We start from the raw sequence: 134,969 nt of genomic DNA on the forward strand, positions 1-134,969 counted from the left end.
GAGGGGAGGCAGTCCCTGATTTGTACCGCCCTGGAAGGGGTGGTCCCAAACCCAAAGCCACACCCCAATGTGCTGACTCTTTATTGGATAGTGTATTCTGTTCTGGCTTCTCTCATTGGTCTCTCCATAATCCTTCTAGCCGAACCTACTCTGCATTGTGCTGCCCCCTCAGAGTCACTCTCTGATTGGTTCTTGCTTTCCAAACTTCCTGCTCCTGATTGGGCAACTCCTTGCACACGCCTTTTCCTAATTGGATTGCTTGCAATCATAAGCCTGGACGCAGACAGAAGTTCAACAACTGGGGAGGAGGTTGAACCAGTGGAAGGGAGAGGAGGGAGAGGAGGAGATGGTACCCTCAATCCCCTGCCTAAGAGAGGGACTGGCCACTGGCCACAGAATAGCCTTGGGTAAAAGTTCTAACGCTACAGAATCCTAGCTGTGGGACCTAAGGCAACCATTTTTAGTTCCTTCTCCATCTGTAGAGGATAACGTACCTTCTTCATGGGGTATTGTAAGGATTAAATGAGTTAATACCTGTAAAATACTTATAGAAGCACCTGGCACCTAGGAAGCCCTCAGTCAGAGGGTTAGCTATTACTAATTTTATCATGTAAGTGCACAACCTTGAACAAGTCCTTTTGCCTCCCTGACCTCTGCAGGCCAGAAATTGCTTGACCTTTTAATTGAATGACCTTTCTTGTCCCCAGCAGAGTGAGGTGGTTCTGGCCGGGAGGGCTAGGGAAGGATTGGAGCTAGAGAGGGGCAGGCCAGGCCTGAGGTCAGTACCATTGTTACCATGGCAACGGCCACCTCTCCAAAGGGAACCTGGAAAGGGGTGTGGGGTGGAGCTCCTAGGTTCTTGAATCTGGGGACTGAGAGAGGGACTGAGACCTGGAGAAGAGACAGACAGAGTGATTTACCTCTATGAAGACCTGTATTATCAGAATTTTCAGAGCCCAGAACATTGCTGATGCTCAATAAATGTCCCTCAGAGATGAGAAACAAAGAGCCTGAGGGAATCAAATGGCCACAGATGCCAGAAGACAGAAGAATCTCCATACAGGGACAGGTAGAATGTCCCAACCTCATCCCCCTTGGGGGTCCACTAAGGATCCTGGATCCTCCTTGTCTTCCCCAGCCCTCGGACCTCAAGGTCTATACAATCACCCAAACCACCCGCCCCAGCAACTCCTGAGCCTCTGAAATAATTAAGTTTGATTTTTCAACAACTTTCCTGCCTTTAAATTCTTCCTGCCTGGGGTCCAAGAAAAGTAGCAATCAGTGCAAGCTCCTGCCTGCTAGTCCCTACAGCAGGGATGGGAAGGGAGGAGGGGAAACAGGCATTCTGCCTCCTTTACTCGCAGCGACCCAGGGGTCCTTATTCCCCTTTGGAATGGCCCCTCCATGAATTAAAATATTTCTCCAATTCCTACAGGAGACCGGGCCTCCCCCATACCCTCTAGGAAACCCCACAGGCTTCTTTTCAGAGAAGTACCCTCCTTTCCTCTTGGAATTCAGTGGGCATCCTCTTGGTCTGCCTGCCCTCTGCTGGCCGAAGGCTGGTACTGCAGGGACTGTCAGCTAGCGTCCACAATGAGAAACAGAAACTTAGCCACAACAGATCTCTAGTTCTTGTATTTTAATTTCTTCAGGGTCTCAGATGTTCAGATCCTAGGAGTCAGAGTTCGCTGTTACTTTGGGGACTCAGACACCAGGGACTCATATTCCCCAGGCCAGAGATCAACGAAAGAAGGACAACTTCTCTTGGAGCCAGGCCTCGGTGAGGTCATCAGTGGTGCGGATTTCAAACACCTGGACAGGGAGTGTTCTCAATATTATGATCCACTCAGGAACTCCGGCCCCTTCCTCCCTCAGACCAGGAGTCCAGGCTCCCAGACCCCTCCTCCCTCAGGCCCAGGAATCCAGCCCCTGAACCTCCTATTCCCTCAGACCCAGAAGCCCAGACTCCCAGACCCCTCCTCCCTAACACTCTGGGAGCTTCCGCCCCAGGCCCAGACCTTTGTGAGTTCTGCTGTTTGTACCAGTCTGTTTTTACTCCCTGCATACATCATCTGTTGTTCGGGCTTGCAGCCTGCATGAAAAAGGAGAGAAGGGAGCATAACTGGGGGACCCTGGGGTGTTCTCTAAGGCTCCAGTAATGTCCTGCAGGTCCTGGAGTCTTCTTCTAAGGGTCCTAGGAGCTATTCTAAGGAGTCCCAGTTTCCAGTTTTGTCTAGGAGCTTGAGGTTATTCTGAGGGTCCCTGGAGATGGTTTATGGGCCAGGCAGGAGTTTCTAGGTATGAGGAAAAGATGGGTTTACTTACATGTCTCAGGACCAAGAAGGATGGGTAGGCTCTTGAGGAATCTAAGCCCCCGACTTCCATCCCACTGCCCTCCCCATATTCATTCACCACATACTCCACTCACTCACGTACTCACCAAGTCACACACACACCTGCACTCACAAACACACTCTTACACACCCCAGAGAATCTAAGACCCTTTTCTCAGGATGGGTAGAACTGTGTCTCACCCACAGGGCTGGAGAAGATGAAACACAAGGGGTAGGACACTCGGCCGTCCTCATGCGCATACTTGTAGCTGTAGACCACGAACCTACACCAGTGAAAGGAATTCAGACTCAGGACTTCAGCCTGGAGCCCAGGCCAACGCCCATTACCTGAGTCTACAACCTTGAAATCTGCCTGAGTCTGAGAACCTAGGTCTAAGAACCTAAGAACCTGAGTCTAACAACTGAAACTAAAGGAACTGACCTCAAAAACAGTAACTAATTAAAAATAACAATGATAGTAAGTGCTAGACAGAACTACCATATTATCTAACAGTTCTACTATATATATATAAAATTCTGCCATAAAAAAGAATGGGATCTTGAGGGCCTTATACTAAGTGAAATAAGTCAGACAAAGAAAGACAAATACCATATGATGTCACTTACATATAGAATTTAAAAACACAAAAAAGAAACAAACAAAAAACCAAGGTCATAGATACAGGGAACAAATTGATGGTGGGCAAAATAGGTGAAGGGGGTCAAAAGGTACAAACCTCCAGTTATAAAATAAATAAGTCATGGAGATCTAATGTACAGCATACTGACTATAATCAATAATACTGTATTGCATATGTGAAAGTGGCAAAGAGAGTAGATCTTAAATGTCCTCACCACAAGAAAAAAAAATGTGTGCTGACAGATATTAACTAGACCTATTGTGCTGATCATTTGGCAATGTATACAAATATCAAATCATTATGTTGTGCACCTAGAATAGTAATGACATATACAATAATGTTATATGTCAAATATACCTCAATAAAAACATTTTAAAAAGAAAAACCTAATGGCTTCAAAAAATAGTCAGTGCTCATTTGACTCACAACAACCTTATTACATGGGTGCTATCACTATCCCCCATACTACTACAGATGGGGAAACTGAGGCCCAGAGAGGTGAAGTCACTTGCCCAAGGTTCATGGGTAGATTTGAACCCAGGAAATTTGGCACTAGACTGTAAGTGTTTAACCACTATGCGGATGCTGTCCAGCGCTCTAGAACCCTAGGCTGAGACCAGACTCAGCTACACAATTTGCCAAGCTCAGTGCACCACGGAAATTTGGGGCCCCTTGTTCAAAAGGCAGAAGAAAAGCTTTTTTCTTTTTTCTGCCTGTCTTGGCTCTGCTGTCCCAGACATGGGGACTTTTGAAGGAGGAGTGCACATGCTTACAGGCACACCCTGGAACTTGTCATTCTGGAGGTTTCTGACCCTGACCCTACGTGAATCTGCACTCAAGCACCCTGCCTGGGGCAGAGGGCAGCCGCCATCATTGGGCAGTGCAGGGAACCCGTCCAGGGCCAGAGGTGGGACTGCATGTGAACCAAGGGAGGCTCCAAGCCTCACACATGCTCTATTGTCCCAGAAGAATTAACACACAACATTAATTCAAAAATAAAACTGTGAAGAATTTCCAGACAGCAGGCAGCTGCAGAGCATTATCTCCCACATTCGAGGTTCCCTTCTGGGTGTGGGGCCCTGCGGGACTACCCTTGTCAGATGCCCACGAAGCTGGTTCTGGATGGGACGGAGACTCAGAATCCTCAGCACCCAAAATTCACCCCCGGCAAGATGGAAAATCTAAACGGACTGGTTATCATAAAAGTGTCAAAGAGCTCTTCCAGCCCTGACCAGTGTGATTCAATTGGTGGGGTGCTGTCCCACAAAGTGAAATGTGGCTGGTTCGATTCCGGGTCAGGGCACAGACCTGTTGTGGGTTTGGTCCTGGTCAGGGTGCATAAGAGAGACAACTGATCTAAGTTTCTTTCTCACGTGAATGTTTCTCTCCCTCTCTTTTTTCCTCCCTTCCTTTCTCTAAAAATAAATTTAAAAATTTTTTTTAAGTTTTAAAAAAAAGAGCTCCTCCACACCCAAAAAGCACCAGGCTCATGCAGCTTCATACAGGACTCTCCCCAATTGTTAAATGTCACCTAATGTTTTTTTTTACCAAAAGTATTCCCCAGCATTTAAAAAGAGGGAATCTTTCTTTTCTTTTTTTTTTTTTTTTTTTTTTTTTTTTTCCTTTTTTTTTTTTTTCTCTCTCCCTCCCCCCCCCCCCCCCCCCCCCCCTCTCTCTTTCTTCCTTTCTTTCTTTCCATGAAACAAGTGCAATGTTAAGGCCAAAACCTGAAAAAGTTTGTATTTTACAAAAGCAAGCTCTAGCCCTGGCTGGTGTGGCTCAATGGATTGAGTGTCTGCCTGCTAACCAAAGGGTTGCCAGTTCGATCCTCAGTCAGGGCACATGTGGGCTGGGTCCATAGTTGGGGGTATACAAGAAGCAACCACACATTGATGTTTCTCTGCCTCTCTTTTGCCCTCCCTTCCCCTCTCTAAAAATAAATAAAATCTTTTTTTAAGAAAAGCATATTCTAAAGTCACATGATTCTCAGTGTAAAGTTCTGCAATAAGACATGAGTATAGTGTACAAAAAGTTCTAGGGTAAGAACTCTTGGCATCAAATCCAGAGATCCCAAGCAGTCCCTCAGTCTCCACCTCTATCATCACCCCTCTCCCCATAGCCTGACCCTCCCATTCCTTGTTCCTTCCCCAGGGATACCTTGGCTGTCTCTCTGGCAACTCCATTTTTAGTTCCTCTGGAGAAATGTTCTGGGTGGGTAGGGGGAACCAGAAGAAAAGAAAATACTGCCATTAAGCATGCATTTACTGGGGGGTAATGGGACAATTCTAATAGCATAATCAATAAAATATATATTTTTTAAAGCATGCATTTACTACATGCCAAGACACTGGTCCAAGTAACACACATGGATTAATTCATGGAGCTCTCCCACAAGTCCGTGGGCTAAGTCCTATTATTATCCCTACTTTACAGGTGAGCAAGCTGAGGCCCAAAGGTGTTAAGACACTTGCCCAAGATTTCACAGCAACTCTGAGCAGAGAAGTGCAAACTTGAATCTGGGTTTAAATCATAACCACTTCACTGTACTTCCTTTCAGAAGACCTGAGGGAGGGAGCCCAGCGCCTGCCTGGTCAATCCCCCTCCCCTGTCAAATACCCCCAGCCTCAGTCTCCATATCCACTCCCCCCAAATCCTTACCACAACACTATGAAGTAAGCCTTATTATCATCCCCATGTTACTGATACAGCGAGTCCAAAAGAGGGTGAGGTCTACCCTTTTATAAAGGATTTCCGCCAGCTTTTTGTTAATCTATCTGGAAATTCTTTCATTTAAGTGCCAATAAAGTATTATGATCATCATTATCATTTTATTGAGTATATGCTAAGTGCCAACCAAGCCTTCTAAACCCATTATTAACATTAAATCACTGAATCCACAAACGACCCTATGAGGTTGGTACAGTTATCTCCCCTTCACAGATAAGGAAACAGAGACCCATACAGGCAATGTCTCTTGCCTAGGGTCACAGCTGAGGTGGGACTTGACCTCCAGGTCTTTCCAACTCCCAATGACAGGTTCTTAATATCGGTTCCAGACCTTTGGGTCTCCCAGTCCCACCCTGTGCTTCTTGGAGGCCCCATCCACCCCTCACCTGAAATTCTTCTTCCAGCACCACCATCTGCCGGTCTTTGTCCACCTTCACTGGGGAGGGATGGCACACAGGGGTTAGGATGCCCCTTCTAACTCAGTGTCTCTAGCCAGCCCTCCCCATTTGTCCCCACCGCCCTCCCATCCTTCCACAGGGGAAAATGACACTCACTTATTATGGCTGCATTGTCTCTTTCCGAAAGCGAAATTTCCTCAGCTTTTCCTTTAGCTCTGGGTCCACCTCGCACACCACCAGGGAGTCAGACTACAGCAGAACCCAAAAAGAGCTGAGCTGGCCTGGCCTCAGCCCCTGCCCCCTGCCCAAGCCTCAGTTTCTCCATCTACTAATGAAGAGGAACACCTCAATAGCCCATACAAAGCCTTCGTGAACATGAGGAAAAGGCACCCTTTCTCCAAGCAGATGCTGCCCCTCACCGGAGCACACACTTGGGTTGCAGAGCAGAGGCCAGGCTCCAGCCCTCCAGCCGGCACCCTTGGACAACAGTGGAGGAGCCCCAGGGATGCTTTACTGGGCCTAAACCCGGAACTACCGTCTTTCTTCACCTAGCCTGGTCCTTTGCCACAGTGGGGTGCCCTTCCCAGCCTCTGACCTCCAACCCACAGCCTGACCTTCACCCAGGTACCCTACCAGCCCCAGACCCACCCATACAACCCCTGACCCTCAGACCATGACTTTTCTGTCCACAGGCCTCTTCTTTCTCAGTTCCGCTGTCTTCTAGAGGTGGGGACCAGGGCTGGGGGAAGGAGGGCGGGGTGTACGGTAGGGGAAAGGTTTTATCCAACACCACATCCTGTTTATGCCCATTCTAGGACAACTGTTGTAGAGGGCTCCTCCCCCTCCTTCCTTCCCCTTATCTGCAGGACCTCCCAGCCTTTGCAATCACCTAGACTGGGGTTTGAATGCTGCCTTGCTGTGTGACCACAACTAAGTAACTTCATACCTCTGATTCAGGATAAAATAGCTTCACATGTCTCCAGGCATGGTGGACATGTTCAATACACAGTAGGTATCTCCCCTCCCCCAGGAAGCCTTCCTGGATTTTCCCAAAACTAGAATATTTTAATTCCAGAGCTGAAAAGGAGAGCTACTGGCCAAACTGCCACCTATTGTGTTGATGTAGAAATGGAGAGGAGAGGAGACAGACACCACAGCAGCAGGATAATGGTGACTTTTTTCTTTGAAGTTGTTCAGCCTCACAGGCTTTATAATGGGACCTACAAAAATGGTGTTCATCTTGTCAAACCAGTACCCCCTTTTTATTAAGAGCATTTTGTATTACTTCCTATCCCATCCTGAGATGAAATTCCTAAATAATGTACCCTACTTATACACATAAATTTTTTAAAAAATCAACATAATGTTCTGTCATATAAAGGAGAAATGAAAAAAAGTAATTTATAGGAAAACCCCATGTATTTTGGTGAGAAAATACAAGCAAACGAGAATTTTTGCGGATTCCAGGCTCACAATGGCTGCTTCCCTCCGTAGTTGACAAGAAGCCTTTGTTGCCCCCTCTTCTCCGTGCTGGATCCCCCATGACCTGCTCAAGGGCATTGCTGCAGCTGTTTCCCCTCTCTCTGCATCAGCCATATTCCCGTCTCCGCTGGATCTTTTCCTCATATAGGCAGTGTTATTTCTTCCATCTTAAAAACTAAAAACCCTATCTCCTACCCAACCACTGCCCATTCATTTCCTTCCCTTTTCATCAAAGCTTCTCAAAAACATTGTTTACACTGCCTACCTCCAATTTGTCCTCCCAATTTCCTTCTACTCTTGCTCAGCAGACTCTCACTCCTATCCCTCTCCACTAACAGGGCCACCAGTGACCTGTATGGTCCCAGACCTGATGGTCAATCCTAATTTTTCACCTGACACCACCCTTCACTCCCTGCACTCTGGGACATTTTTTTTACTTTGCTTTCAGGACACCACCCTCATAAGGTTTTCCTCCGACTCCTCTAGTTGCTCCTCATTTTGACAGTGGGGTCCCAGGTCTCAGTCCTTGGTCCTCTCCTCTTTTCCGCCGACCCTCCTCTCTTTCTGATCCCGTCAGTCTCTTGCCATGCACAAGAGCTACTTTAACTGTTTCTCAACTGGGCGTCCCTCTGAACTCTAGACTCACATCCAGTGGCCAACCTGACATCTCCACCTGAATGTCTTGGAGCCATCCTTCACCTTTCTCTTTCCTTTGACAACATACATCAGAACTTGTCAGCTCAGACTTTGTAAATGTAACCAGAGCCTGCCCACTTCTCCCCCTCCACAGCCCATACCCTAGTCCTGACACCTTCTGTCCTTCCTGAACACTTAAGAGAGCCCCCTCCCCTCTCTCTCTCTCTCTCTCTCTCTCTCTATATATATATATATATATCTGTCTCTATCTCTATCTCTCCTCCACACTGTTTCCTTGCTCCCCTCTCCCCACATTCTATTCTTCATGGGACTGCCAGAGAGATACTAGTAAAACCCAAGTCAGATGACATATCTCCTCTCAGAACCCTCCCATGGCTCTCCTATTATTGGGGTAAAAGTAAACGTCTTTACAGTGGTTTAGAATTAAGTTATCTGGCCCTGGCTGGTGTGGCTCAGTGCCGGCTTGCAAACCAAGCAGTCACTGGTTTGATTCCAGGTCAGGGCACATGCCTGGGGTGTGGGCCAGATCCCCAGTTGGGGGTGCATGAGAGGCAACTACACATTGGTGTTCTCTCTCTTTCTCCCTCCCTTCCCCTCTAAAAATAATATTTTTTAAAAATTATCTGCCATTAAGCCCTGGCTGGTGTAGCTCAGTGGATTGAGCTAAGCCCTGGCTGGTGTAGCTCAGTGGATTGAGCGTGGGCTGCGAACCAAAGCATTGCAGGTTCGATTCCCAGTCAGGGCACATGTCTGGGTTGCAGGCCATAGGCCCCAGCAACCGCACATTGATGTTTCTCTCTCTCTCTCTCTCTCTCTCTCCCTTCCTTCCCTCTCTAAAAATAAATAAATAAAATCTTTAAAAATAAGTATGCTAAAAAAAAATTATCTGCCATTACCGCTCCTCCATTACCTCTTGGACCCTGTTTTTCACCTCTTTGCTCACTTCAGTTGCATTAGCCTTTGTGGTTCTATGAATGATCCTGCCCCTGGGTCTTTGCACTTGCCATTCCCTCTTTCAGGAACCCCCTTCCCCTCATGGTTCAACCCTTAATTCCTTCAGATTTCTGTTCAAATCCCACCTGGTGAAAGGTCTTTTGCTAAAATAGTACTGACCCCATTTCTTCATCCCCTCAGCTTGTTTTATTTTTCTCCATAGTGTTTGTCACCATGTTAGATTATGTTTATGGTTTGTGCCCCTTCCCAGGAATGTGGGCTTCATGAAGACAGATAAGCTTTGTCTGCATTGTTCATTGATGAAATTCCAGTAACTTGAGCAGCGCACGCACATACAAGGGGAAACATCCCAAAAAACAGAATTTATTTATAGAAAATTGTGTATTCCTACATGTTTAAACTTCAGTCACCTTCAAAGATGTAATACACCTATTGAGACGGTTTTTCCACTGCTCAAAACAGTTTTTGAACTTGTCGATTTTGATGCCTTTTAGTACTTCTGCCATTTTTGTTTTACCTCTTCCACTTAGGCAAAACATTTCCCTTTGAGGACTTTTTTTATCCGGGGAAAAAATGTCACTCAGGGTGAGATTGGATGAATAGGGAGGGTAAGGCAAGGGGGTCATGCCATTTTTCATCAAAAACTGCTAAACACTCAGCGCAGTGTGGGCAGGTGCCCTTGTACATCACCATCATGAAATGAGCAAACGCATTGAAGGGTCTTCAAAAAAAGTTCACAGAGGCCAAACAAAACCTCTCACAATACCAGTTGGTACACTGATGCAGATGGGTTCCTAGAACACACACCTAGCAGGGGAAGCCTCTTCTACAAGGGGCCTGCCTGCTAGGAAATTCTGGGAGGTTTTTAGGTCTCCCTTGTATTAGGTACATAAGAAATACTATTAAATGAGTAAATGAAGCAGCATCTATGGAGCACAATCACTCTATATGGTATGAAAGTTCTTGCCTCAATGTAGGGGCTAGTGGTTGGGGTTTATGCCATCCCCCACCCTGGCTTGAAATGGCCTTTCCCCACAGCATCTGTGATGACATACTTGCCACGCTTTCCTCGTTTTCCTCCTCTCTGCTGCTCCTTCTCAAGAAATCTTTGCCCATTTCTTTGCTCAAATTTTCCATGTTCCCTTTTTCTCAGGGTCCTTGTCTCCATTCATATCCCTCACACCCTCTCCAGGCTAGGTCACTATTTCCCACAGCTTCAATTACCATCTTCGATGATCCTCAAATCTCGGTTTCCAGCACCAATTTCTTTCTTAAGCTCTGGACACAGGGGCTGTGCAGACTCCTGGACCCTGCTGCTGGGTGGCCCACATTAGGCTCAGAATCTTCAAATCCTGTATCTTTCCTGGGTCTCCTTCTCAGGGATACCTCCCAACCCCCAATCTCCCAGCCAGGGGGCCTTATCTTAGATAGCTCCCTCTCTCACCCTCTGCAGCCAACCAGTTCCAGCAAGGGCTTGCCAGTTCAGTATCCTGGGATTTTCTCCCACCCGTACCTCCTCCCCTTCACACGGTTCCAACCTGGTGCAAACGCCCATCTCCCATCCTTGATGCTTCCCTTTACTCACGACCCCCCTTTCTATTCCCTCCAATACAGGAGTCAGAGACATCTTCCAAACCCCCAACTCACCATGCCTCTTCCTGGCTCGAAGCCTTTCCACGGCTCCGTAGTGCCCAAGAGACAAGTCCAAACTCCCTCAAGTGGCCAAACATCTGGCTGCAGCTTATGTCGCACCACTCTGCCTTGAACTCTACAATACACCTCGACTGCATTTCCTGAGCTCTTCTAACAAGCCAGGTCTCAGTCACCTGAGAGCCTTCTAAGCGAAGACCCCGATTCTGCTTAGTTCACTCCGAGCCAGGGAAGTTCGTGAAAGAACCAACAGATAACAGCAGAAGCAAAAACTCCCATCTATTGATGGTTTCCTTTGTGCCCAGTGCTTTCCATGCATCGTCTCTTTCAATCCTACTCCGTTTGAGAGAGTAAGCAACAGGTTCAGATGGAGTGTGCTGAGAAAGCACAGACCCCAAAAGCCTGAGTGCCAACCTGGACAGTCGAAGGCACCGACGGGCCAGGGCTTTAGGCGGGGCTCCCCAGGAGGCCAGCAGCCGGCCTCGAACGCCAGAATGAGGAATTATGACTTAGCGCGAGGTCGCTGAGATATTTACGCATGAGACTGCCCCCTGCGGGCCAGGAGGCCCAATGCTAGACTCCGCCGGGCCCGTTGCCCGTAGCAACGTTGCGCGCGCCCCGCCCCTTCCCCTCCCGACCGTCAGCCCCCGGACCGACCAATCCCACGGAGCAAGGGGCGGACCTCCCGGCCCGCATCCAGCCCCCGTCGCTCTCCTCGCCACCAGGACCCGGCCTTCCTCGGTGCTCACCGCCCGCCCTTCCCGCTGCCCTCGCCGCCCGTTGGCGGGTGTGCGAGTCGTCACTGCGGCGTCTGCTAATGCTGGCGCGCGGCAGCTTCGCCGGGGCGGGGCCAGGGGCGGTGACGCACGGCGCGGTGACGCAGCGCGACGGCGGCAGTGGCGGCGGCGGCGGTGGTCGGTGAGGGAGGAGGGAGGGTAGCTCGCGGGCTGGAGAGGGGGCGACGGCTGTGGCGGTGGCCTGAGGAGGCCCGAGCGGAGGCGGCGGCGGCCGAGGCGGTGAGTCGTGGGCAGGGTTGGGCGGTCCCAGGGCAGCGGCGGGTCTGGGCGCTCGGGGCTCACCTAAGGGCGCCCCAGGCCGCGCGGGCGGCCCCGCCCCCTCAGGGACCCCGAGCCACGGGCGGCGGGCTCGGAGCGCGGGCGTGAAGGGTCCGGACCCTTGAGAGGTGCCCCTATCCCGGTCCTCCGAATAGCTTTCACAGTCCACCTCGGAAGCTTCCCTTCCAGATCCCCCTCACACCCTCGGGATCGACCCCGCCGTCTACCTCAGACACCTCCTTGGAGGGCGGTCCCCGGCGACCTCAAAGACCCCCTGAGGCCCCCAGGCCATCCCGCCTCCTACGGTCCCAGGTCTTCTCAGGAGCCCACCCCTTCCATTTCCACAGGCTTGTCCAGAAATTGTCCTATGTCTTGGAAATTGACCTCAGAGAACCGTGTCCCAAATCCCCATCTTCCTTCTCTTTCCAGAAATATTCCCCTGTCCACTTCTCAGATATTCCAGCAATATGTATCAGATGTCTTCTCCCTTTGAAACTCTGAAAACCTACTTCACGGTTTTCCTCAAATCCCTTCCAGACCTGGACATTCCCGAAATCTTCCCCAGAGATCGATTTTGCGTAGCCCCCCCCAGTCTCCCACAGACTTCCTTCTCACCTACACCCATATACCAAAAATCACCCTGAAGATTTTCCATTCAGAGCCCCAAATCCTTCAGAAAGCCCCTGATGTACCCTGAAATCTTCCTCAGAGACTCCCTGAAATGTATGGCGAACTACTCTTCCACATTCTAAAAGCTTCTTCCAAAACTCCCAAATCTTTCCTAGTAACCCACACCAAATGTCCCAAAAATTGCTTCTAAATTGCAAAAATTTCCTTTACGGTTTTTCTCTATAACTTCCCCCACCCCTTCTAAACCTACTTTTAAATGAACTTTCTAACATCCTCCTCACAACCACTGTAAACCCTAAGACCCTTTCCAGGACCCCTCTGAGGTGCAGTTTTTCAGAATCTTATGTCTTTTCAGAGACCCCAGCAACCCCCTTGAGCTCTCCTAAGGTGTACCCTTGAAATCCCTCTCAGAGGCCCTTCAAACCACATCCCCCACCACCACTACCCCCCCCCACACACACACACACACACTCACTCACACACTGTGAAGCCCCTTGAAAGACCTCATGCCTTACTAAGAGACTTTTCCTCCCTGGGCTCTCCCTCACAGGTTCACTCAAACTCTCTAGAACCCTCTGTAGAAAACCCCCTCTGCCAGTCTTCGCTCAAAAGAACTCTGAGCTCCTGCTCTTAGAAAGTCCCAGAATTCTTTCTGAAAAGCCCTCTACCCTCACATTCCCACGTTCCCCTCAGAAGACCCACCTTCCTCATATACCCTTTTGAGGGTTTTCCTCAGAGGTTTCTCCTCATCTGAGCTCTCTGAGGAGTTGTTTCTAAAAAAGACCTCTGTCATCCTGCCCTAGTGCATCTAAGATCTCTCTCAGAAGACCACACCTCCCAATCACCCTTTAGAGAATTCTCCTCCAAAATTGCCCTGCATTAACAACCCAGCCTCCAGCACTTCATGAGATTTCCTCAGAACTGTCCCTCAGATTCCCTCTCTGACATCCCCAAGAAACCTTATTCAGGACCCTATCAGATTTACCCCTTTTAGAACTCCTGTTTATACCTTCTCATCTCCATTCTTTTCCTCTGAAGTCAGGTTAGAGATCCTTTGCATACCTGAGCCTCTTTCCCCCATTATCCCATCATGGGACCCCAACATCCTTCAGACAACCCTCTCAACAAGCTCTAGCCCTGACTGGTATGGCCCAGTGATTGAGTGCTGGCCTGTGAACCGAAAAGTTGCTGCCAGGGCATATGCCTGGGTTGCGGGCCAGGTCCCCAGTTGGAGGCATATGAGAGGCAACCAATTGATGTTTTTTTCCCTCTTTCTCACTCCCTTCCCCTCTCTCTAAAAATAAATATATTTTTTAAAAAGAGACCCCATGTCCCCTTTCAATAAAAAGTTTCTCAAGAGACACTCTCACCATTTGAAATCCCAAACCTCAGAGGCTTTTCTTTCAGACCATTTTTCTTAGGTTCTATCATCGTAGACCTCCTGCCCAGAGAGATACCTTTAACACCTCCTTAGAGACTACTCGAAGACTCCCTTCACCCCCATTTTTCTGTCAGAAGCTTTCACCTTCCTTTTCCCCTATAGTAGTGGGTCTCGTGTGGTCCCTTGACTAGCAGCATCTGCATCACCTGGGAACTTAGTAGAAATGCAGATTCTTGGATCCTACCCCAAACCTACTGAATCAGAAAATCTGGGTATCAGGGCCAGCAGTCTGTTTTTAGGAACTCCCTTGGTGTTTCTGGTGCATGCTCAAGTTTGAGAACCACTTCCTAATAGGAGGGTTTCTCTTTCCCCACAGAAAGCCCCCAAAAGATGCCTCAGGGTATAAATCTGTGCCCTATGGCCCACCTCCCATTTTCCTGGGAGTACCCTTTGTGAAGTACCCATCCTCCAGAAAGACCCCTTACTCTCCTCCTAACTTCTTCACAAAGTTACCACACCTTCTGAGCATTATTTCAGATTCTACTTCTAAATGGTTCCCTTTCAGATCTCCCTTAGCACTCTCTCCTTCTGGCTTCCCCTCCACACCATCCCCCAGTCTTTGGTACTTCAGCTTCACATTGCTACCTCCTCAAACACACATGTACATCTCATCTACTCCTCATCTGTCCTTCTCCATATAGGCACCCTCCCCTTAAGATACCTGCAAATCTTCATTTTCTGTCTTACTGCCCAGTGCCCTTCATTGTGCTTCTTAGAACGCCACTCAGCTTCTTCCTTGTAGTTTTTCATGTACTTGCCCACTTACCCACCCTCCCTGGACTGGGAGTTTGGAAAATATTCTGGATGTGTCTTATACCTCTCTTAAAACTGCAAAGTGGGATCTGCCCTCTGTATGTTATTGGGAATCATTGGATCATTGGCAGTTCTTCTTGTGTTTGGCTAGAAATCTCCAAGTTTCTCAGATCTCACTCCCCACTCAGGTTCAACATATCACACCTTGTTTCCATCTCCCTCTCTTCTCTCTACCCAGCCCCTTTTACCTGTTCTCCAAGGAGATGTTGTGTGCCTCAGCTGCTCATATCGGTGGGACTTTTCTTTGTATTTCCTCCTGATTCCAAGCTACCCCAAGTCCTATTCCTGTTGACTTGCCTCATCCCATCCTGCTTGGCTTCTCAGCCCTCCATAGGACTCTCAGCTTTCTTTAAGGGATTCTGCTTCTTTCTGGGATCAAGAAGAGGAAACAGAGATCACAGTGTAAACACTGGGGCCTACCTTCAGGGAGCTCTCAATACAGTAAAGAAGGTTGGACAGGTACACAGTGCAGAACATGAGGTACAAATTTTATGTTGTAGAAATTCAACAGTGAGAGAAGGAGCACTTCATACTTCATAGAAAAGAGGTATTTGGGCTGGATGGTGTTCCACCGGAGTTCAGACAATGCTGAGTAGCCTTTCAGGCAGAGGAAACAGCTTATGCAAAGGGTTGAAGACAAGCAAGTATTCTCATCTTTCACCCATGGCATCTCTTCTCTTCTCCTAAAGAATAAAGATAAAGGGAAAGAGATCTTTCATCTGCATTGTATTTGCTAGCTGCACTTTAGTGACCCAAAGAGTAATATTAATGACTACTATTTATTGAATTATTATTATTTGCCAGTCACTGTTTAAGTGTTTTGCATGTATTATCTCATATTCACAGGACCTACAAGGTAGGTAAACTACAATTATCCTCATTTTGTAAAGGATGAAATTGAGAACAGATAGCACAAATAGAGCTCTCTGGTCCCTGTCTGTCCCAAGATCATAGTGTCTGAAGTCAGAGAGTTAGATTTTCTGTTCTGATCGGGTTGGGAGCAATGGGGCATTGTAATGTAGTACTTAAGTATGCAGACTTTGGAGCCAGGCAGGATTTGCATCCGGCATGTCACCAGTTTTGTGACCTAGGACAAATTACTTAACTTCGATGGACCTCATTTTTTATAGATAAAAAAGGAAGATAATAATAATATCCTACTTCATAGAATAATTATAAGATTAAGTAAGTTAATACATATAAAGAGTACTTAGAACAATGCCCTGCACATAAGTTCTAAGTGTTAGCAAAAAAACAAAGCTCTTATTAGCAAGGATTCTAAAGACAGAAGTGGTAGAACCTTAGCTCAAACTAGTTTAATCAGAAGAATTAGCCCTGGCTGGTGTGGCTCAGTGGGTTGAGTGTTTGCCTGCGAACTGAAAGGTTGCTGGTTCAATTCCTGGTCAGGACACAGCCTGGGTTGTGGGTCAGGACCCCATTTAGGGATGTATGCGAGGCAACCAATCAATGTTTCTCTTTCGCACATAGATATTTCTCTCCCCCTCTTTCTCCCTCCCTCTCCTCTCTCTAAAAAAATAAATAAAATCTTTAAAAAGAGAGAGAATTAATTGATTCATGTTACTGAAAAATCTAGAGCTAGAGTGGCTTCAGAACTAGCTGCATCCAGTTTAAACAATGCAGTGATCTCTCCCTGTTTCTCCACTGACTTAGCTTCATCCTCTGTGGGTTTCTGCTTTGTGATGAAAAAGATGGCCCTCAGCAACCCCAGGCTGAAATCCTACCTCTTAGCAGTCTCAGTGGAAAGGGGAATCTTTCCTGAGAGCCCCAGTTTGAAAAGGTTTTCCCTGAAAAAAAAATGTGAGATGATGACAGAGATCCTTAGTGACATGTTTTAGGCTTTTTACCCTGGAAGTATTTCTCCTGCTGAGCCAGATACAACTGATGACCTTCCTTAGCATTGATGATAGTCCCTCTCCTTATTGTTTCCCTAGCTCTGATCTGATTGTTTTGATTTAGAGAGAGTATATGGCTAGTCTGACCCAGTCACACTTTCCTCTGGGATCTCCCTGGGAAAGATAGGAATGAGATGACTGGCTTGATTTGGTGGTATCCTCAAGGCACAGGAATCCAGCAGTACTGGTGTTCGGTTTCCTACAGTCAGCTTTGGGTTTCCGGGCCCAGAACTTTGGAATATAGTTAAGTAATGAGTAGAGTTTGTTTTGTTTTGTTTTGGTGTAAAATTTTTTAATACAGTCAGGTTGAGGGCAAGTCACAGAATAGCAGTATATAGAGTATGCAAGTCTTAAATGTCTCTAGCAGTTAAACAACTTACAGAGATACTTTTCTAGGTACTGGAGATACCATAGTAAATGCAAAAGTCAAGTTCTTGAATCTCATAAATCTTATATTCTGATGAGGGAGAAAATATATAAACAAATAAAATCAGATAGTGATATGTGCTATGAAGGAATTAAAACAATGTGAAAGAGAGGGGAAGGATGGCCACTGTACACAAGGTGGTCAGAGTTGGCCTCTTTGAGGAGTGACAGGTGAGCCTGATTACCTGAAAAATGAGAAGGCCTCAGCTGTGGACAATCTGGTAGTGAGGCACCCTAACCCAAGCATTGTTACGTGTAGAGAAAGAACTGCTGCAAGGTGGGAAAATTTTTCAGAGATACTTACTGAGAATCTCTTAAGTTCCAGGTGCTATGCTGGGAGTTGAAAATGTAACAGTGAATAATACAGCCACAGTATTCCCTTCCCTCATGGGTCTTACAGTAAAGGTATTTCTGGAGGAGATGTGGCCTTTGAAGACCTTTTGATGATGATACTGGACCAAAGACTCCTTCCTACTGGGGAGATGAAGAAGTGTGGGGCACATATATACCTAGATCTGATTGATAAGAACAAACCAGCCATGTGATGATCTGGAGAAAAGCATTTCAGGTAGAGGAGTCAGCAAGTGCAAAGTTCTGAAATGTGTTCAAAGAATAGCAAGGAGGCCAGTGTGGCTGGAGTATAAGTAAAGCAAGAGGAGCAGAGGGGTTAGAGAGGTTGACAGAGGCTACATAAAAGGATTGGGAAACTATTGGAGGATTTTTAAAGCAAGACAGCGACATAATCCGATTCTTTTTCTTTTTAGAAAGTTCACTGGTTTCTGCAAGGAAAGTGGACAAAAATGGAAGCAAGAGGCAGGTTAGGAGGCAATACATTTATCCAAATGAGAAAGGATGGTGATGAGTATAGTGTTGGTAGTAAAAATGAAGAGAAGCTGATACATTTTAGGTATAGAGAAATCAGAACTTGATGATGGCAGTAAAGAAAGAGGAATCCAGAATGATGACAACAACTCTGAGAATATTTATGCCTCACAACTCTATGAGACTAGGTACTATTATTAAATACATTTTATATATGAGAGAACAAGTACAGTAGAGTGAAATCATTTGTCCAAATTAAGGCAGGTAATAAGTGGTAGGGTTATATTTCCAACCCAGGCAGTCTGGTCCCAGAGCCACCTGAGTTTTGGGAAGGAGAAAGGGAGAGCATGTTTAACCAACATTAAGAAAAAAAGAGTGATTAGCCCTGGCTGGTGTGGCTCAGTGGATTGAGTGCCTGCCTGCTAACCAGAGCAATTGCTGGTTCGATTCCCAATCTAGGGTACATGCCTGGGTTGCGGGCCAGATCCCCAGTATGGGGCGTGTTGGAGGCAACCAAACATTGATGTGTCTTGCCCTCTCTCCTTCTTTTCTACTCTCTAAAAATAAATAATTAAAATCTTTTTATAAAATTCCATAAAAATAATTATCAGGATGAGATGACTAGATCTTATGAGAGGAAGGAATCAAAAATGACTCGAGAAACACTGAGTTGTCTGCATAGAGGTGATAGTTGAATCTATAGGAGTTGATTACATTCCCAAGTGAAAGGATACATGTATTGAAAAGGGAAAGAAAGCCCTGGCCAGGTAACTCACTTGGTTAGAGAGTCATCCTGATACACCAAGGCTGTGGGTTTGATCTCCAGTCAGGGCACATACGAAAAAACAAGTAATATATGCATAAGTAAGTGGAACAACAAATTGATATGTCTGTCTGTCTTTCTGTCTCTTTTTCTCTCTCCCCCTTCTCTCTTTAAAATCAATAAATAAAAAAAAATTTTAAATGGGAAAGGGAGTCAGAGATAGAAATTTAGAGGGAATGGGCATACTTAGGGGCGGGAGGAATAAAAGAGATAGCAATACATTGTGGGGAAGCAGGACTGGGGGTAGGACACCAGCTTGTTCTCTACTTTGGGATTTCCTAAAGCTCTGCAGGCTGTGTTATCTTCCGGGAGGCCTTGCCTGGCTTCTAACTTCTTCCTTCTCCCTTTCTCAGAACCATTCATACAGAAGTTTCATTCTTGGGTTAGGCAATATCACATGTTTTATGTACATATTTCAGGAGTTTCTGAAAATACTGGTTGGTTTTTACACAAGAGAAGTTGGACTGCCTTGGCTTCTGACATTCTCCTGTTCTTAGATCAGGATAGTGAGTTAACCTTAGGTAAATAGTCTCTTACCTTATTCATGAAGTATGAGTTACACAAAGGCCTAGGTGGGTGCTGTAGAAGGGCTAGGAATGGGTAGGAAAGCTAATAGGAACTCCTCCTTTTATCTAGAGATGTTGGCATTAAAGGATGTACCCCTTCAACCCAACTTTCTATAGCATTATTCTCAGGAACAATCAAGAATTCCAAAGCTAGCTTGCCTGGCCTTGAAAATCTCAGTTTAGATGTGTGTGCATCCTTGGATAAGTGACTTGACCTTCTATGAGCCAGTTTTTCCATCTGTAGATATTATATACATATATATGAGATATAGAATATATAGTTTTAGATCAAATGAGCTCTTCCACTAAAAGCTGTTAGCATAGGGTCTGGGACCTGATACTTAATGTATAGTATATTGAAGATATGCTAAGCATCATGCTAGGCATTTTTCTATACATTGTTTCATTTCATTCTTACAAGATTTACTGAGGAAGAAACTGAGTTACCCTCTGGGTCAACATAGCAAGTAAGTATCAGCTGGAGAGCCCCGATTTCAGTCAGGTCTGGCAGACTCCATGGTGCTACTCTGAATGTGGAGAGTTGACTTCCAAAGGTGCCTCCTGTTTGTGGCCAGCTTCTTACTCTTCCAGGCCAAGGAAGGAGCCTAGTGGGCATTTTTTCCTGGAACCTCTTAGGCAATTTTTGGCTCCATTTCCCACCCTCCACAGTTGGTAGATGCTTCCCAAGAAGGTTACTTAGTTTCTCAGAGACCAAATATGCCAGCAGTATTGTTGAGCTTTTTGAGACACTCTGCTGTAGGGGTTCCACTCTCATGTCCTCAAAGGCAGGGAGTCATTTTTGGTGACATGAAGACAAAGACCAGAGCAGTGGTGAATTGTCTTCTATGGGAGGAGTCACGGCTTTCTCAACTTTAAGTGATAGAAACACAACTCAGACTGGCCAAAAAAAAGTTTATTGGTCCATGTAACTGAAACATTTTCATGGTGGGGAGGGGCTTCAGGCTTGCTGTTTCCAGGTCTTCAAGTGTGAGCAGGTCTCCATTTTTTTTCACCTAATAATTTGTTGACTCTGCCTTCATCTCTGCTGGCTTCATTCAAAGGTAGGCTGTCACTGAGAGGTAGCAGAAGTGGCAGTCAGTAACATTAGAAGATGTGTAATCTGAGCAACCCTAAGCAAGAACTTATTTCCCCCAGTAGTTCCAGCAAAAGTTGAGGGAGGACTTTCCTTGTCTCAGCCTTACTCTATGTCTACTCCTCTATTCAAGAAAGGCAGTTAATTCTCCGAAGGAAACTTGAAGGGTTGGTACTAGAAGGTGAGAATGGATATTTGGCAGTCAAATCCACCAAAATCTACCACAGTAAGATGCCTCAGAATAGTCGGTGTGATGCCTCTTCCCCAGCCCATCTCACCAGCCAGGTCTTCCTTTCTCACTGTAACTGGCTCTTTGATGGAAGAAGGCCATTCAGTCCTTTGCAGTTATTCATCCAGACCAAACACCCAGCATCTTTCTGTCCAGAGCATAAGAACCCTTCCTTCAGGTCTGGTTTTTACTTCTTTTAACAATACAGTCTTAAAACTGACTGTTAACCTAAAGCCCCAGTGTTTGCTGAGGACTGTCTGGCCTATCCCTAGGCACTAGATCCGTTTTTTCAGCCATGTTTCCTGAACAGTGAGGGTGGCTTGAAAGTGTGAACCAGAGAGGTGCGAGGGAGGGTTAATTATACTTCTGGTCTTTTCCCAGTAGATGTCTATCTAGTTAAAGGACCACAGGCCACAGGCTTTGTTAGTTCTGTATAGTGGCTATTTTAATGTGGATTAATTTCCAACATTTAAAAAAGGGGGATTTTTAAAAAATAAAAATAGAAGCCCTGGCTGGCGTAGCTCAGTGGATTGAGCGCGGGCTGTGAACCAAAGTGTCGCAGGTTCGATTCCCAGTCAGGGTACATGCCTGGGTTGCAGACCATGACTCCCAGCAACCTCACATTGATGTGTGTCTGTCTGTCTGTCTGTCTCTCTCTCTCCCCCTCCCTCCCTTCCCTGTCTAAAAATAAATAAATAAAATCTTTAAAAAAAATAAAAATGGGAGTCTTACTTAAATTTCTAGATTTCTGTCTCCTCTTTAAAGAAAAAAAAATCTTAAAACCTAACAGCACTAGAGCTACATTCCCACGTGGCAACAGTTGATTAGAGCTAAATTGTGACTTCTCCCTTTAGACAGGGTATGTGGTTTCTAGCTCATCATAATCTTCACCAGCCTGCTATTTAAAACCTGGCCTTGTAAAGCATCATGTTTGAGACCCTGCTCTGTCCCAAGACTTTCTGTTAGCATTTGACTTGGGGAAACAATCTGGATTAATGTTTAGTCAACAGTTTATTTGGGGGAGACATTGCTGTTGCTTAGGAAAAGTAACAACTTAATAAAAGAGTTTATGGAAAAGAGTGTAAACAACTTTGGTCTGTTTGCGGGTTTGGTCATCCTTTGCAGTAAATGCTGTTGGCATATCAAGCCTCCCGTCACAGATGTTCCCTCTGAAATAGTAACATGTCCTTCTATCTTACCAGTTGCCACCCAGTGAAGGAATCCTTCCCACTCACAAGGGATGTTCTTTCAGCCTTCACTTGACCACTTCCAGCAGCCAGAGAGCTTATTACTTCCTCACATGGCAGCCAGTTTCATTCTTGGACAGATACATTATTTAAAAATTTTGCCTTATGTTAAGGCTGCTGCTATCTCCTTGGGACTAAAAGCCACAAAATGCTTGGGTAGGGAGGCTTGTGAGCTACTACTTACCCATCCTGCATCCAGGGCAAACATTGATAATCAGTCGTACTACTCTTTCTCAGTGAGCCAGAAAGTAGAATCTATCCTTAAATATTTTTTTTAATTCCTCTAAAATTTATAGATGTGTTCACTTGTAACTGTGAAGTAGTACAAAATTATGTAAAGAGTATTAGTAATTGCTCCTTCTCTCCAAGGTGAACAGCCCTAGGGTATATCCTTTATACATTTCACTATATACACATATACATATGTGTAAATATATTCAGATGTAAAATATATTATGGTTTTTGTACATGACTTTTTTTCTTCTTACAAAAATGACATCACACTGTACATATTACTGTGCAGCTTATGGACATCCTCCAGGTCAGTAAAGATCAAATACTATATAGAGATTAAGGTGTTTTTTTAAAATTCTAACAGGATCAAGCATGTTTTTAATGGCTAAATAATAGCCCATTCTTTGAGATGTGCCCCTGTTTATTAATTATTCACCATTGCTTCATGTCTCCAGGATCCTTCTCACCACAGTACTTCAGGCTGCCACTACCAAGTCAGTTGGAATTAGCCTGAGAAATAAAACCCATTTTTCATGTGCAATCTAATCTAACCACTTATCTCACACATTCTAGAGAAGAGAAGCAGACCAACTCAAAGATTAGGGTGAATCCACGGTTGGGGCAAAGTAGAACTGAATTTTCTTGACTTTCAACATTTCCCATGTCGCCTCTCATGTAGAGCTGTCTGTCCAGGTTCTTCTCTGGAGTAACTAAATAAATCTAATTCCTCTTCTGTGTGATACTCCTTCAGATAGTCAAGGTCAAAGTCAGTTACACGATTGCTCCTGAGTCTTCTGTTCCCCAGAAGAAATTTCTTCAATGCCTTCAAATTTTTCTCTTAAGATTTTCAAATCCTCCCAGCCAGGGTACATTCCTGGGTTGCAGGCCATAACCCCCCAGCAACCGCACATTGATATTTCTCTCTCTCCCTCCCTCCCTCCCTCCCTCCCTCTCCTCTCTAAAAATAAATAAATAAAATCTTAAAAAAAAAAGATTTTCAAATCCCTTTGCCATCCTGTGGTCCATTTCTTCTGTCTTCTCCCCCAGGGCTGTAGAAATCCCAAGTGTGACTTTCATGCTCACCTTTTTTATTCATTCATTCATGAACATACATAATAGCACCTTCTGTGTGCCTGTCATTGTTCTGAACACTGACTGGCTTGTATTCTGGTGGGAAGAGAAAAACAACAAACAGAAATAAGTGATATTTGAAGGTGTTGAACTAGATAGAAATGGAATACCGTTAATATAATAGAGTGACTAAGAGTGAGACTCCTTAGATTGGTCAGGGAAGATCTCCCCAAGGAATTGACATGGAGCTAAGGCCTAAGTGGCAAGTAGGAGCTAGCCATAGATAGATATGGGGGAAGAGGATTCCATTAAATAACAAAGGACTTGGTACAAGATGAGGTTAGGGAGGCCACAGGAATGTTGCAGGGTCCTGTAGGACAAGATAAGTTCAGGTTTAATGTAGATTTTATTTAAGTGCAATGGGAAGTCATTGGAGGATTTTAAGCCAGGGAGGCAGCATTTGATTTCCCTTTTAAAAAGATTTCTGGAAGGCCTATTTAACTTGGAGCAAGGTTTCATTTTTCCTCCACACTCGCTTCCTATATCCAAAGGGACTGATAGCCAAGCCGGTTTACTCTGTTCAGGTGTCCCCACAGGGGCTCGGTGAGGTTAGTCACAGCCACTGTCAGGTGCACCTCACGGCCCTCCTCAGCAGGAGCATGGAATTTCAAGGAGATAGTGCCTCCCTAAGACCTGAGGTTCAGTGGATCTTTGTATGGAGTTCTCAGTCCTCTTGGCAGCAAGAGGAGGACAGAGCTGAATGTGTTATGGGGATGGAGCCAAGGGCACTGGTTGCAGGAAAGACACACAGGAAATGTGATTGGAGACCTAGAGCTGGAGGCACTTAGCAAAAGGTTTTAGAGTAGTGTCCAGAAACCAATCAACTGAAGAACAGGCCTGTTGTCTGCCCAGTTGACATAGCTTCTCTGTAGTTCCTGCAAAAGAAGAATTTGGGCACTTTTCTTGCTTGAGAGTTTTTGACTTCTAATATGTCCCCCTTGTCCTCAGGCTGGCATTCTCTTGGCTCTTAGGTGTCTCTAGATTACAACCTTGGATCTCTGGGAGCCAAGGAGACTTCTCAACCTTGACTTGGGTCAAGATTAGTCTTCAGAGGAATGAAGAAGAGGACTGGGAGAGATTCACCTCAGTAGAGATTGATGGGATCTTAGACATTATATCTGCACCTTTTCTAGAGTGGGTGAGCTAGATTGGAGGAGGTGAGATCCCTCCAGCCTATTGGAGATCCCTGAAAAGGTCTCTGTCCACACACTTACCCTTAGGCACCCAGACAATTACTGATCAGATAGCTATCCACATACCTTGAGATCTCTGCTGGGGTTACCACCTCATCACCCACCCACATTAGCTTTGTGAGTCTTAGCTTGAAATGATATGAAAAGTCCATAGGGTCTTTTTAGCAGGTGATCAGTCACTTTGTTCAGCTCTCAGAGGAGGTAGCCAGAGACCACTAAGGTCAGGGCATGTGCTTGGGGTCATATGCCTGCTTAGTCAAGTAACCTGGGGCCAGGTTTCCATTCATTCAGATCTTTTCCTATAATGTGCAGCCTCTCCTATTTCCCATTTCTGGAAAACCTTACCAACCTACTCTCTGCCTTAAATTCATATCTCTTGACCCTATTATAGGCAGGCCTGAGGAGCAGCATCTTTTCCTTTGTCTAGTGTAGGTCTCTCTCTGAATCTGGAGATTGGAGGGCAAGTTGGTTTAGTATCTGGTGTTGGCTTCACCTTTCTCCTGGGAGCTCTGCAGAGCGGTGCAGAGTGAATATCCTGAAAGAGGAAGACATGAGGTCTCTTTACCCCCTCAGTACCAGGTCAGTTTTAGCCCCTTCATTCTATCTGACCCCCTTGCTTCCTTTTTCAGGAGCCTGGAGAGGCGTGGCTGGACCAAGACCTCCCCCGATGTGAGCAGGTTTCGTCCTCTGCCCACCACTTGTTGCCACCACGCCAGGGACCATCCTCAAGCCCTGGCCTTCAGGGAAGAGGTAACAGGAGCCCAGAGTCGAGACCATGTGACGGCGCTGGCCCTTGCCACCGCCGTCCCCCCCACCCTGGCCCCAGGCCTGGCACCATGATGTTCCGAGACCAGGTGGGCATCCTCGCTGGCTGGTTCAAGGGCTGGAATGAGTGTGAGCAGACAGTGGCCCTGTTGTCGCTTCTGAAGCGGGTCACCCGCACCCAGGCCCGCTTCCTGCAGCTCTGCCTGGAGCACTCCCTGGCGGACTGCAATGACATCCACCTGCTGGAGTCAGAGGCCAACAGTGCTGGTGAGTCTCCACCCCCAGAGGTGGGAGCAGGAGGGAGACTTGGAAGAGGAACACATGTCAGATGGCTGAGGAGGCCTACCCAACAATGGTGCTAAGAAATGTGGGCTCTAGACTTGGGGAGTCCCTGAGGAACTGTCCCTGACCTCCCAAGTTATCATTATGGGTCTCCTGGGGCTTTGTTGCCAGATATCCTCAGGCATGGAATGAGGGACTCCTGTGGGAGGGCAGTACAAACTGGAAACTACCCATAGCAAAGGACGGATCACGTAGGGTAGCTTCTCTGAGCAGCTCAAAGGAACAGACTAGTCATTACTTGTGAAAGGGGGATTGCAGGTGAGCATTAATTCATTTCTTAAGCTTCAGGAAATTAGAGCTAGGAAGGTATTTTAGAATTGTTTCAAATTTATAAGTTATCTTATACTATCCTTAATACCTGAAAGATAAGTTGGACTTAAAGCATAAATAGCTTCAAGAAAGTTTTGAATTTAGGTATAGTTCATATCAGTTCCCTTAACACTCAGTAGAGAGGGGCTTTGTGTCTCATGAGGTTGGCATTGGGATGGATAAGCCAGATTTCTCTAGAACCTCTCCCTAGGGCCCTGGGCAGGAAAAGGAGTCAGGCCAGAGAACCATCTCAAGAGGCTCTGCTGATGCCATTCTGGCCTTCTGGGTACCCACGGGCCTGAATGGAGGGCTGTTGTCCTTGGTGACAAGTAGGAGATACAGAGGCCAGTAAAGAGATAGAGTTGTGTGCACCTGAAAGCTAGCTGGAGAGAGGGACCCCATGTAAAGTATGTTTAGACACTTTCTTTCCCATATTAGTAGTTCACACTGAGCTCTTGCAGCAAGCCAGATACGGGCTTTACTTGTATAATAACTTTGAAAGCAGTGTTCTTTGGTGGCTGTAGAGTCAGACTGTCTAGGTTTAGATCCCAGTTCCATCACTTGCCATGTAACCAAGTAACATAACCTTTCTGAGCCTTGGTTTTCTCTTCTTTAAACTCAAGATGATATTTGCGCTTACCTTCTAGGGTGATTGTGAGCTCTAAGACTAGTGCCTGGCATGTAGTAAACACTCCATAAATGTCACCTTGTTGTTTTTATTGGCACTAACTCATTTAGTCCTCACAACAACCCCATGAGATAGATATTATCATTATTCCCATTATATAGATGAGGAAATCAAGTGCTGCTAGAATTGGGATTTGGGGAGCCACAGAGCTGCCTGGCTTTTCTCATCTCCCCAGGCCCACTTGCCTTAGAAACAGTCACCTTTATTTTACCCAATTTTCAGGTACAAGTCACAGAAGCTCCATGGTTGTAGGAGAAGACAGTTCCTCAAGCCAGGAGTCACACCAGCTTAAGTCCCATTCTGGTGGACAGTGAATAGCAATATCCCAGTTTGGCTGCAGCAGGCCCAGAATTTAGCCATTTGATACCCAATCTGCCCTCTCCACCAGGGAGAACTCCCCTGTGCTCCAACGGTGGGAGCAGGGGTTCAGTGGTTGTAATATGGCTCTGTCCCAGAGTGGGGGTTCCTTTGGGGCAGGTCTTACACCGCTTTGTCGCATATCTTCACCACCCCATCTTGAGCCGGCAGTTGGATGAGCATTGGGTGCCACTCTTGGCTATATATCAGATTCACCATAGTGAGTACTACTGTTTATTTATTAGAGCATTTTAGTTTTTGCTTTTGTTTTCAAAATTCATAGTAAAATCGAACTATATGAAAGGTGAAAAGTCAAGTCTCCCTTCCAGACCTCCATGTTTCCAATTTGTGTGTATTCTGTGAGATATCCTGTGCAAGTATGAGCACAGCAATATTCTACCTCCAGCTTTTTCATTGTTTTGATTATTTTAACACATAGAACACTATGCATATTAACCAGTTTGCTTTTTTCCCCACTTAACAATATAATGAAAAGCATTCTATATTTAACACAGGAATGTATACCTCGTTGTTATTCATGGCAGCTTGGTAGTAAGAATAGGAAATATTTATGGAGCCCTACCTGTGTATCAAACAGTGCATTACCTTGTTATTCATTTACATCTCTGTGATGTAGGTCTTAACTATTTCCTCGTTTTACAGATGAGCAGACTGAGGTCTGGAAAAATTTAGTGACTTGCCCAGAGTCATACTACTAGTCAGAGGTGGAGTTGGAATTTGACTTTAGAGCTCTACTGAACGCAATTACTCTTTGGTCTTACTCTTATAAACTGTGCTATTATAATGAGTACCCTTTAAGCATCTCTAGGATAAATTCCTAGAATTCTGTGGGACTTCTAAGTTTGAAGTTATGTTCGTTTACAATATTGTTGTTGCCCTCGAAGGACATGGTACACTTTATACAAAGAACCTGAGGCCCATCCAAGCCAGTTTGCATTGATATGTCAGAGGTAATGCCTAACTAGGAATGAGAATTGCTGCAGAATGACTGGACTAATGAATGGATATATGATCAAGATTTTATCCTCAGTCCCATGTCAGATGGTGAGAATGTAACAAGCTGATACTAAGGTGAATGGAAATGTAGGGAAAACTGAGGATGAGAAAAGAGAGGGAGGGCCATGGTGTGTTCCAGAGTTAGCAGGAAGCCTAACAGGATTAGAGTAAAGCATGACTAGAGAGAAATTCGGTAGGGTCTTGAATGCCTCATTCCTAAGAGGTAAATTTTGTAGGGCCTTGAATACTGCTTTCCTAAAAGATGTGGGGGTTCCAAGACTAAGGAGGTCTTTATCTCCTAACTCTCTCCCACCCTTAGATAGAATAGCCACCCTGCTTTGTTTGTGAAGGAAGGAACTACTTCCTAAGCCTAGGAGGGGCTTGCCTCGTGAAAAGAGCTGTGTGTATCCTTTGTTATTTCTTCTCTGCTCATATGGCCTTCCCACTCCTTTGTGTTTCCCAAACTTATATCATTGACAGAATCACCTGATAGGGGAGGAGGTGACTTAAAATTCAGATTCCTGGGCTCTTTACCCAGACCCACTAAATTCGAATCCTGAGGGGATGGGCCTGGGAACGAGTACTCAGGTTCTTTTGCTGACCAGGCAGTTTGAAAGATGAAGCCCTGCTGGATGATTCATTTGTCTTGGAACACCCCAGAGTTCCAGATCCAGCTCTTCCACTTACAACTCTTGAGACCTGGGCCAGCCCCACCCTCTTGGGCCTGAGGATCACATCTGAACAGTGAAGAGGTTGTTGTAGATACTCTTCCAGTACCTTATGGGCTCTGAAAGAATGTGCCAAAGAAGGCAGAGTTGCAGCTCTACATATTTGTTTGGGAGCCCAGACATTCTTCTAAAGCAAGGGTTCTTAATATTTTATCAGATGGACCCTCAGAGAATCTGTCCCTCCTCCCCACTGAGATGCACACCTTTGCCACAAACTAAATCTTGACTTTAGTCAGTCCACCAGTCCCCCGATAAAAGCTGCCTATTACAGAGTCTAAGTTCTTCAGCTTCAGATTCCTTCAGGCCAGGAGCGCTGAACAGTGAAGGAGGTCCTCTGCATTTTTCTGGGTTTATATTCCATGTCTCACTGCCTCCCCCACCAACCCTGCTACTTCCTCCAGTTCTCCCAGGGAGACCCTGGATTCAGGGTTGGGTTTGGATCAGAGCTGCCGACCTGCCCATCTCCTAGGGAAAGGTGGGGAATGCAGAAGGTTTGATTTAGGCAAGTGGGTCCTAACTCTGGCTTCATGTCAGAATCACCCAGGCTTTTTATCAAATGACCCAGAGGCCTGGGTCTTCGCCCCAGAGATTCTGATGTTTTTTAACCTCCCTAGTTGGCTTTTGTGTGCATCCAGTGAAGACTCCCTTGTCTTGACACTGATGCTGATTCTGGGTGGACCTAGAAAGGTGATGAGGGTACTGTTGTATGACCTGTGGGGGCAGTCTCTTCCTCTCCAGCAACTGGAAAGCCCCTCAGCTCAGGCAGCCAGCATTGGTTTCATGGAAGGAGAATCCAAACAGGCAGGAAGAAGCCCCAGGTTTTCCCTTGTTGTCATCTGTGTTCCTTCTCCCAGTGCTGTCTTCCTTTCCTATTTGGAGTTATAACAGTGATCCTATCTCTCTTTTTCCCTGATGCTGACTTGGACCAGAAGGGTGGGACCAGGGAAGCTGAAATCCCCTTCCCTTCCTGGTATTATAGCTTCCTGGGTCACATTTCCTGCACTTCTTTCCTCTTCCTGTCCTCTGAGTCAGAGTCCCCATATCCATCAGGTTTAAGCCCCTCCCTCTCTGGCTCACTGAATCTGGGTCGAGAAACTGAGATGGGAGGGCATTGCTGAGTGAGTCACGAGAGCTCAACTCTGATTACTCTACCCTCCCCTTTCAAACTCTACTGATACAGTTCATCAAACAAAAATGTGAGCCCCTGTCCTGGCCCGCATGTTTGTGTGAGCAGGAATGATGCAGAGAAGGGAATGTTGGAGCCAAATCCCAGCCTCTCTAACTGGTGCCCGAGGCTGCCATAATTATTGCAGCAGCCCAGCACATAAAAATGGGTTTGTCCTTATGGCAATCTCCAAGATATATTTGGTTCCTGTGATTTGCCAGGACCCAGGGTCATGACCTACTTAGCTCTGGTCACCTGGCCAAAAGGGCACTCGTATGCAGTCTCCCTAATCTTGCAGTTTAGTGAGGAGTTGGCATCATGACATTCCTCAGTTCCCACCCCCATCTGCCCAACTCCAGAATTTCATCATTGCTTATTGTGCTTCTAACTCTGAAGAACCAGAGACATGTGTGTTTGGGTAAATAACTGCATAAAATTTCCCCACCCCTTGGGGAATTTTAAGGGGGAGGCTCAGATATGCCCTTCTATGTGAACTGCTCCTCTCAGTCCCAGAACAGCATGGGCTGTAGATCTTCAACCAGGACCAGCAGTAACAGTTAAAATATTTGGAACACTTTACACATGTTAGGTGCTGGGCACAGTTGTCTCATTGAATTTTTACTATATTCCTATCATGAAGGGTCTTCTATTACTCCCATCGCACAGAAAAGGAGACTAAGGCTCAGAGAGGTTAAAGGACTGGCCTACAATTGTGTTGACCTAGGTCATGGAGGCAAAGCTGGATTTTTCTAATCTAGGCAAGTTTGCCTGTTTGACTTGTGCTCTTAGTGTACTCTGCAAAAACACAAGCCAGGGTAATCTGAGGTCAGGGGATCCTAGAGGGTACCACATAGACACCACTACCTTCCAGGGAACCATCTGGGTCCAATTGTGCAGGTATCCATTGGGCTCCTGCTGTGCCTCAATTCTGAGCCAGGCTTTACTCATCTGGGCAGGAAACTAGAAGTTCCATCCCCATCCGTCATCTGCAGCCCCAGCTGAGCTTACTACCCCAAGGGGCCTGAGGCTGCGCAAATTCCTTGGACCAGTTCCAGTGCTCACTGATGCTTACAGTCATGGGAGGCCCACCCTCCCCAGCACATTGCTGCACAGATACATGAACACACATTCCCTAGAGTCAGCCTCCATTTATCCAAAACCACTTTCCCCTTTCTCCACAGTAAAACAAGGTCCTTCATTGAGCCCAACCCTTGGGGCTGTTCTGTCACGTCCCCTGGCAGTACCAGAGGAGAATCTGTGTCCCTCAGCCTTGGGGTCCTGGCAGTACCCGGAGTGGGGGAGGGACTAGACAAGGCTTCTCTCTGTCCCAGATGCTTCTGGCTACCCTGAAGGCCTAAATGGCAGCAACTGAGAACATCAGGATAGGGCTAAAAGGATAGGCTGACTGTTGGAGAAGGGAGAAAAACACCAATCTTTGAGTCACACATTAAGCGCTCACTCACTATGGGCAGACTGTCAGGTGCTTTCCATGCATTGTCTCCCTAAATTCTCTCAGCAGCCCTATAATCCCTCTTTTGCAGAGGAGGACGCATATTGCCCCTGCAGCTGCATGACACAGCCTGGATGCGAGTCCTTGATTTTCTATCCCTAATCTTAATCACTCTATTCTTCCTCTTATCAAGAACTAAAAACTCAGGGACTAAGTGAGGGAAACGGGATGTCAGGAAATTTCTTCCCATGTGATCCAGTGCCAGATGGAAGTGGGAGGGTAGGAAAGGTGAAGGCTTCCTAAAGTCAGGAAGGCCTATCTCACCTTAGGAAGATCTTTAGATATGGAGGTGATCCAAGAGAAAGCTTTGTGGTCATGGAAGCTGGTTCAAGAGAAGAGACAGATGGAGATGAGGTTTCCTAGCTTTGAGTGGCAGGTCCTAAAGGGACTCTGGAAAGCCAGGAACAGGGAAGGAGAAGAAGAGACCTGGCATTGAGAGATAGTAGAGGGTTATGGGTAAAGTTCCTCCCAATTCCAGAGGCAGACAGCCCTGGGTTTAAATCTTAGCTCTGTCACTTTGGAGAAGTAGCTTCATCTTTCCAAATCCCTCATCTACAAGATAGGGATGCTAAAACAGGGTTGGGGTGAGAATGAAAAACAATCATAGTGTCTAACACATAGTAAATGCTCAATTATTACTATTATTGTATAGTATGGTTGCCCCTCCCCCCATCTGTGGTTTTGCTTTCCATGGTTTCAGTTACCCACGGTCAAACACAGTCTAAAAATATCAAATGGAAAATTCCAGATAATCACTTATCAGCCTTTTGGCTAAGATTAAGTGAAAATTCCAGAAATAAACAATTTATAAGTTTTAAATTGTGTGCCATTTTTTATGTTATTGATTTGAGAGAGAAAGAGAAATTGATTTGCTGTTCCACTTATTTATTTATGCATTCACTGGTTGATTCTCATATGTGCCCTGACTGGGGATAGAACCCACAACCTTGACATATCAGGACAATGCTCTAACCAAGTGAGCTACCTGGCCAGGGCCAAACTGTATGGCATTCTGAGTAGCGTGATGAAATCTTACACCATCCTATTCCATCCCACCTGGGATGTGAATCATCCCTTCATCCAGCGTATCCATGTTGTATCCGCTACCCTCCCATTAATCACTTAGCAGCTATCCTCATTATCAGATTGGTTATCAGATGTTTTGAGAAAGACCATATTCACATAACTTTTATTGCAGCATATTGTTATGATTGTTCTCTTATTGTTGTTAATCTCTTACTATGCCTAATTTATAAATTAAACTTTATCATAGGTATATATGTATGGGGGGAAATAGTACATATAGGGTTCAGTACTATCTGCAGTTTCAGGCATCGCCTGGGGGTGTTGGAACATATTCCCATGGATCAGGTAGGGGGCTACTGTATTACTATTCTATTTTAGTCAGTACTGTGGGCATAGTGTGAACTGATGACTCGGAATAAATGGATCCCTGGGCACTTTTAACAGGGATTCTCTAGGAAGCTTGGAGCAGAGAGGCCCAGGCCAAGACAACATGCAGTTAAATATGGCCAGGAGTTGGGAGCTGTGTGTGAGTCATATTCATAGAGCTACCAATTTAAGCAGAATCAGCAGTTTATGTGAATTCCTAGCCATAGATTTCCAAGCAGGTCACTAAAAGAGAGATGCAAAAGGGTTTTTTATGCAAAGCTCTCAATGGCCAAGTGTCAGCCTGTAGTGTGGACAGAGGAGACCAGAGGTCCCTGGAATCTTAAGCCCTAAGGAAATTGTGTTGAGACACTGTCAGGTGCAGAGGGATCCAGATCAGGGCTCACTTGAAATCCAGATGCCTAGAATTCTGAGGCTCTCCTTATATACATGCCCATTTCCAACCTCTCTGTTTCCTGGGCCAGGAGTTGGTTTATGCCAACTGGATATTTAAAAGAAAGGAACCATGTGTGAGCCCTGACTGGTGTGGCTTGGTTGGGTGTCATCCCACAAAGTGAAAGGTCACAGGTTCAATTCCCGGTCAGGGCACATGTCTGGGTTGTGGGTTCAGTCCCAGACCGGGTATCTACAGGAGGCAACCAACGGATGTTTCTCTCTTACATCGATGTTTCTCTCCATCTCTTTCTCCCTCTCTTCTCTTTCTCTAAAAAAAAATAAATGAAGTATTTTTCTTTTTAGTAAAGATTTTAATTAATTTAAGCCCTGGCTGGCGTAGCTCAGTGGATTGAGTGCGGGCTGCGAACCAAAGTGTCGCAGGTTCGATGCCCAGTCAGGGCATATGCCTGGGTTGCAGGCCATGACCCCCAGCAACCGCACACACATTGATATTTCTCTCTCTCTCTCTCTCTCTCTCTCTCTCTCTCTCTCTCCCCCCCCCCTTCCCTCTCTAGAAATAAATAAATTAAATATTTTTTAAAAAAGAAATAAGTATTGTTAAAAAAGATTTTAATTTATTTTCAGAGAGAGGGGAAGGGAGGGAGAGAGACATCAGTGAGAAATATCAGTTGGCTGCCTTTCACATGCCCCCAACCAGGGACTTGGCCTGCAACCCAGGCATGTGCCCTGACTGGGAATCGAACCAGCAACCTTTTGCTTTTATTGTATTTTGGGGTTTTTGTTATTTTATTGATTATGCTATTACAGTTGTCCCATTTTTTCTTCCCTCTTTATCCCCCTCTGCCTTGCACCCTCCCTTCCAGCATTCCCCACTCCATCCTTAGTTCATATCCATGGGTTATACTTATAAGTTCTTTGGCTTCTCCATTTCCTGTACTATTCTTAACCTCTGCCTGTCTATTTTGTGCCTACCAATTGTACCTCTTATTCCTTGTACCTTTTACCCCCATACTCTCCCCACCCCACCTCTTTGATAACCTTCCATGTGACTTCCATTTCTGTGATTCTTTTCCTGTTCTAGTTGTTTGCTTAGTTTGTTTTTTGTTTTTTAGGTTCAGTGGTTGATAGTTGTGAGTTTGTTGTCATTTTACTGTTCATAGTTTTGATCTTCTTTTTCTGAGATAAATCCCTTTAACATTTCATATAACAAGGGCTTGGTGATGATGAACTCCTTTAACTTGACCACTTGAGCCCTTTATCTGCCCTTCCATCCTAACTGATAGCTTTCCTGGATAGAGTAATCTTGCATGTAGGTCCTTGTCTTTCCTGACTTTGAATACTTCTTTCCAGCCCCTTCTTGCCTGTAAGATTTCTTTTGAGAAATCAGCTGATAGTGGGAACTCCTTTGTATGTAACTGTCTCCTTTTCTCTTGCTGCTTTTAAGATTCTCTTTACCTTTAATCTTGGGTAATGTAATTATGATATGTCTTGATGTGTTTCTCCTTGGATCCAACTTCTTTGGGACTCTGAGCTTCCTGGACTGGCATGTCTAGTTCCTTCACCAGACTGGGGAAGTTTTCCTTCATTATTTTTTCAAATAAGTTTTCCATTTCTTCCTCTTCTCTTCTCCTTCTCGCACCCCTATGATTTGGATGTTGGAACATTTAAAGTTGTCCCAGAGGTTCTAAGCCTCTCCTGATTTTTTTTTTTTTGAAGTATTTTGTTTTCTTCATTCTGTACCATTTGAATGTTTATTTCTTCCTTTTCTTCCAAATTGTGAGTCCCAGTTTCCTTCCCTTCCCTGTTGGTTCCTTGTATATATTTTTTTAATTTATTTTTAGAGAGATGGAAAGGGAAGGAGAAAGAGGGAGAGAAACGTAATTGTGTGATTGCCTCTCATGCATCCCCTACTGGGGACTTGGTCCACAACCCAAGCATGTACCCTGACCAGGAATTGAACCAATGACCCTTTGATTCACAGGCTGGCACTTAGTCTACTGAGCCACACCAGGCAGAGCTAAAATCTTTAAAAATAAATAAATAAATAAATAAATGCAAGGAGCCATGGTAAGATATAATAACTGATGCTAGAAATAGCAGCTAATGTTTACTGAGGACTTACTGTGTGCTGTGGTCTCCCTTAATTCATAGCAGTTGTGCCAGGTAGGAATGATTCTGAGCCCCACTTTACAGATAAAGTAGAGCTCAGTGAAGGGGTCACATTTGCTCAGAGTCAAATGGTCGTTTAATAGGAGAGAAGAAACCTAAAGCCATGTCTCTGCCTTTTCTTTTTCATCACCTACTTCCTGGAGAGGAAACCTAGCTTCTTTGCCCCTTTCCAGGACCTTACTAATAGCCCAAAGCTCATCTCAGAACAGATTTGTTAGATGTTTGCAAATTGTTGCCTTGGCTGCCTCACTCAGTTGCCCAGGAGTGAGGGCAAAGTTGGCCCCAGTCCTTGATCATTATCTCTCTTCTCAACTATTGGTATTCTTTGTTACTTTTTTTTGCTTTGTCAGCATTACCCCCCATCCTCTACTGAGCTAGTTATGGAAGGAGTAACAGGTTTTCAAGGATGGGACATGTAACAGTTCCTCCAAAGCCTCCTGTATATAACCAGCCTGGGCCTTATTCTTAGAGAGCTCCCTTTTGGGTCAAGAGAGGAAACCTGGCTCATCTCCACAGGACAGACTCAGGCCCGCAGACTGTGGGATTGGAAGGAGATACCACCAGATCACTATGGCCTGGAGTAGCCAGGGGAGGCTCCCCAGAGGAAGGCAGGTTTCAGCAGTCATAAAAGACACAGGAGAAAGGAGATTGCTATAGGCTAAATCGTTGAATATTAGCCTGAGTGGAAGCTTAGATGAATATGGCATGGAGAGAGGCTCAGGGAAGATGGGGGTACCCTGAGCCGAGTCTTTACCTGGAGGAATAGGAGGTGGCGAATGCCCTGGAAATGATGGTGGTATTGGGGCTAGGACTTCGTGAACTTGAGTCTGTTGGTGCTGGTTACCACTGTAACCTCCTGGTCAGGAATATGATATCCTGGTGTTCTTTAGGAAGATATAGTTCATCTTGCTTTATGGGACAGGTTGAAAGGGGAAAATATGGAGGCATAGGGATCAGTTAAACAACAGTGAACATTTATTAAATATGTTCTATATGCCAGGGCACTTTCCATTCTTCATCAGTCCATTAAATCTCAAAGCAACACTGAACTGGGTACTGTAATTATATCCAAAATTTTTTAGGTGAGAAAATCAGTGCTAGTGAGGTTCAAGGTGACACACTCAAGGTCCAGCTGGTAAGTTGAAGGGATCATGTTATGTGATTCTAGACCCCAGGATATTATGCCATTTTAGACAGAGGGGAAGGGAGGGAGAAAGAGAGGGAGAGAAACATCAATGTGTGGCTGCCTCTCATGCGCCCTGCACTGGGGACCTGACCTGGTGCGCAACCCAGGTACATGCCCTGACCAGGAATCGAACTGGTGATCCTTTGATTCTTAGGCTCAATCCACTGAGCCACACCAGCCAGGGCAGGCAGGAGGCTGTTTTGATAGGGAAAGTGGGTAGGGGCTCTAAAGAAAAAGAATAAAAAGAGTAGGCCCTGGAGATAGCAGAAGGAACTCAGATCAGATTATAGTGTCAAGGTTGGCTCATGGGGAGCCACAGCAGGTTTTTGAAAATAGGAGTGAGGGAACCAGGAAAATTTACTCTGGAAGCAGAGTGAGTGTGTTTGACCTTACCTATGTAAGGATCAAGGTTGGGGGTCATGAAAAGAAAAGGCAGAAGAGCTTGGAGCTGAGGGAGCAGGCTATAGGCACTTCTCTTAGATTTATGGAGTTCACCACTTTGGCTCCCTTGACATTCTTTCTTGTCTCCTCCTCAGCCATCGTCAGCCAGTGGCAGCAGGAGTCCAAAGAGAAGGTGGTGTCTCTCCTACTCTCCCACCTGCCCCTGCTTCAGCCACGCAACACGGAGGCCAAGTCAGAGTACATGAGGCTGCTGCAGAAAGTGCTGGCCTACTCAATTGAGAGCAATGCCTTCATCGAGGAGAGCCGCCAGTTGCTCTCTTATGCCCTTATCCACCCAGCCACCACACTGGAGGACCGCAACTCCCTGGCCCTTTGGCTGAGCCACCTGGAAGAGCGGCTGGCTACTGGCTTCCGCACCCGGCCTGAGCCCACTTACCACTCGCGCCAGGGCTCAGATGAGTGGGGTGGGCCTGCAGAGCTAGGCCCTGGGGAGGCAGGGCCAGGCTGGCAAGACAAGCCGCCCCGAGAAAATGGACACGTGCCCTTTCATCCACCCAGCTCGGTGCCGCCAGTCATCAACAGTATTGGGAGCAATGCAAATGCAGGTGATGGTGTAGTGGGTCTCAGGAGGCCATGCATACTTAAAAAGGGACAGGCTGGGCTCTGTCTTTTCTTGCTTTGTAACCCTGGGCAAGTCACATAACCTCTCTGGGTCTCACCCTATGAGGCAATGCAGAGGTAGTGAACGGGCATTCCCAGAGTCATATCTGACCTATAGACATGTTTTATTGAGTCCAGACTCAACAACACTTTGGTTTTGATTATTTTTTAAAATAAATTTGGTAATAGAAGGAATCAGGAATTTTCCCCTAAAGATCCACATTTTAGCTTCTCTTAAAAAGTCAAAAGCTATGGCAGCTCAAGGCCTGTATTTCTGGTAGCAACAGTAAGGTGCAATTTAATAGTCATCACCCCTCTACATCCTACACATGTGCCCCAGTGAAGATCAGTCTCTACCACCCCTGCTCCACCTTTGGTCATATCTGATACCTGCCTGGCCTCTAAAGGCATTAAGTTAATGACATATTCTGAGGGCCCTTCGAGCTCAGACATTTTGATTTTTCAATCTGGACTCGGCTTCAAGTGTTTCTGAGAAATCTGTTTCCCAGTCTGTTCAAATAAGCTGTAACTCAGGCTGCTGTGTATTAGTAATGGTAAGTAACACTGTTGAACATTGACTGTGCTTGACACTGTTTTATAAGCACCTTTCACACATTATCTCATTTAATCCTCATCAAACAACCAAATCATTAGGCCCATTCTACAGATGAGGACACTTGAAACTCAAGAGGTGAAGTCACATTTTCAAGCTCACACACAGAACAAGAGGTGGAACTGGCCAAGGTTCAGACTCTGGCTGTCTGCCAGCAGAGCCTGCCTCAGGCCACTGCACTGGCCTCCAGCTAAGTGGTTTTGAAAAGGCTCTCTTATTAAGCTCTCTGGAGGCTGGGGTGAGCAGGAGTTTGGTATTCCAATGAGTTTTTGAAATGTTAGTTGAAATGAACAGGATAGGATAGAGTGGTATTTCCAAGGATTGATAAAGTAACATGACCTGACTCAAGGCAAGAGATTTCTAGGATTTATCCACAGTGTGGCTGGTCCCCTTTGGTGGGCACTGGTTAAAACAGGCTAGGGAAGAGTGACAGGGAAATGTCATCCATGCCAGTGGGTAGGATGAACCCTGGGTCTCTGGTGCTCAGTTGTACGGCATTTAGTACACTTCAGTTATCCCTGAGCCCCTTTCTTCTCCAGTTAAATGTATGTGTCCTGGTAGCCTGCCTCCCTCCCAGGTGCTGGCGAGAATCAGGGAAGATAGAGGGATAAAGGGCATTTCTGGGAACTCGAACAACTGAAGGTGTTTTTCAGTCTCAGAGCATGACAATTTCTGGATCCAGGTTGGGAGGATATACTAATAATGATAATTGTAATTAAAATATATTAAGCATTTAGTCTTTGTCAGGGGCCATTCTTAGAACATCATACATAAGCATTCATTGGCTGTCACAGGAAAGGCACTTGTCCAAGGTGCTGTAGCCAGAATTTAAATCCAAACAGTCTAGCTCCACAATTTATATTCTTAACTATGGTGTTATGCTGCCTCCACCTAAAAGTGACCCTCGTGAAGGTACTCAGACCTCATCAAGAGGAGGGTGCCCATACATTTCTTCCTCACAATGGGGTCCAGATACTGCAGGACCAAACTGAAACAATGTTGGAGGGGGTTTGAACCAGAAGAGAGAAAGGAATTGGGCATTCCGAATAGAAGGCACAGTTTGGATTGAAGGCATGGGGGTGGCAAATTGGAGGAGACAGTATGCAGACAGGTTTGGCAGGGCTGGGGAGGTGTAAGGATTTACATGGGTAAAAACTAGCATACATTCATGTTTATTGTGTGCCTGCCCCTATGCCAAGGACTTCAAATAGAAATGAAGGTGGGGAGCAAATGAAATGACTTGCTTGGGATTGTACAGTTAATATGGTACAGCCCGGATTTAAACTCAAGTCTGTCTTGACTCCCAGATAATCAGCATGTTAGGGCCACATTGTGGGGGGCCTTGAAGGATAGGATGAAGTTTTTCAATTTCTAGTAGTTGCAGGAAACAGGAAACCATTAAAATATTTTAGAGTGGAGAGCAAGGATTGGCCTCTAAGGGCAGGCAGGGTAGGTTTGGGGTGCTGCCAAGGACAGACTGGAGTTTCTTGGAGAGAGTGAGGCCCTGGATCTCCGGCCGGCATTCCTGTTCTCATGCTGTGGTTAGCCTCCACCCCAGTGTGGGGCTAAGCAGGACTCTTCAGAAACTGCACAATCATTCCAGTCAGGATAATTTCCTTCCCTTTCTGCCTTGCCTGCTTCCTTTTTGGCAGAGAAGGGAGGGAGGAAGAGGCCAGAGGTACCAAAACAGGTATAAAAAGACCTGTATTGAGGGTTCTCCAGCCCTTCTGGGCCCAAAGTGTACCACCTTTTTCTAGGAGTTCAAAGGCTTAGAAGGAACTCTGAGTGTAGGATCCCAGAGGTCTTAGGCAGGGCTGGGGGCTGGCCTTAGGGAGTGGGTTAGTGCGCTGCCCTCTCTCTCAGATGACTTCCTGGCTAGAAGCATAGATAATGTCACCGATAAGAGAATGTGCTTTGGGGTCTGTACCAGGCTGGACCTCCTTCCTAGGCTGGTGTCAGTGGAATGCTGGCAGGAATCAGCCTTTCCATGAGAATTAAGACTAGGGTTCTTCTGCTTTGCCTCCCAACTCTGTGGTAACTGGGGCAAAAGGGCTTCAGTTCCCTGGGCCTTGATGTTCTTCCCTGCCTAAGATAAGACATTCAGCTTTGTTCCTTTCCTTTTTCTTGGATTTGAGCTACTCCAGAGTCATTGTGTTGAGCCCAGAGGCCCTGTTACCACCCTTAGGATCATTGGTGCCGTACTTTGAGGGCTCCTCCTGATCCTGGGGATGCAGAAATGATTGGGCAGGGTTGCTATCCTGTACAAGCACAAAGTCCAGTATGAGACAGGCAGGCTAGTGAAGAGGGCAGTAGGTGCTGGGCTTGAGGTGGCAGCAGCTCTGGGGCTCAGGGAGTGCGGAGGATGGAGCGAAGGCTGAAGTGGCAGGCAAATGAGGGTGGAAGAGTGGTGAGCTGGGCAGAGGGAATAGCATACATAAAGGTCTGGGAGCTGTGGGAACCTGCCCTGTCTTGAGAATGGTAAAAAGTCAAGTTGAATTCCTCTTCCTACCTCAGGAATGATATGGAGGGTGTGCAGCATCCTGTGGAAGTAGGCCTGGATTCACCCTGATTTGGGCTTAGTTCAAGAAAAAATCTGGGGAGGTGATGAAACCCAAGGACAGGGATGTAGAGGGTGCATTTGATGTATTTCAATAGTTTACAATTACTGAGGATACAAAGATACCTAGCACAGGACAGGTCCCTGCTATTACAGATCTATTGCATCAGAGGCATATAGTAAATAAGTAAGTAAACAGATAACTAGATAAGATCATTCCAGGTTGTGATAGGTGTTGTAAGGAAGACAAGACAGAGTAATATGATAGAGTAATCGGGATTGGCGGGGACAGCTACTTCATATTGAGAGTTCATGGAAGGCTTTGGAAGAGGTGACACTTGCTGAGATCAGACCTGAGGGAACCAACTGCTAAAATCAAGAGGACAAGAAGAGCTAGAGTGAAAGTCCTGAGGCTGGAACAAGCTTGGGTGTTCCAGGAACAGATGGGGGTGGGGGCAAAGGCTAGAAAGGCTTGACCAAAGGGTGAGTGGAAAATGAGAGGTCAGAGATGAATAGGGCCCAGGTCCTGCAGGCCCTTGTAGTGATGTGTGTGAGAGTTTGAATTTTATTCCCAGAATGAAGAGAAACCACAGGTGGTATTTAAGCAGGAACTAACTTTGTCAGATTTGTATTTTTGGAAGGATTAATGTGGCTGCTGTGAGGTGAATGGACTGTAGGAGGCAAGAAACCAATGAGGATGCTGTGACAGTAATTGTAGTTAGGGATGCTATTGACTCAGACCAGGTTGCAAGCAGAGGAGGTAGAGAGGTTCAAAGAAGTAGCTCACAGCATGCTGATGGCTTGGGTATGAAGGATGAGGGAATAGGCAGCATCTGGTAGGCGATTCCCCTCAGACACCAGGGTCCCTTCCCTTAATTGGATTCTGGGGCCGAGCTGCTATCCATGACACTGACCAGGACAGCATGGTCTCCTGTGATCGGATCCCCAAACCTGACATTTTGCTTCTCTCCCCCTCTGGCCAGGTCTCCCCTGCCAAATTCACCCCAGCCCGCTGAAGCGCTCTATGTCTCTCATTCCCACAAGTCCCCAGGCCCCTGGTGAGTGGCCAAGTCCAGAAGAGCTGGGGGCCCGGGCTGCTTTCACCACGCCCGACCACGCACCCCTCTCACCCCAGAGCAGCGTGGCCTCCTCTGGTAGTGAGCAGACCGAGGAGCAGGGCTCCAGCCGGAACACTTTCCAAGAGGATGGCAGTGGCATGAAAGGTACAACGGTTGGGAGGGCAGCACTAGGACCCTTCTGTAGAGCTCAGAGGACAGAAAGGAGCTTGTAGCTGCTACCCTACCTATTCCATCCCTCCAACCCTCAACTTCTCCCTTCCAGAGAAGGGGAGAAGCCTGAGGGGAGTAGAAGTCCCTGCCCTTGGGGTTCATACTGATCTGAGAGACCCCCACAGACCCTGGTATGATGGGGGAGAGGTCCCTGCCCTCAGACACCCCAATCCGATAAGAAAGCCAGGAAGCAGGTAACTGATGGAACAGACTCCTGACCTTATGCCCTCCTTTTCCACAGATGTGCCCTCATGGCTCAAGAGCCTCCGCTTGCACAAGTACGCAGCCCTTTTCTCACAGATGAGCTACGAGGAGATGATGACACTGACTGAGCAGCACCTGGAGTCTCAGGTAAAGCTCAGGAAATCATTAGGGCAGAGTTGGGGGCAGTACCATTTTGATGTACCCTTGTGGCCTGAGTCTCCTCCATATCTCTAGGCCTTGTTGGGGCACCCGTAAATACTTCAGCCTCCCATTTCCAGCTCCCTGTCCCCTTCTGCCCTACCACAGAATGTCACCAAAGGTGCCCGCCACAAGATAGCTCTGAGCATCCAGAAGCTGCGTGAGAGGCAGAGCGTCCTCAAGTCCCTGGAGAAGGTGAGGACCTGTTATCCCCATCTCCAAGGTCAGCTGGGTGCCCAGCAGTACCAGTAGACTGAAGGTTCTGGGTTATCCTTGCTACCCATGTGGCCTCCCCTCAAGACCTCCCCAGCCCTCACGTCTGACCTTCAGTGACCCCAGCCTTAGGGAGCCAGACTCTGGGCACCAAGTACAAGTTCAATCAGAGGCCTCACTTGCCTGTGGCTGAGGCTCCCCTGCCTATCTGTCCTGGCATGTGTCCCCAGAATCAATCTCTCTGCTGACTCAACCTCTCCTCTCCCCTTTCATTTTCATTTCTAACTAGTTTTTCTGTTGGACCAGAGTGTCTTCCTGGTTGTGTGATGTCTCCATTTGGTTTGTTTCTCATCTATTCACTTTCCTTACATAACCTGCCTCTGTTTGTGTTCCTTTACACCTTACTCTGCCTCTTGCCTTCTATTTTTCCCCCACTTCATGTCATAGTCCAAATCTCTGCATCCAAATCTGGTTTCATCTTTGGTGGGACCCTAAGGCCTCAGGATTAGGCCACCTTCTTTGGAGCTCCGTGGGACTGCACCTTGAAGGGGGAAAAGGGAACCTGTGTGTACAAATGTATGCCTATGGGTTGTGGTGCCTTTACCTACCTTCTCTATAAGCTGGAACCCAGAGTCCCACCAAGCACTCTGCAAGCCCTGTCTGACCCCATTTGTGTAATCATTCTACAAAAACATGGGGTCACCGTGTGACCCCAACCATGTCCTCCTCATGCAGGACGTGCTGGAAGGAGGAAATCTGAGAAATGCTCTGCAGGAGCTGCAGCAGATCATCATCACCCCCATCAAGGCCTACAGTGTCCTCCAGGCCACTGTGACGACCACCACCGCCACCACCACCCCTACTCCCAAGGATGGGGGTCGGGGGGAGCCACTGCTGCCTGGTGCTGAGCCTCCCCTGGCTCATCCTAGCACAGACAAGGGCACTGAGGCCAAGGACCCTCCAGCTGCAGAGAGCTACCCCCCTCCACCAGCTCCGGTTCCCACTGATGGCAGTGAGCCAGCCCCAGCTCCCGTCGCCGACGGAGACATCCCCAGCCAGTTTACACGGGTGATGGGCAAAGGTGAGACCACCGGGGCCCAGCATGGAGTTCTAGGGCAGAGATCCAAGTGAATCTAGGTCTTAGAGATCAAGTTAAACAGTGGAAGCAGAGCTTTTTAAATCAGCCTGGGGACTAGAGTACCACAGAGAGTGACTTGAGACTGATGTGGCAAGGCTCCTGCCCTCAGGTGTGTCCAGGCTGGTGATGGAAGACAAACCCTTACTCTCAAAGCATCTCCAGCCTGAGAAAAAGACAGGATAGTGTGTCAGTGGAAACTGCATACAGTACAGAGTGAACAGATAAAGAGAATTCGTTGATTCTCTCTGAAGTGACTGGAGGCCATAGAATGGGATTTGGTAAAGCTCTTAAAGCGCTTTTCTAAGGCAGCATGATAGAGCAGACTTTACACCTGGGTCTAGATCCTTTTGTCTGTGTGGCCTACATAAGTGATTCAGCCTCTCTGAGCTTCAGGTGCCTCATGCTGAAAATGCCCATTGATGAGATTCTTGTAAGAGTTAGAAGGAGGAAAGGTACCATTGACTTTCTGTCTGCCTTATGCCAGTCTCTATGCTGGGCACTTGATATATCTTCATGATAAGCCAAGTATCGTGCTTGGCACGTAGCTAGTACTAAACCAGCCTGAGTTCCTGTCCCTCCTTCTGTAGCAGAGGGCATATTGGAGGCTAACCTCCTGCCCTTTCCTGTGTCTCCCAGTGTGCACCCAGCTTCTGGTGTCCCGACCAGACGAGGAGAACATCACCAGTTACCTCCAGCTCATTGAAAAGTGCCTAACTCATGAGGTGAGACCTTCCCTAGAGCTCCCTAGAAGGGAAAGGTGACCCCATCCTTCTCAGAACCAACATTTTTTTTTTTAACGTTTTTTGAAGGATTTTATTTATTTCTTTTTTAGAGAGGGGAAGTGGGGGAAAAAGAGGGAGAGAACCATCAATGTGTGGTTGCCTTTCACGCATCCCCCTACTGAGGACCTGGCCCTCAACCCAGGCATGTGCCCTCAACTGGGAATCGAACCAGCGACCCTTTGATTTGCAGGCTGGCGCTCAATCCACTGAGCCACACCAGCCAGGGCAGAACCAGCATTCTGGCCTGGCTGGTTCCTGCCCACCTCTCCAGCCCTCATCTCACCATCTGTTGGCCCCTTGGCTCCCAGTTCAAACGTTTGTACCTCAAGGACACCTTCACCAGCCCCTCCTATTAAATCAGGTTTCTTGTGCCTCTGTGCTTCTCCCTCCCAGTGCTCATCACAACTGTGTTATCTTCTCCCCAACTAAACATGTGCACACGTCACCTCCAATTCCCCTCATTGCCTAGCACAGAGCAGGCAGTCGATAAATATTTGAGCAAATGAACAGAAGGCAGATTTGAAAGAAGCACCCCCTCCCTACTTCACTTCCCTAATTCTAGGCTTTCACGGAAACGCAGAAGAAACGGCTGCTATCCTGGAAACAGCAAGTGCTGAAGCTCCTCCGGACCTTCCCGCGCAAAGCTGCACTAGAGATGCAGAACTACCGGCAGCAGAAAGGGTAGGCAGGCAGCCCAGGCAGGCAGGCAGGCAGGCCTTCCTTCCCTAAGCCCTTCTGGTTGACAGGTGGTACTTAGAGGAGTGATTGATTCTGGGCTGGGAATCCATGGGACTCATTCAATCACTGGGTGACTTACACTTGTCACCCAGTGAAGACTTTTCCAGAAAAAAATCAGGATGTTCTTACCATTAGAATAGGGTAATAAGCTGGCAAACCAGCTCATGTCCTGATAGCAGGCCCCTTGCCTGTCCCTTGTTCTCTTTATCTATATGCAGAGGGCACAGAATCCCTTCTCACCATAAACAAATAACAGAAATATCACAGCCGAGTGTTGAAGTTAGGAGAACTGCTTTGCTTGGGTGTGAGGAACATTTCCCATCTCTATCCTGGGGATACCCTTGGGCAGGAGGTGACAGAATGTGTGATGTAGGAACTTGGACAGGGAATCTTGGCTCAGGGCAGGTCTATGTTTTTCCTACCCATTGGGATTGTGGGGAGAGATAAGGAATGGTGGACAGATGAGCTCCATCTACCTAAACTGACACTCCATGTTCTGCTCTTTCACAGCTGGGCGTTTGGCTCCAACTCACTCCCCATAGCTGGCTCTGTGGGGATGGGGGTGGCCCGGAGGACCCAGCGGCAGTTCCCAATGCCTCCCCGGGCCCTCCCGCCCAGCAGAATGGGCCTTCTGAGCCCCTCGGGTATTGGAGGCATCTCCCCCAGGCACGCCCTTACCAGCCCCAGCCTTGGGGGACAGGGCCGACAGGTGAGTGACCGAAAATAGACAGCCTGGTGCTTTTGGGGTTGGAGTGATGGTACCTGGGGGGTGTGTATCTGTATCTTTGCATCTGGGCCTGGCTTAGAGGGGAGGGGACTCCTTTGCCTGTTCCGTCACTCCTGGGCCTGGACCTCTTCCCCAGTCACCCACTTTCTCTCTCCCCATGCCCTTTGCAGAACCTATGGTTTGCCAACCCTGGAGGCAGCAACAGCATGCCCAGCCAGAGCCGCAGCTCTGTGCAGCGTACTCACTCGCTCCCAGTCCACTCATCGCCCCAGGCCATTCTCATGTTTCCTCCAGGTAAAGTGCCCCAGCACTGGGGACTCTGCCTCCACAACACACTTAGCTAGCCTTTATCTTCTCTTCTGTGTCTCATATGCTCAAGCACCTCTCCCCATCCTTTGCACCACTCTGCATCCATCTCCCCTCATCATGGGTTTTCTTGTACTGTTCCCCACCCCCATCTCAGTGTTCTCTTTCAGGTCCTGCCTTCGTTTCTCTATCTTCTCTCACCCCTCACTTCCGTATCCACATGTTCACATCTCTCCCTCCCTGTCTTAATTTTGGTATCCGTGTTGGTGGTCTCTGTCACCATCTTTGTAGAAGATCATTAAATACTCAGTTTGGAAGGGGTTGAGGGGAATAAGAGAGTCAAAGCAGTGAGGTTTCTATGGAGGGAAGTCCTGTCTGTCAGTCCGCCAGCATTTCTTTTAGAAGCCAGGTGATCAGGCCGGAACCATTAGCTCTTGGATCAGATTTTACATGAAAGGCTGTTTGAAGTGGAAGGGCTGTTTTCCATGTTCACAGACAAGCCCAGAGATGGATCAGAATGAGGGGGAAGTGGACAGAAGGGAGAGTAGAAAAGCATTAGCCCTTCCTGCTCAATGAGTGAGGATGACGCCTCCACCCTGTGCCAGGTCCATTGCTGGGCAACGAGGCTGCAGAGGCAGGTAAGGCTAGTCTGGAATGACTGCCTCTGGAGAGATTTTAGACATGCAGGTGATCTAAACTCTTCATGTCATAAACTGCCAAACAGTAGGGATTCTTAATTTATGAGATAATGTGGGCTGCCATCTGTTGAAGACAGGAGACCCTGTTCATTGTGTTCATCCTGGCACAAAGCTTGGCATCTGTAAATGATGTTAAAATACCAGATGGATGAACTACAGAACAAAAAATAAGAACAGTTGTTTTTACTGGTATGCTGTTTGCCAGACATCTTTACTGCACTGTCAGATCAAACCCTCCTGATGCACATGAGGGCACTGATGTCATTCCTATCTGATCAGTCACCAATCTAAGACACAAAGAGGTGATTTACCCAAGGTCAAAAGGGAAGGCACTTAGGTGGTCTGACACAGCCCGAGCTTAGGGTTCAGAGAGGATGTGATGAAAGGTGAAGCTGGAATTGAGAGCAGGGTCTTCCTAACCAGGTAAAAAGCTCAGGCTTCCTCCCAGCAGCAATGAGGAGCCCAGGAAAGGGACTGTCTCCCAAATTCCAGAACAGGAAGCCCTCCGGAGAGGTAGTTTGAGGACAAGCCCCGTGGCTGCTGTCCTGGTTTGCCCCATCTGTGTGACCTGCCTGGATCAAATCCTGCCCAGAGGAGCAAGTCCAAGAGGGAAGAGTTCTAATTAAACTTCTGCAGAGCAGGTCATCAGTCAGGGAACACAGGGCTGCCCAGCACCCACAGTAGATGCCCAGACTATGCCCAAGAGAGTATGCAGTGTATGTCCAGAATAGTCACAACCTGTGTGGTCTTCAGGAAGCTCCCTCAGCTTCACAACATTTCCTCTGTCTACCAAGTCCAGCTTTCTCTGTTGGACAAGCCTCTGCCCTTGCGACCTCTGCCTGCTTTGTGATACACCCAGGCCTGTCTCTGTCGGTCACCACACCTTCTATCCTAGTGTGTGCCTGTTTCATGTGCTCTGTTTCTCTGTCTCTCCCTCTCCCTCCCTTTCCCTCTTGTATCTCCTATCCTTCCTCCAGTGGTAGCCCATCCTGTCCTTTGTCTTCCTGGCTCTACTCTCCACCCCAGTCCAGTCCTTAACACATCCACTCTGCTTTGTCCCACAGACTGTCCAGTCCCTGGGCCTGATCTGGAGATCAATCCCACTCTGGAGTCTCTGTGTCTGAGCATGACAGAACACGCCTTGGGTGGTGAGCATTTCCTCTTTCCCTGACCCAGCTCCTACCTGCCCAGCAGCGTCTCCACCTCTGAACTGAGAAACTTAGAGTCATTCTGAGGGGTCCCTAGGGGAGGCTGGACTTCAGGGAAGGCCTGACTTGGGATGACAGGTTACCTGAGCACCTTTTCTCAAGCCTCCACCAGCTCCTGATCTTCCTCCCTTCCTCCCTTTCTTACCACAGATGGGACAGACAAAACCTCCACCATCTGACAGGACCCACAGCCCAGCGCACTCATAGGCACCCTGGGCGGCGGGCGGGAGCCAACCCCCAACGGGCTTCTCTTCGACAGCGAGAGAGGGTGGGCTGGCTCAGCTATACATTCTAATATTTTTCTACTCTCTTATCCTTTTAATTTTTGTTTAACATTGGCACATGCCTTGCTCACTCCCAGGCCCATCAAGGGATCTCTGCTGAGGCCGGGGTGGGGGTGGGGGTAGGGGGCAGCCAGAATAGAGAAGGCAGGAACTGGCCAGCCTGCCTTGCCCCCTCCTTCCCTCTCTTATCTCCCACCTGGCCCCATCCCACCTCTGCCTCCTCCAGACCACTCACAACCTGCCCCTCCTGAGGGAGCAGTCTCCCCCAGGGACTCACCCACTGTCTTGTGGGGCCTGCTCAGAACCATCTGACATTTGGGGAGAGACAAGTGGAGTAGATAACCTGCTCTCCTGAATGTTATTTTGAGAGGCGCTAATTAAGGAGAAGGCTGGCAAGGAGAGGAACCACTCTCCTTGCCACCTTCTCCTCCTTCCACCTTCCCATCATTCTCCCAGGACAGGAGCCACCGTCTTCTCATTCACCTCTTTTTGCTCTGTTTATCAGAGGTTCTCTACAATTAATTTCTTAGACCTATTTAAGATACATATTTATATAGTTCTTAACGGTTTTTTTCTGATCATTCCCTCACATTTAGAATCCCCAGGCCTCTCTCTGAGCCAAGAAAGTGGCAGGGGGAACCTGAATTTTATGAGGGGAGGGGGCAGAGCCCCCTTCTCCAGACTCCCTAGTCCTTCCCCATTCCCCCCACAACCCCAGCCCTGGCTCCCCAGATGCAGAGGTGTAAGTGGGGAGCTAGGACAGCCAAGTGAGGTCAGGAAGTCTGTTGCCTTAACATCCCCTTCCCCCACCAACATACACTCTTCTCTACTCCCAGGTCTGGTTGCTGAAAGATTTGGGGATAAGGAATAAGGGAAGGGGATTGTTTGGTTTTTGGTTTCTTTCCCCACCCCCTTTCCTTTCAACCTCTCCCCACTCCCTGTTATGTCCTCATTAAGTGGAACACTATATCATATCCCAGAGATTCATCGAGCCCTGAGTCATACAGATCCTCTGGTCCCTGTTCCTACTATGGGGTTGTACTGGGGCCCAGGTGGAGGGAAGGAGATTTGGGGATTCAGGTTGTGGGAGCCAGGGTCCCCTATTCCAAACCCTTCTACCCCCTCAACACCCCCACACTGGGACATTATCAAGCTTTTCACACCGAAAAGGGAAAAAATGTTATTTTTAGATACATTTTATGAATAACTTTTGTTATGAATATGGCTGGTAACCATTGTGTATGTTATTAAAGATACAAAATGTTGGGAAAAAACAAAAAACCAAAAAAAAAAAATTTAAAACCACTGCCCTCCCTGCACTCTTACCCCATCCCCCTAATCTTTTTGCCCCTCCCCTCCTGGTCTGGACCTCCCTCAGCTCTCAGCCCAGGGAAGGGGAGAAAGCCAGGGGGTGGTATAGCCCTGGGGACCTGCTCCAGGTCCCCACCTCCTCTCCCAGTGCCGGGCTGGGTGGGGTGTCAGGTTTATTTATGTACCTCTTGCACACTCATCAACCTATGCAAGTCCCCCACCCCGGCCCCTCCTTGTTTCTGTGCCTTTGCTCATTCCCCTCAAACTCCCAGGGCTTCTCCAATTCCCCTCCCACTAGCCCAGGGAAGTGGGATGGACAGGGGCCACCTCGTTTGGAATCAGCAGGGTGTCCCTTTTAAAGAACCCTCACCTCCTTCCAGCCAGTCCTGTCTGGTTCACTCTCCATCAGGGCGAGCTGGCTCAGCCTGGCATTAGGAGGTGGTGAGGGATATCCCCACACACACACACACACACACACACACACACACACACACACACAATGGGAGGCAAGAGCTGCCCCCTCCCCCTACCTGACCAGAGTGTGTAGGACGCAGGCGGCCCCACTCTGATGGGCAGGACCCTCAACCTCTCCAGTTCCAGCCCCTCCCTAACCCCTCTACCATGATTTCACCCTCCCTTTTATTCCCAGCCCCACTGGCAGAATCAGCTTTGAGTAACTGTACAGTTTTTCTCGCTGTTGGAGATTTATTTGTTCGAGTTTCACTTGTTTAATGGTCTGGGCTTATTTTGGAAAAAAAAAAAAGCAACAACAAAAAAGTATTCTGACCTTTGTTATGCTATATTTCATTGAAAACCTAATATGGTCCTGCCTCTGTGGCCTTTGCTTCTATGCCTCAAGCTGAGGCCACTGAGTACCTGAGGTTGGGGGAGGGGGGAGATGTAGCCAGAATGAGATCATAAGGCCTGTGAAGGGAAATAGAGAAACTGGCTTTATTAACAGGAAAGGTTTGGAACAGGAGAGGGAAGTGAAGTGAAAGGCTCGCAAAGAGAACACAGGAAAGTACCTTTCTGCCTATAATATGTCCGTGCCAGCCCTGAAAGGACTCAGTCACTGTCACTGTCTGCTTCACTGGAATCAGAAGCTGCAGCTTCACTGCCATCCTCCTGGGCTGATCGTTCACTGCCACTGGGGAAGGGACTGGCGCTGCGGCTTGGGCTGGGGCTGCGGCTCGGGCTGGGACTTGGGCTGCGGCTCCGCTGACCACCCCCATCGCTGCCACTTTCTGATTCATTGTCACTGCCATGGACTTGTCCTCTGTCCTCATCATCAGAATCTGCATCCTCTGAATCCGCATCACTGCCAAAGATTTCCTCTTTGTCCCGGGCAGCTCGGGCCTCATCCTCACTGCTCTCATCCTCGCCGCTACCACTCTTGTCACTCGCCTCATCCCTGTCACCGTCTTCCCGTTCACTCTCACTGCCTGAGCGCTCATCTTCACTGCCTTCTTTCTCACTGCTGCTCCCCTTCTCTTGCTCCTCATCTGTGAGGAAAACAAAAGGAAGTGAGACCCAGTTTCCCACCCTCCCAGGGCTCCCAGGGTTTCATCTATACAGCTTTTACCTGAGCCCCCAGCTTCTTTCTCTTCTGTCTCCATTTCCTCCTCCTCTTCCTCCTCGGGTTCGTGATTCTCCAGCTGGGCCTTCCGTGCCTCCTGGCAAGCAGCAGGGTTTAGGGGAAGAGCAGGTATTATATCAGGTTTCTGTGTCCCTCTTCACCCACCACCACACTCCCCATGGGTGCCCTGAGCCAGTGGTGCTTATTACCTGGGCTTCTAATTCCTTCTCATTCATGTCCCGGTGCTTGACCACAAGCAGGGCATTGGTACCAGACTGAACCCCAGCCTTGGCCCTGCGCTTACTCAGGCGGACCCTGCAGTGGACAAGTTGGGGGAGGGGTGTGGAAGACACAGTTAAAGACCCCCCCAGTGGGGGACCTGGTTTGACTTGGTTTCAAGTTACTCACTAATGCTTAGCCCAGAACAGACCAGAATAAATACAGACTGAATAAGGGAGAATAACTCTGATTTGAGGCAGGGGAGGGGAAGGGTAATAGTTCTCAATATAGCAGTTTGGTTGCCTGTGTTTATAGATTTTAATGTGAATTAGTTACCAACAGTTAAAAACACAGAACCTAGATTTCTGGTTTGGGAAAATACAAATCTATGGCCCCACTGGGCCTTTTGGGGTTGGAGTCCTTCGCTGGGCTGGGTTGTAGTGTCCCTAGGAGGATGCCAACAGTTCTAGGTCACCCATGTCCCACCAGCCCACTGTGCTGCCTTTCACATTTCCTGCCTGGCTTCCACGATCAGAATTTGTAATTCCTGCTTTAAAAAGAAATTCGAGGTCTCCCCCACCCCCCAACCTTTACACCAAAGGCCCCAGCCAACAGGAAAATTTTAGCCATCAGGGAGGAGTTTTTAGGATCACATTTTTGCACTTGGGTTACCCAGCATTTCATTTAAAACATGCTAACTTTATGTGTAATCCTGTACTTTGGTTATGTTTATTTTCTCATGAAGTCTCTTAATATCAAGCAGCTTTGGCTGTCTACACAAAAGGTCTAAATTTCTCCAGCATTACATAAAGACCTTCTCTGTGGGTTCTTGTGTTAGAAACAGGTATAGCCCACATTCATAAGCAGGCTTCTGCTGCTCTTGCTTACAAATGCATGTGCCAAATGACCTCCAAGGTGGTATATCCCAGGGTCTTGACCCTGAAGCATAGACCCAGACTAATCTGAGGTAGGAATGTCGACTGAGTACCTGGTCTCCAGCTCATTGTAGTAAACTCCATCACCCTCTCGGAAGATGAAGAAGTAGTTTTCCTCATAACCCTTACTAGCCTTGTTCTTCACATTCCAGTTGTATTCACGAGCAATCTTGTAGTCATACCTGAGGATGAGGGGAACAGGGTCAGCCCCACTTATTCCCTGATGAGGGGAACAGGTCAGCCCCATTTATTCCCTAATGAGGGAAAAAGGGAGACACACTTTTCAATCTCCAAAACCTAATCCCAACCCACGTACACATCATCTGGTGCATAGTCCATCTCCTCTTCCTGGTCCCGCTTTCGTTTCTTCAATGTCTCTTCCACAGGCAGAAAGTAGGCCACAAACTGGTTCCCTTCCTCATCCATCATACCCCTGGTTGGCAGAAGAGGAGGAGCAGTGATAAATGAGGACAAAGGGCAAAGAGGAACATGCCAAGGTTGAAAGCAGGGCCACTTACCTGATCATGGCCTGAGACATCATCTCCAATGCAGCTGCACCACTGGTGTCCTTGGGGGCCGGGTCTGAGTCAAAGATTACCTGAGCGCATGGATTAATCCACATCTGGGGGGTGGAGGGCATCAGAGTTAGGAGTGAGATGGGCAGAGATGCCAGGCTATCCCCCTCTGTCTCCTGTCCCAGATCTGACCTTAAAGTCTGGGAAGACAGGCATGACCTCCACTGGTGTCACTCGGGGCTTGCTATAATGCTGGGAGATCTGGTAGGGACAAAAACAGGATAAGGAGGAGGATAAAGAGCTCTAGAGCCAACTCCTTTTTCTTCCTCTCCCCATCTTGGTCCTCAATTACCGATTTCTGGGCATCCTCAAAAGTCTTCTCGATGGCCGTAATCTGGCTATCCCTGTCTTTGTAAATTTCCTCCTCTGTAAACTGTTGTTTCACAGAAACCCCAATCCTATGGGTGAAGAGAGAAGACTTTAGGGGACACTGGACCCACCCAAAATTTCTACCTTCCCTCCATACCTGCAACTTACTTGACCTCAGGCTTCTCATTAGAGATGCCGTAACGGTTGAACTCCGTGGAGATATACTCTGTCTTCCGCATCCACGGCACCACCTTTGCATGCTGCTGAGACCTAGGTTAGAGGATCAGGCACTTCAGGACACCACCACCTTCCCTCCATTAGAGCCAGTCCCCAGTCCCCTCTCAGCACTCCCTCACCTCTTGGAGCTTGTGGGGGCCTGAATCTCCTCTTCCAGAAGCTTCTCATCAGCTGGGTCTAAGAGTACTGGAAGAGAGCAAGGAAGCAAGAAGACCATGATGGAGACCCAGGCCTGACCTTTGCTAGCCTAAAGCAGGCCCTCCCTGCCTTCCTACATACCGTTGGGGTCAATGCGGTAGGTGTCAGGGTTGATGAGGTCAATGGTGACCCCCAGGTCTGGCTCAGTCAGGAGATCATGTTTATGCTGTTTTTCCAAGGAAGTTGCTTTGTACTGGACAAACCTGGGTAGGGAAACATACCCATTATGATTTCCTGATTCAGCTTTAACACTCAAATCCCTGCTTCATAGATGCTAAACTTCTATTGGGAGGAACTCAGAGTGGAATGTCCCCCATGTTGGAGTCTGAAGGCTGGCTCTCCCATTGGGAAGAGACTTGGACACTGCTTGCTCATCAACAAGTATATCAGGCATCTACTACTACAGTATGTGCTCAGTACTGTTCTAGGCCCTGAGGAGAGAGCAATCAACAAAAGAAGAGGTCCCCACCCTCAGTTGTTTCCCATTTACAACCTTAGTCTCACCTGTTCTGGTCGAAGGGGTAGGTAATGAACTTGGGGTCGAAGGGGATGTCAGGGAGGCTATTGCAGTACTTAACTCGGCAGACCACTCCAGATCTGGGAACACAACAGCTCATTTAAAAAGCTACTATGAAGGTCAAAAGAAAGTATCAAATTCAACTCTCAAACTACAATATGTAGAGAGCAGACATATCAATAACAAAATGTGGAGGGAGAAGTAAAAATGTAGTTCTTATAAAATATATTTGAACTGAAATGTCAATCAGCTTGAAAACAGACTAATGATACCCATAAACTTCATGTTAACCAAAAACCAGTAAAACTAAAGAAAACCAAACCTCAAGAGAAGGAACAGAGAACTATAAAAAAAACAACCAAAGAACAATGAACAAAATGGCAGTAAGTACATACTTATAATTGAAAAACATACAAAGTGAAAGAATGGAAAAAACATCCCCCCTTTCTAGCCCTTGAGTATGCCTGTGCCTTTCCCCACCTGCTGCTTCTTGCCCTCTCCCCCCACCCCTTCCTTACCCTTTTTTTCCCCTCAAGGAACATAGTTTTCCTTTCTTCTAAGCTTAAAGGACTCCCTTTTTGGTGTGTCTGACTTGCTTCCTGAGTCCACAAAGCCTAGCTGGCTCACTTCCACACCACACTTCTATTTCTGTGACTTTCTAAATAAACTTTTGCTTGTATTTGGAAAATAATAACAAGATACCCCATGCAACTAGAAACAGAAAGAAAACTAGAGTAGCAATAATTATCAAAATAGACTTTATTAAAAAGTGTAAAAAAAAAACAAAACACAAAACCCACAGCCCTGGCTGGTGTGGCTCAGTGGATTGAGCGTTGGCCTGTAGACTGAAAGGATACCAGTTCAATTCAAGTCAGGGCATATGCCTGGGTTGCAGGCCAGGTCCCCATTTGGGGGCGTACAATCACCTCAATAGAAGCAGAGAAAGCATTTGCTAAAATTCAGCATCACTTTATGATAAAAAAGTCTCAACAAAGTACATATAGAGAAAACATCAACATAATGTATATATGTGACAAACCCACAGCTAATACACTCAATGGTCAAAAACAAAGCTTTTCCTCTAAGATCAGGAACAAGACAAGGATGCCCATTACCATAGTATTGGAAGTCCTAGCCACAGCAACCAGACAAGAATAAGAAATAAAGGCATCCAAATCAAAAAGACGTAAAACTCATTTGCAGATGACATAATACTATATGTAGAAAACCCTAAAGAATCCACCCCCCCAAAATTAGAATAAATAAATTCTAATTTTTGTAAGGTTGCAGGATACAGATAGACAGAAATCTGTTGTCTTTCTATACAATATTTATAAATGTTTTGATTGCATCAAAAAGCATAAAATATGAAGGAATAAATTTAACCAAAGTAGTGAAGGACCTGTACTCAGAAAACTATAAAACACTGAAGATGTGAATAAATGGAAGATACACCTTGCACATGGACTGAAAGGATTAATATTGTTAAAATGTCCTTTACCTAAAGTAATGTACAGAATGCAATCCGTATTAAAAACACCAATATAAATTGAGAAAGAACAAAGCGGGAGGTCTCATACTCCCTGATATACTATGCTATAAAGTTAAAATAATCGAAACAATATGGTACTGGCATAAAAACATAGATTAATGGTAGAAAATAAAGAGCCCAAGGAACAAGTATAAAGGACACACGGGTAAAAAACTAGGGGCAGGTGGAAATGGGAGGGAGGAGGGGAGGGTTGGGTGGGTGGGCTGGACTGGGAGTAAAAGACAGAAAATTGTACTGCAACAACAATTAAAATTAAAAATATATATAAAATAAAAAATAAAGAGCCCAGAAATAAATACTTATGTTGTCAATTAATCTATGACAAAGAAGGCAAGAATATACAATAAAGTCAATATCGTCTCTTAAATAAGTTGTGTTGGGAAAATTGGACAGATACATGAAAAAAATGCAATTGGACCACTTTCTTATACCATATACAAAAATAAACTCAAAATGGATTAAAAACTTAATCATGAAACCATAAAACTCCTAGAAAAAAAAACATAGGCAGTAAAGTCTTTGACATCATTTTTAGCAATATCTTTTTGAATACCTCTCTCTAGGCAAGGACAACAACAAAATAAAAAATAAATGAGACTACATCAAATGAAAAAAAAATTGCACCATTAAGGAAACCATCAATGAAACGAAAAAATAACCTGAATGGGAGAAGATATTGGCAAATGATACATCTTGTTAAGTGGTTAATATCCAAAATTTATAAGGAATGCATACACCTTAACACACACATACACACGCAAATCCAACTTAAAAATAGGCAGAGGACCTGAATAGATGTTTCTCCAAAAAGAACAAACAGATGGCCAACAGACATGAAAAGATGCTCCACATCATCAAGTAAATGCAAATTAAAGCCACAAAGAGATACCACCACACACTTGCCAGAATGAACAAATAAGTGCTGGTGAGGAGATAGAGAAAAGGGAACTCTCCATACACTATTGGTGGGATGCTAAATTAGTGCAGCCACTATGGAAAACAGTACAGAGATTCCTCAAAAAATTAAAAATAGGTCTGCCATATAATCCAGCAATTCCACTTTTAGGTATTGGAAGAAAACCAAAACCCTATTTGGAAACAATATATGCACCGCATGTTCATTTGCAGCATTACTAGTAACAGCCAAGATACGTTAGCAACCTAGATGTCCATCAACAGATAATGGATAAAGAAAATCTGGTGTATATATATATAATGGGGTATTATTCAGCAAATAAAAAGAATAGAATTTTGCCATTTGGGACAACACGGGTGGACCTAGAGGGCATTACGCTTAGTGAAATATGTCAGAAACATGCAACATGATTCTACTTACATGTAGAAAAAAATGAATAAAACAGAAAAAGACCCACAGGTAGAGAACAAGCTAGTATTTGCCAAAGGAGGGTGGGAGTTTTGGGAAAGAATAAAAACCGCTGATATATTGGGGGCGGGGGGGGGGGGGCCGGGGCCTGCTGCCCACCTCTGCTTCCAGCCCTCATTGGCCCACCCCTCTTATGAGAACATAATTGGGGGCAAAAGAAAACATAATGGGGCTCACCTCTCGGGCAGAGTCCGGTGGGAATTGGGCCTGGTAGGTGAGAGAGAGAGGCATTAGTAGAAAAATGGAGAAGACGAGATTGACAGAAAAGGCGCCTTCAAGTTTTTAAAGGGTAATTTCTTTTAGCATGGGTGCTTCAAGTGCTTTAATAGAGGGAACCAATTAATTCATTTTAGAGAAAAGTGTCCCCAACTGCTTAAATGAATGAAGCCAAGTACTCAGTCCCTTTTCAAGGGGGTGTCTTCAAGTGCTTAATAAAAATAACCACGTACTTAATTGTTTTTGGGAAAAGGATGTCCAGACCCTTGACTGGAGACATAAGAGCTTAATCCCTTCTAAATAAAATCTTCAAGAGCTTAATTTCCGAATTCCGTGGCGGGGAGAAGGGGGTAACACCCCATCTCTGAAGGAACCCCTCTCCATCAAAGGTGAGCGCTCCACGACGTCACGGGAAGAAAGACCCAGGGGTCTAGTGACATTCTAGGTGGATACCTGAGCCCGACCCTCCGCCTCGCCGAAACTTGGATAAACGATAGAGCAAAGCGGTGAAGTCTACCTGTGACCATCTTCCCGCTGGGCCTGGGTCTGGATGGTGGGCGCCATGGCGACGAGGCGACGACGGAGGTCCGAACTGGGCCGCGACTGAGCTGCGGGGAGACAAGGTGAGGCGTGCCGACTTCAACGGACACCACTCCGAGGCAGCGCTCGGGTTGGCGCCCCTGTCCGGGTCGGGTTAGCGTCGGAAAGAGGTGGGCTAACGAGAATTACAGTGAAGGCTCAAGTAAACCCGCAGCCGCTTATTTTCAGCTGCGGACCTACCAACTGCCGGAAGGACTGAGAAGCCTGAACTAGTCCCCTCTGGCCGCGAGGCCTTCTGGGAAATGGAGTTCGAGTTAAACTCACACCCGGATTGGCCAGGGACTGTTAGAAGGGGCGGAGCTAGAGAAAAGCCTTTTGTGATTGGTAAATAGGTTTCAGTCCGGACACCGGATTCGAGAATCGTTTTGGAGAGTCCGGGGCCTTCTTTCCTCCCATTGGCTGAATCGTTTGAGTGGCGCTACCTAAAGCTGAAGACGCTGAAAAGAAATCTGGAGAGACGCAGTTGTTAACGCACTTCCGGCGTACTACGTGAGAAAGATGGCTGCGTCCCAGCAGCAAGTTTCTGCGGCTTCTTCCGCTGCTGGTGTGTCGGGACCAGGTTCGGCTGGTGGCCCGGGTACCCAGCAGCAGCCGCAACCACCGACACAACTTGTGGGGTCTGCCCAGAGTGGGCTTTTGCAGCAACAGCAACAGGACTTCGACCCTGTGCAACGCTATAAGATGCTTATCCCACAGCTGAAGGAGAGTCTTCAGGTGATTCTCCGGGACCTTCTGGAAAGTAGCGGGATTTGGTTCTTCGGTTCTCAAAAGTGGGCAGGCGGAGGGGATGCTTAGGCAGGGAGGGAGCAAAAGAAGCCTTAGGCAGGGAAAAAGAGTTAGACTTGGTCTTCGTGGGAACAGCGCGGATGTTGAGCCTGGGATTGGCCGGAACTCGACTGGAAGGGAGTTTAAAAGAGAAACCGCTCTCTTGTTAAAGCCTGAGGCAAGAACTGCTTGTACAGAGAGATTCTGCTAGTGATTTGGTGGGTGGGAGAGGCTTCGAAGGTATGTCTGGAAGTCATTGGCGGGAACCCCAAGTGAGAGCGGGCCGCTGGAAAAATACGAATGGTTATTGCTATAGAGCAGGGGTGTCAAACTCATTTTCATCTGGTGCCATATCAGCCTCGCGGTTGCCTTCAAGGGGCTGAATGTAATTTCAACTCCTTAACAGTTAAGGAGCAGTTACATTTATACAGTCCTAAAATTATTTCAGCCCTTTTTGAAGAGTGTCAGGTGAAGATGAGGCCAGAAATTTATTGAATCTTAAGGAAGAATGTAGACTACCAAAAGTGTCTTCTTCTGTTTCTCCACTTCCTGCATTTTTTTTTAACTAGACTTTGATGAAGGTTGCAGCCCAGAACTTGGTTCAGAACACTAACATTGACAACGGACAGTGAGTGTAGTCCCATTTCCCAGGATGTCCTCCTGTGTCCACCCTATTCTTCAAAACTCATCCCCCAAGCCCCACCCACCTACCCTCCTGTTTTCAATCCTGGTTCTTTAGCTACCAGCCTTGTCCTTTCTGCCTCTTCTACAACTACCAATCCCCTACCTGGTCCCTGTCTCAGGGCTCCTGGGCCTTTACCTGGTTTCCTGATAGATACTTGGCTGGGTAGACATTGATGTACCAGAGATTGGAAATCCATTCCTCAGTCTCCTTCTCCTGGTCTATAGAAAAAGCAGTGACGGACCCATACAACGCTTTGACAAATGTCTGGAGGAGTTCTATGCCCTCTGTGACCAGCTGGAGCTCTGCTTGGTAAGAGGCCTCCTAAACACTGGGTGACCACAACCGTGATTCATTTCCTTGGGTCTTCAGGAATCCTCAGTCAGTCAGTCAACACACATGAGCACCTCCTGTGGGCCAGACCTGTGCTTCAGCTGATGATGGGGACACAGTGATGTCCTGATCTTTGCCCTCACAGAGCTTCCAGTTCAGTGGGGTGATATACATTCCCCAACAAGTATGGCTCAGAGTACTAAGAGCTGTGGTGGGAGAAGCCCAGGCCTCAGAGGTCAGGGCTCAGCTGGGGGTGGGGGCAGTTGGAGAAGTCAACATTAAAATGAGGGAAGCTCAAGGAGCTGTGGAAGCCCAAAGAAGGCATCTGACCTTACCTACAGTGGTTCTAGGGAGAGAATGGCCCAGGAAACAGTATTGGTAGAGAGCACATTGGAGTTGCGGCAATAACAAAAATGGAAGAGGGAGAAGAGAGCAAGTGGTTAAGAGCACAGCATCTGATATCAAATGGACCAGCAACCTCTACCTCTGAGCCTTGGGTTCCTCTCTTGGAAAAATGGGTTTTCAGGAACGACTCAGCAAGTTCATGCATGTAAAGTATTTAATACGGTACAAAGCACATAGCAAACATTTCCTGTAGTATCATAATTGTCCCCATTGTTTTCATTGTATTGTCATTGTCATCATTATTTTGAACCAGGTTTTGAAGGAAAAGTTGGAGTTTGAGAAGCCTGGTAGTGGTGGAAAGGTATTCCAACCCAAAGAAACAGCTGCTTTAAGTTCCCTTTAGGGATGTCATGGAATACAGTCTGGCTGGGGTGTACTTGCCATTGGAGCTTGTTGAATTTTTTTTTTTTAAGTACTAGTGGCAAGATTTATTAGAGCAAAAACAAAGGAAGGGCTTAGAATAAAAGAGGCAAGATCACAGCAGCGAGAGGAAGCCTAGACTGGGCTGCCTAGACTCAGGAAGGAAGATAGAGGCAAAAGGAGACTCTTGCTTTGTTTGTTTGTTTTTTTTTAAGGTTCTATTTATTTATTTTTAGAGGGGAAGGGAGGGAAAAAAAGAGTGAGAGAAACATCCATGTGTGGTTGCCTCTCACTCAAACCCTACTGGGGACCTGGCCCACAACCCAGGCATGTGCCCTGATTGGGAATTGAACTGGACCCTTTGGTTCACAGGCCGGTGCTCAATTCACTGAGCCACACCAACCAGGGCCAAAAGGAGACTCTTTAAAGCCCACTGCTCCCCTGTTTGCAAGTCTCATGGGGATCCTTTAGCATTTAGGAGAAAAGAAAGAAAAGTATGGTCTGAAGGAAGGAAGGAGGGGTTGTTGCTGCAGAGTTGCTGAATTTTTTAATAAGCCCTGAAGGGGCTGGGAAGCCATCCATGGTTTCAAGCAGGGAAGAATATGGACCCCATTGCTTTCTAAAAAATATTCCTTTGGCTTCCAAATGAAGGATAAGTTAAAGGGGCCAGGAGTAGAGGCTGGGAATTAAAGGAGACAGCCATGACAGGATTCAGTGGGTACGGGCTCTGAGGAAGTGGGGAAAAAGCAGATGGGAGAGACCATGAAACTGACAGGTTGCTGTAGGAGGAGCTTCCAGGATGAGGCCCAGGGCTCTAGTCAGAATGACAGGGCCATCCCTTAGACAGATACCTAGGATGGGGATCAGTTTGGGGGAGAGTGTGAAAGCTCTGGATTCCAGGGAAGTCTGGAGACACACCTGTTCTGTCATCAGTACTGAGGTGGGCTCTGATTGGTATGTGGGAATGAGACAGCTCTAAGAGGGCATGAGAGTAAGAGGAGGAGGTGGGCATGGGAATTGCTGTATTTAAGGCTTGGGTAGATTAAGTACATAGAAGGAGTCCAGAGACCAGGCAGGTTACCTTAGGCTGGCCCTTGGGGCAGAGTTGGGGCAGAGTGAGACTGATGCTGTACCTTGCCTGCCTGTTTACAGCGCCTGGCACATGAGTGCCTGTCACAGAGTTGCGACAGTGCCAAGCACTCTCCCCTGCTGGTGCCCACAGCCACCAAACCGGATGCAGTACAGCCTGACAGTCAGCCCTACCCTCAATACCTGGCGCTCATCAAAGCCCAGATTGCCTGTGCCAAGGACATTCACACCGCTCTACTGGACTGTGCCAACAAGGTCACGGGGAAGACTCCTGCACCACCTACAGGCCCTGGGGGCGCCCTGTGAGGTGGCAGGGCTGGGAGGGGAGCGGGCTAGGAGGTGGGCAGGCTGTGGGGGAGAGGGACTGGGAGGGAATGAAAAGTAACCTCAAAGCAACTTTGTCTCTGGCTTTTCTTTTGGCCTGAGCTCTTGGGTGGCAGCCAGCAGGGGGCAGCAGAGGCCAACAGGGAGCACATCGGGAAGTGGGTAGAGGGAGCAGCTCTGACTGCCTGCTCTCCTCTCTAGGGAGGGTGAACTTTGGACTGTGCCTGTGGAGGACCTCTTTCTGGGACACATACTACCTGCACTGGGTATGAAGCCCTAACTAGGCCCCTCTCCCTCCATCCTTACCTGATTCTGCCTGATGGGCATGGTCTCTGTCTCAGCACCTTTTCTAGCTGTTTCCTTGTGTGTCTCTGCTGCTTGTCTGTTGACTCTCTCGTTCAGTCTCTTTTTGTCCATATGTCTCTCTGCCTTTGTGGTCCTATGTCTCCCTGTCTCTGACTCTCTTTCCCTTTCAGTCTCCTTTGCTGTCTTCTGGCCCCAACTCCTCACTGGGATTCTGTGTCTATGAAAGAGACCAGATTCTGAGAGCCAGAACCCTTGGGATACCTAAGGCTAGGGGAGGGAGCTTTCCAGGGGCTATAGCCGAACCCAGAGATCCCAGGCACGTCCCATGTCAGCCCATCCCCCAGTATCCTTGGCCCAGGAAAGGGGAAGTAAAGGGGTCTAAGCCCTGATCTCAGCATGCCTGGTTGGGGAGCAATTGAGGCCCCCACCCATACACAGGGCCTGCGTCAGCAGTACTTAAACTAGGGGTATTGTGCAATCGGTGGTGAAGCCTGGCCCAGCTGGATGCCTGGGTCCCTATATTTTTAGCACCAAAGGAGAAGTGAAAAGGCCCCAGAAGGGGTGAATCATCAGTCCTGGGGAAGAACCCCAGGCGCCTGGGCCCCAGCTCCAGGAAGCAAACCTTGGGGAGGGGGCTTTGGGGAGGGAGTGCCCACTAGGCTCCCCACTTCTCTGAAAGCAAGCTTTGGAGAGCCCAGCCATGGCCTTCAGGCCTGGGCAAGTGCAGGGTGGGGCTACCTGCCCAGGCCCAGCTGGTGGGTGTGAAAGGCTCAAGTGACTCATTCTGGTCCAGGGGACCGCCCCACCCAACCCCTTCTGTGTCCTGATTCCCATGTCACCTCCCAGAGGCCTCCTGTCATAGACCCCACAGCTGCAAGGAAACCCCAGGACCATAGAGACCTGTGATCCACCCAAAGCCTAAGTCCCCACACTGGAGTCCTGGGAACTGGCCAGCTGTGTGAGAGTGTGTGTATCAGGCAAGTAGGACAGGCCCAAAGGAAAGGAAGCTGGCCTCTGGGTCACTAGCTGAAGCTGCTGTTCACAGGTAGAGTTTCCTCAGGGAAACCACACATCTGCCTATTTAATTGACTGAATCAGCTTCCCTGCCTGACTCCCCAGATCATCTAGGGCAAGGGTGTCCAAACTTTTGGCATCTCAGGGCCACACTGGAAGAACAGTTGTCTTTGGCCACACATTAAATACCTTGCAACACATAATCACAAATCTCATCATGTTTTAAGTAAATTTACAATTTTGTCTTGGGTCCCATTCATAACCATCCAGGGCCACATGCAGCCTGGGGGCTGTCAGTTGCTTTACTTAAAGTGAACTGATTAGGACTTTAATCACATCTACAAAATACCTTCAACAGTATCATCTAGATTAGTGTTTGAGTAACTGGGGACTGTAGCCTCACCAAGTTGACATGTAAAACTGACTGATACAATCTAGCCCCTGTTCATTTGGCACCCATGTACATCTCTATATTAAATACAAGAACAAAGTCATATTCCCACCTAACATGATGCAGTTCTCTATGTACAGCCACTAATACACTTTGCCCACCAGTTCCCAGCTGTGGGGTACATGACATGTACTAGTGGAGATGTGTCACACCATACGCATACACACTCAAGACTGAGGTACAGCTGGTCCTGTGAGGTACAGTAGATACAATAAACTTAAAATCATAAGGAAAACTCATGTATAAGTGGATCTGCACAGTTCAAAGGTCAACAGTATATCAAACAGAAGTTCCAAGAAGAAAAATAGAGCAGAAAAGTAGGATCAAAAGTGGAGAGAGTACCAGCCAGGTGGCTGGACTGGAGCGTTGTCCTAGACACCAAAAGTTTGCAGGTTCAATTCCCAGCCAGGGTACATACCCTAGGTTGCCAATAAATGTTTCTCACATTGGTATTTCTCCCTCTCTCTAAAATTAAAAATTAAAAAAAAAGATGAACTCTGGATTGTGGATTGAGTGATGACCAGCGAACCTAAAGCTAGCCAGTTTGATTCCCTATCAAGACACATGCCTGGGTTGCAGGTCAGGCGGCCAACTGGGGGTGCACAGGAAGCAACCGATTGATGTGTCTCACACATGGATATTTCTATCCCTCCCTCTTTTTCCTTTTATCTAAAGATAAAAATTTGAAAATTTTTAATGGAAAAAATTTTCAGGAATAATTGTAACAATGCAAGAAACAAAGTTTGAGAGCTTAGGTTGGGTAGTGGTTCATAGGTATTGTCTGTAAATAGATGCTACATGTATTTATTTGTTAAATAGATAGCAAGGTTTGTAATTTTTAAATCCTTGATGGAAGATACGAAGAGCTCACTGAGAAGACTTACTTGGAATAAGTCGTGGACATTGGGGGAAAGAACATTCTAGGAAGAAGAGATAGCAAGTACAAAGGCCCTGAGGCAGGAGTGTAATGGTATGTTTATAGAACACTGTGGAGGCCTGGACCACAGTGAATGGGCTGGGATAAAGGCAAGGCAGGTTATGAAGGGCCCTGGTTTAGATCTTTATTAGATTTTCAAGCCAGAGGGAGAGATTGTACAGCCTGGTACACATCCACACACTTCGGGGAAAGTACATGAAATGCACAACCACACAGTAAAATGGTACACAAGGACTTACCCCACCCAGCAGAGAATACCATAACCCACCATCCTACAATCATGGTGTCCCCAGGGTCTCAACATAAACCCACAAACAGACTAAAGGAACAATTCAACATGTAAATATATAAACAACCCTCTACCACCTAACATGCTATCTCTCACCCCATCGCAGACTTTGCCTATCACAGGCTGACTCAGACCTGCTATCAGCTCAGCAGTATCAAAAGCAGCCTTGGCTGTGGAGAGATAAGGTTTCCCAGGTGCCAGTGTGTGTGCTTGTGTGTGTCAGTCCACCCACAGAGGCCACAAGGAACAGCGACATAAAGTGGGATGTGCGCCAGCTGCCCTCCCCATCTTGTGCGCTCTAGACGTCAGGAACCAAAGTTCACCAGTTTCACTACCTTGTGACTGGCCACAGAGGAACTGCATCCAGACAGTGATCTAGCATGTTCCCAGAGATACCCCCCAAATAAGGACACACAACAGTATTCACTACATACATTGAGCTGCAGGGAGCAGGGACTTTGCACACAGCCACAGCTGCCTGTATTTCACAGATACTTAACACACTCGACTTTGAGGTGTGCACAGATCTTCATCTCACAAGATGTCAGTCATACCCTCACTAGGTTCCCTCGAGGAGTGACACATAGTCACTCCAGATCTCACAGTGGTTCAGAGTCACACACAGGCGTCTATGTGGGTATGTAAGTCACATATTCTCATGAATGCCGCCTCAAAGACAGGGTTGAGCACATACGTCCATATCCCAAGGTGGTTAAAATAAACAGTTTAATCAATCACACAGGCCCAAGTGACTTCACACATTTATTCACAGGCATGTCAAGTGGGATTGGAAGACACAAGCCTCACAAAGGAAAGGAGGCCGCAAGTCCCACCCAGTCACACTAGGGCACACACCTTCACACCTGCAGCACCCACACTTCACACAATGTCACACACACCAGTGGCCCCTGCAGTTGCACAGCGCCCTCCCCACCCGCTCACGCTGTCAGTCCCGCCAGGCACACACCCGGCCCCGGCACACGTGCCGTGAGTACACGGCCCTGCTCGCCCTCGCACTCGCTCTGGCTCTCACACCCCCGCGTTTCCCGTCCCGACTTGTTTTTCTGGAAACTCTGCTCTCCGTTCCCCTCCCCCTAGGCCGGAAGTGTTCACTGTATTTTTAGCCTCTCTGGTTTCCGCCCCCTTCCCCCTCCTCTTGCCCGCCCAGGACCGGCGCCACCCCCAGTGCCCCAGGGGGTACCCCGGCCATCCCCTTCTCCACCGTCATTCCAGAGGGGATTCCCGGCTGCCTCTTGGGCCACGGATTTTCCCGCTGGCTACGTGGGGAGTGGGGAGGAACCCAGCCCTTAACTTCCTCCTGGGCTGGGACGCCTGAGGGCAAGACGAGGTTGGAGGGGGGATGGGAGCTGGGAGCTGGCTGCTAAATTGGAGGGAAGAGGGGCTGGGGTCTCAAGACACTTAGGTCTGATGAGGGAAGGAATTGGGGGCCCGCTATCATGCGTCTGAGTGTGAAGGTGGCCTGGAGACTCGGACCCCTGGTCTGAGCAAGGAAGGGCAGAGACCCTCCCTGGCTTCTGGGCCCACTGGCCTGTGTTTCGATGGGTGGTCTGTCCTGCCCATACCCACTCCAATCTCTTCAAAAGTCTCTCTTTCCCAAGCATCCTGGGTTTCAGACCAGTGACTCAGCACAAGGGAGAGAGGCGGGGGTCGGCCTGACTCAGGGATGGGAAATGCTCCCTATCTCCAGGGAATCGAAACTGGAATCCCTCCTCCAGGATCGAGGCCGAAGCCAGGCTGGGCTCTGGGGATCTCCGGGTGGCCCCCATCTCCCGCTTTCCTGCCGCCTTCGTCCTATTAGCAACCCAAGAACTTGGAGCCTACCCGGAGGCGGGTTCCAGACACCTCCCCTTTCACCCTTTTCCCGTTGTCCTCGAGCCTCTGTTTACAGGCGACAGAAGCCCTGGTTACAGGAGAGGAACCTGGGCGTCCGGGCTGAGCCTCCTCGTCACGGCTTCCAGGAAGCCCCCTTCCCCCGCCCCTTACGAGTGAGTCACGAGCCAGCGGGAGGCTGCAACCGTGCCAAAGCCGCCCGCAGCCACTCAGCTCACGAGACCCGCCGGGAAGGCCCCTAGTCCCCAGAAGGCGCGGCACCAGGGATTCCCCTGATCTCTGTCCGAGGAGGCAGGTCCGCGTACCTAGCCCAATCTCCCCACCTCAATACAAGCCCGTAACACAGCCTGCAAAAATGAACTTTGCACCATTATAATTGCACTCCGTGGAAATGATTTCTGCCCCTGTATTTTCACTCAGATCAGCCAGCTTACTAAGATTCCCTTAAAATACTAGTTTTCTTCCCAGATCTTAAAGGTCTCACGCAGGGCAACCCCCTGACAACTGATTTACGAATGTGGGGAGTGAACCCAACAAGATTAAAATTCCCTCAAGGCACACCCCTTTATGAGACCCATCCATCCATCAGTTGGGGGTAAGCCCATTTCTTCCATTTCAAAACAATTCTTAATCAAGGCAACCCAAGGCAATAAAATATCTCACCCTTTTCAATCTTCAGTTTTCTCAGAGGGCAAACTCTTAACATGATTTAACATCCTTGGTGTTAGGCTGCTGCCATTTATTAAACAACTAGGAGAGTAAGTTGGTCTCTATTCCTGGGTTTCCACTTGTGTAAAATGAGTACAATAACCCCTCGAGTTAACGTTATGTAAAGCACTTTCATACCGTGCCTAGCCCAGAGGAAGCCATCAAAAATGCCACTATCTGTGGGAGGGTGAGAGGCTATAGTAGCTCTGAAATTGGCAAAGTAGGCACCTTTCCAGTCTTACCAAATATCAAGGGCCCCACCCTTGCGAGTGTGGGTAGGGATGGTCAAGGTCTCTGGATCTGAGCTGTTTGAGAGCGAGACGAAGGCAGGATGGCAGGTCTCACAAGAGAATTCTCTGCCAGGCCCGTTGGTCTCCTCTGTTTAGCTCTTGTGGACTTCTGTCTTGAGAGTTTGTTTCTCCCTTTTTTTGTTTCATGTGACCTTCCCTCTAGCTTCTCGCTCTGAATTTGTCTCTTGGGATTGTCCCTTCACGTTTTTTGTCTCCCCACCTATCCTTACCTATCTTTCTCTCTTCATATGCCTCTACCTGAGTGTGTCTACCCTCCCTGTTTTGTGTCTGTTTCTCTGCGTCTCCCCATTTCTAGGTCTCTTACTCTTTCCCAGCCTCTCTCCTCCCTTGCGGGTCTCTCACGCGCACGCCCACTGCCTCGGCCTCTGCCCTTGTCAGTTCTCTCTGGAGCCCTGCCCCCACCTCCGTCCCAGTTTCCTTCCCGGCGCCTCAGCCCTCAGCCTTTAAAATTGGGCAGATACTCCCACCCCACGTACCCCCCCGCCCCCCCCTCCCCGCGCCGAGTCGCAGCCACCAGTGGGCACAGCTCTGGCGCGTCCCGGCAGGGGGCCGAGAGGAAGAGGACCTGTCCCAGGCCTGGCGGGCTGATCTGCGGGCGCGCGTCCGGGAAGCGCCCCTCCTGGCTCCGCCCACCCGGGCCCGCCCCTCCGGGTCCAGGCCCCATTGGTCTATAAAATCACCGGCTCCTCCAGACCGACGCAGCGAGTCTTCTGCGTTCCCACTTTTGCTCTGGTTCTCTTCAAGTCGGCCTTCGGCGCCGTCATGGATCTCACCGCCATCTACGAGGTGAGTTCCCCCTGTCCAGCACCCTGGGGTCCCCATGCCCTACTGACTCCCTTCCCAACCTAGGGCTCTCTGGGGCCGCAAACTACGGCCCGGGACCCACGGCTCCCTACTCAAACTGGAGCTTCTTAGCGCAGCACGCTCCAGCCCGGGGTCCTGTCTCCTTTCTCAGACCAGTGTGACTCTCTAAAAGTGAAAAGTGGAGCCCGCGATTTTCGGGTCTCGGACCAAACATGGGTAGGGTGGTCCTTAAAGACGGAAAGCTGGAGGAGTTTTTTCAGACTAGGGCTGACTGGAGGCGGAAATGGCCCCACACCTGGCTTCCCCCCAGTAGTTGCTGAGGGCGCGGTTTTGCGCGGAGGCGTTTCTGGGGCTTGAGTCTTTGGGGTGAGGGGAAGGCAACTTCTGTCTTCACTCCCAGACCCAAAGGAAGACTCTAGAACTCAAAAGCCAAAGATATTGGACTTCTAGGTTAACTTTCCAGGCCCTCCAATTGTAAAACTGGAGAACACGATACTCAGGGTCAGATCCCGAGAAGCCCAGAGGCTCAAAATTGGTGGAAGGTTGTGTGCCCTGAGTCAGGGAGCCAGGATTCCTGGGTTCTATCATTGCCGAAAAAACTCAGAACTTCCAGTTCCGGATCCCTGCGATCCCGAACCCATGGGTTTCTGCGGGCGGGTGGGGCTCAGAACAGGAGCCCACAAACCGGATTGGCAAGCTCTTAGGTGCCCTGCAGCTGGGGAGGGGCGTCACCCAGCATTTTCCGTGTCTTAACCAATCCCTGTACCCACAGAGCCTCCTGTCGCTGAGCCCTGACCTCCCATCCGACCATGGAGATATTGAGTCCAGTCCTGGCTGGGCCTCCCCAGGACTCTGGAGCTTCAGCTCATCCAACTCCAGCCCAGCTGGGGTTGCTGCCCGCCTACCTGGCCGGTCCACCAGCCTGGTGGAGGGTCGAAGCTGTGGCTGGGTGCCTCCACCCCCAGGTTTTGCACCTCTGGCTCCCCGCCCAAGTACTGAGCTGTCACCTTCACCTACTGCGACCCCCACCACCTCATCCCGATACAAGACTGAGCTGTGCCGGACCTTCTCAGAGAGCGGGCGCTGTCGCTATGGGGCTAAGTGCCAGTTTGCCCATGGCCCAGGCGAGCTGCGCCAGGCCAGTCGCCACCCCAAGTACAAGACGGAACTCTGCCACAAGTTCTACCTCCAGGGCCGCTGCCCCTATGGTTCACGCTGCCACTTCATCCACAACCCCAGTGAGGACCTCGCTGCCCCTGGCCACCCCCATGTGCTGCGCCAGAGCATCAGCTTCTCAGGCCTGCCCTCGGGCCGCCGATCCTCGCCACCACCAGCAGGCCTGGCAGGCCCTTCTCTGTCCTCCTGCTCCTTCTCGCCCTCCAGCTCCCCACCACCACCACCTGGGGACCTTCCACTTTCACCCTCTGCCTTCTCTGCTGCCCCTGGGACCCCTGTGGCCCGAAGGGACCCCACACCAGCCTGTTGCCCCTCCTGCCGAAGGGCTACCCCCAGCAGCGTCTGGGGACCTGTGGGTGGCCTGGCTCGGAGCCCCTCTGCACACTCCCTGGGATCTGATCCCGATGAATATGCCAGCAGCGGCAGTAGCCTGGGAGGCTCTGACTCACCAGTCTTTGAGGCTGGGGTGTTTGGGCCACCCCAGCCACCTACCGCCCCTCGGCGACTCCCCATCTTCAATCGCATCTCCGTATCTGAGTGACAAGTGCCTGCCCAGTTCAGATCAGCTGTATCTCAAGGGGGCCATTTCTCTCGTGCTGTGGGCTCCACAGGAGTCCAGGGGCTTGGGGAACTGGGGGGCTCTTGAGTAGCCCCACTGTCTTCCAAAATGCATAAATGCATTAACCCCCTCCCCTAACCCCATGCTGGGGCAGGTCCCCAGTGTGCAAGCTCGGTGTTCATGGTGATGGAGGAAGGAGTGTATTCTGGAGTGTTTTTATCTTTTTAAAGATGTAGCAAATTTGAGGGTGGCAGTAAGCCATAAGCCCTCTCCACCCAACTTCTCCCTTTCCCAATGCTGTGAATAATAATCCCCTAATGTTCCATCTCCATTTTTCTAGACCCCTGAGGTTCTGGTGACAGGAGCCTCCCCTTGAGGGTCAACCCTGGTGCTCAAATTACCTTTGAAAAGCAAGTAGCCAAAGTCATTGCCACCCCTCCCCCCCAGCCATTGGGCTCTATTTATGACGACTTTATTTATTCTAATAGATTTTATAGTATTTATATATATTGGGTCGTCTGCTTCCCTTGTATTCTTCCTCCTTTTTTAATATTGGAAACGATGGAGTAATTATTATAAGTATGCTATAATATATTAATATATATTAAAATTTATTTTTGTGGGTTTTTTTGAATTTTTAAATAAAAGGCATATGTGTGTAAACTCGAATCCTGGCTTTTCTGCGGTCTAGAGGCAGTGACTTGGGTGAATGGTGTTGCCTTGTTTCCAAGCGGGTAGAGTTGATCTGTAGCTCCTCCAAACTTTTCCGAGCAGAGTCGCCCGGGGCGCTTACCTGGAAGGAAGTGACGTCACCTGGCTCCGCCGTTTACCTGAGAGGGCGGGACCAGGTGAAGTCACTCGGTAGGAACCGGGAGAGGCAGTTGGGGGCGCGGGGGCAGTGGCTCGTGTCTTGTCCGGCTCTTTGACCCAGCCCTCGGCGGGGCGCGGGCGGAACGAGTTGTTTCCGTCCCCGCGGGCCGAGTGGGGAGGGTGGGGCGGTGCAGGGAGGACGGAATGTGCTGGGGCGCTGGCCCTGGGCGGGCGGGGGCGAGTCAGAGCGGCGGGGGCGGGTCAGCCGGGAAGTCCTGACGTTCTGCGGGCCCACTACCAAGTCTTCCAGGACCTGAAGAGCTGGGGGACTCAGACACTCGCAATATTGGGCGAGGCAGCTTTGAAAAAGTCTCAGGATTCTGGAATCGCAGCTGTTGATGAAAAAGGGGCACATACTACACCTGACAAACTCAGGGGAGGCCTGTGTGACAAGCCTTATAAACTCAGAAACCTAAAGTAACCACATAGGATATGTGTGGTCTTAAAGTTTTCTAGCTACCATATGTATGGTCCACCAATTTTCATGATGGATATGTCTCGACTAAGGTCAATCTTTGCCTTAACTGAACCTGCCCGTTGTCTTTTTGCATCTACAATAATGTCAGAGAATCCCCCTTTTCCAGACACCCTCAGGGCACAATCTCCCACCAAAGCACTAGACTACAAAAACCCTCATCGATACGTTATTCTGCTACATACCATCTCTATGTACTGTAAATGCTCATTAGTAATTATTCTGTACCCACCAATGTAAAAAGTATTTGTTTCTTCACCTTACTTTTGGTCCACTGTCAAGACATTTCCAGGCTTTGCTTTCTTTTGCCTCCCAATGGACTTTATATAACCCTTTTACGCGGCCTCCTTTGTACTGTATAAAGTAAGGTGCAAAGCTGTCATTCTAGGAAGCACTTTCTCAATCAGTTGAGATTTTGCTTTCTGGAAATTTTCGTTTACCTCAACTAAACTAAAAAATTCTTACAGGTTTGGACATTTCTTAGGTGGACGTAACATTTTGGAATCTCTGAGCTACTCTCCCTGCTCTAAGAATTCTAAGTCCTGGTGTCTCAGCGCGTTAGGTGAAGGGCAGAGTTGTAGCTTCTGCCTTTCCGGGACCCTAGACCTCTAAAAGTACCCCATTTCGGTTTGTCGGGAGTTGAGAAGTTCAGGCTTGCGGGATATCGGCCTTTCCGCCGAGGAAGCGGCAGGCCCGGGTGTGTGGGTCACAAGCTCGTGGGGGCGGGGCCCGGACAGCTGTGTCCTCGGACCAAAGAAGGCAAGAGGCTGTCAGACCCACCCTGGGGCGGGGAGCCCGGAAACAGCTTCGCGTCAGTGCCCGCGCCCCGCCCCCTTCCACCCCGGCCTCTTCGCCGTCGACCCCTCTTCCTCCTTTACCCACACTTTTTCCTCTCCCCTCCCCTCCCCCGACTTCCCTACGTTCTCATCTCCACACCCTCACCCCTCCCCTCCCTCTCCGTTCCACCTCTTTACCCGCCTGCTCGACCCCTCCCCTCCCTGCGAGTCTTCACTCACCCTCGCTAATCCTCCCCTCTTCTCCGGTACTTCCCTCGTCTTCTCCCTTCAATATCTTTTCCTTCCAGCCTTCCAATATCTTGTCCTTTACCCCCTCTTTTCTTTCCTTCCAGTACCCCTCATCCTCCCCCTTTCTCCCGCCCCTACCCTCTCCACTCTTTCCCTCCCTCCGGCCCTCATTCTGTGTTCTCGCCTCGGCTCCACCTTTCCTTCCCACCCCTCTGCTCCCTCTGCCCTCCTCCAACCCAGAGCTAGCATTCACCCTCTCCTCCTCCCCTCTAGCTCCTTCCTCTTCTTCTTTCCCACCTCCCCTGCCGGCCTTCTCACCCCTGCTTTGCCCTCCCCCCTTGCCCAGGGGCAGGCCTTTTGATCTTTTCCTGGAAACTGCCCCTAATGTGGGAAAGGGCTGTGGTCCCCAAACAGAGGAAAAGAGGGCTGGGAATGATAGAAACCTAAAGACACTGGGGAGGCCAAGAGGAAGAGCAAACCTTGCAGAGACATTTACAGATATTGAAAGAACAAGAAACAGACATCTCTGGTCCTTCTCTTACCAAAAACACATTCTGCCCCTTCTCAAAAAAAAAAAAAAAAAATCATTTAAAACATGGCACCCATTACCAGCTACAAATACCAAACACCTGGGAGTCCCCTTGACTTGTCTGTCAAACCCACTCCCAAGTCCAACAGCAATCCTCTTTGATTCACTTCCTCCTCTGGCCTTTACTCTGGTTCTATCTCCATCATCTCTAGCCTGGACCTCTGCCCTCACTCTCTCTCCACTGCCCCACTAGACAACCAAAGGGAACCTGTCATGACACCTGAGTCAGATCATACAAAAGCCCAAGTCCTAAATTCTTACCAGTTTACATGGACTGACTCTCTCTTTGGCCAGTCTTGCTGTAGCCACACTGTCTTCCTAACTGCTCCACCAATAAGTATATCTGACATGCTTCAGGTGCAGGGCCTTAGTGCTGGCTGTGGCCCTCTGCCTGGAATACTCCCCCAGGTGCCCCAGTCACTCCCCTCTCTCAGTTCTCTGCTCAAATGTCTCCTCAGTGAGAGGTCCCTGACTACTCTTATTTCAACCCACACCCCACCTCCCATTCCACCATCCTCCTTACCTTGCTGTACTTTTTCCATGACATTTATCACCACCTAATGTATGAAATATACTTAATTCCTATGTGTATAGAAATCTGTCTCCCCCACTAGAATGTCAAGTCCTTAGGGAAAGAGACTTTGTCTTGTGCATTGCAATAGTATCACTCAACCCTAAATAGCAGTTAGTCATGGATATTCAGTATTTGTTGAAAAACATACATTGATTCAGAAATGGTGAGGGAAAGGGAGTTAAAATTCCAAAACACACTAGAAAAAAAATTAATAACTACTTGAGGTAACTAGTGTTAACTAAAGTTATTGTGATAATCATTTCACATTGTATACATAAATCATTATGTTGCACACCTTGGACCAATACCGTACAGCATTATATGGCAATTATATCTCAGTGAAACTGGGAAAAAATCAAAGACAAAGAAGGAGGCAATGCCATAAACATGGTTTGCAGAGGATCCACAGCCTGACACATCTGCACAAGCCTATTTTTAAAAAGTATAATCTGCCTGGCTGGCGTAGCTCAGTGGATTAAGTGTAGGCTCCGAACCAAAGCATCGCAGGTTTGATTCCCAGCCATGGCACATGCTTGGGTTGCAGGCCACAGCCCCCAGCAACTGCACATTGATGTTTCTCTCTCTCTCTCCCCCTCCCTTCCCTCTCTAAAAAATAAATAAAGTCTTTTTAAAAATCTCAAAAAAGAACAATTGTAAAAAAAGATGTTTAAGTGCTAAAAAATAAATAAAAATTAAAAAGTATAATCTTTATTATATTTTTCCATTACCATTTAGTCCCCTTATACACCCCCTTCCCAGCAATCACCACGCTGTTGTCCATATCCATGAGTCCTCACTCTGGTTTGCTTAATCTCTCCACCCCGCCACCTCCCCCCCACTAGCTGTCATCTGTTCTCCATCTCTGAGTCTGTCTCTGTTTTTCTTGTTAGTTGAGTTTGTTCGTTCGATTCCACATATGAGTGAAATCATATGGTAGTTAGACAAATAATGTCTTTCTCTGCACAAGTCTTAAACTGAGATTTACAAATCTAATGAAATGTGCAGGCATCTAAGAGGCAATACCGCCCTCTGGCGGCCAAGATTAAAACAACACCTCCTCCACTATACAGACACTTCTTAACCAATGCTCGCCAGAATCCCGGGAGTCTTTTCAGCCCAAAAATGCCGGAAATCAAAATGTTCGTTCCTTTAAATAGTGCATATTTTTGGTTAATCTGTAAAACGTCTAAATTTATAGAGACTGATGAGAGAAAACTGAAATTGCTCCAGGTGAGGATCGAACTCACAACCTCGGCATTGCTTCGCTACGCACTGTCTTATAAGTACCGCGCGCTAACCGATTGCGCCACTGGAGCTCCGGCCGCACCCCTCCGTCGTGGGGTCCTTCAGTTGTTTTTGGCCACGTGACCTCTCCGGACAGCTCCGTTTTGCATTGTATATGCAAATTGAAATATGTTGGTTGGCCAATAGGAGAAAGGAGTGACCAGTTCCGGATTCTCACGCCTTGAAGGCCTTTGCTGAAAAAGGGAAACGTCTGCGAGGCATTTGGAATGTGGGAGTGTAACCTGCCTGGGACTCGCCTTCTCATGAATATTCAGAATCCAAAGATGAGGTTTTAACTCTTTTCTCGCTGGCGGCCGGAAGGCGGCCCCTCCCCCCCGCGGGCGGGAACAGGATGTGAGCCCAGGCGCCTAGGGGGAGGGTAAGCCCCAGTCAACCGCCCCCAGTCTCACAGCTGGGACCAAACTCTCCCACCGCAGAAGTGGCACTGGCACCGCAGCCGCTTTAGCCGGGTGCCACCCGTCCTGCTGCCTCAGGGGTCCAGAGTCATGGACTCCGGCTTTCCGAGTCTCTGCACCACGTCCTGAGAGACCCCGAAGCACAGGCTTCCGCGTGCAGGTCTGAGGACCCCACATACCCAGGTTCCCAGCGCCTTCTCCTGGAGGAACCAGGAGTCCGGGACATCAGCCCCGAGCGACCCTGGAGGGCGAGCTCTTTGCACCCCGGTTTGGAGAATTTAGGATCCCCTACCAGAGATACCATCCAGGAGTTCCCAGGAGAAACTTGTATTATGGGCGTCTAGCACCCTAGCAAGTCTGTTTGGGGCAGAAGCGCCCACTACTTCAAAGGGACCCAGGAATTTGGGACTCCCGTGCACTTCCGCCTGAAGGTGGTTTAATTCTTGCTCTTAGAGTTTGGAAAACTCAGGAATCCGGGCCGCCTACGGCTATATCTACAAGTCTCAGGATTTGGGTCCCCAGCATCCCCATCTGAGACTCAAGAGTCAGGCTTCCAGCACCCTGCATTTAGAGAACCAAGAAATTCGGACCGCTGCATCCCATTTTCCAAGAGACCTCGAGTTCTGGGTCCGGGAGCCTTTCCGCCCCTGACTTTCAGAGAGACCCAGGAACCCAGGAGCTGGCTCTGCGCCTCCCCGGAGACCATGCTAAGGGTCGAATAGTAGCTAGTTGCCTCGGCTCGGGGCTGGAGACTCCCGGAGAGGTGAGGAGGGAGGCGAGAGGCCCGGACCAGCTGGGGGAGGGGGCAGCGCCGCCATCGCTAAACAATGAGGGGGCGTGCCGGCGGGGGGCGAGCAGAGGCGCTGGCGGGAGTTCGGAGCTGGCGGAGATAGGAAGGCGCTGGGGTCAGAAAGCCGGTCGCAGAGGGACTGGCTGCAGGGAGATCGAGGGCTCAGGGCCAGCGCCCCACCTCACAGTTCTCGGTGGGGGAGGGAGCCGTCTGCAGGACCCCGGCATCCGGTCCCCCAGCCTCCTCCGCCCTCCCCTGGGACCCCGCGGCCTCCCGCCCACGACTTTTCCCAGCCCTGTCACTAGCCTTCGGCTGCAGCCGGAGCCCAACCGTTCCCAGGATCCCTGAGCCTCCGGCCCCAGACTGACCAGACTCTTAGTTTCAGCGACTCTTGCTATCTTCAGTCTTCTTTGTCTCAATCTTTCCTTTTTTTTTTCTATATTATCTCTTCTTGCCCCATCCTTCTATCACTTTGCCTCTGTCTACCCCATGAGGGGCCTCTCCCTGGATTTAGACCACAACCCTAGTTCTCAGCCCCCAATCTGTGAGTGTGGGCGTCAGGGAGGCCTACGGGGTCCTGATAACCAAGAAGGGGGTCTTTCTGCAGAAGCCGCTGAGCCACTCAGCCATGCCAGAGGGAGCCCGTGGACTGAGCCTGTCCAAACCCAGCACTCGCCTTGGCCCCTGCCGCAGAGGTGAAGTGTGTGACTGTGCAACTGTGTGTGAGACTCAGACAGGTGAGCACTTGAGGAGGGGCGGAGCCTGCTGGACATTCATGCCTTTATTCAAGACACTGTGCAGCCTTCCTTGGCTGGCCTGGTGCCGGGTTATGCTGGCAACACAGGATTACCAAGACAGTCCCAGGCCTGCCTGCACAGAGCTGCAAGTCGGGTGGGGGAGGTGGGCCCATCCCTAGACAGTGAGAGTTCAGAGGGACATCCCAGGGCCGAGTAGTCAGAGCTGGGATTGAGAAAGCTTTGGGGGGCTGTGGGAGCCTAGTTGGGGAGGTCAGGGGAGGCTTCCTGGAGAAGGGAACATCTAAACTGAGAACAGAGCACTGATCCGTGCCGCTCAGTTTGTCGGAGTGTGGTCTGGTAACTGAAGGGCTGTGGGTTCAATCCCTGGACTGGGTGGGTAGGATCCCAGGTCCAGGCGCTTACCCAAGGCAACCAATCGATGTTTCTCTTTCTTTTCCCTCCTCTTTCTCTAAAAAGCAATAAAAAAATTTTCCTCAGATGAAAATTTAAAAAAGAAATTAAGAAATAGATATAAATAACTTGAGGCTAGAAAGAAGAGGCATGAATTGGGAAAGGCGGGGAAGAGTATTCCACACAATGAGACCAGTATGTGTAAAGGCCAAGAGGTAAGAAGAGGCTGCTTATTTAAGTAGCTGAAAGAAGCTGAGTGTGACTGGAGTCTGGAGTATAAAAAGTGGCCTGGCTGTGGGAAGAGTGCATACTGGAAAGGTCTCTAATAACTACCTTGCAGAGTCTTTCGACTTGAGGAGTTTGGACTTTATCCTGAGGACATGAAGGGGTTATACTCATGAGAGTGACCAAGTCAGACAGGCAAATTAATAAAGATATCCTAGGCTGATAAGTGGATATGGATTAGAGAAGCAGAGGCAGAGAGGACACTGATGGGAGAGAACAGGACTGGACCAAAGCAGCACAGTAGGAAGAGGAGAAGGGAGCCTTGGGAAAGATATTGACTAAGTGTGGGTGAGTATGGGGGCTGAGAGCACTCACTTTACTCAGTTGGGGAGACTCCCTGACCTCCTACTCCACATCCCCAGCAGTTTCTGCAACCCCTGCCATGGCCTCCCCACGAGGTTCTGGGAGCTCCACATCCCTGAGCACAGTGGGCTCTGAGGGGGACCTGGCCCCAGGGCCCACCCCTGCCTGCCCAGCCTCCAGGCCAGAGCCCCTTCCAGGACCCCCCATTCGCCTGCATCTGTCGCCTGTGGGATCCCCTGGTTCAGTGAAACCCTCAAGGCTGGAGCGTGTGGCCCGTGAGATTGTGGAGACAGAGCGGGCCTATGTCCGAGACCTCCGCAGCATTGTAGAGGTGAGGCAAGAGGACACCTGAGCACAGTGGGGACCCGGGCCAGTTCCTCTGCCCCCGTAACCCCAGTCATCCCCACAGGACTACCTGGGCCCCCTGCTGGATGGCAGGGTCCTGGGGCTGAGTACGGAGCAGGTGGGCACGCTGTTTGCAAACATCGAGGACATCTACGAGTTCAGCAGGTCAGGCGTGGGTGAGATGAGCAGGGGTCCTGGCTGGTGGACCAGGGGAGGAGGGCTAGGTCCTAACCCAAAGCTTGAAACCCCACAGGGCCTGGTCCAGGCTCATCCATGGGGTGTCGAGACATTAGGCAGGGATCATGATGGGGAGGAAGGACCCAGGGTGGTGGAGGGGTGAAGGGACAGAGCCTGAGGATCTGGGTGAGGTCCAAGTCCAAATAAGGACACAGGGCCAGGCATTGGGATGGAGCTCAACACTGCCAGGCTTGGGAGCACGATGAATCCAAGGCTCAGGTGGGGCCTGAATCTCATGACAGTGTGAGCATGTGTGTCCTAGGGACCCCTCAGTCCTAGATAAACCAGGATGGTTGGTCCCCAAAGAGGAGGATGCTGGACTCCTAAGAATCAGGACACTTGAGTGTCTTGGCAAGACTGTGAGATTATTGCAGGAGGTCTGAGAGTCAGGACAAGATCTCAGGATTGCAACAAGAGCTTAAGATCATCACACTGAAGGTTATGACACTGTATCCCTGGGTCATGACATGAGACATCCAGGCCCAGGCCAGCTATGACAAGATTTCAGGCTGAGGAATGTGACCAATGCAGCCCAAGGAAGTCTGAGCATGTTGTAATGCTCTGTGTAGGGATTAGTGGACTCTTCCTCAGGACATGGCATCCCCTAGAGGGACCCTGGCGGCCACCGAGCCCCCACCCAACCTCCCGGAGGCCTCCCCTGGGGGCACTGTGGGGCAGGGTAGTCCCTCACCCTTTCCTTTCCCTACAGCGAGCTCCTGGAGGAGCTGGAAGGCAGCAGCAGTGCAGGGGGCATTGCGGAGTGCTTCGTACAGAGGGTGAGTTGGGGCCAGCACTCGATCTGGGCTGGCCCCTGGGTAAGTGGGGAGCAGGCCTGTGCAAACAGGAGTCGTGGAGAGTCTGGGGTCTCCCTGACTCCCCTGTCACCCACAGAGCGAGGATTTTGACATCTACACATTGTACTGCATGAACTACCCAAGGTGAGGGGCCCCAGGTCGTGCCCATGAGCTGATGTACCACCCAACCTCCCTCTGTCCAACTCATCCAGCTCCAGCCTCTGCTAGACGGTGACAGTAACTGAACTCCCTAATCTGCCCCCAACCGCTGCCAGCCTCCAACCCCTCCTAGCCCTGCCCACCAGAACTGCCAGCCCCTCTGACCTATGCTGTGCCCCCAGCTCCCTGGCCCTGCTCCGGGAGCTCTCGCTGTCTCCGCCAGCGGCCCTTTGGCTGCAGGAGCGCCAGGCCCAGCTCCACCACTCGCTGCCCCTGCAGAGTTTCCTGCTGAAACCTGTTCAGCGCATCCTCAAGTACCACCTATTGCTACAGGTTCGCCATGGCCCTTGGGGGGTTGCTTGGTGAGGGGCCAAGTCCTGCCCGTGGACCACCTGGTGGTACATCTTCAGGGTGAACCAGGACAAACTGGGCAAGGCCTGGGGAGGTGTGCAGTCCCTACACGCTGGGTCAGTGCGTGGGGTGGGTCTTGCTGGCAGTGGGGTCTGGCATCCGCTGATTCCATTTTCTCTTCTTGTTTGTCTTTCTTTGTCCCTGGGTCTCCCATCTCTGCCTCTACCTTTCTATTTCTCTCTGTCTCCTATCATTATCACTCTTTCTCTGTTTCTCTTTCCCTCCCTGGGTGCCCGGTTGCTGCCTGGCAGGAGCTAGGCAAGCACTGGGCAGAGGGTCCGGACACCGGGGGCCGTGAGATGGTGGAGGAGGCCATTGTGTCCATGACAGCGGTTGCCTGGTACATCAATGATATGAAGCGCAAGCAGGAGCATGCTGCACGCCTCCAGGTGCCTCTGGGGTGGGCTGGGTGGGAGGAATGGGCATGTGGGCCATGGGAGGGGGTGGTCAGTACTTCAAAGGTAACCTGAGAGGGTGTAATTAGGCAGCACGGCCTGGTTGTTAACCACCTTGTGTTGGCATGTGTTTGCTGCCCATCGGTGCGTTTCTGTGTCCTGTGCACCTGGTGGGATCCCGCAGGAAGTGCAGAGGCGGTTAGGCGGCTGGACCGGCCCGGAGCTCAGTGCTTTTGGGGAGCTGGTGCTGGAAGGCTCATTCCGAGGTGGTGGAGGGGGTGGTCCCCGACTTCGAGGGGGTGAGCGGCTGCTCTTTCTCTTCTCACGGATGCTGCTTGTGGCCAAGCGCCGGGGGCCGGAATACACCTACAAGGGTCACATCTTTGTGAGTTCAGGGATGGGGGTGGGGCTGGAATGTTACCCACAAGCTATGTTCAGTATACCTGTGCCTGGACCCCTGGTTCAGGGATGGGGTGGTCAGGAGCAGGGCCTGCAAGGAAGGACAGCCTGACTTAAGAGGGCCACATTCTCTTGAGTCTGAGGATGGGGCAAGGTGCAATAAGGAGGGGTGAGGCCAGCAGGATGCAGAGGGGAGGGACCTGGATTTGCCCACCAAGCAAGTGTTTTCAACACGGGAAGCACATCTTAATCTGGATGAGGGTAGGGAGGGCTGGTGAGGGAGGGCAGAGCCCAGCCTGGTGAGGGGTCAGTGGGGGAGAGAGGACCCCCATACAGCCATACAGGGACCCACATACAAGGGGTGCATTGCTGGGTCCAAGGACTCTGAGCCTGCCACCTCCTCTGCTCCCCCTTCCAGTGCTGCAACCTGAGTGTGAGCGAGAGTCCTCGTGACCCTCTAGGGTTCAAGGTGGCCGATCTAACCATTCCCAAGCACAGGCACCTGCTCCAGGTGAGCAGAGTGGGGCAGAGCGGGCAGCGTTCCCTCCAGTCCCTAGAGCTTACACCTGACTCCCAACTCCACCCCCACCAACCCCCAGGCCAAGAACCAAGAAGAGAAGAAGCTGTGGATTCACTGTCTCCAGAGCCTCTTCCTGGAGAACCACCCCGCCTCCATCCCGGCCAAGGTGCAGTCCTGTCACGGATGGCAGCCGGCAATGTGCCGGAGATACCCGCGCCCCCCCCCCCCCCAGCAGTTCCAGAAGACCCTGAGTTCAGGGGACCCTCTTGGAACATGACAGTTAAGTTGTAGAGTAGGCTGTCTGGGTTTGAATCCCAGCTCTACCATGTCCCTGCTTTGTGACTTTGAGCAACCTCTCTGAGCTCAGTTCACTAACCAGGAGGGACAAGAGCATCGACCTCACAGGGTCGTGGTGAGGATTAATTGTTATCAGTCATGTAATATGCCTGTCGCATAGCAGCACCCATTGTTGGGACTATGACTGGGATGCTCAGAGACCGGCCCATAACCCTCATCTTTGTGTCTTTCAGGCAAAACAAGTTCTTCTTGAAAGCAGCCTGTATTGTGAGTTTGGGCCTTGGGTTGGGAGGTGTGAAAGTAGAGGAATTACTTCCAAGAAAACGTAGACTATTAGCCCCAAATCTCTCCCCACAGGTGCTCCGAAAAGTAAGCCTACCCCAGAGCCCGTGACACTCCCACTTGGGTCTCCCCGACCTCGAGATGCTAGAAGTTTTACCCCTGGACGGAGGAACACAGGTAAAGGCGATGGAACTCTGATTCGCACTCCCTGCGTTTCCCCCGGGACTCAGGATTGTACCCCCAGCCCCTCCTCTCCCAGAAGCCCAGGGCTGGGCTCCTAATGAGGTTCTCATCTGCCTCTCCCACAGCCCCGTCTCCAGCCCCCTCCGCTCTGCGCCGTGGCCGCAGACAGTCTGGTGAGTTCCCCCCACCGAAAGGTCAACTAGGGATTGGGGTGGGAGCTGGGCCCCTAACATCAATGTGTCCTCTCCCCAGAGCCAGTGAAGGACCCATATGTCGTGTTTCCACAGAACAGTAAGTGACTGCCTAGCCCAGCCAGGCCCAGCCCGGCCTGTGTGTGTCTTCCCGTGGGATGCCCAGTGTTCATGGGGGAGGGTTGATTGGGCAGCCCATCGACCACAAGGAGTACCAGTTATTCCTGTATCTCACTCTTTTTCTCATCTCTCCATTCCCAGCTAAGCCTAGACTCAAGGTAAGCAATCTCTCGGGCAGGGTCTTCTTGGGACTCTGACTCGGGCCTGGTGAAGGAGGGAGCTTGAGTTCTAAACTCTGGAGTCTGAATAAGAAAGGGACTGGGGGATGGGTTCCTCCACCTGAGGGGTAAGGGGCTGGAGCCCTCCGTGCTTGCCCTCCATCCTTTTCTTCCTCGTAGCATGCTGGCAGCGAGGGGGAGCTCTACCCTCCCTTAGAACCTCAGGTACGGGGTCCACCTTCTGGACCCGCTGAAGACTTGGAGGACACTGGACCTCCCACACTGGAGCCCTCTGGGACGTCAATCACTGAAGAAATCCTGGAACTGCTGAACCAAAGAGGCCTCCAGGATGGGGGGGTGAGCTGGGTATCCTGTCACCGTGTCCTCGGGCCTCTCCTCTTGAGCAGGCACAGATCAGGGACAGGGCAGCCAACCCACTGTGATCTTTGGTCTCTTCCACAGTGCTCACTACAGCCACCCCCCCACGACATTCCTAAGTTCCCAGGAGACTCCCAGGTACCAGGTGACGGCGAAAGCTTTACATTTCCATCCCTGCCCAACCAGGACTCTTCAGAAGAGGAGGAAGAGCTGGAAATGGATGAGCGGGGCCCTTCCCCACTCCATATCCTAGAGGGACTCGGAAGTTCCACTGCAGCTGAAGTTCCTGACGTCCCTGGCCTTGCCAAAAATCCTGCTGTGCCCAGCCTCCCTGAAATGTCCAGCCTTTCTGAAATTCCCCCAACTCCCCACCTTCCCAGTCTCTCTGACATTTCCAGTGTTTTTGAAATGCCCTGCCTCCCAGCCATCCCCAGTGTCCCTGACATTGCTGGTCTGTCCAGTTCTGCTGCCTCCCTTCCCTGTGATGCCTGGCTGCAGGGCCCTCCACAGGAAGCAGGCGAGGCTCTAGCCACCAGGAGAGAACTGGTCTCTGGAGGCAGTTCTAGAGAACTGGGAGAGCCTTCCTCAGGCAGCAGAGCAGGGCAGGAGGAGGAGGAAGAAGAAGGGGTATCATTTCCAGATTTCCAGCCCCAGGATGGCACCCGAGATGAGGGATTCCAAGATGAGCTGGAATTCCGCTCTTGCTCAGAAATCCGGAGTGCCTGGCAGGCTCTGGAGCAGGGGCAGTTGGCCCGGCCAGGATTCCCAGAGCCGCTGCTGATTCTGGAAGATTCAGATCTAGGTAGAAGCAGCGGGAGTGGGAAGGCTGGAGTCCCCAGCGCGGAGCGGGCTGCGTCCCGAGTGCGAGAGCTGGCCCGGCTTTACAGTGAGCGGATCCAGCAGATGCAGCGGGCTGAGACCCGGGCATCAGCTAATGCTCCCCGCCGCCGCCGGCTGCGGGCTCTGGCCCAGCCCCAGCTGTTCCCTTGCCTGCCCCAGGAGCAGGCTGAGCCAGGTAAGGTCCAGGTATGTGGTCAGCAGAGGTGGCTCACACTGAGATTCCAGTCCTGATTCAGTCCTTTCTTTGCATACAGGACCCCTGCCTGCCTTTGGACATGTACTGGTATGTGAGCTGGCCTTCCCGCTGACCATGGCCCAGGAATCTGTCCCTCTGGGCCCTGCTGCCCAGGTTCAAGCTGCTGCGCCCCTATCTAAACAGAGAGGCAGCCTGGGTGGCCAGGGTCTAGATGTTTCCAGTTTGCCTGAGCAAGACCACCAGGGCATCCAGATTCCAGCTGCTCCCACTTTGCCTGAGCAAGGCCTCAGGGTTCCAGCCACCACACCTTTGCCCAAGCAGGAAGACCTGCCACATGTCCAGGTTCCTACTGTTGCAGCTCCACCTGATCAAGAAGGCCACCTGGAAACGCAAGTTCCAGTTACCAGCCCTTTGCCTGAGCATAGAGGCCACAAGGATACACAGCTTCCAGCTACCACCTTTTTCTGTCAGCAAGGATGCCAGATGGATACCCAAGTTCCAGCCACCCCAGCCTTGCTGAAGCAGGGAACTTGTTCTCACATCACAGTTCTAGCCACCAGTCCTGTGCCCAAGCAAGAAGGCCACCTAGTCAGCCAGAGCCCAGACAACACCCCGTTAACTAAGCAAGGAGGTTCCAGGGATGTTCAGTCCCCAGCCACTGCCTGCGGCCAAGTCATCAACCCTTTGCTTCCATGTGGAAGGAGTCTGGACCCTCAGATCCCAGCCAACAACGCAATGCCCTTGGGACACGACCTCTCAGACGTTCAGCTTCCGGATACCTCACCTTTGCCTGCATGTGGAGGCCACCTAGACTGTCAGGTCCCAGCTGGTGCTCCATTATCTTTGTCCCAGGACCTCCTAGACATTAGGGCTCCAGCTGCCACAGCTTCGCCCCAGCCCCAAGGTGTCATGGACACAAGGGTCCAAGTATCCCTGCCTTTGCCCAAGGAGGGGGGTGTGCCAGACCCCCAGGGTTCCACCGCTGTCCCTTTGCTTCAGGAGCAAAGTCTCATAGACCTCCAGGTCCCAAAACCTACACCTCTGTTGGAGCAGAAGGGCCTCCCAGACATCCATGTTCCCGTTGCCATACCTCTGCCTGAACAAGGCGGCTCTTGGGACACTCAAGGCCTGTCACCCACCCCTATTCAAACCCCTGTGATTTTGTCCAAACCAGCAGGCCACTTAGTCTCTCATGTTGCCAGGTCAGAGTCTTCAGACTTGACTCCACCTCACAGTCCCCCACCCCCAACCCGTCAGCTCCTAGGCCCCAATGCAGCTGCTCTGTCAAGATACCTGGCAGCCTCATACATCAGCCAGAGCCTAGCTCGGCGGCAAGGGCCTGGAGGAGAGGTCCTCACAACCTCCCGGGGGCCTTGGTCCTCTGCCCCCACATCACGGGCACCTTCACCACCACCCCAGCCCCAGCCCCCACCGCCCCCAGCCCGGAAGCTCAGCTATGCCACCACGGTGAACATCCAGGTCGGGGGTGGCGGGCGGCTGCGGCCAGCCAAGGCCCAGGTCAGGTTGAACCACCCTACTCTGCTGTCCGCCACCCAGGAATCTGTGGGCCTTCGCAGAGCCCAGGGGGCTCCTGATGCCCCTTTCCACATGTGAGCCAGGATATCAGGCCTCTTGAAAAGCAAGGACTTCAACCAAATGCTGCAGACTCTCAGAGCTTCACTTGGAAGTTCAGACACTGAACACAAGCCTAAAACCGCCACAGCTTCCCCCTTCCTGGGGTCTGCTTTGCCAAATGGTCCTTATTACTTACCCTGATTAACTCAACAGGGGTTGGGGAGGGGATGTCATTAATATTTTGTTAATATTATGAAATCATGTCTCTCTTCCAATTCTGGAGGTAGGGGAGGGGTAACAGAAGACAACAGTGAACGGGATGGGAAGGTCTGTCGCAGCACAACTGGGTTCTGACAATTTGGAGAATCTCATTCTTGAGATGTACTGGAAATGAGACCCATTACAAACCGGCGTATGATTTCAGAGGGTTTATGAACCACTTGATGCCCATCTAGAAAAGCCAACTTAAGAAGCTTTGTTCTGAGGGGAAATTCATTCCCTTAGCAGTTCATCCAGTTCATGTGTCTCCCCCACCGTCCATTTATCTCAGCCACGCGGCTGTCTCCATCTACCTCCTCCGTCTTCCAGTCCGTCTCACCCATGCACCTGGGTTCTTCCATCTCCCTCATCATCCTAGTGCCCCATCTAGTATTCATCTCTGTTAATCCACTGACCCATCTTTCATCCCACCGGTCCATCTCCACCCAGCCCTTACCTGTCAGCTATATGTCTCTCCATGTGGCCCTATACATCTTATTCACACAGCCATCACCTAAGCCATCAAGGTGACCATCTCAACCACTTCCACCCTCAGTTGGAGTCTCCTGGGTCTTGGTAACTATAGAAGTTCAGAGACAGCTCCGTGCTAACACCGGAATGGATTGTTTTGAGATTCTGAGAAAAGTCTGTCCTTCATCTGTTTGACTTCTCCCCACCCTCATGAATAGGCCATCCCACACACGCTCAGATCCCTTTCCCTGTCCTCTAGTTTGAGGCCTTTACAAAGTTCCTCATGGTGCCTACCCCCCTACACAAAAATTTTCAGTTATAGAGACAGGCTTTTAGATCAGGATCCTTCTGTGCCCTCCCAGATGTGGCATGCCCTGTGAGAAGCATAACTTAATCAGTTTCTTTGGTAATACTACCTTCTCTCACTGAACACTTAACCCCTTGTGCTCCAGCACTTTATCTTACTTAACCTTCCCTGCAGTTCTGAGGCAGCAGTGTCATGGCTGAGTTCCAATCCCAGTTTCTTTGGTGTGTGACGGCCTTCTGATCCTGGGTTTTCTTCTGTGCAGTGAGGACAAAAGTACTCGTCTTACAAGATCACAGTGAAGAGTCAGTGAGTGGGGGGAATCTTCAGTTCCCAAGTGTGTTTGAGCCTCTGGTGAACTGGCACACGGAATCACAGATGCTCCAGGATCCAGTTCAGTTTATGGAATCAGAACCTCCAAGGCAGGAACCTTAGGAATCTGAAGTTTCAGCAAACAACAGCAGCAAAAAGCTGAGCTTTACTGGTAATAATGGCATGCCATGAGCATTAGTCACTTCATATGAACTCACTTTGAGTCCTCACAATAGCCCTAAAAGGCAAGTGAGGACTTTAATCCCCACTTTAGAGATGAGGAAACTGAGGCAAAGATTGGGTAAGGGACTTGCCTAGTCACACAGGAAAGGGCAGAACTGGGACTCCGTCTGCATAGTCCAGGCCATCCGTACTCTTACTGGGTGCCAATCCCATGCCAGGCACTGTGCTTGCCAACCGGGGGGCACAAGGAACACTGCCCTACCCGCTTGAGGCACAGGTTGGTGCTCCAAGGGCCTTAGGTGATAAGGTAGCCAGGACAAGGCCTGGCTCAATAACTGTTAGCTGCTGGCTTCCATTCTGTTTGAGCGGTTGTCATGACCTACAGCAGGGCCCGGGCCTGCTCCACTGCAGCCTCCCCAAGGTCAGGATGGATGCTGGCCCTCCCCTCCTCTGCCCCAGCTGCACATTCCCAGCCACCCCCAGCTGTACATTCCCAGCTGAAGGAAAGTTCCCAGCCTGACTTGGGCTCCCAGCGGCGCCGGAATTCCCGGTATTTGAGGAGGCGTCAGAGAGGGAGAAAGGGGCTGTCTACTCCAAGGCCTGGAGCAGGGAAGGAGAAGCAAGTGCCCTAGCTCCTCCAGATGCATCCCAGCTGTGCCTCTGGGAAGAAGCCAGGAGCCTCAGTAAGGGTGGGGGGGAGGTCACTGTTTCTGGGTCCTGTGGGAAAACCATGGGTACCAGTTTTGCCTTAGCCCCTCCTGGTGTCTACTCCTGAATTCTAGCTGTCCTGCCTGCAGAACTACCTCTGCTTCATAGCCCTGTCCCAAGGCCTCCTCAGAAATACCTTTCTTGTTTGTCTGCAGCCTGCCTGTTGTAAGCCATCTTTAGAGCTGCAGCAAAATCAGGCTCAGAGGGAGGGGTGGGTGGGTTGGCTGCTGCGCTCCTTGGGAGGATTAAGGTCAATGCCAGTCACCCTAACTCTGGTTCCCATGCAAAACTTGGTGAATGGCATTTTATTTTGCTACTAGCCTCATTTTCTCATCTGCTAACAAGACGTCACCTGCCTGCCACCAACCTCGGAGAGATACTGTGAAGATACATCCAACAATGCTTTGCCTAGTACCTAACTGGTGCTCATTTAACCAACTCAGCATCGCCAAGGACGTGACAGTCACGTGCCACATGTTTCCGTCAATGGCGGACTGCACATAAATTGGTGATCCTCTAAGATTATAAAGGAGCTGAAAGATTCCTATTGCTTGACGTAGCCTTTGTAATAGAGCACAACACAGTCCTCAAACACCGTTGTGTTACCATTACCTACAGTATTTGGTACAGTAATATGTCCTCTAGGTGTGTAGCTTAGGGACTGGGGGGAACAGAATTTGTCACCTCAAAATATTCCTATTTGGCATAACGTTTATTTTAGGCTGATAAATTTTAAGAAACAGCAGACATGGGAAAAGCTCTAAAAACCAAGAAGTTACTGTTTGCAAAGGACATTTACATTAAGGGAGCCTTCCATTTGTAAGGGTTCTCCCTCACCGTACCAGGAAGAGCAGGATGAACACATTGATGCACAAGACAGGGACTTAACAGTTAACCTCACCCTTGGTCACTGTGCTCTTTTTGGTAATCTCCCGAAACTCCAGCCCAACCAATGTATTTTGTCTCCAAAAGGTATTAAGTGCACTCAATGATGTTCATGTAACAAAACTGCCTACCAACAGTTTCTCACTCAGAACTAGGCTGTGCATGACAACTCTGAAGGAAAACGTTCTCAGCTGTGCAGCCCAGCTTGGTAGCCACATAGGGCTGTTGGGTAGGGCAGAGAAACAAAAGGGCAACTGGACAGTAAATCTCAGTTTCTATTGTTATAAAAATTTAACTTCACCAATCAACATTCTAATGCAGTAAAATGTTGCAAGTACTCCCAGCAGGGGGAATATAGTGGGACTCCACCTGGCAGATGGCTGGGGTACCCAGGTTGGCTGTGAAGACTGGTATGGAAGCAGAGATGCCTTTCCCAGAGTGATGGAGCTCACTAGCTTCCCCAAAAAATGGAAAGAAAAACTAAAGGCAACTAATTCCACAAGTAACACCAAGTTGGCCCCTCGTATCTGCAGGTTTTGAACTCAACATGGAATTCTGCACTGAAGGTGGAGGGCTAAGGGACTCGACCATCCCTGGATCTTGGTTATCACGGGCAATCCTGGAACCACTACTAGCTTTACCTATACATGCGCATCCCACAGAAATTCCCTCCATGGTGGAAATGTTCTGTCACATGCTGTGGCCCAATGGTAGCAGCTAAGAGCCCACCACATGTTGGCTTTTACTACACAGCAGGCACACCATCTAAGTTCTCAGAGCCATGTTCTGAGCCCCATGAGGACTATTACAAAGCTGGGACTTGCTTTAAGGATGTCACAGGGAACCTCTCCCCAAAACATAGCGTCGATGCTCTGGATGAAGCCAGTCAAGGGGAATCCACCCTGCTCCCCCACCCTGTGGGCCTCATGGCCCTCAGTTGCTGACTTCAGACTCTACCCACCCAGTTTTTCCTTTCTTTGTATTAAAGATTACCAATTGTACACATTTCCCCTGCTTTTCCCAGTAATGCAATTTAAACAGCAGCAAAGAAACTGAAAAAGATAAAAAGAAACACATAAGGATACCCTACTCAACCAGTGGCCCAGAACCACCCTCATCCTGGCTGTGCCCACAAGGTGAACTCCACTACAGGTGCAGGGAGAGACCAGGTCTGCTCCCACCTGCCTCCCCACCCGCCTCCCCACCCACACTAAACCCAGAGTGATGGCTTCTGGCTTAAAATTCGGACTAGCAGTGGGTTCAACACATTTCCTATATTTCTTTTCGCCAAAGACCCACCACAAAAGATAACACAATCCATGAAACCTTAAAACTCAGGACCATTGTTTATTATAAAGATGAACTCTGATGGGCTTATCGGTAGGATTTCTGGTAGCGAGCACGGGCGCCAGGACCTCCAAACTTTTTGGATTCGCAGCGACGGGGATCAGCTACCAGCAGAGTCCGGTCATACTGGATGAGGATGTCTTTGATCTCCTTCTTGGAAGCCTCATCCACATCTGGAGATGAGAAATGGGGAAAGATTTAGATAGCTACAGAAGTGTACACCTACTCTCTGAAACTAAACGAATGCCAGAGCTGGTCCTTGATTTGCCCCCCGCCCCGCACCCACCTGTTGGGAAGGACCCATTCCCACTCACATTTCTGGTAATAAGCCACCAGGGCTTTGGAGATGGACTGGCGGATTGCTGTGAGGAAAACATATAAAAAAAGGGTGTATCAGTCTCGTGACGGTCCAAGGGAAGGGCCTTGCTCTCAGAGCCACCTCCCACTCATGTGTCCAGTTCCTGGGACTCACCATAAATCTGGGCCACATGACCACCACCCTTCACGCGGACTCGGATGTCCACGCCAGCAAATCGCTCCTTCCCCAGAAGCAGAACAGGTTCCAGGAGCTAAGGAACGGGGGCACAATAGGGTTTAGATCACAGCCTGGGCAGCTGAGTCACCTTACCGAGTATCCTTCTTACCTCTCACCAAGTAGCTTCTGCCAACACTGACCTCAAAGTACTATTGGAAGAGGGTTGCGCTGTCACTAAAAGGCCCTCTTACACAGCCAGGAGCAAGAAAGATTCAAAGACAGATGTGACTGCTCAAGGCAACCCAGGCTGGGGTCCCTCCCTCAGCCTGATCCCCCATCTCAGGCTGGTTCTTAGATTCCTGGCACTTGAGCTCAATAGTAAGGAAACTTTGCAGCTCCCAAAGCTGCCTCTAACTGTGAAACACTTTTGGGCTACATCAGGTGCCTTTTCTGGGTTCCCCACCTGAGCTCTCCGTCCTCCCTTTAAGCCTCACAGGTGTCCAGAGACATTACCACCACACTATAACCCAAGCCATGCTCTCACCTTGCCAGCTATAGGCCTTCTGCATGTCCCTGGACACTTGTTTTACCTACTTTAGACCTCAGCTCACAAGTCCCCCTGCCTTCAAAGTCTGCCCTGACCCTCCACTCAGATAGCAGAAGCCTTGCCTGGGCTCCCCCATCTCAGCCCCAACTACTCTGGAGCAATGCCTCGCATTAGATCCATTTTGTCTCCCCAGGCAAGCTGGGAGCTCTGTAAGGGCAGGGCCTGGGGCCATCTGGGTCACTGCTGTGTCTCCAGCACTCACAGACTGCGCAAACAACGCCTTCAAATACACTGACAATAAGAATGAGCCGCAATACTCAATGTCTGTTATATCCAGGACCTCAGACCCTCCCTTATTAAATTCTAACCAACTCTGAAATTTAAAAGTAGTAGACTTGCTTTGGCCGGGTAGCTCAGTTGATTAGTGGCATCCCAATACACCAAGGTTGTGGGGATTCTATCCCTGGGCAGGGAACATAAGACAATCAACCAATAAATGCATAAATAAGTGGAACAACAAACTGATGACTCTCTCTCTCCCCCCACCCGTTTCCTCCTCCTCTAGAATCAATCTTAAAAAATGACATTTACTTACTTTCTTAAAAAAAAGTAACAGACTTTACAAAAAACTCTAATTATCCTCACAACAGCCTCTCAAAATAGAAATTATCCTCATTTTACCCAAGGACGAGAAATTATCTGCCTCAAGTAACACAGGCTAGCAAAAACAGAAATCAGACTCCAATCCCTTTCCATTCTGAGCCAAAGAAACTTAGGCTCAAAGGGGGAGGACAGGAGCCCCTTTAGAGCCATCCACACAAACCCAAATTCCCTTCCCATTCTTTTAAAACTTAGTGAGTTCCTACAGTGCCCAGAGGAGTGGAAGATGACAGTCAGTTGTAAACGCAACACATATCCCCCAAGAAATCAGGCTGCAAAAACTGTGGTAATGCTCTTGTCAACTAGTCCCCAACTGAGTGGGCTTCCAATATCCCAGTTTTCAAAGCACCCTCTTAATCTTCAACACCCGAGCTTTTAAATCGAATTTATCGGGGTGACGTTGATAAATAAAGTTACATACATTTTAGATGTACAATCAATACTATAGAATGTCATCTATATATCGAATTGTATTCACTTCCCGAAATCAAGTCTCTTTCCATCACTACGTACACCCTTTACCTCCTCCTACCCTTCCTTTCTTAACATCCACGTTTTCATTCTCACATTAGCTTTTATCACATTTCCTGTACCCCGAAAACCAACCATCATCGCCAAACACCCCCATTTTTTCTGGTCCCAACTCAGCTTCTAAACATCCCATTAATACCAGACCCCTCTGCTTCCGAGATCAACGTACTCCAGCAACCTGTGTATTTCAACATCCCTGTCCCAGAGTCCTCTACTCAACCCAAACGCCCGTATTGACTCCCAGCACCTTGTATTGCAGCGTGCGGGGCTCGATCATCTCCAGGGGCCGCCCGTTCACCTTGATGAGACCGTTGCCCCGTTTGCAGTGCGCCACCGCTGTGGCCGTCTTCTGTGGGAAGCAAGGGAGAAGGGAACCAGGCCTCGTGAGCTCAGGGCTCCGGCTCTCAGGTGGACTCCCGACCCCTGCCCACCGGCCTCTCCCAAACCCCGGCCCCCCCCCTCCATTTGGCTCCCGGCTCACCTTACGTCCGAAGACCTGCACCGACTGCAGAGGACCTTTGGATGGCATTGCTGCGGGCGCGCGTGCACAAGCGATCCTCACCGCGCGGTACCCACACCGGAAAAGGAAAGAGCGACACCACCCCGGTGATTTTTCAGGGTCTGCGCAGGCGCATTGATCGTCGCGTCGCGTTGCGTCGCGACAAGAAGGAGCTTTACGGCTTGCGTTATAGCCAGAGGGCGGGCCTTCGGATTGGCGGCAGGAAGGTGGATCCCAAGAGCGGTGGGCGGGACCTGGGTAGGGCTAGGGGGCGGGGCCTGGGAGTGAAAAGGGGCAGACAAAGAAGGGTGAGGAGTACGCGCAAACAACCGCTTCTCATTTGCATTCGGCTCTTTAATAATTTCCCTCCGCCCCCTTCCCTACACCTCACTAAAGTCGATTCTTAACCACTTCTTTTTTCTTAACCCCTTCTAAAGAGGTCCTCCTTAACCCCTCACCACCCACAGTCTTCCTCCCTCCTAGATTGTCTCCTCCCCAAAGCCTCCTCCACCGGAAACTTCCCTCCGGAACCGATAGCAAGAAGTTAAGCAGAATCCCGAATTTAGGATTCGGAGTCCTCTTATTCCCTAGGACGCCCCCTTCTTCGTGCTTCTTTTCCCAGAGTTCTTTTCCTCTTAGAGTCCTGTTCCTCACAATCTACCTTTCACCAAAAGTTCTTTGCTTTTAAAGTCTCCTCTTCCTAGAGCCCTTCTCGCAGAAGTCCACTCCCAGATCTGCCTTCTGGGCAGACTCCTTTCCCTGAATCTCCCTCCATTGAAGGGCCTTCTCCCCAGTCATTCCCCCGAGAATCTTACTCTTCTCAGGACCCACTACCCTTCCTTCCGACTCTCGCTCTCCTCCAATACACCTTTCCCAAAACCACTCCTCTAGAATCCCCTTTCATAAAATCTTCCTCCCTTTCAGAGCCTCTCCCTCAAAATCTACCATTCCTAAGAATTTTTTTTTTCCCTTCAGAGCCTCCTTTTTCCAGCAACTACCTTCCCTGGAATTTGTCTCCCCTAGAATCCTCCACTCCTTAGAGACCCTCCCTCTAGGGTCGTCTTCTTAAGGGTCCCTACTCTAGAATCCCTGCTGCATCCCCTAAATCATCTCTTCGTTCTCTCCCCCAAATCACTTCTTCTCTAGACCCCTCTCCACAGAGACCTCCCTTGTTCCATCCCACCCCCTACTCAGAATGTCCCCTTCCCAGTCAAGAAAGAGGCTTCTCTCTCAGGGATGCAGGGAGCCCACAGTTGCCTCAGTTTTTCTGGCAGCACTGGGTCTGGGGTCCAATGTTCAAAGGGTTGTGGTGACTCACCCTGTGCCTGGAGGCCTGAGATAGGGTCATAGGTTGGTAAGCGAGCCTGAGACAGAGGGAGGATCCTCCAGCCACAGTCCAGCTCCAGAAGGGTGAGAGAGGGAGAGGGGAAGGGGGATGGAAGAAGGGAGCACCCACAGCCTGACCTGGAGGGACCCCAGACAAGATAACACAGCACAAGAGAGAGAGAGAGAGAGAGAGGCATACGTGGAGGGAAAAGATAAAGAAGGGGCAAATGGAAAAGAGAAAGGAGAGACACCAGGTCAGTCAGAGACCCAGAAAACACAAGCAACTGAGACTCAGAGGCAAAGAGGCCAACCCACAGAAAAAGAGACAGACAGGTACAGGCAGGAATGGTGATTCCAAGATACTTGAAACAAGTAGAAGTAGAAAGGAGAGCAAAGACCCCCAATTATGCACCTGCAGACACTGATAAGACAGTATTTTCCAGTGAGAAGACAGGCCACAGAATGCACAAACTCTCACCCACATTCTACTACCTTATGGGCCTATTAGGGGGTGTGTGGAGGGCTTCCAGAATCCAGTGTCCCCAGGGTAATCCTCACACCCCTGCCAAGTCTTCTAGCTTCCTTGGGCATGGCGGGGGGGGGGGGGGGGGGGGGCGGAGAATTGTGTCAGTAAGCTTCCTGACTTAGGCCCTCCCTACTCTAGGGTCATTGTCTTCGCCTGCCTCTTGGAGAACATTTCCTGTGTAGCTGTGGATTGAGGGGAGCTGGACAGGGAGGGAATGGGACAGTTCCCTACACTCCCTGCAGTCTTTTTTTTTTTTTTTTTTTAAGATTTTATTGCCCTGGCTGGTGTGGCTCAGTGGATTGAGCGCCGGCCTGAGAACCAAAGGGTCACCAGTTCAATTCCCAGTCAGGGCACATGCCTGGGTTGCAGGCCAGGTCCCCAGTAGGGGGTGCTCAAGAGGCAACCACACATTGATGTTTCTTTCCCTCTGTCTTTCTCCCTCCCTTCCCCTCAAATAAAATCTCTTTTAAAAAAATGTTTAAAGCCTTGCCTGGCGTAGCTCAGTGGATTGAGCACAGGCTGAGAACCAAAGTGTCGCAGGTTCGATTCCCAATCAGGGCACATGCCTGGGTTGCAGGCCACAGCCCACAGCAACCACACATTGATGTTTCTCTCTCTCTTTCTCCCTCCCTTCCCTCTCTAAAAAAGATAGATAGATAGATAAAATCTTTAAAAAATAAAATAATTTTTAAAGATTTATTTATTTTTAGAGAAGGGAAGGGAGGGAGAAACATCAGTTTGGTTGCCTCTTGAGCGCCCCCTACTGGGGACCTGGCCTGCAACCCAGGCATGTGCCCTGACTGGGAATCGAACTGGTGACCCTTTGGTTCTCAGGCTGGCGCTCAATCCACTGAGCCACATCAGCCAGGGAAGTCTTCTTTTTTTCTTTCTTTCTTTAATATGTAAGTATATAGGTTTACATTATGCAGGAGAAAGTGCAAATAGTGTCTGAAAATTAGGGAAATAGAGTATAATCCCACCTGATAAAATACCTCAAGGAAGGCAGTATCTTGCATTTCAGATGGGAGATCCAGTCTTTTGACTTGCTCCCTCTCTGTGTACCTCTTCCTTCCAGGACCCTGGGCCACTGAGATCAGAGAAAGCCTGGGGGTGGACAGGGTGCCCATGTGGCCTCTCTGGATCATCCTCCTGCTGATAAGGCCTTCGGGGGGCCCAGGACCACCCCTCTGTCCTCGGGAGCCTTTCTACTTCCTGGTTGCCATCATGAAGATGCTGGTGAGGAGGGGGAGAGGAGAGCCAGCAGATGGGCAGGGAAGGGGTGAGGTGGGGGGCATGTTTGAGGAAGGTCAGGCTCCCCCCCTCCAACATACGATTCTCCTTCCTACCCCCAAATTGTAGGGAAACAAAAATGATGGCACTCTCTACACCCCAGATGATCTCTCGGTGAGTATTTTATTAGCTCCTTAGTGAAGTTGGAAGTTTAGGGAGAGTCCACTAGGCTTAGATGCCTTGAATGTTAAGGGCAGGAGGCAGTAGGGCTGGTGTGTAGATGCCCAGTCCCCAACCCAGCCCTCAACCTTGACAAATATATTTTGTTCACTGCTCTCTCTGAAACCTAGAACAGTGATTGGCACATAATAACAAATGATGACAATTATAGTCACACATAAAAAGTGCCTAGTCTGTGCCAGGTACTATCTAAATGCTGTAAGCATATTAGCTTATTTACTCTTCACACTGTCCCACGAGGTAGACTGGGCCACCGAGTATGGATATGAAAGTTGTATACTGTACAAAGGTCCCACATGCGCAGGGACAGTGTTCACATCCTGGACATGTTCATCAATTTCGAGCATATGGCAGTAAAGCATCTTTTTAAAAAAAAAAAAAATAGCATTAGAATTGTTTTAAGGAACAAGTGTCTCTTTCTAACTTACACAGGTACAATATGGGCTAGCGTCAGCCCTCAAGATAGGGGTTATTCAGAGCTTTGTTTTATAGATGAGGAATCTGGTGCCCAAAGAGATGAAGAGACTTGTCCCAGGCCCCAAGTCAGAAAACCTGGGGATGGGGATTTGGGATCAGGCCCTTGCCCAGAGACACCAAGTCACTCTGTCCCCACAGGTGTGTCCTGCTGAGACTCTAGGCTGCTTCCGGTTGGAGCTGTCTGTGATTGGGTTTGAGGAGGGACCATCTGTGGGGATTGCTATATTCCGGCTACAGCGCCTGCTGGATGCCCTGGGGTCCCGGCTGTGGGTAACAGCCCAGGGCCCTTGTCCACCCTGTGAAGAGCATTCCCAGAGACCTGTCTCTCTCTTCCTGGCCAAACTCTTGGAGTTATTACAAAAGGCTTGTGCTCAACACCTGCCCTCAGCATGAGCCTTGTAGGTTGCAGACTCCCTGGTACTCCTGGAGAGCCTGGGTGAAGAGAGGCGGAGGACACTTGGTCTCCAGCTCCAGCTCCCAAACCCTAAGCTCTCTCCTTCTAGGCCAGAGATGCCCCTGGAGCCTCAGGAGCCAAGGAAAGGAAAAGGGAAGGAGGAACATATGGTGAGATCTGAAGTCTGAAGATTTTGACCTACTGGGACAAGGGGTTGGATAATTGGCCCCAACTACCTCTATTCTCACTCTTTCAGAAATTCCCTGCTCTCCCCCCTCCCAGGAAGGGACAGAGTATTGCCCAGGTGTCTATTAAACTCATCCCCATCCTGTGAGGACCAGGAGAACCTTGTGATTCACATCCCTGGCTGCAAATAATGGCCTCCTGGAGAACTTTCAAGTAATACAGATGGCCAGGCCCCAGCCCAGAGAATTTGATAATTGGTCTCTGAGGGATCCCGAACATCTATATTTTTAATCAATTTCACTGAGGTATAATTTACATACAGTAAAAGGTGCCCATTTTAAGTGTACATTTCAATGCATTCTGACAAATGTTTAAAACACAAAGCTACATTTCCATCGCCCCAAAACATCCCTCATGCCCCTTTGCAGCTAATCTCCACCTTCAGTCCTAGATACAAAGTAATTTGCTTTCTGTCTGTATAGATTGATTTTGCTTCCCTAGAGTTTCATATGAATGGAATGATACTGTACATATCCTAGTGCTGGCTTCTTTCACTCAGCATAATGCTTTTGAAATTCATTCAAGTGTGTATCAGTAGCTTGTTATTATTGCATTTCATGGATGTGCTACTCCTCGTGATGGACATTGGTTGTTTCTAGTTTGGGGCTATCATGCATCTCTCTTTGACCTTCTTAAGTATTCTGATGTGCGGCCAGGATTGAGAGTTGAGAGCCACTTATACACCAAGGAAGAACTTTCCATGGGGAGAAAGTGACTGTTCCCTCTCTTTCCTGGAGTAAATGTCTTTCTGTAGAAGTGTCAATAGGTTGTTTATATATAGAATGCTATTGTAAACAGCTGCTGTGTAGAGGTATCGAGTTTATAGGAAGAGCAACATTTCTATAGGGTGCCAGACCCTCCCCAATCTGTCTTGGGTACTATTTTCGGGATTGTTGGATTGGGGATCTTGTGCTTAGGCAAAGGTGCACCTGTGTATGCTCTCTCTGGTAAGCTGTCTGGGAGCCTGCTGCCAGCCCAACAGCACTACATTCCCCTGTAACTAACTAGATGTACATTAAATTTCTGTAAATTGAATCCAGGTGTCTCAATGCTTATGGGAGAATTAGCAATGTGTTCTAAAGCTTCAGAATTTTTTTCCCCATCACGTTAATTGTTCATGTCTCTCCCACAGGCCTGGCTGTTTTTTTTTTTTTTTTTTTTGCCATCTCTAACAAATAATTATGGTAGTAATACATATATTCACATTTAATCAACTTGGGGACAAGGGCTTTGGAGTCACCGAAACTTGGGGAGGAATCTTGGGTGTGTCATTTTCCAGTTAGTTTATTCTGATTTCACTTTCCTCGTCTGCAAAATTTCCTAGGGAATATTTTTTAGGCTATCTATACACTAAAGTATGACTTTTTTGCTAATTCCCTGCCTCCTCATGGCATGGCATGCCGCGTTAGCGGTCTGGACTAAATTCAAGCACTTATTTCGGCTAGAAAAGACCGGCTCCTAGAGGGAATAACTTTCCCCACCATTTGACTCTTCCAAAATGTCGGTTCCAGGTTTGGAATTAAGAGTGCCGCGCCACTCTCCTGATGGCAGTCCAGCAACGCGTCTTGCTTTCTGTCTGTATCAGGAGCCGCGGAAATCTCGCGTTAGGCAAGGCCAACGGCAGGTTCTCGCGAGAGGTCACGTCAGTCCCAGTCAGGCGTCGTGTGAATCGCAGCTGGCTCTGAGGGCGGAGGAGGGATCAGAGCGGTGAGGAGTGGGGTGGACGCTGACGAAGCAGACCTGGGGGTCCCCGGGAGCCAGGGTGGTGTAGAGACCGGATTTAAGGATTCTGGAGGTGAGCAGGTGGCGTTAGGGGGTCTTTTTTCGAGTTCACGGTTGCCAGAATGAGACTGCCGGAAGTGCTCTGAGAGGGTTTTCTTTCCGAGTACGGGCGAGGAAACTGAGGCTCCGGGTGGGGTTCGGAATTGGGACGTGCGGTGAGACCGCCGTTTTTTTTCTGCAAGAGCAGATGTCGGACAGCGAGGACAGCAACTTCTCTGAGGAGGAGGACAGCGAGCGCAGCAGTGACGGCGAGGAGGCCGAGGTCTGTGGCTGGGACGCCGCGGGAGGCCTTGCGTCCGGGGGCAGGACCGGGGCAGAAAGACCCCTGTGGGAGATTGGAAGAGATCAGAATGGGCTCTGGCCTCTGGGAGCTTCCAGGCTGTCAGGAGAGAGAAGTAGGCAAACCCAAGTCAAGCAGAGAGACAGGTGCTGCCGAAGGCCAGGGATGCCCCAGGTACAGTTAGATAAGACGTGATGTGTTTAAGTTAAAGACCTAGCAATATAGTAAGCACTCATTACTAGTTTTTATTTTTAGTTATGTCCAGGCATTCCAGAAAAATATTGGGTTGGCCCAAAAGTCATTTTTTCCATACAGTGACTCTAAGTAGGCTGTAGTTGTCTTTAACTTCTTTCGAACAATTTTGTTGGATTGTACTGTGACAGCTGTCATATCAGCGTGCATTTAAGAAAAATAAAAATTGGTGGATTTTTGTGTAGCCATCTTAATATTGAAGATGGAAGAAAATATGTGACATTTTTGGCTTATGCTTTATTATTTCGAGAAAGGTAAAACTGCAGCTGTACGCCAACAAAGATTTGTGCAGTGTATGGAGAAGGTGCTGTGACTGATCGAACGTGTCAAAGGGATTTGTGAAGTATTTTGGTACTATAGACATTTTGGCCAAAGAATTCTTTACTGTGAGGCTGTCTTATGCATTGGAAGATGTTTAGCAACACCCCTGGCCTCTACCCACTGGAAGCCGATAGTGGGAGATAGCCAACATATTCAAAATATCCAAATCAATAAAGTTGTTGGTGAAAATGAAAACTGTGTCTTTTATTTTATGGAAAAAAACTAAACGGGCTTTTTGGCTAACCCAATAAAATGGCCAGGGAGAGTATGAATGGAGAGAGAAGCAAAGTGGGCCCTTGGCTGAGCCCTGGTGATTGAAGCCAGTGTTTGAGGGGTGAGCTGAGTAAGAAAAACCTGTGGAGGAGCAGTTGGAGAAACGCCAGGAGAGCATGATGTGACAGATGCCAAGGGAAGAACATTTGCGTGGGAGGGAATGGTGTGAGATGTCTTGTAGGTAAGGACCAACCAAAGAATGTCTACAGAATTAGCAGCAAGGGGTGGTTAATGACCTTGAGCACTGAGGACTAGAAGCGGAGATAATGGAGTTATTGCTACTGAGATGTCTTTCACAGTCAAGGGAGTGGGTGTGATGGCCTGGGAGTTGTAGAGTGCAGAGAGACAAGGGCCAAGAGCCATACCTCATGGAGCTATCAGATTTAAAGGCTAGGCAGAGGCTAGCAAGAAGGTCTAGTGGAAGGAGGAGTCCAGATCAGCTCCCACATGTTGGTTGCGTGGATAGTGGTGCTCTCACTGTTATAGGATGGCTACCACAGAGACTTGGCCAGGGCTGAAGGAGTGCACACACAGAGCAGAGTGGGTTGAAGTTAGGTTTGGGAGTAGAAAGATTAGTGTTTGGATTTTGGGGTACAGGACTCTGGTGTCCCATCCCTATCTGACCCTGCAGGTGGAGGAGGAGCGGCGGAGTGCAGCAGGCAGTGAGAAGGAGGAAGAGCCTGAGGAAGAAGAGGAGGAGGAAGAAGAGGAAGAATATGATGAGGAAGAAGAGGAGGAAGATGACGACCGGCCTCCCAAGAAACCCCGCCATGGTGGCTTCATTCTGGATGAGGCTGGTATGTCACAGGGCTGGCGAATGCTGAGCAGAAGCTGGATTTCCTCCTTCAGTTCCATTTCTTGAATGCACTTAAAAAAATTATGGTAAATGTTAAACACATAATAGTAGGGTAGTATGTGGAGCACTCGTGTTCCATTATCGCCTTGTGTCAACAGTTAACAGCTTATACCAACTCATTTTGCTTATTGCTTCTCACTCCTACCCAGCAGTGGGTGATGTTGAAGCAAATCCCAAATACATAATTTTACCCCAAAGTATTTCTGTATATATATTTCTAAAAGATGGGTTCTTTTAAAACACATACTCACAATACCATTATTATCCTTTAAAAAACAAACTCGTGCTTGTCATGGAAAGCTCAGATGACCTAGAAGTAGACAACAGGACAAAGTAGTGGAGGCTGACATATTTGGGTCCCTCCTGGTCTGGTTCTGCTCTTTTTACAAGGGGGACAAACAGTTCTTCCTACTTTAGCTGGAGTAATTTCAGGATTTGGAGGACCATGCATGTAAAACACATTAGACTGATGGCAACCCAAAGTGTAATGCCCAGCATAGAGTAGGCCCTTAGATGGCAAGGTGGCTATTAATTTACATTATATAGGCCTGTGTTATACCTACTGTTCTATAAACTGCATTTCTTACTCAATGCTTATGGAGGTGGACATAACATAGATAGTTTAGGTTAAATGAGTTAATTCATGTGAAAGTTATCTGAAAAACTTGTGGTACCTAAGTGTGTAATATATATGTTAGCTGCTGTCATCATTACCATCAAAATAGCTATTTTTTTTCCAGTGGCTGCATAGTGTTCCATTATTTAACCAGTCTCTTGTTGGACATTGAAGTTGTTCATATTTTTTCACTATTTTAAACAGCACTGCCGTGAACATCTTCATATATATTTAGTTACACATATGCAAGTTATTATGTAGACTACGGTTCTTAACCATTTCTGTGGCCTCTTTTGCAGTCTGGTAAAGTCTGTGGACCCCCGTCTCAGAGTCATGTTCTGAAATGTGTGAGATGAAATACATAGGATTCCAAAGAACAGTTATATTAAAACACAGTATCAAAATATTAAAAGAACATTGTGATAGATATGCTTCTTTATGAACATATTTAAATGACGTTTAGTGGAGGGACAGCTAGTAGGGAACTAATTTTGAAGTAGCAAAGATATCTGCAGCTGTACTGTGCTAAGAAAATATCAGATTTCACTGCTAACACTACTGTACTTTATCGTCAGTATTCATAATTGATGGAAATGCTAAATTTCAATGAGAGATTAGTGAAAACAAAGGGTTTTTTTTTTTTTTAAGATTTTATTTATTTTTTTAGAGAGGGGGAAGGGAGGGAGAAAGAGAGGGAGAGAAACATCAGTGTGGTTGCCTCTCACATGTCCCCCATTGGGGACCTGGCCCACAACCCAGGTATGTGCCCTGACTGGAAATTGAACCAGCAACCCTTTGGTTTGCAGCCTGTCCTCAATCCACTGAGCCACACCAGCCAGGCAGGAAGATTTTTTTTTTTTAAATCTAACATGTGCCTTACAGATTTTCTACCTGGTAAATCCCTTCAAGTCAAGCTGCTGTGCAAAAAGGAGGCATATGTTTTTAGAGCTTTTGATATCTGTGGCCAAATACTGGCCCCTGAAAAGGTTACACTAGTTGATGCTCCCACCAGTCATGTGTGAGAGTGCTTGTTTTTCCCACACCCCTGTAAAGGGGAGTGACTTGAAACACCATCCTCCATTTTCTAGGGATCCTCTTACCCAGGGAAGAACAGAACAAAGGGGCCAGGAGATGCTCTCGGTATCCCTGGTTCTCACAGAGCTTTGGCCCTTTCTCAAAGGCTGAGGGGCAGGGAGTCCTTGCTTAGCTAAAAGGACTTAGATAGCAGATGGGCCCAGATCAAGGGAAGAGATGGATAATACTCATATGCCATCTGACCAAGATGTGATCCACTGGGGACACCCATGTGTTGGTGACGGGGGTGTTATTGGGCACTGCCTGTTGAAAGGATATGTGTATGGCAGTACCCATTAACACTTAACATGCAGGGACCCTTTGATCCAGCAATTCCTCTTTAGGAATTTGCCCTGCAATTAGACTCACACAGGTACATAAAGACATGAGGACAAAGACACTTGCTGCAATCCTCTTTGCAGTTGCAAATGTTGGTGACCTAAATGTTCATTGATGATATGGCCTGGTAAAATGAATTATGGGACAGAAATCAGATAGCTTATGAGGCATGTGTTGGTACAAAGACCTCCACGCTAGTGTTACTGCTTAGAAAAAGAGGATAGTAGAGAACAGTGTTAAAAATTGTGCCCTGACCAGGTAGCTCAGTTGGTTAGAGTATCATCCGGATATGCCAAGGTTGTGGGTTTGATCCCAGTCAGGGCACATATGGTGATGAATGCATAAGTGGAACAACAAATCAGTGTTTTTCTCTCTCTTCCTATTTCTCTCTCCTCCCTCTTTCCTCTCTCTGAAATCTGTAAGCCTCTGCACAGTTTTAAAATAAATTTTACATTGTACAGAGGCTTAGAGTGAACAGTGGTGGAAGGTTTATATCCATTTTTGTATATGCATAGATTATTTCTGGACAAGAAGTCACAGAGGTGCCTCTGGAAAAGAAAACTAGGATGGTGGCGTTAGAAATGGTGGGGAGACTTTCTTGTACATTTAACATTATGTATACACTTTGAAGTTTTTCATCATGTGATAGTATCAGTATTGTCTAAGTTTTTAGCATGTATATATGTATATTTTAAAGATTTTACTTATTAATTTTAGAGAAAGGGGAAGGAAGGGAGAAAGAGAGGGAGAGAAACATTGATGTGAGAAAAACATTGATCTGCTGCCTTTTGTGCACCCCCATCTGGGTATTAAACCCATAGCCCAGCCATGTGCCCTGACTGGAAATTGAACCGGCGGTATTTTGCTCTGTAGGGTGGCACCTGACCAACTGAGCAACACCAGTCAGAGTAGAATTTTTAGTGTATACTTGATGCATACAAGAGGGTATTTGTGCCCTGGCTGGTGTGGCTCAGTGTATTGAGTACCGGCGTGTGAGCCAAAGGATCGCTGGTTCAAGTCCCAGTCAGGGCATATGCCTGGGTTGTGGGTCAGGTTCCCAGCAGGGGACTGCTGAGAGGCAACCACACATTGATGTTTCTTTCCCTCTCTTTCTCCTTCCCTTCTCCTCTCTCTAAAAAGAAATAAAATCTTTTTTTTTTTTTTAAGGGTATTTGTAACATAGTGAAGAGGTTAAGTGCATGGACGCTGGGGGCCAGGCTGCCACTCAAGTACCAGCTGAGAGTCTTTGGACAAGTTAGATAACCTCTCTGGGCTTCAAAGGCCTTGCTGTAAAGTTGGAACAATGATGATACCTCTTGTAGCGTTGCCAGGAAGATTCAGTGGCAATCTGTGGCAAGTACTCAGGACAAGGCAGGACACAGTATGATTTCAGATGAGGTTGGATGGCTACTGGGTGGTGAGGCCATAGATACATTGTACGATTTCAATAAGTGTTAGCCATTATTAATGTTAAGAGAATGATAATAAAACCAACCAACTTCGAACCCTGTTTAAAAAACCCCACAAAATCTATGTATCTGCCTTTGCTTGATAGTTGAGAGGGAACTTTTCTGCTTGCTTGTTGAGATGTTGTTTTCTAAGATGCATCTGTGGGTGGCATTGCAAGGAGGGGTGATTTAGAGCCAGGTGGATCTGCACAGGAGACTTGACCCTGCTGCTTGGAGCAGCTCTGTGGCCCCAGGTAAGAACCTCACCTGTCTGAGCTTCAGTCTCCTGATCTGTAAAGTGGGGGTTTGTTGTGTCCAGCCCCCAGAGGAGGTTTCCTGGAAGCTGTTATCACGAGGACCCTTTGCCCCTGCTGCTCCTAACCACTTGATCTTCTTGTTTCAGATGTGGATGATGAGTATGAGGATGAGGACCAGTGGGAGGATGGAGCAGAGGACATCCTAGAGAAAGGTGTGTGTGGGCCTGCCTCTGGAAGACCACTGGGGGATGTGACCCAGAGGGTCTTGAGAGCCTGTCCTGCACCCCCATACCCTGTACCACCCCAATCCCCACCCTTCTCACCTTGCTTCTTTCTGTCCTTGCCAGAGAGATCAATGCTATACCCTTTTCCTTTGAGGCCCATGAGTTGGGGGGGCAGGGGCTGTAGGGTGGTAGGTATTATGGGGAGAGGACTCTGGGATCCCAGGGCCCCAATAAATCCCTTCTGGGGGTTGTAGGGTGGGTGTGCTCTGTCCCAAGATACCCCCACTTCCTGGGCCAGTGCCCCCTTCCCTGTTATTTTCCGTTTTGTGCACCTCATACATTTCGGCTTCTCCCCCAAACACCTAGTGCCTGGCCTTTACTTTTGATTTTCAACCTTACTGTGTCCTTCCCTTCCCCTTCCCCCAACCCATTGGTTGATTTTGCTGCTATAATTTGGCTCATACTTTGTCTGCCCTCGCCCACCACCACCACCACCACCACCACCACCACCTCCTCCTCCTCTTCCTCCAAGTAGAAGAGATTGAAGGTAAGAATCTGAAAAATGTGATTTCCCAACCCTCCTCCCATATCTTGGCATCTCCTCCTTCCTGCCCTTGGCACCCTCCCTTATCCTGATCCCTGTCCAGCCCTGGAGTCTCTGATTCATGTTAAGATCCAGAGTCAGAGGGTTCTGGGGCCAGGCCTCCAGCATTGGTTGGCCTGGGAAAGTGTGTGTGTATGTATGTGTGTGAACTTTGTGGGGGGCAGGGATGTGTGGGATGGGATGGAGTTCAGGTGTGCTTAGACGGTGGCTATGAGATGGGGAACAGCTGGATGTTCCCATGGGCAGGGCCCCATCCCCAAGTCTTTCCATGAGAAGCAGAAACCTGAGCAGGACAGAGAGGGTGAGAGATACGGGTTTGCAGTGAGGTGTCTCCTCCCCAGGGCCCACCTCTAGTACTCTTAGCCCCACCACTTTCTCCAGACCCTTGCTCTTTACCTCCCCTTACTCACCCCATCTGCCCATTTTTTCTGCAGCCTCCAATATCGATAATGTTGTCCTGGATGAAGACCGTTCTGGGGCTCGCCGCCTACAGAACCTCTGGAGGTAAGCAGGGCAGGGAAAAGTGGTGAGACTGGTTCCCGTGGGGAGGTTCGGGGGCAGGTCAACCCACCTCCTCTCCTCAACCTTCAATTCATGTTTATTCCCCCCCCCCCCCCCCCCCCCCCACTCCAGGGACCAGCGAGAAGAAGAACTAGGCGAGTATTACATGAAGAAATATGCCAAGTCATCTGTGGGAGAGACGTAAGCACATGGGATGGGTGGGTGGGGAACCGTTTGAGGGAAGGGTCAGGGATCTGACAGAGCTTCACCTCTCCTTCCCAACTGCCCATCTCTCTCCAGGGTGTATGGAGGATCTGATGAACTCTCTGATGACATCACTCAGCAGCAGCTGCTCCCAGGAGTCAAGTAAGGGGGTGGGACAGGAGTGCTGAGATGGGACTTTTGTACTGTACCAGAGTTATGTGTTCATGCGGGTCATTCCATGAAATAAATCAGGACACAGTCACCTAAGCACAATGGTGGATGAGAAGGGAGAGGAGGGAGGGGCAAGATGGCACTATTTTCTTTCCTTCCTTCTGCTTATATATGGAAGGATGGAGAAGGGAGAGAGTATGGAACAAGAGGAAGAAAGATGGGTGTGATTATTTGAATGTTTCATGATGAGAAGACAGTTTCACTAAAGGGCTTTCTTTTCTCTCCCGCCTAGGGATCCAAATCTGTGGACTGTCAAATGTAAGGTGTGTGTTCCGGCCTCATGGCCTGGGGGAGGCAGGCGGGAGAGGGAGGTGGCTTCCTCTGGGAGAACTGTTCATGTGTCTCCCCTGGGTCATCTTGGCCTATCAGCCTCAGTCATCCATCCTTTTTCTGCCTCTCCATCCTTCTATCTTTCCTCCCCCTTACTGTGTCCCACCTTCATTTTTCTTGCTGGTCATCCCTCTCACTGTATCTCTCCCTCTCATGTTCCTCTCCTACTTTTTCTTGCTTGATGAGTCTGTGTCTTTTTATCTCCTGCCCCCTTTCATGTGTCCTGCCCTCCATTTCATATCTCTTAAGTCTGCCTGTTTTCCAGATTGGGGAGGAACGGGCCACAGCCATTTCCTTGATGCGCAAGTTCATTGCCTACCAGTTCACAGACACGGTAAGTCTAGGCAGGTAGCTTGGGGACTGGCCAGAGCCCAGAGGGAGGGAGTGGGTAGGTTCAAGGGTGCCACTGACTATTAAGAGAGCTGTTTCAGCTAGAAAACAACCACTCCCTGGACTGAGGCTTTCTTCTGTGCCTATCAGAGGTGTTGTCTTTGGTCTTTCTCCATGTCTGGCTGGGTTCCCAAGTCCCTATAGCCCTCTGGAAGTCAACCATCATCCAGCTTCCTGAGCCTTTTCTATGTGAGAGTGAGCTGTGCCTATTTACCAACCCTGTTCAGTAGCTGTCACTCTCTTATTGTTTTGAAGGAAGTCCGACAATAGGACAGTTTGGCTGGGGGGTCAGGGAACAGGCCTATCTGTAGGAGAATTCCTTCCTTCTCTTTCACACAGTCAAATGTGTGCTGAGCCCCTCCTCTGCCCTGGTCCCTGCACTGGGAGATGCTGAGAATACAGTGGTGACTGTGCCAGAGCTGATCCCTGCCTGCTCAGGGCTCACTCAGCACACAAAACACGAAGTAATGCCACCTGCCTGCAAGGCAGCAAATGCTGCACTAAGATCATAGGTTCAGACCGCCAGGGTTTGAAGTGTACCTGCCACTTCCTAACTGTGTGACCTTGATCAAACCACTTTCCCTCTCTAGAGCCCTTGCTTGTCTGCGCCTCAGCATCATTAGGTTTAAATAGCTCAGGACATGTCTAGCAGCTTGTGTTCAGTAGATGTAATTCCCAGTTTTGAAACCAGGGTAAACCTTGTGAAGGGTGTCCTCAGAATTTGTGAAACATGGGGCTACTATTAACTGCATACTGGGTGGTAACTTTCTTACTTTATATGATTTGTGTTTAGCTGAGTGCATTGCTTTTACCTGCTGAAGCAGTAGGCCTATGTCAGTGGGGCCAAGTGGATAGTTGTAGGGCTTGCAGATTATGATTTTAAGTGTGCACAGACCTCTGCATTGTGCCCTGGGCTAAAATCTAGTGACCTGTTTGAATTATGACTGATTATTATTTTTGTGTTTTTTTAATATATATTTTATTATCTATTACAATTGTCCCATTGTTCCCCTTTAATCCCCTCTGCCCTGCACACCCCATCACCTGCATTCCCCCACCCTTAGTTCATGTTCATTGGTTATACCTACAAGTTCTTTGGCTTCTACATTTCCTGTACTGTTCTTAACCTTCCCCTGTCTAGTTTCTACCTACCAGTTATGCTACTTATTCCCTTTATCTTTTCCCCCATTCTCCTCCCGTCCCCCTCCCCCATGACCCTCCATGTGATCTCCATTTCTGTGATTCTGTTCCTGTTCTAGCTGTTTGCTTAGTGTGTTCTTATTTCTGTTTTGTTTAGGTTTGGTTGTTGATAGTTGTGAGTTTGTTGTCATTTTAATGTTCATAGTTTTTATCTTTTTTTTCTTAGATAAATCCCTTTAACATTTCATATAACAAAGGCTTGGTGATGATGAATGCCTTTAACTTGATCTTATCTGGGAAGCACTTTATCTGCCCTCCCATTCTAAATGATAGCTTTGCTAGATAGAGTAATCTTGGATGGAGGTCCTTGCCTTTCATGGCTGTGAATGCATCTTTCCAGCCCCTTCTTGACTATAAGGTTTCTTTTGAGAAATCAGCTGATAGTCTTATGGGAACTCATCTGTAGGTAACTATCTCCTTTTTTCTTGCTGCTTTTGAGATTCTCTCCTTATTTTTAATCTTGGCTAATGTAATGATGATGTGCTTTGGTGTGTGCTTCCCTGGGTCCAAATTCTTTGAGATTCTCTGAGTTTCCTGAACTTCCTGGAAATCTATTTCCTTGGCCAGATTGACAAAGTTCTCCTTCATTATGCTTTCAAATAAGTTCTCAATTTGTTGCTCTTTTTCTTCTCCTTCTGAGACCCCTATGATTCAGATGTTGGAATGTTTCAAGTTGTCCTGGAGGTTCCTAAGCCTCTCCTATTTTTGAATTCTTGTTTCTTCATTCTGTTATGGTTGAATGTTTATTTCTTCCCTCTGTTTTAAGTTGTTGACTGAGTCCTGGTTTCCTTCCCTTCACTGTTGGTTCCCTGTACATTTTTCTTTATTTCACTTTTCAGAGCCTTTACTTTTTTCTCTGTTTTGCGACCATACTCACCTATTTCTCTGAGCATCCTGATTAGCATTGTTTTGAACTGTGCATCTGTTAGGTTGGCTATCTCTTTGTGGCTTAGTTGGATTTTTTCTGGAGCTTTGATTTGTTCTTTCATTTGGGCTTTTTTTTGAGGGGGATCTCTGACGCCTGTTACGTTGTAAGGGGTGGAGTCTTAGGTATTGGTCAGGGCGGGGCAACCCTGGTTGCTGCATTGTGGGGCTGTATGTGAGGGAGGTGTCCAAGAGGGAACAGTACTGCTTGTTCAGCTCTTTGCTGGCTTTCAGTCATTTCCTCTGCTACTCACAAGCAAATTGGACCCTTCTGGTGCTGATTCTTGGGTGGGTGGGTTTGTGTACTTTTTAGGATCCTGTGGATTTCTCCAGTGGACTCTTCTGTGCTGGGAGTTTCTCCTGCTACCTCAGCCCCCACAGGTTTTTTCAGTCAGAGGTTTTGAGGCTTTTATTTCCCCATGCTGGAACCCTGGGGTTTGTGGTCTGTCTGGTTCCCCAGTTGTTCCTCTGGGTTTATCCACACGCAAGTGTGGGACCGCCTGCTTCACCAGCCACCGCCTCACCTGGTCCTCCAGCTGTCACCTTGCTGTGAGTCCTTTCCGCCCACACTTATCTCCGTCCCTGGATGAATGTTTCTTCTTTAACTCCTTGGTTGTCAGACTTCTGTACAGTTTGATTTTCTCTCAGTTCTGGTGTTTTTTTGTTTTTAAATTGGTTGTCCTTCTTTTGGTTGTCTGATGAGGCAAAGCATTTCTACCTACGCCTCCATCTTGGCTGGAAGTCTTCACATTTCATAAATTGATGATCATGGTGTATTATCCTTTTTAAGTGGTATAGAATTTGGTGCTCTACTGTTTTATTAAAGATTTTTGCATTTGTATTCAGAAGAGATAATGATTTGTAGTGTTCTTACGATGTCTTTGGTTTTGATATCAGGGTAATACTGGATTCATAGGATGAATTGGGAAATGTTTCCCTGTTTTCTAAAAAGAGTTTTGTGAAGGATTGTTGTTAATTATTTAAATATTTGGTAGAATCACCAGCGAAGCTATCTAGTTCTGCGCTTTTTGTGTTTGTGTGGAAGGTTTTTTTTATTACTAATTCAATATCCTTACTTCTTGCTTGTCTTTTCAGATTCTTTTTGAGTTACTTTTAGTAGTTTATCTTTTTATGAGAACATTCATTTCATTTAGGTTATCTCATTTGTTGGCAGGTAGTTATACCTGGTATTGCCTTGTTATTCTGTAAGAATGGTAGTAATGTCCTTTCTTTCATTCCTGATTTTAGTAATTTGAGTCTTCTCTTTTTTCTCTTGGTTATTCTGGTAAAGGTTTGTCAAATCTGTTAATTTTTCCTAAAGAACTAACAGTTGGTTGTAATGGACTTCTCTTGTTGTTTTTCTATTTTGCATTTCATTTGTTTCCATACTGATCTTTATTATTTCTTTCCTTCTGCTTGCTTTGGGTTTTGTTTCCTTTTTTCTAGTTTCTTAATGGTGGAAGGTTAGGTTATTGATTTGAGATTTTTTTCCTTTTTAAGTTGGCATTTACAGCTGTAAACTTCTGAGCATTACTATCTTCACATTATAATAAGTTTTTTTAAAATATTTTATTTATTTTTATAGAGGGAGAGAGAGAGAGAGAGAGAAACATCAGTGTGTGGTTGCCTTTCATGTGCCCCCTACTGGGTACCTGGCCCACAACCCAGGGATGTGCTCTGACTGGGAATCGAACTGACAACCCTTTGGTTCATAGGCTAGCACTCAGTCCACTGAGGCACACCAGCCAGGGCACATTATAATAAGTTTTATCTTAGTATATGTGTTTTTGTTTTCATTCATCTCAAAATATTTTCTAATTCCTCTTGTAATTTCCTCTTCAATCCATTGGTCACTTGAGTGGTACCACAAGTACCAGTGAGGAGGGCCCAGTTGAAGGGTACACTCCAGATGCCTGATCATGACCTTTGCCCAGCAACCTGAATCCTTCATACCCTAATTAACACTGAATAAAAGGTGACTGGTAAAAAAAAAAAAAAAACTGAGTGTTTCACATATTGGTGAATTTCCTAAATTACCTTCTGTTACTGATTTCTAATTTAATTTCATGGGTTTGGAGAATATATATATATGATGTAATTCCTTTTACATTTATTGAGGCTTGTTTTATGGCCTAACCTTTGGTTTTTCCTAGGGAGTGTTCAGTGTGCCTGTGAGAGAAATGTCATTCTGCTGTTGTTTGAAAGAGTGTTCTGTACAGATGTCTGTTAGGGCTCCATAGTGTTTATAGTGTTGCTAAAGTGTTCTGTTTCCTCCTTGATCTTCTGCTTGTTGTTCAGTCCATTGTCAAACATGGGATATTGTAGCCTCTGATTATTATTAGTGAATTGTCAGTTTCTCCCTTCATTTCTGTTAATTCTTCATGTATTTTTTGGTTTTTATTTAATTATTTTATTGTTCAAGTATAGTTGTCTGCGTCTACCCCCACCACTCCCTGCCCCACCCCAGCCATCCCCACGTCCTTCCCCTGCTTCTACCCCACCTTGGTTTTGTCCTTTGTCCTTTATAGTTGTTCCTTCTTCATGTATTTTGAGGTTTTGTTGTTAGGTTCACATACATTTATAACCTTATGCCTTTTTGATGGGTTGACCCTTTTATTATTATAAAATGTCCTTTTTTATCTTGGGTAGCAGTTTTTGTCTTAAATCTGCTCTGTCTGCTATTAGTATAGCCCTTCCAGCTTTCTTTGGTTCTAGTTGCTTTGTACACATAATATATGTTGGCTTTCTTTTCTGCGTCACTGCATAGATTCATCTCATTGTTGCTTTACCTGTTACATTTCATGATACAGTTAAGCCATATTTTAACAAATCCCTTTTTTGGGGGCGTTTACAATTTTGTAGTCTTGTTTGTTTGCTATAATATGTAACTCTGCAGTGAACATCCTTGTGTCTGTGTCATTGAGCCGACATATTTCTGTGGAATGAATTCCTGGAAGAGATACTGCTGAGGTGGCATTGTTGTTGTTATTAGCAGTTGTGTCTCACTGTCTCCTTTCATGGGCTTGGCCCTATAGCCCCTGCAGATTAAGTCGGTAGTAGCACCAGAGCATGTGAAGGGCTACATCTATGTGGAGGCCTACAAGCAGACCCATGTGAAGCAAGCCATTGAGGGCGTGGGCAACCTGCGGCTTGGGTACTGGAACCAGCAGATGGTGCCCATCAAGGAGATGACGGATGTGCTCAAAGTGGTGAAGGAGGTGGCCAACCTGAAACCAAAATCGTGGGTCCGCCTCAAGCGGGGCATCTATAAGGATGACATCGCACAGGTGACTGGGGGTGGGGTGGGGTGGCTGAGGGGGTCAGGACCCATGTTCACACTTTTGCTCCTCTCTTTTTTCCTCTCCTTTTGACTTTCCCAGCCCCCTTTATAGTGCAGAGAGCAGCACCCCACTCAGATTAGGCAAAGCAGAGCTTGGGTTTTGTTGTGAGCACACAGGAAATGGATGACCGTCTTCTGTGTGTTATGAAAGCAGCATATGAGTCAAGATTTGAAGACAGAGAGAGAGTGAGCCATGTGGAGTTACTGGGGAAGCATATTGTGACAGAAGGAACAGCATGTGAGATAGAACTGTCTCTAGTGGAGGCAGAGTGGCAGGACATGAGCTCAGGGAGGCCCACCATTGGACTTCAGCTTTTACTGGAGTAAGATGAGAAGTATGACTTTGATTTTAACAGGATTACTGTGGTGACTGGTTCTGAAGCAGAGGGGATGTTGCACTCAGGGAATATTTAGCAATGCATGGAAACATTTTTGTTTTTTTCAGCTGGAGAGTTGATTCTGTCTAGTGGGTAGATGCCAGGAATGCTGCTAACATTCTACAATGTAGGGGAAACCACCCACAACAAAGAATTACCTGGCTGAGAAACCCTTAAATAGACAGTATGGAACCACAGAAGCAGGGAGACCAGCAAAGAGACAGACCACTGGTGCTTTGGTAAAGGTGGCCAGTGATGGTGGGATAGGACTAAGGTTGGAGTGTCAGAGGACGGGAAAAAGATTAAGAGTTTTTGAAAGCACAGCTGACAGGATTTGCTGACAGATTGGATGTAGAGGTAAAAGAGAAATGAGTAAAGAAGGACTCCTAGGTTGCCCTGGCTGGCTAGCTCAATTGGTTAGAGAATTGTCCCAATAGGCCAAGGTTGTGGGTTTGGTCTTTGGTCAGGGCACATATAAGAAGCATCCAATGAATTCATAAATAAGTGGAACAACAAATTGATGTTTCTCTCCCTTCTTCTCAAAAAGAGCAATAAAAAAAGAGCAATAAAGAGCAATAAAAAAAAAAGAATGACTCCCAGGTGTGCCTGAGCAGAAGGAAGAATGGAGTGGGAAGAGATTGAGAGACAGCAGGTTTGGGGGAAATCAGGAGGTTAGTTGTGGTTGTGCTAGTTGGAGGGACCTTTTAGGCATCCAAGTTGAGGTGTCAAGCAGGCAATGAATAGTCAGTTTCAGAGTTAATGGGGAGACAGGCTGGAGAGAGAATTTGGGAGTTGTTAGCTTAGCTGTCAGATTTTTTACCCGTCACCCTCTTTCCCTTACCCTTTCTGGTATCTCTCTGCCTTTCCTGTGTCTGGGGTCAGGGATAGAGGGACAGGCCCCTTCCTGACCACTCACCTGTCCTTTTCAGGTGGATTATGTGGAGCCCAGCCAAAACACCATCTCTCTGAAGATGATTCCACGCATTGACTACGACCGCATCAAGGCCCGCATGAGCTTGGTACCATGGGGATGTGTGTGGGAGAGGAATGCTTTATCCCAGCTGCTGGTCAAGCCCTCCTCCCCCATCTTTCCCACCCATGCCCCTTTTTCTCCATAGAAAGACTGGTTTGCCAAAAGGAAGAAGTTTAAACGACCTCCACAGAGGCTGTTTGATGCTGAGAAGATCAGGTGAGTGTCCTTGGGGACTGGCTGGATTGAGTCCCCAGAGCTATGGTGCAGAATGTGCCTTTACAGTTTCCCTCACAGAAATGAAACCTTGACAGGTTTAGTTTGTGAGTGGTTAGCTGTCAGTATAGCCTCAACTATGTTACTTAACACTCCCATGCCTCAGTTTCCTCTGCTTACAAAGATTGGTAATGACAGCCCCGGTTTCCTCAGATTGTAGCGAGAATTGAATGAATTAATATGTATTTGTGCCCAAAATATCACTTTGCATGTAGTAAGCGTGATTAATGATATCAATATTGAAAAGGGATTTATCAATATGTCAGGCTTTATAAAGTTTCTCCCTGATCTGATGCCTGGGCAACCAAGATGCAGGTATAGAGCTCCTTTCCCTCTGTATGTCTCCCTCAATTTCCCCAGCTGGATAGAAATCAGAGTAGCTTAGGGATTCCAGCATTCCAAGCCTACCAGGATTTTCAACAGGAAGGACAAGAGAGGAGGAGGTAGAGAAATAAGATTTGCCAGTGACACTTTTCCTCTGGTCTTGTTCTGGTACCCATTGGGAGTCAGCCAGACAGTTTATCATTGTCTAGATTGCAGAATGTGCCTTTTGACTAACGCCTTCTATGCCCGAATTGGGCCCATTTACACCACTGGTCTCTACCCGACTGGACCACCCCTTACTGTGAAGCAGAGAACAAACCAGAGTGACCCTTCCCTACCCCCAAGTGAGCTGAGGCAACATTGCCCTAACATGCCCAGCAGAGTATGCTGGTCTGTCTCCCAGATTCACCATGTGAATGAGAAAACATTTGAGTGAGCAGCTCTTCCTTGCATTTCCCTTTTGGGGAATGGGGGAGGCTTTCCCTCCCCACTATAGAAGCATGGGGCAGGAACTAAGTGGTCCCACCCCACATGCAGAGCCAGAAGAAATTGCACAGGCTTGGGAGTCCCTCCACCTGTGTTTGAATCCTGACTCTCAGACTTGTAGTTGGGCTGTGTGGTATGCCTTCTTCAAGCCTCATTTCCTCATATCACTGATGTCACAGGCTTTGGGGAGGAGTCAGTGAGGTGGTATGTATCTAAGCCAGGCAGGGACTGAGTGCTCTGTGAATGTTAACTCCGATACTTTGTCCAACTAGTATTGACTATGTCTATGATGTGCAGACACTTACAGGCAAAAGAGTGAGAAAAGATAAGTCCCTGCCCCTCTGGACTGCCATCTTGGTTAGGGAGATGAATCAAACAGTAGTTCATTGAAGGGTGACATGTACTGTGTTGAAAATAAAGCAAGGAAGGGGCATGGGAGTGCAGGGAGGTGGGGTCAGTGGGCCCCTCCTTTGGGCTCTGAGAGGTCCCTCTGCCAAGAGGGTGTGTGTTAGAATGGGATGGATCAGTCACCTTGAGGCCTTCTGCCCCTCTTGCCAGCGAAGGAGGCAGGTGCAGCAGATTCTCTCTTTAAAAAAAAATATTTTTTTAATTAAAATCCAGATCCTCTTCTTAACATACCCTTCCAATTTTCTCTCCCTCACAAAATCCCAGGTCCCTGGGGGGCGATGTTGCCTCTGATGGTGACTTCCTCATCTTCGAGGGGAACCGCTACAGCCGGAAGGGTTTTCTGTTTAAGAGCTTTGCCATGTCTGCTGTGGTGAGGGTCCCGGAGGGGTTCATGCTAATGGCAGTGGGGAATGGGGAGGCCAAGTTTTCCCTCCTGTATCCTGAGCCAAGAGTAGCGGGTTATCTGGGTCTGTACTGGGTAATTCTCAAGTCACTAGTGTCCCTAGGGCAGTGGTACTCCCTGTCTCTTTAGCCACTCAGCTGGGCTGTGACACTGACCTTTGTCTACCTCCTCTTCCCCTTGTCTCTTGGGGCTCAGATCACAGAAGGTGTGAAGCCCACACTCTCTGAGCTGGAGAAGTTTGAGGACCAGCCAGAGGGCATTGACCTGGAGGTGGTGACTGAGAGCACAGGTATTTGTTCTTAGCTGTAACTTAGGCCAAGGAGGAGCAGATGGCCCGTGGCAGGCAGCCCCCAAATCAGCCCCATGTCTGACCCTGCAGGGAAGGAACGGGAGCACAACTTCCAACCTGGGGACAATGTGGAGGTTTGTGAGGGTGAGCTCATCAACCTGCAGGGCAAGATTCTCAGTGTGGATGGCAACAAAATCACCATCATGCCCAAGCACGAGGACCTAAAGGTGGGTACCCTACTGGCCTCCCCATATGTACTGGGTTGAGGGGGTGATGATGTAACCATGAGTAATCTGAAGTGGCTACTGGGTTTAGTTTCCTTAGGGTATGTGTGTGTGTGTGAGAGAGAGAGTGTGAGTGTGAGGGTTTGTCTAGGCTAGCATGGTGTGTCTAAGGTGAGACTGTCTCCAGTGGGTCTGAGATGATGTCTCTCTAGTCTGGTGTCATGTCTGGGGGACAGACTGGCTCTTTGTGGGGTGAAGGGTCTAGGCTGATGTTCTGTCTGAGGTCAGCTGTCTTTGGGGCAGTCTGAGGATTGTCCTGGTGGCTAAGGTGGTCTTCGGTTGGGTGGTGTGAGCCTGGAGTGATCTTGGCCAGGGTCTTTTCTGGGAACTGGAATGGATTCTGAAGATGGATGGGGCAAGTGATTTGTGGCAGCTTCCTCCTCATCTGCTTGTTGTCCCCACACCTGATCTCTAGGACATGCTGGAATTCCCAGCCCAAGAACTTAGGAAGTACTTCAAGATGGGGGATCATGTGAAGGTGATAGCTGGCCGATTTGAGGGCGACACAGGCCTAATTGTGCGAGTAGAAGAAAACTTTGTCATCCTCTTCTCTGACCTCACCATGCATGAGGTATGTCAAAAGGGTGAAAGGTGAGCAGATATACCCAGAGGAGAATGCTCAGGTAAGGCAGGTCAGCCACTTGGGTCCTGTTTCACCCTTCTTCCTCTCCCGGCAGCTGAAAGTCCTCCCCCGGGACCTGCAGCTCTGCTCGGAGACGGCATCAGGTGTGGATGTTGGGGGCCAGCACGAATGGGGAGAGCTGGTGCAGCTGGATCCCCAGACAGTGGGTGTCATTGTGCGACTAGAGCGGGAGACCTTCCAGGTGTGTGTGCTGCATTCAGTGGCGGGGCTTGCTTTTAGGGGCTTCTTTTTCTCAATCTTCTCATCCTGGGAGGTGGCAGAGCATGGTGGCCAAGAGCCCAGATTGCTCTGGGTTGCAGACCTGCCTCTGTCACCCACAACTGGCCATGTGAGATTAAGCAAGTAACAAGTCAGTTACCCTCTCTGCCTCAGCTCTTTACCCTGTAAAGTGGAGGTAATGGCAGCTTTACTTAATTAGTTGTAAATGAATCTCTGAGGTCAGATATGCACCCCGACATTCAGTGCTTGTTAAAGGGTGGGGTGCCACAGGTGCTTTCTTCCCCTTATCCCCTCCCCATGGATGTGGTAGCCACACAGCATAGTGCTTAGAACCCTGGACTTTGGATTCACATCTCAGCTCTATTACTTGGGTGCTGTGTTACCCTGGATTGCTGACTTGCCCTTTCTGGGCCTGAGATACCTCCTGTGTAAGATGGGAATCATGACAGCATCCATCTCAGAGGGAAGTTTGGAAGCTTCAGTAAAATTTTAAATGAAGAATTTAGCATGGGGCCTGCTTGGTACAGAGTGATGGGTAAACATTAGCTTAGTTAGTATCTCCTCCTCTGCCCATCTCTCCAATCCCTGATGTTCAGTCAAGGGGGTAGAGTCTCCTCCCAAATAATGGGGAATATTTTTGGTTGACCCAGTACCTTGGAGTTGGCGCTCTGACCTCACCTGCCCAAGAGCCCCCTGCTGGCTTTCACAAAGAAGGACCATCTCACTTTAGGGAAGCCCTATTCCATGTCATCTTTTCCACTCTTGCTCCTTCGGTATCCCCCCCTCTCCCTTCATAGGTGCTAAACATGTATGGGAAGGTGGTGACTGTTAGGCACCAGGCTGTGACCCGGAAGAAGGACAACCGCTTTGCTGTGGCCCTGGACTCAGAACAGAACAACATCCATGTGAAAGACATTGTTAAGGTCATTGACGGCCCTCACTCAGTAAGTATGAGCTGTTGCCTATCAGGTCTATCTGAAAGAATAGGGGTGGCACATGGCCATGAGAGTGACTGTCTTTGTTCCTCCAGGGTCGGGAGGGCGAGATTCGCCATCTCTTCCGTAGCTTTGCCTTTCTGCATTGCAAGAAACTGGTGGAGAATGGGGGCATGTTTGTCTGCAAGACACGTCACCTGGTGCTGGCCGGGGGCTCAAAGGTGAGGTGGGCATGGTGGCACTCTATGTTAATGGGTACCTGGCTCAGCTTTCTGGCCTTCCTTGACCCCAGGAGTGACAAACAATGGGCAGGTGTCAGTGTCAGGTCCTTGGCAAAGTGTAAAAAAAAAGTATATTGAGTTTCTGAGCTGTTCACCAAATTATTTATTCTTTCACGTGGTTTTATTGAGCACCTATCTGTTAGGTACCAGACACTGGAGAACAGTAGTGAACGAGAGGCAAAGCTGCTCTTCTAGAGCTGCTACTTTGGAGGTGAACAGATAGACAAGTCCATACGTGGCACAACATGCAGTGTGGGGTGATGAGAAACACTGAGGGAAAATAAAACAGGAAAGGGAGGTAGAGAATGATGGGGACAGGGTGCTGCTTTATTTTACTTATTTATTTTTAAATAAGTTGTTAATATGATATATTTCACTTTCATCCTACATTACTTTCTTTGTGTTTATGAGGAAACCCAAAAGAATCTTGTTGGCATTGAAGAGAATATGTATAATTGGCATTTATACTGAAAGTTTTCCTAGCCTCACCCTCCACCCCCCACTTTTTAAACTACTGTGATCTATAAAGGATAAGGATAGGAGAGAGAGAATGATGGGGCTGCTGTTTTAAAAAGAGAAGTTAAAGAAAGGCCTCTTTGAGGTGGTGACATTGGGGCACAGCCTAAATGAAGGGGTGGAGAGCCATGAATATCTCAGAGGAACAGCAAGTGCAAAGACCTTGGGATAGGACTTGTAGGAAGGTTGTGTAGAACCAGGTATCAGAAAGGAAATCAGGCCTGGGATCTGGGTACTTGGGACCAGGAGTTGGTTTCCTTAGGAACCTGCAAATGGGGTGATGAAATCGTGGCATGCAGCTTTGGTGTCGCTAGGGCACAGGTGGCAAACACAAGGCCCACGGGTGGAATCCGGCCCTTTACCTTGTTTTATCCGGCCTGGCATCTTGTTTCTACCCAGCAGCAGCACCGAGCTCTTGCTTAACAGCTCTTGCTTAACTTAAGGAGCATTTACATTTCGCCCTTTGAAGGCAACCATGAGGCTAATACAGCCCCTGGTAAAAATGAGTTTGACACTCCTGCACTACAGGATTTACATTCCTGACTACCACATTTTAGTCCCACTCCTTGCCCAGGGCCTCTGGTTTAACAGGCCCACAATGGCATAGGGGTTGTGGCAGTTTCCCCAAAAGGAATTGAGGCATTGTCCCCAGAAGAGAATGATGGCCACCAGAAGGTTCAAGCAGAATATGTTCCCAAATGCAGGCAGGCAGTTTGGCACAGGAGTCTGCAAGTCAGTCACCCAGACCCTGCCTGCCAGTTCACTTCTTGTCCCTCTTCTAGCCCCGAGATGTGACCAACTTCACCGTGGGTGGCTTTGCCCCTATGAGCCCCCGGATCAGCAGCCCCATGCACCCCAGTGCTGGAGGTGAGGGGGAGTCGGGCTGGGGCTGCATGTGGGGATGGGGGAGGAAGGTTGTTCAGCCCACTGTCACTGAGCACCTGCTCTGGGCTGGCTCAGCCCTGATGGGGCCACAGCCCATTGGAGACCAGACCTCACCCCACAGTGACAGCCCAGGGTGGTAAGGGCTATAATGGGAAAGCCTAGAAGAGGCTCCTAACCCAATAGGGGAGGGGGAGAGTTAAGCAGGTAAAGAGGGTATTGTGACTGTGGACATAGAATGTGAGGGAAGCCCTGGCTCGTGTGGCTCATTTGGTTGGGTGTCATCCCACAAAGTGAAAGGTTACTGGTTCAATTCCTGGTCAGGGCATATGCCTGGGTTGTGGGCCAGGTCCCTGGTTGGGGGCCTGAGGGAATGTAAGAAGCATTTAATTGATGTTTTCCTCAAACATCAGTGTTTCTCTCCTTTCCTCTCTTCTTCCCTATCTTTTCCTCTTTCTCAAAATAAAATCTTAGAAAAGAAAAAAAGGATACGAGGAGAAGGCACAGCTCTAGGGATTGGTGACGTTCTTTCCCTCCTCAGGTCAGCGTGGTGGCTTTGGTAGTCCAGGTGGCAGCAGTGGTGGCATGAGCAGGGGCCGGGGGCGGAGAGACAATGAGCTCATCGGCCAGACTGTGCGCATCTCCCAGGGGCCCTACAAAGGTAATCTTCAAGACCATATGGAGGCCTGGGGAGGAGTATGGTGAGGGAGAGCCCTACCTGGCCTGACCTCCTGCTCCCCACCAGGCTACATTGGTGTGGTGAAGGATGCCACAGAGTCCACGGCCCGAGTGGAGCTGCATTCCACCTGCCAGACCATATCTGTAGACCGTCAGCGTCTCACCACAGTGTAAGGCTGGGCCAGGGCAGGGCATGGAAGGGGTTATCAGGTGGTGAGAAGGCCCTACTCACCCCTCTAGTTCTCTGTATGCACAGGGGTTCACGGCGCCCGGGTGGTATGACCTCGACTTATGGGCGGACGCCCATGTATGGCTCCCAGACACCCATGTATGGCTCTGGCTCCCGCACACCCATGTATGGCTCTCAGACACCTCTACAAGATGGTGAGCACTCCCCAGGAGAGAGGGAGGAGGGGTGACTGTGGGGGGATGACTGAAGACAGGACAGAACTGATGGATACAAGGATCTCTCTTCTCACAGGCAGCCGCACCCCGCATTATGGCTCGCAGACGCCCCTGCATGATGGCAGCCGCACTCCTGCCCAGAGTGGGGCCTGGGACCCCAACAACCCTAACACACCATCACGGTGAGGACCAGAAGCTGGGGGGGCAAGTTTTCCTGAGCTACTGGGGATATGCTGTGTGGTTATGCTGGGTGTCTGGGGAGTAGAGAGGTCTGTATGACCCACCCTGAATTCTCTGCTCCAGACCCAGGCTGGTCTGTGAGGAGCAGGCATGGCTGATGGCAAAACAGTCTCTCTGGCTTAACCACAGTAGCACACTGTGGTTAAAACCTGGGTTTGGAGACAGTGTGTATGACCTTGGTCATGTGACAAGTTGTGTAACTGTGGGCTGGCAGCCTAATCTTTGACTCCCAGTCTCCTCAGCTGTGAAATGGAGGCCTCCAGATGAGGCTGCTGTGAGGGTAAAATTGCCTCAGTTTGACTGGCTGCAATGATGTTCTGGAAGCATTTGCTACACTGCTGTGATCACCATTCCCAACAAACTTCTTTCCCCAACAGGGCTGAGGAAGAATATGAGTATGCCTTCGACGATGAGCCCACCCCATCACCACAGGCCTATGGGGGTACTCCCAACCCCCAAACACCTGGCTACCCAGACCCTTCATCCCCACAGGTTAACCCACAGTATAACCCGCAGACGCCAGGGACACCAGCCATGTGAGTCCACTGGGGCTAGCCCTAATTAACCCCTGCCCAAATTCCCCCCTCTGACACCACCTCTTTGCCAGCCCCAACGAATGCTCCCTTTTCTCCTTGTCTCTGCAGGTACAACACGGACCAGTTTTCCCCCTATGCTGCTCCCTCTCCACAAGGCTCCTACCAGCCCAGCCCCAGCCCCCAGAGCTACCACCAGGTGGCACCAAGTCCAGCCGGCTACCAGAACACCCACTCTCCTGCCAGCTACCACCCCACGCCCTCACCCATGGCCTATCAGGTGCTGATCAGCTGTCATACCCTTGAGGTGGTGGGCTAGGGTGGGCCTCAGGCCTTTAATGATATCCATGCCAGGTGATCTGTTCGCAACAACACTGCTCCTAAATCCCTTACAGGCTAGCCCAAGCCCAAGCCCTGTTGGCTACAGTCCGATGACACCTGGAGCCCCCTCTCCTGGTGGCTACAACCCGCACACACCGGGCTCAGGCATTGAGCAGAACTCTAGTGACTGGGTAACCACTGACATCCAGGTGAAGGTGCGGGACACCTACCTGGATACGCAGGTGGTGGGGCAGACAGGTGTCATCCGCAGTGTCACGGTAAGTGGGGCCCAGGCTGGTGGATGGGCAGGCATCCTCTCCTTTGGGGTTCCCAATCTCTGTGGTTATTATTTGTCTTTCTTTTTAATTGTCTAAGCACGTCTCTCAGTACCCATTTATAGCTGGATAAACAGATGGGGAAGGGTTTGGCATGCAGGCTCCACAAGGCTGATCCCAGCCTTGTCCCATGTTGTGCTCATGACTGGGGTCACAGCTGCCTGGGACAGTGATTGGCACCCATGAGTATGGTAACTTCATGACAAGCTCCTCTGAGATCAATTCAGTAACACAGACTGACTGCTCCATTGTGCCAGGCTTCAGCTTAGTGCTGGGTACCCACAGCCCCTGGGCTCTGCCTGCAGCAGCACTACTGGTTTCTCCATTTTCAGTCACCAAGTTCCCTCTAGCCTCAGGACCTTCACTTACCATTTTCCTCTGTCTAGAAATCTTTTCCTTCCATTCTTTGTCTAATTAACTTCTGTTCATCCTCAAGGAAACACCTAGGCTATTTATTCAGGTCTGTTACTTATAGGTCCATGTAATTCTTTTTCATGTTATCTGCTTCTGCCTAAAGGCTTAGTTTGCCCTGGTGATTCTTTGATTACTAATCCTGTGTTTTATTCCTAAGTAGTCCCAGTTCCTAGACAAGGAACTGGCACATCGTTGGCCTTCCAGAAAGTGTTAGTTGAATTAATTAAACAAGCATCAGAGACCAAGAGAGCTCCGGGCCCTGCCCTCAGGATCTCACTTTTCCAGTGGGACATATCCCCAGATATGCCCCTGACACTGGCAGCCTGAATGGCCAGACCTGGGATACAGGAAGCCCCAGAGGGCACGAGGACATATGTAAACCCAGAGGGGTTCAGGGAAGACTTCCTGGAGGAGACATCTGCACTGAGACCTGAAGAATAGGGAGTAAGCCCAGAGAAATGGCTGGGGTAGGGGCTAACTGTGTTCCAGATAGAAGGGACTCACAGAGGCCTAGAGGTGAGGGAAAGCCTGGCACATCTGGGGGAGTTGAAATATGTTCATTGTGGCTGGAACATAAAGAACCAGGGTGGACTGTGATGAAGCCAGAGAAGTGGCTAGGGCCAGAGCACATGTCAGCTGGGGAACGTGGACTGTGTCCTGAGGACACTGGGAGGTCATGGAAAAAACTAAGCAGGGATCAGATATATATTTTGGAATTAATTCATCATGTTACTTTATCAGGGATGGGTTGGGGTGGTGACACTGGAGGCTGGAAGCCTGGGGGAAGCTCAGGCTGTACTACAGGGCTTGAGGAATAGAGAGGGGAGGGAGGGAGGTGGGAGAGATTCTCAGGAGGTTTTATGGACAGGCCTTAGCTGGAGGTTGTCAGTGAAAGAGCTGACCAAGACAAGGTACAGAATGCTGACTGGGGACAAGGGAGGAACAAGTATAGGGAAGCAGCTGAAGCCAGTTTGGGATGTGAAGGGTTAAGTGCCTGAGAAGCAGTTTTCCTGGTTGACCTAAGCTTCATTCTGGTGCTTCCCTTGCTGATCTGGTCACCCTGCCTCCACACACCATAGACTCCATCCAGCCTTGGAACCTGGCCCAGCCTTGGCCTTTCCTGCCTTGTGTCACCTTGGGAAAGTGACTTCTTAGAATGAGCCCTGAACCTGTGTCTTGAGTGTGACTATCAGTCCTATGTTGGAAGCAGGCCAGGCTGACCAGGCTGTCCCCACCCTCAGGGAGGCATGTGCTCTGTGTACCTGAAGGACAGTGAGAAAGTTGTCAGCATCTCCAGTGAGCACCTGGAGCCCATCACCCCCACCAAGAACAACAAGGTAAGGAGGGGCAAGGGGCTGTGGAGACACGGGGCTGTTGACATGGATCCTGACTCCATGTCCCCCTCTCCAGGTAAAGGTGATCCTTGGTGAGGATCGGGAAGCCACAGGTGTACTGCTGAGCATCGATGGTGAGGACGGCATTGTCCGCATGGACCTTGATGAACAGCTCAAGATCCTCAACCTCCGCTTCCTGGGGAAGCTCCTGGAGGCCTGAGGCAGGCCAGGCAGGTGGACCTCAGTAGACATCTGGCAGATAGAGGGTGTCCCTCCTTCCTTCCCTGGCCCTTGGCCGTGACAGAGGATCTGAGTGTGGAGTAGGCCCTAGCCCGGTTGTTCGGGATTTCCTTTGTTTTCCTTTCTGGGTTCCTATCTTTCTCCCTGATGTTCATGGGAATGAGTAGAATCTGGGGGAGGGTCCCCACGTTCTTGTATTTCCCCTTTCCCAGCTTGCTTTTATGTTTTTGTCTTTCAATAAAAAGCTATCAAAAAGTCCTGTGTGTATGTGTGGTCTGGTTTGTAAGTGGGGTACTTTGTAGACCCCACTTCCTTGTTGTGTGTGGTCTTGGGCAAGTGACTAGGTCCTACTTAAGCCTCCATTTCCCCATGTAGAAAATGGTATTGCCTCCACCAGAGGGCCCTTGAGAGGAATGTCTGAGAAGACGTGAAGAAGTTATTGGAACAGAGCCTGCCATGTCATTGATGAACTTACATCTTGACTCATGGTTGAGTTGGGTGGAAATCAGTTAGTGTCCCCAGGAAACCCATGTCCCTCCTGTGGTGCGGTGTAGAGCATTTGATGGTCCTTCGAGCCCACAGAGCCTTTGCACCAGCATTGCTGTAGCTTGTCTCATGGGATGGGGATAGGGATGGGGAGCAGTGTAGAGAATGGAGCTTAGTACCTTGACCTTCCTTCACCTTCCTCATAGTCACGTGTTTTTACAAATGTAACAAAAGGTATAAAATATTTCAGGCGTTCAAAAAAATACAAGGACCCGTGCCCCCACCACCCAGTCTAGGAAAGGACCCACTTTAGCGGCACTCCCAGTCCATTCCCCTCCAGAGGTATCCACAACCCTTAATTCCACTTGTCTTTTGGCCAACTTTGTGCTTTAATACTTTGTACCATAGTATTTATCCCTAAATGTTACAGTCATTTTACATGCTTTTAAAGTTTGCATAAACACTATCAGCCTTTCTCCCCCTCAAAATAATTTGAAGGAGATCTATCGGGGCTACCTGTGGCCTCTAATTCATTGATTTCCAACACTCCCGACCCGGCTCGACACAGCCGCTGTTCCTTTGGTCGGTCGCCATGAAATGACTGGCCTTCCAGACCCTTAAGGAGACGCTCATGGGCGGAAGGACAAGAAAAGGGCTCTGACAACAGTCAAGTAGATACATGGGCCTCCCAGCTCCGTGTTGAGGAAGCGAGTTTGTGAGGGCTGGCAGCCTTAGGGTTCCTTCATTATGGCCTCAGTTTTACCTCTGAGCAATGGGTGTCAGCCCGGTCTAGTGTCCGTGGAGATGGCTGTGCTAGGGCCGAGGGGGGCGTGGCGCAGGCAGACTCTGTCTCTGTAGGGCGCGGGACCGCGAGAGGATCGCCTCAGGCGAGCTCTCCCGCAGCTGTCCACCCTTAGCCCTTTGTCTCCCTCCGGCTGCCGTCCACCGGCTCTGCCCCTGCACTTTCATTGGTCGAAGCTCCGGATCAGGACGAGCGAGAAGGAGGTGAATGGGCGGGGCCATGTGGCGTCAGCACAAGATGGCGTCCTCAGCGGCGCTCGCCCTACGCTTGCGGAGCGGGCTCCGGCTCGGCACGCGGGGCTTATGCGCGAGGCTGGTGACGCCGCCCCCCCGGGCTTCGGACCAGGTAAGCCGGACAGTGGTGGGCTCTGGGTACGGAGGCCCCTTCCTGGATTTCCTGGGAGACCTCCGCCGCCCCAGGGTTCTGGCACGTAGCACTTCAGAGTGCTGAATGGAACGTCGTCCGGGTTTCGGGGCCCTTCCCAGCCTCCGGGGTGGCCGATACTTGCTCCCCAGGGCTAGGTGCTGGGGGCTCAAGTGCGTCCTGTGGACTCCATCTCCTTTGGACACCACGTGGGTGCCGGGGGAAAGGGGTCACCTGCTCCTCATCTCAGTGACCGGTCAGGTAATAACTTGAGGGGAAGGGACTCGGGACACTGGGGTCCCAGCTTGGCCTTGAGGGTATTTTCGTCGTGGTGGTGGTGAAGTAGATGTTCGGGCTCCTGATTTGACCTGCCGCATGTTGACTGAGAACTAGTCTTTCTGACCTCCAGGTCCATCACTTCCGTGCCCTACTTTCCTAAGCCCCAGAAAACGATTGCCCCTCTGCCCCACTCTTAGGCCCTTCCCCGCAATATCTTGAGCCCCAGACATCCGGATACGTTAACTCCCCGTTCTATTCCCTCGTGTGTCCTCTATTGCTTTGCTCTCGGCATCCCAGTGTTCCGCCAAGCTCCCTGATTACATCTCCCTGCCCTGCTTTTCTGGGCTCCAGGTTCTCCAGGCTTTTGCCTCCAGGATCCTGGGCACCTGGCCTATCAGCTTTTGAAGCCTTGGGATCCTGGAGCCGGACAGTATTTCTTGACTCTTCTGAGAGACCCAATCAATCTCCTGGCCGGCAGCCCCACCAGGAACACAACCCCAGAGGCTATGTGGGTGTTTGCTTCCCAGCGCGACCTTGATTCTAATCTGACCAGGATGCCCAGGCCATCCTGACCTCCTCTCCTCTTTTGGCTAACCTACCCCTTCTCAATTGTAGGCCAAGGAGATTGGGAGCCACCCCAGCACTAAGGCCCAGGCACAGGGGTCACAGCAGCAGCGGGGCAAGGAGGGTCCCAGCTACGCCAAAAAAGTTGCACTCTGGCTTGCTGGGCTGCTTGGGGCCGGAGGGACCGTGAGTGTCATCTATATCTTCGGTGAGGGGCATATCCCTGTCTTACTGGGTTTTTGTTCTTGTTGTTGTTGTTGTTTTAGTGAAGAATGTTTCCCTCTTTACCCTAAGGGCTTCACCCATCATCACTCCCTGGCTCCTCCCACAATACAGGAACCAACTAGAACATCTGCCTTGGAAAGGGGGAAGTCTCCTTCCCCCTTCTACCCTGTGTGTGCAAGGTTCCACTGTTTCTAGTTGGTTCCTGCATTAGGCTATAGAGAATCACTTGGAAGAGGGGAAGTGGGGAAGGATAGGCCTGGACCAGCCTCCTAAGCTGCTTCTTTCCTCTGCACCCAAAACTCCATTCTTCCCCTAGTCTCTTTTTCCCTCAGCGACCCAGGAGACCCAGCCCCATCTCCTGTTTTCTCATGGACCCAGGGATCCTGGCTACCAACTCCCTCCTCTCTCAATATTAGGAGAACAGGCTTCCCTTACACCCAGGAGTCCAGGCCTCCTACTTTCTTCCTCGCTCAAGACTGGGTCTGAATTCTTATCATTCATCCCTGTCTTTCTTGCAGGAAACAACTCTGTGGATGAAACTGGTGCCAAGGTGAGGGGGAAAGAGACACAGAGGCCTTGCCAGGGGTCCCATCCTGTAGGTACCCTCCCCTTTGGTCTATTCAGGCTCATTTCTGGTCTGGGGTGAGTCTCACCCTCCCAGGCATCTATGCCTGCTCCTTCTGGGGCCCTGGAGAATGCTGTTTGTGGGTGTAATGGGGTTTTGTCTCTGCCATCCCAAACCCTCCATTTTTCTCTCTACCTCATAGATTCCTGATGAATTCGACAATGGTGAGTAAACAAGCATAAATTCTAGAGTCCCCGGGTCAGCCCCCTGCTTTGCTTTGCTTTGCTTTGCTTTGCTTTGCTGTTTGTAGGGATGTTGCCCTACCCATCTGGTGGCCCTAGCCCCTCCCCCTTCTGGGGGGTAGGGGAGTCAGCAGCTGGATGGCTTTGGGTAGAGGGGCACTACAAAGCCCCAGTCCCCTTTCCTGGCCCCTTAGCCCAAGAGCAGATGGTCAGAGACAGATGGGGGAGGGGAGTCTGGGATGGAAGTGCTTGGGGAGAAGACACTGACTGTGCCAGACACATGGCTTCCTGTGCCTTAGATCTGAGCATATGCAGCCCCTAACCCCCTCCTCTTTATGACTGCCTCTCCCTTACCCCATCCAGTTCCTCATTTCCAGAACAATGCCGCCCCCCACCCCCACCCCTTTAGTTAACCAGCTTTTGGTGGGGAATTTCTGACAATTGGATAGTAGAGAGTAGTTGTCAGTTTTGTTACACCTGGCCCTTCCCAGAAGAAAAATAACAATTGGTAGGCCCAGAAAGCCACCTGTTTGTGCTGGGGACATTTGCAAACTAGCACGTTGATTCATTGTTTTAAACTGGGCAGGTGGGTAAATACCAGATTTTAAACTGGGCAGAAGCCAAATCATACTGGTTTAAACAAATCAGCATATAGATTTAAACCAGTTAGGTAAAGAAACTGATTTAAAATGTGTTTATTTAACTGGTTTCAGTGTTTTGGTTTCTAAAACTCAAAAGTACTTCATTGAAATAGGCAGTTATAAGTTTCCTGCTTTAAACTGGATTTAGTAAATTCAGTTAAACCAGGGTTTTTCAGTCTTGACCCTATTGATACTTTGGGCCAGATACTACTTTGTTGGGAGGGAATGTCCTGTGCATTGTAGGGTGTTTAGCAGCATCCTGGGCCTTGACTCCACTAGGTGCCAGTATCCTGACAGTCAGAAATGTCTCTAGACATTGCCAAATTTCCTGGGAAGAGGGGGAGACAAAATTGCTCCTAATTGAGAGCCACTGGTTTAAAGTACACAGATGGGGGTATATTGTCAGTATTTTTAACTAGACTCAGCGTGCTGGCTTAAAGCAGGCAGATCTGGAAGCCTAACAGTTCCAAGTGGACTGACTATAGTGATCGTGTCAGCAAAGTTATAAGTGGGTTTTAAGTGGGCAGATGCATAAACATTCTATTTTATATCTGGAGTAGTGTGTGGATAGAAATGTTTAAGTTAAAACTGGACAGGTGAGTAAAGGTATTTGTTCCTGTCTGAGGATTATGTCATAACCTTCTACCTTTGGACTTAAAAATGTGCTGGTTCAAACCAGGTGGATGTATATACTGTTTGTATCTAGTAGATAAGTAAAGCCCTAGTTTTTCCAGAGGTATAACAGTGGTTTATCTTGGAATCCCTTTGTGCCTGGTATTCTCCTAGATCCAATTCTGGTACAGCAGTTGCGCCGGACATACAAATATTTCAAAGATTATAGACAGGTGAGTAGGAGCCCTGGGCCCAGTCCCTATCCCTCCATCCCCAGCCCCCTGCCCCTTTGTCTGAGTGCCCCTGTTCTGCCCCTGTACCACAGATGATCATCGAGCCCACCAGCCCCTGCCTTCTCCCAGACCCTCTGCGGGAGCCGTACTACCAGCCGCCCTACACACTGGTCTTGGAGCTCACTGGTGTCCTCTTGCACCCTGAGTGGTCGGTGTGTCCTGGGGAAGGCAGCGGGTTGGGGTCACTGGATTGGCCTGGGTGGCCAGAACATGGTGATGCGGCTAGGAGCCTAGACTGCAGCCAGGCTGGGGTTCAGCCCATGCTGTTCTGTGGTCTTGGGGAGGAGGCATTACTGTCATTGCCCCATTTTCCTCAGCTGTCATACCCCCAACCTGTAGGTTATTGCAAGTGTGCTTCAGCACACAGTAAGTGCTACAGAAGAGCCAGCTGCTATTCGGGGACCCAGACCCTCCAGACTCCCAAGCCCTCGGTCACAGCCATATGCTTCTGAACCCCCAAGAGCCATAAAGACAGGGAGAACATTGTGGTTCTGGGCATCCCTCAGGCTGGGTCTTTGTTTTCTTGGGGGCTTTGGGGCCCTCTGGGTCTCGGTGTTTCACTGTTCTTACTGCCTCCCCAGCTGGCCACTGGCTGGAGGTTTAAGAAGCGTCCAGGCATCGAGACCTTATTCCAGCAGCTTGCCCCTTTGTATGAAATTGTCATCTTTACGTCAGAGACTGGCATGGTGAGGCCCTGGCACAGGGAAGGGATGGTTGACATGGGGGAGCTATGAGAGAGCTGCAGGGCCAGGGCCCAGCCTGACTTTGTTCTCCTTCCATCGTACCTCAGACTGCGTTTCCGCTCATCGACAGTGTGGACCCCCATGGCTTCATCTCCTACCGCCTCTTCCGGGATGCCACGCGATATATGGATGGGCACCATGTTAAGGTGCCTCGTGGGGGCTGTGGGTGGATCTCTGGAATTGGTGGAGGGCTGGTACTTCTGAGGGAAAGGACCCAGCTCTAACCCCAGTGTCAGCCCTGCTTCTGGTTCTTCCCCAGGTCTGATTCTGTCAGGACACCAGCCTGCCCCCACGTTGGGCTGGGCTTCTATGCCCTTCTCGGTTCCCCAGAATCTGGCAATGGGAGTGGGGGGAAATGGGGATTTCCCCAAAGGGGGCAGGGTAGGGGCATGAGGTTTAGAAGCCATTTTTGTTTATCTGTAGTCTGGGACTGTGTACTTAGAGTATTTTATCTGAGGCCATGTTGGGGTTTGTTTGACCTGGGATCTGTTGCTGTTAGCAGCAGCATCTGCATGGGTTCAGGAGTTCATGGGTCTGCGAATGGGTCTCTTTGTGCGTCTGGGTTCAAGTTCCCATGTGTTTAGGCGTCTGCTGGTTTTTTCACTGTGTGTTGGTGGGTCCACGTAGTCATTCAGTGTTCAGAAGGACATGGTCTGTGATTGAGAATTTTGGAGGGTCTGCTTCTAGGGACCTGTCTTTGAGTGACTCTGGCTATAAGATCTGTCTGCATGTCTTTATCTGGTTGAGAGGTTCACAGACTTGAACATGCCAGTCTCTTGGGGCAGTGGTTGAACACACAAGTGCCTGGCTCCCTCCCCAGGGAAACTCTAAATCTTGGTGCCAGTCCCTGGGTCCGGGATCGGTGTGACTTGCTCCCTGGGGGATTTATGTCATTACTCCTGTTCTTTGGGAGGCTCAGTCTCGGCAATCACAGATGGCAGTGCTGTGCGTTTGTGTGTGAGTGTGTGTCTGTGTCTGTCTGTCTTTCTCTGTGGGTTCCTGATAGGAAGGGAAGGAGCACCATAGGCCTTGACCTGACCTGTCACCCACTTCCAGGATATTTCCTGTCTGAATCGGGACCCAGCCCGTGTGGTGGTTGTGGACTGCAAGAAGGAAGCCTTTCGCCTACAGCCCTACAATGGTGTTGCCTTGCGGCCCTGGGACGGCAACTCTGATGACCGGGTCTTGTTGGATCTGTCTGCCTTTCTCAAGAGTGAGGCTGACCCCTGACCTGGCCTCTGCCCCAGGGCCTTTGATTGCCCTCAGGGGAAATGATAGCCATTTGATTCTGGCTTGTTTTTCATGTAAAACTGAGTACTTGGGATGTGGGAGGTCTGTGAGCATCTTACAGTCTTTAGGAGCTTCTTAGAATGTTTGGGGTGCTCCTCGGGAATGTTCAGGGGAGCCCTTTAAAGTGTTGAGAAGCATTCCAGGTAGCACCAACTGTGTGCGCCCCCCCCATCTGACCTTTGACCTTTACCCTTATGGGCCCTGCCTGCCTCTGGCCTTCAGCCTGGCTGACCCCCACCTGCTTTCCCCACAGCCATCGCATTGAATGGTGTGGAGGATGTCCGGACTGTGCTGGAGCACTACGCCCTCGAGGATGACCCACTGGAGGCTTTCAAACAGCGGCAAAGCCGGCTAGAGCAGGTGGGTATTCAGATCCCAACCTTGTAGGGCTCTTGTAATGACAGACAAATTGATTCTGCACCTGTTCTGAGAAAAGGAGGCAGGAAACACCAAGCGTTTGAGATAGGTCTGGGGGAGAGGTTGTCCTTGATTGTCTCGAGCTGGTGTGGGGGCCCTGGTTTACTGTGGACCGTGGATTGGATCAAGTCTGGGAAGAGGGATCCATGGACACTTGGCCCAAAAGTCTGGGGAAGGAGTTCCGTGATCTAATGTGGTCCCAATGACTTGGAAGTGGGGCAGAGAGTATGGATTGAGTCTGGGAAAGGTCTAGGCTGAGGTTGACTGGATCCTGAGTTGGGTTCCTGGGAGTAGGGCCAGAGTTCCTTGTGCCCAAAGGAGGAGTCCCTGGAGATTTGGGCCCGAGATCACCCTGCATCCAAGACAGGTCACAGGGACTAAGTCTAGGCACTGGAGGCCCAGGGAGCAGTACAATGCAGTGTGGTAAAGGGCATAGTCTCACAAGCGTTCACGTTCGGGGTAAATAGGTTCCCAGGATTGAGGAGAGGGGCCCTGTGGGAGCTGGGGAAGGGAATCATGGGGGTCCTGGGATTTGAGTTGGGGCCCCAGTGACTCAGAGCAGGCTCCAGCCAGTGTCTGGGCTGGGTTCTAGGAGCTTGGGGAAGGGGGCCTGGGCTAGGCAGAGGTTTAAAGAAGGTGGCCCCTGGGCTGAGGGCTGGGGACCTGGGAATCTGGGAGGAGGTTCTGCCCACCCTGGCTGACCCTTCCCCATCTGTGTCCCAATCCCAGGAAGAGCAGCAGCGTCTGGCAGAGCTCTCCAAATCCAGCAAGCAGAACCTCTTCTTCAGCTCTCTCACTAGCCGCTTGTGGCCTCGCTCCAAACAGCCCTGACCTCTGGGCCTCCTCAAACTCGGTGCCTGGGTCCCGGACCCCAGGCTGCAGTGCTCCCAGACCACGGCTTGGGCAGCCACATGTCCAATAAAGTCCATCACAGATGCCATACTCCTGTGTCCGGAGATTCTCCAGATGGGGGCATCAGGGTGAGGTTCGAGTGGCTGATCAGCTGCCAAGCACAGAGTGGGTGCTTTGGTGCATCAGGGCTGGTTTTTAACCCAGGCCTGGGAGTCTGAGAACCCGGGTCCCTGCTCTGGCCATTTTCCTGGTGTACTGTGTGATCTGCAAAAAGTTCATCTCCCTTTTCTGGCCTCAGATTCCCCATCTGTGGCCATCTGTGGAAAAGAGAAGAGAGGACTGCCTTGGGGGTTTAAAAGCAGGTAGCTACCAGGTTGCTGTGTAAATGTGTGAAGCGTGGGCTCAGTGGGCTCTGGTGGACGGAGATCTGCCGGTCTCAAGAGGGCAGCTGCTGTTCAGCTCTGCCAACTGTGGCCCCATGGAAAGGTGGGTAGAGAGTTGCTTTATCTTACGATTTTTTTTTACATTTCTTTTTTTTTTTTTGAAGATTTTATTTATTTATTTTTAGAAGGGAAGGGAGGGAGGAAGAGGGAGAGAAACATCAGTGTGTGGTTGCCTCTTGTGCATCCCCTACTGGGGACCTGTCCCGCAACCCAGGCATGTGCCCCAACTGGGAATTGAACTGGCGATCCCTTGGTTCTTAAGCTGACATTCAGTCCACTGAGCCACACCAGCTGGGGTGATCTTCTGATTTTTAATGGAAGTCAGAAATTGGGATTTTTATATTAAATCTTCCAGTTTTTAAATGTTGGCTTCTAATTAAAACAGGCAGATTATAGCAGCACTGTCAATGGAACTTCCTCTGATGTTTGTACCATTCTAAATCTGCTCTGTGCAGTGGCTGCAGGGGGACATTAAGTACTTGAAAGGTGGCTAGGTAACTGAAAAATGGAATTTAAAATTTTGTTTTATTTTAGTTGATTTTAATTTAAATGGCCACGTGTGGCTCCTGGGTCTTGCATTGGATAACACTAATTAAAGAGTATGGGTTGCAGACTGTCTGAGTTCAAATCCAGGCTCTGCCTACCACTTCCTGACTGTGTGATGTTAGGCAAGTTACTGCACTTCTCAGTGCCTCCTCAGTGTCCACATTTATAAAACAATAATAATGGTGCATGCCCCATGCTCAGCTTGAGGGCTGAGTGAGGCACTCCATGAAGGCACTCAGCTGGTAGCTATGTGAACTTTGGGCAAGATACCTTTCTACCTCAGTTTCCTCATCTCTGAAACAGAGGTTATGGCAGCACCTGTCTTAGTAGAATGGCTGTGTGGTGTACACGGGACAACCCCCATTCAGGCTGTGTGTGGACTTACACGGGGCTCGTTACCAAGTCATGCTGCTCATTCACAGATTAAAGTAACATGTACAGTTGGGCAGCCCTTCTGAGTTGTACTGCCTATAACATGGGGAAGACTTGTTACGTCCTTAGGACTCCGTAGCTTGAGAACCTCCACAGGATTGAGGGAGGGGACTGTGACTTTTTTGTTTTGCTTTTATCACATTATCTTAAGAATTGGAGGCTGGCTTAACCAGAAGGCTTATCTGTTCGGGCAATGTGACTGGGAAAAGTGTGTATGGGTGGAGGTAGAGCCACCACAAGTGTGCTGCCTACCTCATGGGTAACACACTTAGTCCCACAGAACCTGAGGAGCCTGTTGAAATGTAACTCAGATCTGTCTGCACAGGCCACGAAAGGAGGGAGGGTGTTTGCCCATTGACCCCTGTCCTCCAGTGGTCAGGAGTGGCCGCTGGGGGTTAAGGCTCTGACACTCTGGGTGGCACATGCTTCAGTGCCCAGTGGGTTCCCCAGGCCTCTCCAGCCTTGGTGCTGGCTCAGGGATGGTGCTGTCAGGCCACACCTGATCAGGGCTGGAGGGCAAGAGTGGGGGAGAGGGTTTGACACAGGCGTCTTCTGAGACACGGCTTA

The 134,969-nt window shown here is 49.0% G+C and overlaps 9 protein-coding genes, 1 long non-coding RNA gene and 1 other non-coding gene across 29 annotated transcripts in view; 7 read left to right on the forward strand and 4 right to left on the reverse strand.

The window, feature by feature from the left end:
• Nucleotides 1-1,624: 1,624 nt before the first annotated feature.
• On the reverse strand, nucleotides 1,625-6,898 carry GMFG (glia maturation factor gamma). 3 transcript variants are annotated; one of them, XM_036012237.1, is made up of 7 exons: nucleotides 6,772-6,898; nucleotides 6,256-6,348; nucleotides 6,088-6,137; nucleotides 5,132-5,181; nucleotides 2,535-2,617; nucleotides 2,019-2,092; nucleotides 1,625-1,812 (listed from the first exon to the last, which is right to left on the reverse strand). In XM_036012237.1, coding segments are annotated over exons 2-7 (330 nt in total). In that variant the 5' UTR covers nucleotides 6,257-6,348; nucleotides 6,772-6,898; the 3' UTR covers nucleotides 1,625-1,740. The 3 variants fall into 3 exon arrangements, with proteins under 3 accessions (XP_035868130.1, XP_035868131.1, XP_035868132.1); XM_036012238.1 differs by having other exon boundaries at nucleotides 6,748-6,840; XM_036012239.1 differs by lacking the exon at nucleotides 6,256-6,348 and having other exon boundaries at nucleotides 6,772-6,847.
• Nucleotides 6,899-11,701: 4,803 nt separating this feature from the next.
• Nucleotides 11,702-54,647, forward strand: SAMD4B (sterile alpha motif domain containing 4B). 3 transcript variants are annotated; one of them, XM_036011818.1, is made up of 13 exons: nucleotides 11,702-11,858; nucleotides 25,088-25,490; nucleotides 37,037-37,507; nucleotides 41,716-41,955; nucleotides 42,263-42,372; nucleotides 42,532-42,618; nucleotides 43,372-43,717; nucleotides 44,411-44,496; nucleotides 45,119-45,237; nucleotides 45,805-46,003; nucleotides 46,192-46,315; nucleotides 48,090-48,173; nucleotides 54,149-54,647. In XM_036011818.1, the coding sequence occupies exons 2-13, from the start codon at nucleotides 25,295-25,297 to the stop codon at nucleotides 54,310-54,312; spliced, it is 2,226 nt and encodes a 741-aa protein (XP_035867711.1). In that variant the 5' UTR covers nucleotides 11,702-11,858; nucleotides 25,088-25,294; the 3' UTR covers nucleotides 54,313-54,647. The 3 variants fall into 3 exon arrangements, with proteins under 3 accessions (XP_035867711.1, XP_035867712.1, XP_028385390.1); XM_036011819.1 differs by having other exon boundaries at nucleotides 25,088-25,312; XM_028529589.2 differs by lacking the exon at nucleotides 54,149-54,647 and adding an exon at nucleotides 48,384-50,619 and having other exon boundaries at nucleotides 11,703-11,858.
• PAF1 (PAF1 homolog, Paf1/RNA polymerase II complex component) lies at nucleotides 50,754-58,381 on the reverse strand. 2 transcript variants are annotated; one of them, XM_028529592.2, is made up of 14 exons: nucleotides 58,064-58,381; nucleotides 57,508-57,537; nucleotides 54,382-54,474; nucleotides 53,959-54,080; nucleotides 53,799-53,865; nucleotides 53,611-53,712; nucleotides 53,426-53,531; nucleotides 53,266-53,334; nucleotides 53,077-53,180; nucleotides 52,875-52,991; nucleotides 52,612-52,740; nucleotides 51,614-51,719; nucleotides 51,411-51,501; nucleotides 50,754-51,330 (listed from the first exon to the last, which is right to left on the reverse strand). In XM_028529592.2, the coding sequence occupies exons 1-14, from the start codon at nucleotides 58,108-58,110 to the stop codon at nucleotides 50,894-50,896; spliced, it is 1,620 nt and encodes a 539-aa protein (XP_028385393.1). In that variant the 5' UTR covers nucleotides 58,111-58,381; the 3' UTR covers nucleotides 50,754-50,893. The 2 variants fall into 2 exon arrangements, with proteins under 2 accessions (XP_028385393.1, XP_035867713.1); XM_036011820.1 differs by lacking the exon at nucleotides 57,508-57,537 and having other exon boundaries at nucleotides 50,894-51,330; nucleotides 58,064-58,200.
• On the forward strand, nucleotides 52,652-53,341 carry LOC118497476. The gene is made up of 2 exons (XR_004899999.1): nucleotides 52,652-52,760; nucleotides 52,795-53,341. It is a non-coding gene; the product is annotated as an uncharacterized LOC118497476 (long non-coding RNA).
• MED29 (mediator complex subunit 29) lies at nucleotides 57,568-63,902 on the forward strand. 2 transcript variants are annotated; one of them, XM_028529594.2, is made up of 4 exons: nucleotides 57,568-58,860; nucleotides 59,481-59,539; nucleotides 59,821-59,905; nucleotides 61,844-63,902. In XM_028529594.2, exons 1-4 carry the CDS (start codon nucleotides 58,645-58,647, stop codon nucleotides 62,084-62,086), a joined length of 603 nt encoding a protein of 200 aa, XP_028385395.1. In that variant the 5' UTR covers nucleotides 57,568-58,644; the 3' UTR covers nucleotides 62,087-63,902. The 2 variants fall into 2 exon arrangements, with proteins under 2 accessions (XP_028385395.1, XP_035867715.1); XM_036011822.1 differs by having other exon boundaries at nucleotides 58,565-58,860; nucleotides 61,914-63,902.
• Nucleotides 63,903-68,630: 4,728 nt separating this feature from the next.
• On the forward strand, nucleotides 68,631-71,175 carry ZFP36 (ZFP36 ring finger protein). Its single transcript, XM_028530289.2, has 2 exons — nucleotides 68,631-68,757; nucleotides 69,548-71,175. Exons 1-2 carry the CDS (start codon nucleotides 68,734-68,736, stop codon nucleotides 70,490-70,492), a joined length of 969 nt encoding a protein of 322 aa, XP_028386090.1. The 5' UTR covers nucleotides 68,631-68,733; the 3' UTR covers nucleotides 70,493-71,175.
• Nucleotides 71,176-75,265: 4,090 nt separating this feature from the next.
• On the reverse strand, nucleotides 75,266-75,359 carry TRNAI-UAU. The gene is made up of 2 exons: nucleotides 75,322-75,359; nucleotides 75,266-75,301 (listed from the first exon to the last, which is right to left on the reverse strand). It is a non-coding gene; the product is annotated as a tRNA-Ile (tRNA).
• Nucleotides 75,360-75,560: 201 nt separating this feature from the next.
• PLEKHG2 (pleckstrin homology and RhoGEF domain containing G2) lies at nucleotides 75,561-86,007 on the forward strand. 7 transcript variants are annotated; one of them, XM_036011828.1, is made up of 19 exons: nucleotides 75,561-76,506; nucleotides 77,141-77,270; nucleotides 78,329-78,600; nucleotides 78,679-78,779; nucleotides 79,561-79,627; nucleotides 79,743-79,789; nucleotides 79,987-80,137; nucleotides 80,467-80,604; nucleotides 80,795-80,995; nucleotides 81,428-81,520; nucleotides 81,609-81,695; nucleotides 82,060-82,093; nucleotides 82,184-82,285; nucleotides 82,417-82,464; nucleotides 82,544-82,582; nucleotides 82,744-82,760; nucleotides 82,941-83,117; nucleotides 83,325-84,153; nucleotides 84,233-86,007. In XM_036011828.1, exons 2-19 carry the CDS (start codon nucleotides 77,162-77,164, stop codon nucleotides 85,786-85,788), a joined length of 4,068 nt encoding a protein of 1,355 aa, XP_035867721.1. In that variant the 5' UTR covers nucleotides 75,561-76,506; nucleotides 77,141-77,161; the 3' UTR covers nucleotides 85,789-86,007. The 7 variants fall into 7 exon arrangements, with proteins under 7 accessions (XP_035867721.1, XP_035867717.1, XP_035867719.1 ...); XM_036011824.1 differs by having other exon boundaries at nucleotides 75,600-76,506; nucleotides 83,223-84,153; XM_036011826.1 differs by having other exon boundaries at nucleotides 75,601-76,506; nucleotides 78,332-78,600; nucleotides 83,223-84,153.
• Nucleotides 86,008-90,190: 4,183 nt separating this feature from the next.
• On the reverse strand, nucleotides 90,191-93,067 carry RPS16 (ribosomal protein S16). Its single transcript, XM_028529551.2, has 5 exons — nucleotides 92,912-93,067; nucleotides 92,678-92,779; nucleotides 90,690-90,786; nucleotides 90,532-90,579; nucleotides 90,191-90,390 (listed from the first exon to the last, which is right to left on the reverse strand). Exons 1-5 carry the CDS (start codon nucleotides 92,957-92,959, stop codon nucleotides 90,245-90,247), a joined length of 441 nt encoding a protein of 146 aa, XP_028385352.1. The 5' UTR covers nucleotides 92,960-93,067; the 3' UTR covers nucleotides 90,191-90,244.
• A 5,942-nt stretch (nucleotides 93,068-99,009) lies between these two features.
• On the forward strand, nucleotides 99,010-124,865 carry SUPT5H (SPT5 homolog, DSIF elongation factor subunit). 6 transcript variants are annotated; one of them, XM_036011835.1, is made up of 31 exons: nucleotides 99,010-99,075; nucleotides 99,335-99,412; nucleotides 100,581-100,583; nucleotides 100,914-101,073; nucleotides 105,013-105,078; nucleotides 105,626-105,637; nucleotides 106,129-106,198; nucleotides 106,328-106,396; nucleotides 106,496-106,561; nucleotides 106,863-106,893; nucleotides 107,226-107,294; nucleotides 112,510-112,761; nucleotides 114,121-114,210; nucleotides 114,310-114,380; nucleotides 115,920-116,025; nucleotides 116,254-116,347; nucleotides 116,438-116,574; nucleotides 117,047-117,202; nucleotides 117,309-117,455; nucleotides 118,291-118,437; nucleotides 118,524-118,649; nucleotides 120,008-120,092; nucleotides 120,649-120,768; nucleotides 120,853-120,955; nucleotides 121,042-121,169; nucleotides 121,267-121,372; nucleotides 121,808-121,966; nucleotides 122,075-122,243; nucleotides 122,359-122,562; nucleotides 124,275-124,370; nucleotides 124,444-124,865. In XM_036011835.1, exons 2-31 carry the CDS (start codon nucleotides 99,338-99,340, stop codon nucleotides 124,585-124,587), a joined length of 3,261 nt encoding a protein of 1,086 aa, XP_035867728.1. In that variant the 5' UTR covers nucleotides 99,010-99,075; nucleotides 99,335-99,337; the 3' UTR covers nucleotides 124,588-124,865. The 6 variants fall into 6 exon arrangements, with proteins under 6 accessions (XP_035867728.1, XP_035867726.1, XP_035867724.1 ...); XM_036011833.1 differs by lacking the exon at nucleotides 100,581-100,583 and having other exon boundaries at nucleotides 99,335-99,414; nucleotides 100,913-101,073; XM_036011831.1 differs by lacking the exon at nucleotides 100,581-100,583 and having other exon boundaries at nucleotides 100,908-101,073.
• A 1,235-nt stretch (nucleotides 124,866-126,100) lies between these two features.
• TIMM50 (translocase of inner mitochondrial membrane 50) overlaps nucleotides 126,101-134,969 on the forward strand; it is a 10,407-nt gene continuing 1,538 nt past the window's right edge. The window contains exons 1-11 of one of the 2 annotated variants that reach the window (XM_028530189.2): nucleotides 126,101-126,240; nucleotides 127,153-127,309; nucleotides 127,845-127,876; nucleotides 128,094-128,115; nucleotides 129,561-129,619; nucleotides 129,712-129,831; nucleotides 130,261-130,365; nucleotides 130,470-130,568; nucleotides 131,479-131,635; nucleotides 131,966-132,072; nucleotides 132,859-134,969. The exon at nucleotides 132,859-134,969 is cut by the window's right edge and continues 1,538 nt beyond it. In XM_028530189.2, coding sequence (XP_028385990.2) covers nucleotides 126,103-126,240; nucleotides 127,153-127,309; nucleotides 127,845-127,876; nucleotides 128,094-128,115; nucleotides 129,561-129,619; nucleotides 129,712-129,831; nucleotides 130,261-130,365; nucleotides 130,470-130,568; nucleotides 131,479-131,635; nucleotides 131,966-132,072; nucleotides 132,859-132,960 — 1,098 coding nt within the window. In that variant the 5' untranslated portion in view covers nucleotides 126,101-126,102 and the 3' untranslated portion in view covers nucleotides 132,961-134,969. Of the gene's footprint in view, nucleotides 126,241-126,892; nucleotides 127,046-127,152; nucleotides 127,310-127,844; nucleotides 127,877-128,093; nucleotides 128,116-129,560; nucleotides 129,620-129,711; nucleotides 129,832-130,260; nucleotides 130,366-130,469; nucleotides 130,569-131,478; nucleotides 131,636-131,965; nucleotides 132,073-132,858 lie in introns of those variants that run through there. The other variant, XM_036011837.1, reaches the window with a different exon arrangement.

This window comes from Phyllostomus discolor, chromosome 12 (genome assembly GCF_004126475.2).
Source record: "Phyllostomus discolor isolate MPI-MPIP mPhyDis1 chromosome 12, mPhyDis1.pri.v3, whole genome shotgun sequence".
Classification (NCBI taxonomy): Eukaryota; Metazoa; Chordata; class Mammalia; order Chiroptera; family Phyllostomidae; genus Phyllostomus; species Phyllostomus discolor.

What these genes read in the sequence shown, in the direction of transcription:
- GMFG (XM_036012237.1), bottom strand. An exon ending in TTGCCAGAGAGACAGCCAAG is followed by an intron (nt 2,618 to 5,131) that starts GTATCCCTGGGG and finishes TCACTGGTGTAG; the next exon opens with GTTCGTGGTCTACAGCTACA. An exon ending in AAACAGCAGAACTCACAAAG is followed by an intron (nt 1,813 to 2,018) that starts GTCTGGGCCTGG and finishes CTCCCTGTCCAG; the next exon opens with GTGTTTGAAATCCGCACCAC.
- SAMD4B (XM_036011818.1), top strand. Translation starts at nt 25,295, where the DNA reads ATGATGTTCCGAGACCAGGTGGGCATCCTCGCTGGCTGGTTCAAGGGC. An exon ending in AGCAGCACCTGGAGTCTCAG is followed by an intron (nt 42,373 to 42,531) that starts GTAAAGCTCAGG and finishes GCCCTACCACAG; the next exon opens with AATGTCACCAAAGGTGCCCG. An exon ending in GACAGAACACGCCTTGGGTG is followed by an intron (nt 48,174 to 54,148) that starts GTGAGCATTTCC and finishes CCTGCTTCATAG; the next exon opens with ATGCTAAACTTCTATTGGGA.
- PAF1 (XM_028529592.2), bottom strand. Translation starts at nt 58,110, where the DNA reads ATGGCGCCCACCATCCAGACCCAGGCCCAGCGGGAAGATGGTCACAG. An exon ending in AATGAGAAGCCTGAGGTCAA is followed by an intron (nt 53,532 to 53,610) that starts GTAAGTTGCAGG and finishes CTTCACCCATAG; the next exon opens with GATTGGGGTTTCTGTGAAAC. An exon ending in CTGTCTTCCCAGACTTTAAG is followed by an intron (nt 53,181 to 53,265) that starts GTCAGATCTGGG and finishes TCCACCCCCCAG; the next exon opens with ATGTGGATTAATCCATGCGC.
- MED29 (XM_036011822.1), top strand. Translation starts at nt 58,645, where the DNA reads ATGGCTGCGTCCCAGCAGCAAGTTTCTGCGGCTTCTTCCGCTGCTGGT. An exon ending in AGCTGAAGGAGAGTCTTCAG is followed by an intron (nt 58,861 to 59,480) that starts GTGATTCTCCGG and finishes TTTTTTAACTAG; the next exon opens with ACTTTGATGAAGGTTGCAGC. An exon ending in ACTAACATTGACAACGGACA is followed by an intron (nt 59,540 to 59,820) that starts GTGAGTGTAGTC and finishes CCTGGTCTATAG; the next exon opens with AAAAAGCAGTGACGGACCCA.
- ZFP36 (XM_028530289.2), top strand. Translation starts at nt 68,734, where the DNA reads ATGGATCTCACCGCCATCTACGAG. An exon ending in ATCTCACCGCCATCTACGAG is followed by an intron (nt 68,758 to 69,547) that starts GTGAGTTCCCCC and finishes CTGTACCCACAG; the next exon opens with AGCCTCCTGTCGCTGAGCCC.
- PLEKHG2 (XM_036011824.1), top strand. Translation starts at nt 77,162, where the DNA reads ATGCCAGAGGGAGCCCGTGGACTGAGCCTGTCCAAACCCAGCACTCGC. An exon ending in TACTGCATGAACTACCCAAG is followed by an intron (nt 79,790 to 79,986) that starts GTGAGGGGCCCC and finishes CTGTGCCCCCAG; the next exon opens with CTCCCTGGCCCTGCTCCGGG. An exon ending in AGCACAGGCACCTGCTCCAG is followed by an intron (nt 81,521 to 81,608) that starts GTGAGCAGAGTG and finishes ACCAACCCCCAG; the next exon opens with GCCAAGAACCAAGAAGAGAA.
- RPS16 (XM_028529551.2), bottom strand. Translation starts at nt 92,959, where the DNA reads ATGCCATCCAAAGGTCCTCTGCAGTCGGTGCAGGTCTTCGGACGTAAG. An exon ending in CCCGCACGCTGCAATACAAG is followed by an intron (nt 90,787 to 92,677) that starts GTGCTGGGAGTC and finishes CCCGTTCCTTAG; the next exon opens with CTCCTGGAACCTGTTCTGCT. An exon ending in TCATGTGGCCCAGATTTATG is followed by an intron (nt 90,580 to 90,689) that starts GTGAGTCCCAGG and finishes TTTTCCTCACAG; the next exon opens with CAATCCGCCAGTCCATCTCC.
- SUPT5H (XM_036011831.1), top strand. Translation starts at nt 99,338, where the DNA reads ATGTCGGACAGCGAGGACAGCAACTTCTCTGAGGAGGAGGACAGCGAG. An exon ending in TCATTGACGGCCCTCACTCA is followed by an intron (nt 118,438 to 118,523) that starts GTAAGTATGAGC and finishes TTGTTCCTCCAG; the next exon opens with GGTCGGGAGGGCGAGATTCG. An exon ending in TGCTGGCCGGGGGCTCAAAG is followed by an intron (nt 118,650 to 120,007) that starts GTGAGGTGGGCA and finishes TCCCTCTTCTAG; the next exon opens with CCCCGAGATGTGACCAACTT.